General features: G+C 47.1%; 1 protein-coding gene across 1 annotated transcript; it reads left to right on the forward strand.

The window, feature by feature from the left end:
• Positions 1-42,171: 42,171 nt before the first annotated feature.
• On the forward strand, positions 42,172-101,305 carry PPP1R11 (protein phosphatase 1 regulatory inhibitor subunit 11). The gene is made up of 3 exons (XM_069634828.1): positions 42,172-42,461; positions 66,785-66,893; positions 99,122-101,305. Exons 1-3 carry the CDS (start codon positions 42,390-42,392, stop codon positions 99,304-99,306), a joined length of 366 nt encoding a protein of 121 aa, XP_069490929.1. The 5' UTR covers positions 42,172-42,389; the 3' UTR covers positions 99,307-101,305.
• The last annotated feature ends 42,874 nt before the right edge of the window (positions 101,306-144,179 follow it).

Raw genomic sequence — 144,179 nt, forward strand, 5'->3', positions numbered from 1 at the left:
TGATCTCGCTCAACGAGTTGAGCATCCACCAAGCCCAAATCCCCATTGTTCCGCTGGAAAGAGTGCGCCAACTTCCTTTGGGCCCGTAGGTCAGAGCAGATGGAGAGGGATTTCCTATCCCTGTCCTGACAGAGAACCATATTAAAAATCACTGCCTACTATTATTGCACCCTCCACAAATCCTCCGATTTTCTCCCCCATCCGTTCCCAAAAAAGATCCTGCGCCTTGTTCGGGGCATAAACCCCTACCAAAGTAAACAATCTACCTCTCACCAATCCCTTAAGCATGACATAGCGCCCATACAGGTCGGCTCTATGAGCCAAGGGAGCAAAGTGGGCATTAGGGGAAATCAAAAGGGCTACCCCTCGCTTCTTCGCCAAGCAGGGGGAATGAAACACATATTGAATAGCCCTAGATCTGAGAGATAGTTCCTTCCCCTTGACCCAGTGGGATTCTTGTACAAAAAGTAAATGCAATTTAAGCCTAGAGAATTCCCTCGTCACCAACGATCTTTTAGTAGCAGAGTTCAGACCCCGTACATTCAGGGACCCCACCGACAACCTCTGTAGAGAGACACCCATCGGGAAAGCCAAAAAAAAACTCCGGCCCCTCTACGGAGCCTACCTTGGGTGTCCCAACCCCCGGCCTCTGTGCACAAGAGAACACCCAGCAAGAACCTGTGGAACCCCTACTTCCCGGAAACCCCAACAACCATACACCCCCCAGCCCAACACCACTGCAGAGCAACCTCACCTCCCTCCCCCTGCCTCAACCCAGCCCCAACAACAAAAACCCCCGCACCCCCCACCCTCCTTACCCCAGAGCGCCTGCATAGACCGCAACATCCCACCGCCGCGCCACCAGGCCACCAAGGATCGCCTCCACCCGGGTGCCCTCCACCAAAAAACTAACACAGCATTTTGAGCCCCCCCATTTTAGAAACATGCCCAATCCCAATAAACTGTTCCAACCCCCCCTCAAATTCCAAAGACCACCCTACCAAAAGCAACACATATGAGGCGGCCACGACCAATACGGGACCAGACGCCTGGCCCCTCCATTCCACCGCCCACAATCATCACAAATGTCTCCGTCGTCCAAATTAGGGCATCGGCTGCCTCGGGGATGGTGGTGCCACCTTCCTGAACTTCCTATGCCCTCGGATGCAATGTCTTCCTACAAATTCCAAGGATTCACGGTGGCCTCCGTCCTCCCTGTTCCCACTTCCCTTCGCGGAGGAGTCCCCCCAGTAGTTCACCAGTCACTCGTTGAATGCCTGACTCCGAGGTAAGGGAATACTTATAGCCATCCACCTCAAAGGCGAACAAGAACGAGTGGCCCCACCTATAACGCACTCCCTTGGACTGAAGCCACCTCGTCAAGGGCCCACAGAGTCTCCGGCGAGAGAGGGTAAGCGCAGAAAGATCTTGGAAAATCGTTATTTTAGTACCTTTCCAGTCAATGGGGCCTTTCTTACGCGCCAACTCCAGAATCTCTTTTCTCAGCAAAATAGTGAAATTTCACCAGGACTGATCTAGGCCCACCGGCACAACCTCCTGCTCTATGAGCTCTATCAATTGTGGGTTCACTGATGTTTTTGCCATCAAACAGCTGATTTATGATTTCCTTGACCCCTCTGGCAACGTCCCACGGCGTCTCCCCTTCCTGCTCCGGAATTCCGAAAAACCTCAGGTTAGAGCGTCGCTTCCTATTTTCTAGGTCATCCAGTTTAAGGGTGACCTTCTCCTCCCGCCTCTCCAGCTCAGCAAGCCTCATGTCAAACTGCGTCTCGAAGAGGTCCGCCGAGGTTTGGTTAGCCTCTAGGCCTGGACGCGATCCTCAACTGCATCCACGTTCTTATCCAGGGAGTCCAATCTCTTGCTAATGTCCACCCTGAAGCCCCGAATCTCCTCCAATAGGGCTGCCATATTCCGGCCCATTGATTGTGCCTCCATCGCCTCTGACTGGCCCGCGACCTGCATGTGGACCTCCTCCCCGGGCCTTTCCGGCCCGTGCCAAAACTTTTGCAGGGCCTGCGCCCAATCCATCCAGGGAGGCGCAGATGCACCCTCACAGCAGTGGAGCAGGGGGCCCGTGGCGGAAGCAAGACCCAGGCCAGCCCGACAGACCTCCCCACGTCACACACACCTCCCCCTGTTCCCCCTAGGCTCCGATGCTGGGATCCACACTACCAACAGGCCACTCCACAGTCCAGTACCCGGACCGCCTCTTCTCTTTGTTGTTGGAGATGGGGATTCTGTGAGTTAAATTGCCCCCACCAGGCGCGGCGCAACAGATGCCAAGGCAAGTCTCAATCCTCAGGCCCGCAGAAAAGCACCCTCTAAGGGGGGGGGGCTCTGGCGCTCCACCCCTCCTCCCAAATTGCAGGCTGAAGCGCCGTCCGAGGGGCAGTAGAGGCTCTGGGGGGGGGGGGCAACCACCCAGCCAGCAAAGTCCAAGGAGTCCCCAGGGGCTGTGGGCCCGACCGCGGCCCACCCCCGCCGCTCACCCGCTTCCAGAGTCCTTGCGAGCGGCAGCCAGCAGACCCACTGGACAGGCGTCCGGGACAGGCCATCCGCCCGTAACTCGCTCCCCAGCAGGGCAGGATCCCCTTCACTCCTCCCTTCCTGCTCACGGCAGTTCCTCCGGCAGGTCCTCCACAATCAGGCATGGGGCACGGGGTGCCCCACAGGCTGCTCACCCCTCAGCCACTCCACCACCTCAGCCCACCTTCCAGCTGCCTGCAGGGGGACACCGCCCATGCCGGGGCTCTCCCGCCAATCCGGCACTTCACAAAGCTGTCGCTCGGCACACCGGGCCTCCCGGGGGACCGACTCCAACATCCGCCACATCCAGCCGGGTCCCGCAGTCCGGACCACGGGCGCCACACAAACTGAACTCTCTGGGTGCCAAGCTCACGGGCAAGGCCACTGCCCCTCCCCCACCGCCAGCCAGCTAGGCACAATACTGATCGCCAGCGGGAAGGCCGCCACACTCCTCTCGCCTCCGGCAATGGGGCGGTCAAACACCGGTCTCCCGGCGCCCCCAGACTCCTGGATCGCGCTCAGCCGCCACACGAAGGATTCAGCCTGCCTCGGGGGGGGGGGGGTCAGGATACACATCCCACAGGGTTGGGGGGGCTCAATTTGCCTCATTAGGCCCCCCCGAAAGAGGAGACCGGCTGAGACACGTCAGCTCATCTCAGCGCCCCCTGGTGGCTCTGCGCAAACATGATTTTAAGCTTTTTTTGTTTGTTTTGGTCATTCGCTGTTCAGCATAATACAGTGAGTAATCCACATGTTTATTTCTGATACCATTGTGGATTTTTATTTTAAGGTTATTGATTTAATCACTGTAGGTGCCGACATGTGTTTCGATCAATAGAACGTCTTTATCAAGGCTACAACCATTTACAGGTGATTTGTTTAGATATTGAGCATCATATCAAGCCATCATTGTCAAGGGTGCAGAGTGACAAGTGATTAGGTCAAACAATTGAGGCCGTTAAAATGACATACATAACACATTAATCACAACGTTACTATCCGGTGACAAGGAGTAGAAGTTCTGTAGATGTCAACATGTATAATATGCATAAGTGACAGGGGAAGTATAAACGTGGAGAAAGATTGATGCACAAGGGGAGAGAAGAAAAAGGAGAGAGGTGTTAGCAGTGTTAGTTGCATATTCTACCAATTGAAGAGTTCCAAGGGGCATGGTAAGTATTTAATTTAAGATCACCTTGGATTAGGGTGTCTGTTACGTGGTAATTCAGGTGGGCAGATAGCCCAGGATAAGTATTGATCACCAATTGGTACATCTAAGGAAAAGGAAGGGGCATTATTGGACTGATACTCGTTCTGTAATTCGCAATTATATGTCGTCAGTGGCAGTATCATGCAACTTGGGTAAGAGCATTCCGGTTTGGGTGCAACTACTGTAAGTCATAGGGCGGGATAACAGTAAACTAAATAACGATGACACGTTCCAGAGAATAAGTTGTGCAAAATAAACATGCGTGCTTAGTTGTTGATAAAGCCAATGAATGAGTTGCTAGAGATTGATAAGCTAGGGGCGGCAGGAGCAGTGGTACAGAATAATGTGGGTGGAAGCAGTGTGGAGATCGCCTGCTTCTGAATTAAATGCTGTGCGGTTAGAATACCGTGCGGTTGGCTACAGAAAGGGAGAGTGTGGGTGCGTTGTGGAGACTAGGCGTGTGTGCGGAAAGAACTAAAACAGTGTATTGCTAGTCGAGCAGGTGTCCTAAACAGCGTGGCGCAGGTGTGTTCCAACTGTTTGTATTAGCATGGGCGCCCTGGCAAGTGTTTGTGAGCCCGTTTAATTTGTTGGTGAAAAGCGAGTGAGCGGGCAGTCTATTACTTAAATAGACAGGAGCTAGTGTGTTGCCTGTGAGCACTTCATTGAAATCTGCCGGTCGATGGGTCCTGATTCCTTTCTTTCTTTTCTTTCTTTAAATTAGAGTAGGCGTGGACGGACCCACGCAGGCGCTTCCCCATCCAATTGGATGATGTGCACCTATCCACCATTCAGCATTTGACCCACGTAAAACTCACAATTCCTTCCACCGCCCTGTCTGCCTCACAAAATCCAACAACACACTACTCCTCCTTCTGCCACTCACCCCATCACCTCCCATCAAAGCCTTCCCACTCAACTCAGCCACACCCTGCGCAGTCAATCGAACCCTCATCAATTCTCTCTCTACAGCATGTCTCTCACACCTAAACAGAAAATGTTCCACAGTCTCAGGCACTCCACACACCGCACAATCCCTCGATTCTCGCTTCCCCACTCTAAATAGGTATTCATTCAGTCCCACATGCCCTATTCTCAATCGATTTAGCATCACCTCCTCCCCCCTCCTCCATTCTAGACTTCCCGAATTCACCTTTACTGACACTTTCTCACGAATACCAAACATCCACCTACCTGTCACCCCACTCACCCACTTCTCCTGCCACTCATCCATGACCCGCCTCACCATCACTGCCTTCGTCTCATCCACACTCAAAGGTAATCTTACATCAACCGCTTCCCTTCTCATACCCTCACCCGCCGCTAGATCTACTAACTCATTTCCCAAAATGCCGCTATGACTGGGGACCCACGCCAACTCCAGATCCATCCCTCCACGCACACACCGATCAATCTTTCTCCTGATATCCAAAATCACATCTTTCCTATCACCATCCCCTGACATAATCGCCTGTAACCCACTCAATGAATCTGAAAATACCACTACTTTCTCAAACCTCAACTCGCATACCCTTTCAATCGCCATTGCAATCGCCACCAACTCAGCCGTACAAATTGACACATCATCCGTCAGACGCCCCACTTTATACTCACCCGTGCTTTCTAAATAATACGCCATTCCCACTCTTCCAGATACCGGATCCTTTGAACCATCCGTGAACACCCTGCACCCTTCTTTCTCTGCCACATATGCCTGACCCAAATCTTTGATCTCACCTCGCAATCCCCGCTTCTTTGACACCACACTCGTCAACTTCAAGCACACCTTAGGAGACCTCATCATCCACATCGGACACCTCACTAGATCCATATCTGTCACAACCATCAACTCGCCCACACCCCACTGCACCCCCTTCTCCCACATGTGAAACCCCAAAGTGCCCCCTTTCTTCCTCCACCGATCCCCATAATAGTCAAACCTCCAATTATACCGCAAACATTCACGTACCGGATGAGCCACACTCTTCGCACTACACTTCATGCGAATGTCCGGGGCCGGGCGGTGTGTTGTGTTATAACCTATCCTATTGGTTTAACTAACGAGCCTCTTATTGGATGTAGTGTTCTGTCATGCGATTGGTCTGTGGCAAAACGCAAACTCGTATATGTTAGTGACAGGGCTGTTTGATTCTGAAAGCCGTATGTCTCTTGGGCTGAGCAGCAGATCAATTGATTGTTCGACGCTAATTCCCCCATTCGATGTGGATTGTCCAGTGCATATAAGCGAGGGATGCACAGATCAATATACATAAGTGTATATATAATATAATTACAAACTGTCCTCGCAGTTGTTGAAGTAAATACTGAAAATATGTGCTCATGCTTTGGTTTTGTGTATAACCAAATTCTGGTCTGCACCGAGATGCCACGAAGCTTATCAAGATGACACTCACCGGAAATGTGGAATAACTTGGACTCATTCTGAAATATTCCCACCGACACACCACAGATTTCTTTCCATTAGACTTGGTGATTCACTGAAATGTTGTCACCAGCAAAGCAGGTTTAACACGCCTTTTAATCTGCAAATAACGGTAGATAATAGAGAATGATAATTGACTGTTACTGATACAGAATATTGCTACTTAACAACAGTGGTCTATTTCTACAATGACATGTTAATACAAATGGGAGGACAACATATACTTTGCAAACATTTAAAGAGTTGATATAGTATATTCCAGCAAGCAGGAGAAACAGTGCTGCTGACCATAATCAGACATATTCATCAAGGTGAGCAAGTGGTGAAGTGGGTAAATCGCTACTGTCCTTCGATTTACTTCAAGTGGCACCAGACATGTGTATTTACCAAAATAAATATAACAGTAAGGAAGAATACCCAAATAACACTATTGTAAAGGGGGCAATATAAATGGTGAGAACAGGGAAGCTCTTTATAGCTTTTTTTTCCTTTTCCTCATGAAGGCCCTTCCACAACAAGTATAATGTCAGCAAATGTTATTGGGCTGTCAGATGCAGCAAGTGTTTGCTCACTCCCATCACAAGAAATCCTGACAAATTGCACCATCCACTGTGGAGTAGGAGATTGTACCCATGCATACGAACAATCTTGGTACCTTCAGCACTAGGTATGTGCTGTCACTGAGCATCCGTTATCTTTCTCCTGGTAATATTATGATCTCCTCAGTAGTATATAAATCAAATCCCATGGATTCAGCTGTGGCTACGGTAGGGGTTTTGGCTTTGGGACTCAATCTGGTAAACAATACAGGTCCCCAACTTTTATCAGTTGGAATGCATCCCGCTCTGAATCTATACGTGGAGGATCAGAAGAAGGACATAGACACTGGAGACATGTTTCTGATATTGTTTTTTAAAAGTAAAATAAGGCCTACCTTCCCCTATGTCTATGGGGTGTTCTCTACCTATTTAACTAACTAAGGTGCTCGTCAGTCAAAGTGAATGGGCCTCATTACACGGTAGGCGGTAGGGATTTAACGTTACCGGTAATGGAATACCGGTAACGTTAAATCCCCATGCGAATTACCACCCAGCTCACCGCTATTAGCGACACCGCTAAGTATGGTGCCACTAATAGCGGCAGTCCGCGTGACCCTCTATCCCGTAAATAACGCCATGCCGCTAATAGCACAACATCACAAGGTAAGTGGACATGCCAATGGCGGCATGGTAAACCCCCCAAAACCCCTTACCGCCATGGCGCTAATACCGGCATCGCGAACCACCCGTTAAGAGAACTGAGTAGTGTACCCACCTGCCACAGGTGAACACAATCAGCACAGGCGGAGGCAATGGAGACTGTGGCAGCTCAAAAGGAGCACACCACACCCCTTCCCACACCAAGATGGTTCCAATACTAGCAGCATTACATGGGCTGGAGGACATGATTGCAGCGCAGCAGCAACAACAACAGGCAGCACAGAGGAGACGCAGGAGGAGGAGGAGGAGGGCAAGACAGGCACAGCAAGCACCACAATGGCACCTAATCATACCACAGAGGCACCCACCAATCCCCAGGATCAGAGCCAGTCCATTTAACCTAACCCCTGAGCAGATACACACCCTGTACCGTCTGAACCGGGATACCATCACCAGCATCGTGGACATGATACACAACGACATTGTGAGCCTCATAGACATTCAAACTGCGATCCCCCCTCTACTCAAGGTGGTGACTGTGCTCCACTTCCTGGCCACAGGCACCTACCAGCATACAGTGGGGCAGATGCATGGCATCTCACAACCAGTATTCTCACGCACGCTGAACTAGTTCCTCGATGCCCTCCTGAAGCATGCACCTGAACACATATTCATGCCACGGACTGCCCAGGAGATTGCAAACACCAAAGTTGGGTTCTATTCACTGGCAGGCATCCCAAGTTGCATTGGGGCCATCAACTGTACCCATGTGGAATTGGTGGTCCCACATCACAATGAAGTAGTCTACCGAAACAGGAAGCAATTCCACTCCATCAATGTCCAAATGGTATGTGACGCCAACAAGATAATCACACATTACTGTGCCGATTTCCCGGATCAACCCATGATTCCATGGTCCTGCGGAACTCAACTATCCCACACTACATGGAGCGACAAGCCGGACAACGTTCGTGGCTACTTGGTGAGTAGCAGGGCAAGCACATGGCAGTGTGATTGGGGGGGGGGGGGGGAGATACATACTCCAACTAGGTGTGATTGGGGGGGGAGATATACATACTCCAACTGGGTGTGATTGGGGGGGGAGAGATACAAACTCCAACTGGGTGTGATTGGGGGGGGAGAGATACATACTCCAACTGGGTGTGATTGGGGGGGGAGATATACATACTCCAACTGGGTGTGATTGGGGGGGAGATACATACTCCAACTGGGTGTGATTGGGGGGGGAGATATACATACTCCAACTGGGTGTGATTGGGGGGGGAGATATACATACTCCAACTGGGTGTGATTGGGGGGGGAGATACATACTCCAACTGGGTGTGATTGGGGGGGGAGATATACATACTCCAACTGGGTGTGATTGGGGGGGGGGGATATACATACTCGAAATGGGTGTAGCTTGTCATCCGTCGGACAAATGCACATACAGATGTACGCCAATGTCCATCTGGGAAGGCCGCAACGTACTTGAGATGAACGGACATGCAAGTATAAGCTACACAACATAGATGACAATCCAGGTCTAGAAACATTAAACATCCATCCACATCGCACAACATGCCACGCCACAAAATACACAAATGTCATACATGCCGTCAAGATAGTTATACAGAATTAGTCCAGCACAACATCAATAATGCAATGTGCCCTTGAATGCATGCAAAGGGATCACCCCTAGCCATAGCATTGCACCACCCACCTATAGCATTACTGAAGTGATGCCTCTCAGCATGGCAACATCAATGTTGGAATGGCAGTACACCAGCAGTGTGGTACCAAATCTGCCTGGGCCCAGGGACACCTAAGACCTGGCCTTACCCAGGACATGTCAATTACTGTTGGAGGCATTAATGGGGCATGTCTAGTGGCAGGGTCGAGCTCACCTTTGCACATTGCAGTCACACAGACCATCTGCATGTATTCTGTTAATTGTGTACTTCAATCACAATGCAAAGTCAATTTGTGTGATATGAACAGGCCGCTCTTGAGGTGAACAGTAACAGGACCCCATTCGTCCCCCCATACAGGTGATGCCGGCTATCCCCTGAAGAGGTGGCTCCTCACCCCTGTACGGAACCCACAGAACAGGCACGAAGAGGAATACAGTCGTGCACATACCCGTACCCGCATCGTGATCGAGCAGACTTTTGGCCTTTTGAAGACACGGTTTAGGTGCATTAGCAGGTCTGGTGGCGTTCTCCTGTATGGCCATGATAAGGTGGCCAAGATCACCATGGCATGTGTCATGCTGCACAATATGTGTATCAGACGGAATGTGCCACTGCGCCCTGACGTTGAAATAGAAGCACCTGATGAGGATGGTGATGGTGATGAGGACGGAGGTGAAGGGGATGCAGGTCATGCAAGAGGGGATGGCCAGGAGGGAGACAGCATCTGATCAACCAAATATTCTGAGTAACATGGTTTCGTACTGTCACATGGATGCACTGGTGTCTGTTTGGAAGCGCACAATGGACCCTGGCATCAATAAAGTACACATACACAATGAAGAAGTCCAAGCCTGTGTTTTGATCAAACACCAGTGTATTAAGGAACGTAAAGAAGAAAATGTGCATGTCCCCAAACATCCCACCACCCTTCCCCCCACCCCCCACAACAGTCCCATAACACCCTTCCCCCCACCCCCCACAACAGTCCCATAACACCCTTCCCCCACCCCCCACAACAGTCCCATAACACCCTTCCCCCCCACCCCCCACAACAGTTCCTCATGCGTCTGCCACAATGTTTCCGTCCAGCCATGCACGCAGAAGCTTGACCATGCACTCCCTATTGGCCATTGCCAACACCAGCATTGGGAGGATGCCTAGACGTGCGCCTGGTGGTGCGTGAGGAACGGCGGAGGGGGGCTTGTCTGCCTCGAACTGGCGGATGAGGAAGTGGCTGACTGTCCTGGTGGTGGGAAGTGGCGGTCCATTGCGTCCGATATCCATGTGAGGACCTCCCCAACTCGGACAATCTCCCCACGCAGCCTGTCTGTACAGGCCTCCATCCCCTCCCTGGAGTGCCTTGCTGTCTCCGTAATCTTCGCCCTGAGACGGGCAGCCTCCACCACATGCTGCCCAACCAGCACAGTTATTTCCTGTTGCCGCTGGCTGATGCTGGCCAGGTCGAGGGCAGTGTTGGGTTCTGGTGGTGTGGCTGCTGTGCCCTGTGATGCAACCAGGTCAACAGATGAAGCCACCGGGGGGCTACTAAAAGCTCCCATGTTGTCATCGCCAGTGACATTAGACCCAGGTGTCTGCTGTGGTGATGGCTCAGGGGTTCCAGGGGGAGTTGGGGTGTGCATCTCCATGTGGAAATCAGTTGTGTCCTCCACATCTGATAGTGGTGCAGTGGCTGCCGCCTCTCCTGCGGAACTAGCTGCAGCTGAGGGTGGGCCCTCCGTGGCTGGGATCGGTGGTGGTGGGTTAACCTCCGGAGGTGGGGCTGTTGGTGGTGTGGCAACTTGTGTCTTGGCAGTGGCATCCACCGATGTTTCACACTCTGCATCTGGACCCTTCTACCTTTGCCCCTTGATGTTGTGGGGGTGTCCTCTGTGTCCTGTGCCCTTGTTTTCTTATGCACAGGGGGTGCCTGAGATGCATTGCCAGCATCTTCACTGTCTGTATGTGAGCCTGTCGGGGACAAGAAGGGGGATGGCATTGGTTATGGTTCTATGTACTTAATGCAGTATACATCAATAATGCAGTTGTGGGCATTTGGACTTCATTGTAAAGGATGCAGGTGATGTGTCAGTTCAGTGGCTCATCCATGCATGGTTGTGTGTGGCACTGGTCTCTGGTGATGTGTGCATGTGTGTGTGTTTGGGTCTGACACTGACATGGCCAGGGTTGGATGCCTGTGTGGATGTTTGGCCATCCATGAGGTGATTCTGGGCTCACATTTAGGGGGACCAGTAGATTCACATTGCATGCTTTCATGTGTACACTCACCTCCATCTGAAGTGGTTGCCACGCCATGCTCCATCGTCCCGACTCCCTCTATGGATTCCACTCCAATGAAGTTGGTGCAGGTCTCCCCCCCATTCTTTGTTTTATGGGCGAACCAGGGCGAACCAGATCTACCTGCTGTGGCAATGTTGTGGTTTTCTGCAAGGATGCTTCTCACCCGGAGTCTGAGGTCATCCCACCTCTTTCTGCACTCACGCATATTGCGGGTGGTGGTGTCCACAGCACTGACTTTCATGGCGAACTCAGCCCAGATTGTCTTCTTTTTGATGAGTGTCTCCCGCCGCATGTCGCTGGCAAAGACCACTGCGTCATTGTCAGCTAGGGTCTGGTTGAGCATTAATAGCTCCTCTGTGGTGAATTATTCCTTCCGCTGCCGGCCGGTGTTTTTTTTTTACTGCCTTAGGCATGTCGAGGGTGTCCCTGTGGATTTCCTACTGCAAACTACTCAGAACAGGTCCAGGGAGCAGAGGATGGCAATGGATTGTGTTTTTAAAGATGGCCGCCGTGCTCTTTCCCGTTCCTATGCGATGACGCTGTTTCCGGTTCCGCAATTTAACGGTCACCGCTAATAGCAGTGACCGCTATTTGCATGCAGCGTGAGGGCGGAGGTGCTATCTGCACTTTCGTCAAAGCCGGTAAGAGACTTTTTGTGGACTTCAGCGGCATGGCGTGTAGGGTCATTACCGGCATGGCGCTATGCTCGTGGCCACGTACTCGTAATGGTACGCTATTTGCGCCCTCTTGCGAGGGTGGACCCGTTAAGAGCTCCATGCCGGTAATTTGAGATTTTTAGCGCACAACGTGTAATGAGGCCCAATGTCCAAAACAATGTCCCGCCCACATGGGCAGTCCAGCACCGAAATGCTATGGCAATTCCTGCTACCTTTGTTGAATTCTTTGAAGGAACTTGGGGTTGGTCACCCTAGGTTACCTGGGGGCAACCAGACGTTGACTCCCTGCTCACTGTGCTTAGAGAGGCTCAGTTTCACCTCACTGATGATGCCCAACAAGGCTGAAACACGTGTATGGGGTTGCTGTTGGTACTCTTGTTCAGAGAGGAATTGCCATAGCATTTCGGTGCTGGACTGCCCATGTGTGCGGGACAAAGACTGATATGCAAATAGTTATTTCCCATCTGTAAAAGGTACAGGGAGCAAAAAGCAGATGGCTGCGAACTCTCAATGTGGTTAACAACCACTGAACAGTTTTTCATGCTTTGTTCTTTCGAGAGAGGGGCGCCTGCTACCTTTGTTGCATTCCCTGTATTACGGTCTGTCTTTAGGGGTAACGTTGCTGGTACCTGTTGGATTTTGGACTCTCTCTCGGCTTTTTGGTAGCTCCACGGTTCACTTTCTGCAACGTCTATTTCATATGGCTCCTGCTCTCGCCTTGTGGATAGAGCTGTTGCTTGGACGCACTGCGCGTGTTGCGCCCTGCCGCTGGTTGTGACTGCATTGTTGTGCGTGCCGGCTGCCCACCACTGTTGCTGCATGATCACGCCACCACAGTGGCAGTGGTTCTTCCATTGTACCAGCGCTGCTGTCTAATAGACTGAGGTTTTCCTTCTAGATGGAACACATACCGAAGTATCAATGCTACAAACCACTGTGATGAATCCTATGGAGTCATCACTAACTCCCCAGTTCAGACCTCCCCTCATATGGCCAGGGGATGGCAGCCGTTACCTGATCCTGACCCTAGGGGTGGTATTGTGAGGCAGGATCATATGGGAGGAGACGACTACCAGAGGGAGGTGGTGACTCCACTGGAAGGGATGCAGTATTCACCCCCTTTCTCCTGAAGAAAAACCTATGACCCCAAACCTCTGATGGCACCCCGCCATTCTTGTCAAAATCCCCTTCCTCTCAAGTACTGAGACGAGGAAGAGGAGGAAGTAGTTGATGCAGATTGAAAGAAACCCAAAGTTTAATGCGTGAACTAGTTGTTTAGTTAAATCACAAGTGCTCAGGACATTTAAAAATGTCATCCGCACTCCATGAGAAAGCATAACGGGAGAGGACCACGCCGAAAGATGTCAAGAGAACAGGCATGTCATGGTGAGAAGCCAATGGGGGAGTGCAGAGCAGAGCAGAAAGGAACTCTGGAGGAAGGGAGACCGTCCCAGAGAGGAAGCTTCCTCGCAGAGACACGCTACAGGTCGGCAATGCTGCAAAGTACTGGTGAGTCTGCCCAAAGGCATTGGGGACCCGGGACGTACTGACAGGCATGTACACAAGTAAATTAATTAAGAACATTTGAATACGACCCACTAAAGCGCAATGACAAAACTTGAACAGGTCCTCATGTATGAGATGTCAATGTGGGGAAATGTGATGAATCCTGCAGAGACATCTCTGATCCCCAGCTTAAAGGCTCCTCCCATGTGGCCAGAGGAAAGCAGCCACTACCTGATTCTGGCCCTGTGTGTTGTATTCTCAGGGTGGATCACATGGGAGGAGATGGCTGTCAAGGGGGAGTGGTGACTCCAACAGGAGAGAAGGAGTGTTCATCCTTTCCTTGTGAAGAGGATCATTGATTCCAGAGTTTTTGATGGCATGTTGTCATTGGTCAGAACCATTTCATTATAAAGACCTGAAACCTACTTTTGTCAAATATTTGAATCAAAACTCTATTCACTCTTCATATGTGCATAATAAGTCTAAAACACATTTAACATCTTATGTTTTTGACGATTGTTATTTATATTTAAAATCATCTGAAATTTCCTTGGCCTCCAAGTCCCAGAAAGCCTCAAGTGCTGAGACGAGGAAGAGGAGCAAGGAGACAATATGAAGTGAATGTGACACCAAGTACACGGTACAGTCTAGCTGTCACAATCAAAGTCAGCTGCACAGGACATTTAAAATTGGAAATCACCTGCAAATATTAGACCGGAGAAGGAGAGAGGGGAGAAGTTGCAGAATGCACGGTGCAGGAAGCAAACCCAGAGGGAGACTTGCAGAGACGAGCCATGGGGAGAGCAGGAAACATTTGCCGGTAAAAGTCTGAAGGCACTTAGGACCGGAGGAGAGGAACTTCGGTGGAGTCGTAGAGGGTGCCCTGGAGGGACCACTAAAGGTGAACTGTGCGTAGCGGGTTTGGAGGAGACGCGGTCTTGTAGAGCGGCAATGGTTCCATCAGCGAAAGAATGAATACCTGACGCGGAAACCAAAAACTTGTTTCCACAGCTGCACGTTACACCAGTGAGTCAACCTAAAAGAGTAGGGGGCCCCGGGACATGCCAATGTGTTAATGAACACTTGGAAGCATTTTTGAATACAGACCAAGTAGTAATGAAAAGCAAGCGCAAAAGTGGTACAATTCTCATCAAATGAGATGTCAATTAAGGGAAATCTGGAACCAGCATTGCCATAAGTCAAGAGACATTACAGAAGAAACAAAAGGGCAAAGATTATACAATTCACCTAATATGAGATGTCAATTTGGGGAAACCTGGAACAAGCATTGCTAAGTGCCAAGAGATATTGAAAGAAAGGTTGACAGACAGAGCTTGAACAAACCCTCATATATGGGATGTCAGTGGGGGGGGATGTTGGAACAAGTAATACCCGAAGTCAACAAGTTTTTATTATTGAAGAAGTGCAACTATGTTATATCTAAGAGGAATATGAATGTTATAGAAAGACCTGATAAGAGATACACATCAGGTAGTGAACCTTTTTGGAAACAGATACCTAGCAGGATAGTACTCCAGGGGATCTGCATGAGCCAAAAGGGAGACATTCCCGGCAGGGGAGCAAACCAGGATGTCTAGAGATTCAGTTGAGATGTTTCCTGGCAGGAGAGTATACCGGGAAACCCATTTTGAACTACTGTGTTAAAGCAAAACGTTGTCATATCAAGTTGTTGTTTAAATTGGACATTTTTTTCAACCAGAAAATTAGAAAAGACTTGTCTTTTGTCATACTTCAACCAGTTTTGTGGAAAAGACATTTTGTTTTGGCATCCTGAAAAAAGTAGGAAATACTTTCCTTTGCTATAGCCTAACCAGTGTTGTGGAAGAGACATTTGTTTGCCATCCTGAGGAAAATATTAGGTGAAAGAGACATTTCAATTGCCTTTAACCCCTTCAGTGCCAAGGACGAGGTATCACGTCCTTGAAATTCCCTCCAGGATGCCAAGGACGAGATAGCTCGTCCTTTTTGGCTAGTTGTTTTGAAACAGTAATCCAACCCCCGGCTATGTGAGGGGGAGGTCCCCCCTCACTGCCATGGGGGTGGATTACCTTCAGTTTCACGTCGGCGTGCGTAAAGCACGCCGACGTGTAAGTAATTTTCACCACAGCAGCCATTTCAGACTGCTGCGGTGAAAATAAAAGGTGAGTGTTCACCTTTCTCCCCCTCGATCCCAGGCTGTATTTCAAGCAGGAGATCGAGGGAGGTGTCGTTGGAAAGGGGAGATTCTCCCCTTTCCAACGACACCCTTTGTGACAGCATTGCTGGGCGTGGATCGGGCGCAGAGCGCTCGATCCGCTCCCAGCAATGCCGCTGGACCACCAGGGATACGTTTGTGACGTGGGGTGGGATAGGGGGGCTGCTTACGATAAGCAGCCCTCCCCCGGCCCCAAAATTGTGGGGGCACATCTCTGATAAACCCTGGGAGCAGATGACTGATCATCTGCCCCCAGGGAAGGGGGCAAAATAAAAAATAAAACAAAAACAAAACTGATGGGTGGGGGGATTTCTTTTGCCCCCCATGAAAGGGTGGTAGCCCTCCCCCTCACACACCAAGTGGAAAGAGAAGTCACCACTTGTAGCCCTCCCTGGGGGCAGTTTTATGCCCACAGGCAGGAGTACATGAGGTGATCCCCCATCCAAATGGGGGGGGAGGGCCACCTGGAATAAGTGTGCAGGCCTCCCAAAGGATGGGGCCTGCAGGTTAGGGCCCCCCTGGGGGCAGATGGCTGATCATCTGCCCCCATGGAAGGGGACAAAATAAAAAAACAAAAAGGGAATTTTGGGTGGGAGTCAGGGGGCCACTAGCCACCAGGGATTTATTTTACAGAAAAGGGGTGTGGCCCTCTCCCCCTCACCTCAAGGGGAAATGGGGACACCCCTTGTAACCCTCCCTGGGGGCAGATATCTGCTCCTAGGAAGGGGCGTCTGACCCCAGGGAGGGCTGCATGAGATGCTCCCCTCTTATCTGTCCCCAGGGAGGGCTGAATGAGATGCCTCCCCTGAATTTGGTGTTGGGTGGGGGGAGAGGGTCACCCCAATTACCTTAAAAAATTACCTGGCGGTTTAGGATGCCACTCAGCCCGCCCTAAAGTGTATCATTTTCCATTTTTTTGTTTACGAAACTTGCCTTGGCGCAGATGGGCACATTGGTGTGCCAATCTGGCGCCAGGGTGTCCAAACCTTACTGCCCCACTCACTGGGGGGCCTGTCCCACACATTTTTGTTGGCCCTCTCCCCCACCCCAAATGGAAGGGGTGTACCTCATGCAGCCGTTTGTAGGAGGCCCAGGGAGGCCTGCATGAAGTGCCCCTGCCACCCATTTGGGGTGAGGGGGGGGGAGAGGGCCATCAAAAATTGTGGGATAGGCCCCCCCCCCAATGGGTGGGGCATGAAGGTTTGGGCACCCTGGGGCCATGTTGGCACACCAATTTGCCCCTCTGCGCCAAGGGTAGTTGGGTTACCAAAGGAAAAAAGGGAAAATGGTGGAACACATTTTAGGGGGGGCTGTGGGGCACCCCAAAGGGATGGGGAATTTTCAAATGGGATGGGGCATTGATCCCCCACCCGCAACGGAGTGAGTGCCATGTCATGCAGCCCTCCCTGGGACCAGATATCTGCTCCTAGGAAGGGACGCATGAGCCGGGGAGGAGTGCAGGACAGCCCCCCTTATCTGCCCCCGGGGAGGGCTATATGAGATATGCCGCCCCTCCAATTGGGGTGGGGGAGGAGAGGTGCACCCCCCTTCACATTAGAAAATTCCCCAGTGGTGTAGGGTGCCCCTCAGCCCCCGCTAAAGGGCAGCCTGCCATTTTGAATTATTTTCTTTGTTTACTAAACTTGCCTTGGCCCAGAGGGGCACATTGGTGTGCCAATCTGGCCCTGGGGTGCCCAGAACTTACTGCCCCACCCACTTGGGGGCCTGTCCAACATTTCTTTGGGGGCCCTCTCCCCCCACCCCAAATGGAGGGGGGTGTACCTCATGCAGCCGTTTGTAGGCGGCCCAGGGAGGCCTGCATGAGGTGCCCCCGCCACCCATTTGGGGTGAGGGAGGAGAGGGCCCCCAGAAATTGTGGGACAGGCCCCCCAGTGGGTGGGGTGGTAAGGTGTGGGCACCCGGGGCCAGATTGGCACACCAATGTGCCCCTCTGCGCCAAGGGGAGTTGGGTTACCAAAGGAAAAAAGGGAAAATGGTGGAGCGCATTTTAACGGGAGGCTGTGGGGCACCCCAAAGGGACGGGGTATTTTCTAATGGGATGGGGGCGTTCACCCCACACCCGCAACGGGGTGGGTGCCATGTCATGCAGCCCTCGCTGGGACCAGATATATGCTCCTAGGAACGGACGCCTGAGCCCAGGGAGGAGTGCAGGACAGCTCCCCCCCCTTATCTGCCCCCGGGGAAGGCTACATGTGATGTGCCGCCCCTCCAATTGGGGTGGGGGTGCAGAGGTGCACCCCCCCTTCACATTAGAACATTCCCCAGCGGTGTAGGGGGTCCCTCAGCCCCCGCTAAAGGGCAGCCTCCCATTTTGAATTTTCTTTGTTTACTAAACTTGCCCTGGCGCAGAGGGGCACAATGGTGTAGGTGGGTGCCTAAACCTTACTGCCCCACCCACTGGGGGGCCTGTCGCACAATTTCTGGGGGGCCCCCTCACCCAAAATAGGTAGCAGGGGTACCTCAAGCAGGCCTGCCTGGAGGAAGATATCTGCCCGTACAAAGGGGCAAATGGGGTTTCACTGGGGAGGGGGTGAGGTTCAGTAGACCACCAGGGCTGGCTTGCAAGGGTGGAGCATGTTTGAAAATTATTTATTTGTTTTTGCTGGTGTGACTGTAGGTAACACATGTTTTTTGTTTTGTTTACAGCTTTTTTCTATGCGAGGAGCTGCAATGTTATGTGAGTACTGTTTTTTATTATTCTATAGTTAGGGCCAACTGTCAGTGGGGTGGGTGAGACTGGGGCTGGATTGTTGGGGGTGTGGGTAGGAATGGGCCGTCTCGGCATATTTGTTGGTGGGCTGGGGCACAATTGCAGGTGCAGGCCACAAATTGTCTGCCATGCCAACAGAACATTAGTGTTTCCCTGGGAGCGGATCCTGTGCTTAGGGGACGGTACATGGATGTCCAAGGCCAAGGACATCACCTCCAACCGTCCTGGAGTTGCGGCTGGGCTGCATTACAGCTTTTCCCTTCAGGGAGGTATTGGCACACTGCTGGGACTCCCTGGTGGGGAGAAGCTGTAACGCAGGGCAGCCAGGGCTCCAGCAAAGTCGGCGGTAATATCCCTGGCCTTGGGCACCCGTCTCCCATGTGGGTCTTTGCCAGGGGTTCTGGGTAATAAATTCTGGGCCGATTTGCGTAAGTCAGACCTCTGTGTATTTCCACTGATGTCCTCTTTTCAGAAATGCATGGGGTTCCGAGTTTTCCTTGGTGGCTTGGACACCCTAGGCCCAAATCTGTATGGTGTGCACATTAGTCAAAATCCTGCAATCCAGCTGTGCGAAAAGAGTTGGGGTTACCAGTGTTTTAGGCTTTCCCCTTGGCACCCAGGTAGATGCACCCACACATGTGAGGTACCGTTTTCACCGGGACAGCTGTGGGAATACGGGACGGTAGGCCATGTGTGGTTTGCGGCGTTTTTCAGTGGGTGAGCTGAGTGAAATGTACGGAAAATGCATTTTTTTCACCAGATTTCAGACTTTGCCAGGGTTTCTGGGTAATAAATTCTGGGCCGATTTGCGCAAGTCAGACCTCTGCAGATTCCCACGGGTGTCCTCTTTTCGGAAATACATGGGGTTCCCTGTTTTCCTTGGTGGCTTGGACACCTGAGGCCCATATCTGTATGGTGTGCCCGTCTGGAAAAAGTGTGAAATTCAGCTGTCAGAACAGACTTGGGGGTAGGGGTCAGGCTTTCCCCTTGGCGCCCAGGTAGGTGCACTCACACATGTGAGGTACCGTTTTCATTGGGACACCTGCGGGAACTCAGGACGGTAGGCCATGTGTTGGTGGCGGCGTGTTTCGGTGGGTGAGCTGAGTGAAATGTGCTGAAGATGGGTTTTTTTTTCACCTAATTTTGGACTTTGCCTGGGTTTCTGGGTAATAGATTCTGGGCCGATTTGCGCCAGTCAGACCTCTGCGAATTCCCATGGGTGTCCTCTTTTTGGAAATGCATGGGGTTCCCTGTTTTCCTTGGTGGCCTGGACACCCGAGGCCCATATCTGTATGGTGTGCCCGTCTGGAAAAATCGTGAAATTCAGATGTCGGAAAAGACTTGGGGTTAGGGGTGTGTTCGGCATTCCCCTTGGTGCCCAGGTAGGTGCACCCACACATGTGAGGTACCGTTTTCATCGGGACACATGTGGGAAAGCGGGAAGGTATGACATTTCTTGTGTTTGTGTGGTTTTCATAATGTTTTGACCCATTTGCTAATGCCCTTTGTCACATAACCCTTTCATTTCCCAAATGTGCCCTACATTTAGTTGCTGCTTTAGGCACCATACACTTTTGTAACCTGCACAAGTCACCTACCCTTGGAAAATGTCTACCTAGGCTCTTTCAAAAAATGTATGCTTGCCGTTCCTCACCACATTGGTTTTCCTGATTTACAGATGCTAAGTACGTTTGTTCAGGCCATAAGCATAAAACTCCTGTGTACCATGGCTCAGTCTTTGGCTTGTGGTATTGCTTGTTTTGTGAAACACTACACAAAATGTGTGCTTTCCTAACTGCACGAGTCAGGGGAATGTAACAGAGCATTGCTTTTCTCAAAATTCATAGAAGCCATTGCCGTACCAAGCCAACCATGTCCACCACATACTTTTTTTTGCTCATTTTCCCTCTTTTTCCCCAATCTTTGGCATTTTCCCTTACCTAGTTGTTGCCCGACCTGCACAAATCACCCCTTCCTAAACTTGGAATTTTGTCTACTTTCCAGAAATGTATGCCTTACTGTCCTCCAATTCGGCTTTCCTACCCTTTTCTTCCATTCTGTCCATGCATGTCCAATTGGCAAAAATGGCCAAAATCGCCTAACTCTCACAAAACTGTTGATAACCACATCAAAATATTTTTTTATCGTTTCCACTCAAAGCCTGGAAATTGGGGAATTCAGCACAGCAAGCCATTTGTTCCTAGCTCTTACAAGGAAAAAACCACAGGCTTCTTTGTACATCATTTTATTTGCATTTTTTGAAAAAACACAACATTTTCGCCCTTTTGGTTATTTTCTCTCACCTCCCTACAGCAACAGACAGTGAAACTGAAAAGAGATCCTAGTGAAAGAAGTACCCAGGCAGTTGACATTTTGGAGTGGGGGAGATACCTGGCAGAGAAGCATACCAGGGGATCTGCAGGACCCCAGAGAAGGATTCCTGGCAGGGGAGCATACCAGGCATTCCACCAAAGGTATATAATGTTGTAAGACATTGTGGAAAGATACCAGGCAGGGGAGTATAACAGGGGATCTTAGAAAACCATTACGAAATTCCTGGCAAACAAATATTCCAGGCATTTTGGAATTGTGCGAAGATACCTAGAAGGAGAGAACACCAGGGGATCTGAAGAACCCATAAAAGGATACCTGGCAGGGGATTATACCAGGAGATCCATCAATGATGTAAAAAGGAAGCCCTGGCCGCCAAATAGACCAAGTACTTTGAAATTAACTAAGAACTTTAAAACTGTGGCAAGATAACTGGCAGGGGAGTACACCAGTGTATCTGAAGAGCCCACCAAAGGATTCCTGGCAGAGGACTATAACAGGAGGTCCACTGAAGTTGTAAAAAGGACATTTACCCACGTTGAAAAATACCTGGCAGAGAAGTAAATCAGGGAATGTAGAAAGCACATGAAGGAGGTTTTGGTGAGTAGAGGCACCAAGTGTTTCGAGATACCTGGCAGGGGAGTACACAGGAAATCCGAAGAGCTTGCAAGAGGATTCTTTGTGAAAAAGTACATCAGATAATCGCTAAAGTAGAGAAGTTAAATAAACTTGTGTGGAATTTCTCATCTGAATAAGAACTCTAATAACTCCTGTAAAAAGAAACCAAAGAGGAGCTGAATGTTATAAGAACCCTTTTGTGAATCCAGTACAAAGAAACTAAGAAAGAGTTGATTTGTATGGAATGTATTGTTTGCATAAGAACTTTCTGAACCTAATTCAAAGAACCAAGGAGATTGTTGTTTGGAAGAAACATGTTTGCCATCCTACTTGTACATTAAGAAACTGTTATTTGAAAGAGACACTTTTGCCATTCTGCCTAAAAATCCAGGGAATCACCCTATGGATCCAAGGGTTTCCCCTTGGAAAATACATTTCTGTTGGATTTACTCATGTACTTTTGATTATGGACATGTCTTTGCCAACTCTAAGTTAGAGACATTTCCTTGCACTCTTAGTTGTTCATTTCGAGTGTGAGAGCCAGATTAGAATGTTTTGGATACAAGGACAGCTTATAAAATGAATGACTTTAGAAAAACCGATCCTTCGTTTTTAGTTTCCTAGGCAGGGAAACTTGCCTTAGGATAGGGATAGAGAGGCATTCATCCAACACATTTCTGTTCAATGAACATGTCAGAAACTGAGAAAATTATACCTTTGTGTCCAACTCTCATTTCTGACCCCTCACACCACATAGAGCCATGCCAGCACGCAGGACCTTGGTACTTCCAGTCCACACTCAATGCGACATGTTTAGTACCTGCCTCCCCTTATAACCTCCCATCTTTGGGTTTGGTAACACCAAATGTCACAAGGCCACCACAAATCTCAGAGATGCGCAATTCAAGACCACTTTAAATTATATTACATTGCCATTAACTTGGGTGATATATTGTAGCACTTAAACTAGCAAGGTATCTGCCAAGAACATTAGATGAAAATGTGTTATCATTATCATTGTTAAACTTGAAATAATGGAACAGGATTGGATAGAACATTGTTGTGACTATTTGTTTAAAACAATGAGTGGGCGCTTTAAGGAGGACAAGTGAACTGTTATGTTGGAGTTGTATTATGTAAGTTTGGCTGGGATGCAGGCCAGGGAGCTGTAGGTTGGACCTTGAAGGTACTTCTCGAATTGGAGGAGTAGGATGTATTTGCAGACTGTTAATCTCTTTTGTTATGCAATATGTCATTGTTTTAAAGTAAGAGGAACAAATGATGACTATTTGTGCTCAATCTAAAACACAGAGTAAAACACTTGAAGCCAGTGGACATTTTTATGAGGGCCTTATTTCAACTCTTGAACATGAGTAAACATTTTTGGGTGCATCAGTGCTTTAAATAGGTCGGTCCTACCCGGCGTTCAGTACCCGCACTTCTTATTTTTGATCATTTGATCATTTGAGTATCTGACCTTCTCAAAGCATGACCGGTCCTAAAGCATGTGGGGGGGTGAAATGAAAGCACTATCGTAATGAAGCACTAAGCTTCTGCAGCATTTTCTGGGGAAAGCAGCAATGCCTCCCTCCCTTTCCACCATCTGCAGTGCCCATAAAGTCTCTTTCAGGGCTGTGCGAAACCTGAGATTATCTCCCTGGCTAGTCCCCGGGGATCTGTCATCCAGGTGGCCAGGACACGGCAATCGCTATTGGATCCAGTTCCTGGGGGTGGACCAGGAGGGCGGATCACCTGGATGAGGGGTCCTTGGGGAGTGGGACACCGACAGGGGAGACGCAGTATCCCCCTTCTTTCAACACCTTTTCCCCATCCTACCACATAGGATATTCCAAAACACTTCCCCCCCCTTTCCGGCACAAACACTATTGCACAACGCAAAAGACAACGGACTAACATCAGAGCCGTTTACCTGGCATGCCCCAATACAAGGGTCAGGCAAAGTCAGGAAATTGACCAAAATCACACATACCTGATGTCCCTTTCTCTTCCCCACAGGGATAAAAGGTGGAGCACAAGAGCACAGGATAAACAAGGCAGACCACACAACATGAGCGCTACCTCATCACGGCAGTTCAAGAGGAGGAGAAAGATGGGGCATACTGAGGGGGTGACAAGGAGAGAAGCAACCTTGCCCTTTCCGACCAAGGCCCGTGAAACCTCTGCAGAAGCAATTATAAGACTGCAAACAATAGCCAGCGTGGGTTGCAGCAGATGTCAACAGTACACAAGACCCTCCTCTGCTGATTACCAAGCCGGGGAGAAACGTTTGTCTCTGTGGTACCAACCTTGACTCCAAAGAGAGAAAGCCAAGCGGTTCATCACAGCCGGCGACTCCAGGGGAGTGTCAATAAGAAGCCGAACTGTGTTGAACGAAAAGTAACCAACGGCTAATGTGAACTTTGAAATGCTTAAAGAAACTATTGATGGACAAGGGGGAAAACCAGCAACAGAGGAGTCAGGCACCATGTGGGTGCTCACGCAGGAAACTCTGGGCGATTACCCGATGGTAGAATCTACCGTAGCCAGAGGGCCTTGGCAAAAGGCGAGGAGAGATCAAAGTGGTCATACAGGGGTCTTGTAAAATCCTTAGTACCTTCGAAAGTCTTTGACCTTTAGATGATTGTGAAGCAGAGGGAAATGAATCCTGCTTGGTGAAAATAACGCATGAACAGTGTGTTGCAAAGGTTGGCAAGAGTGAACTCGACAGGAGCAATGCTGACATGAAGGGACAAAGTCCAAAGTCCCATATAGTATGTTGACAAGAGTGACCCAGACCGAGGGATGTCCATAGTGAACTGTTTGGTAAAAGTTGGCAAGAGTGAACCCAGCAGAGGGATGCTAACGCAAAGGGGTGAGGCCTGAAGTCCCTATGAACATTGTGTTGACAGGAGTGAACCCGACCGAGGGATGTCCACAGTGAACTGTTTTGCAAAAGGTGGCCAGAGTGAACCTGGCAGAGGGAGGCTGACAAACACGGGTGAACGCTGAGAAACTGTTTATAAAGATGTTACATTTGGTGAAAGCAAGAAGTATTGGAAGACCAGTGGAATTGAATTATTCCCCTTGTCATTAGGGTCCGAGCCCGACCAAGGGAGATCCAGGGGTTAAATGTCATCACCCAAAGTCCATTTGGAAAGGAACTCTTTGTTTGTTTGTTTGTTGTTGAATACATCTGGATCTCGAAGGCAAGAGACTTTGTATTGCAAAGGGACTTAACCATCGAAGAACCTGATGGCTGGTACAGAACGGTCAGCTCATGCTGGGAAGGCTCAAGCGTGTACTGTGCTCAGGAGATCCACATTGTCCCATGCTCAAAATGTGGGGTAGGGAGACCCCTGGCAATCACCTCCTGCCTTATCATTTGTGAACACTTCTTTCTTTCCTAAAGAACATTATCCCACACTTCTTTTTGTATTTAGAGTAAGGATTGGCAATATTTTTTTTTTAGTATAGGCCTTTTACTTTGACAAGCTGCCACAAGACTGCCTTATTTTTCATTTGCTGGTCGGAGCTTGCTCCCATCTTAGATTTAGGTTAGGCGTTTTTCCACCCTGCAGTTACAGTTTAATAAACACCCTTGAACTGTGATCACTTGTTCTATCTTTACTGTTGCCTCCATGAGTTCCTTACAGGGCCTACCCTGCAAAACAAAAGGAGAGACAGACATGCAGCTCCTCAGGTCTCAGCACACTAGTCGCGGAACACCATTTTGCTAAGTGTGCTTCCCCTATTACGCATGGGGTCCTTTGATACTTTTCATTTGGAGCACTGATTGATTTGGACTTTTTAAACATGTTACTTTGTTATGAGCAGTGCCTCTTGTAATATGTAAATGTTTATGTAATTGGAGTTGTGATGGAACAATTTGGAGTAAAAATCTGTACACAGTCCAGTTACTGTTATGGGGCCAGCCAGTCCAGCCTCACCGTGATGAGGGTGCTCTGGGAGGCAGAGCAGCCTGTTTTGATGCTGGAAATGCATTTGAGGGACAGGGCCTCCCTGTCCTTGTCCTGTAGTCCTTCATTAGTGTTCTGTATTGTTTTCTGTCCAGGAGTCCATGTGGGACTCATGGCAGTGTAGCTCTTCCTATTTTTGGTTTGGTGTACAGACCCATGGGATACCCTTATGGCACCCATGGGTGTGGATAAAAACCTGTGTCCCTAGTGTATGTTTTTGGGCACCTGTGTGTGGCCCACAGAGCACAGTATGGCCTGGTGGCAGCTCCATGCTGAATTTGGCAGGTGCTCTGAGTATCCTCCATTTTGGGATACCCAAGCCCTGCCATTGGAATCAGTTGATTCCTGATAGGAAACAAGATGGCCCCTGTGGCCTCTTGCGTTCTATTGCCTGTTACCTTGTTTTCCCAAAGACCTGGGAAGCCCTGACTCTGTCCCTTCCCCCTGACTGGCTGTTGGGTGGAAGTTCCATATATGGTATTGTAGTGAAGTCCATGCCAGACTGGCTGGAGCCTTCCCAGTGACTGTATGTTGTGGGTACACCCTGTGGGTGGGGCCTGGGTGAATGAGTGTGTGACCAATATGCACTTCTTGTTGTGGATGTCTGGTTTCTAGTATGAAACACAATGACTGAGACAGCCCTGCCTGAAACTGGTATGAATGCAGTGTGTAGTGTTGAATGGCCGGGTACTTGTCTCAATACACATTCCTTGTTGTGAGTGTCTGAGAGGGAGGGAAATGGCCTGAATGCACTGTATGCCTAATTGGCTGAATGCCCTTCTGAGTGATTGGTTGCCTGAGTGTGACCCAGCAGAATGAATGGGAGATCAACAGTATAACTGGGGGGCCTCTCCAGAGGCGATGCTAGGGGGGGGGGATAATGGGGCTATAGCCCCTGATCTTTTGGTTGTAGCCCCAGATAGAATCTCAGGAGCTACAAGCAAAAGGGTAGCTAGCCTCCAGGGTGTCCAGACATTTGGTCGACCTAAAACTGGTCGAATGACATTTGGTCGAAAACCAAATGGTCGAATTTTTTTTTTTTTAATTATATATTTATTTTTCGGGTTTTCGTTTTTTAAAAAAAATGGGTTTTTAGAAAAAAACAAAAAGGGGGGTTGGGGCCCCCCAAAAAAGATAAAAAAAAGGTGAAAATAAAAAAAAAAAAAAAAGAATTCGACCATTTGGTTTTCGACCAAATTGGTACGACTATTTGTCTGGTCGACCAATTTTTTTCGACCAAATGTCTGGTAACCAGCCTCCAGTCCCGACAGTTCAGACATCAGCATAGCCCTGGGTCTTTTATAGACCTAGCAACACCCCTGGGCCTCTCACTGCTAAAAATCGTTCAGAAGCTGAAGTCGAAACTGATGCTTGATCTCAAAGCCGAGCCCGAAGAAGAAGGTTGACTGCTGTCACCTTCACCGCAATCTGAAAGTCGCTGTGACGTTGAGACTGATCCAAGAGAGGACCTGGTTAGGCGCCCTAGTCCCGAGCTCCGAGGGACCATCGAGCACTGCTAACCTTTGCCGAAGCTCCCTGAAAGTCAGACCCTCGACAGGCTGCAGACCGCAGACAGGGACCGCCGAGGAGAACGAAGAGAAGCACCGGACATTGTGTCCACTGTCGTCGACTAGGGTTCGCAGGTTTGCTATAACCGCTGGAGGCCCGTCGAAGCCGTGTTGCCCAGAAACGGGGACCGCTTGACGCTGTGCCATTGATGACCGGAGCTGCACGCTCCATTGATTAAGACATTTGATTCCCAGGCGCGCTCATCCGCACCGCCGACCACCTTATCCCGCCGGAGAAGGCCAGACCGTAGAGACGCCGGGCGAGTCAACGCCCTTGCTGGGCCAAAGTTCTTCACAAACTCTTTGCGGTCCTGAACTACAGAGGTCAAGGTGCCCCGCACACCTCTTCCTTGCAGGACGTCTTCGACTCGTCGTCGACTAGCACCACTAGAACCGAAACTGCTGCCTCAATGCCGCCAAACTTCCATCGAGGATTCTCAACGCCGAGTTCACTTTCTTCGAGGCCCATCGATGATCCGTGGCTCCTGCTTTAAAGGGAGTCACCCTCGACGCCTCCTCGAGGAACTCTGCTATCCCAGGTACATTGGGGTGGTAGAAACATTTTAGAAGGGAATAAGACTCATTGAACAATATATGGACTGGGCTTGTAGTATATCTTTATCTTACAGGTTGCCCAGGTGGGGTGGGGGGAAATCTCCACACAGAGCTGTGTCTAGGTAGTGGGGCCAGTATTCTGCCAATTGTTCTAACCAACTGCTTTCCTCCTATGTCTATTGTTGGTTACCTTTATTAATTGATTTGTGTGACATTTGACCAGAGAACAGTTGATGCACTTGATGAAATCTGTTAATAATTGTGGTGCTGAGCACCAAGTGAGTTATTGTGATTGGGTATATAACGTTGAACCTTAATTATATAATGACTGTGTTTTGTGGGTGCTTGGGGACTACACTGTACACTGTACACCAGCCTGCATCACCTCCTGAGAAGCTAGGCCTTGATTGGGCGTCCTTTGCTACCGTAATAGAGAATCTTGGCTGGGGTCCTCTGTGCCACTCCTCTACCATATAGAGAGCAGGAGTACAGACAACCCCCTCCAGTCTTTACACCTGTCATGGTCATTGCGTGCCCTGGTCCACAGGGACGCAATTACACAGTCATAGACAGGGAGTTGGGAGGCAACTGGAGGACGGGAAGCCATCCGCTGGTATTTATGCTCGGTTTACACATGACCCAGGATGCACCCTCATGGTGACGTGCTGACGTCACAACAGTTACCTACCAAATACCTTATAATTAGACAATAGGCGAGCAATAATAGAATCCACCTTTTAGAGCTAACTTTACAGTTATCATATCTGCTAGTTTGACAGGCAAAAAAGAAACTCATTTCATATGGATATTGACATTTTTCTTAACACAATACATAACAACAAACAGCAGGTTTGTGTGAAAGAATCCCAAATACACTGCTTAACCAAAGTGTGTGCTCCTTGATAGATAATTTAACCATAGTGTGCATTGCCTGCAAAAATGTGAGTTCTCAAAGCCTGCCAACTTTTATACATAACAATGCAGATGTCCCAAAACAGATCAAAATCTGTTGGCCAGACTCTACAGAGAGTTAACAAGGGTGTGAGAACATAAACGAAGTGAGAATGTGGAGAGTGTTACATATTGAAATATACACAAATAGATAATGAGACACAATGAGTGACACACACATAGAAAGTGAGGATGCACACATAGAAAGTGAGACAAAATGGAGACCTAGGAACATGGAGTTGGAGGAGGGCAAGTAGTGTGAGATTAATTGAAATGGGTCAATGAGCCTCAGCCGGGCTCCAGCATGAGTATGATTTTAAGATTTTCCCCGGGTGAGCCCTAGGCCACTTAAAGTCTAGATTGCAGAGTACCTGTACTACTTTTTCCATTTAAAGCACTGGGGTGCATATTAATTGACTTGAATCAAAACTTGTATTGTCTTAAACCTACTTGTGCTGTCTAAGGCAGGGGTCTTCCTTGGCTTAGATGTAATGACTCACACGTCACCTGACAGCACATCAAATCAGGCCCGGACACAGGAGCGGCTTCAACATGTCTTTTATTAACCGTGTACACAATCCAACTGCCACAACCAACACGCCCTTCCCTACCCGTCCACCCCGCTCCCCGTTCCTTCCAGCTGCCTGCCTTCACACGTGAAGTGGGTCGTGGTTTCACGGCACCACAACCTTCCCCCTTTTTAAACACATAGGCTCTCATTACGAGTCTGCCAGTAACACTCTAGCAGTGCTGGTGATTCAGTGAATACTCTGCTGGTAGGGGCCTGAACTCCCGGCAGGTCGGGCCTGCCAGTAGTTCCCTGCCCCTAGCGGAAGACTCAGAGTAGGGCCGGTCTGGATAAAATGCCAGAGTCGGTAGTACCGGCTGTTTTACCAGCATTTTTCTCTGACCGGCATGCTCACAATGAGGCCCATAGTTAACTTTTAGACCATTTCTTCAATGAGTCTATCAGGTCAATTTCTAGCTCTCGTGGACGGCCAGAGTCTGAGCTCGGACCCCACAGAGAGTCCCCCATGTCATCACCAGACTCTTCTCCATTTCCTTCATAGGGGACATTGAGAATCTCTCGGTCTGTCTCGTCACTCTTGGCACTGTCACAACAACCTTCCTGAAATGCGAGGAATCCCTGGTCACATGCTTTCGATCATCCCCAGCAGTTATGAGAGATCCCTTCACTTTCGTGACTGTCAGTGGCATGCTGGTGAATGCCACAGTATGCCTTTAGGTACGGGGCTGCCGCACTATCACTGTGTCCTCTTGCTGTATGTTCGTCTCACAGGCTTGTCTCTTAGCATTGGCTTGACATTTCCTGCCCTCTGTTCTAGGGAAAGCATGACCAGCCATAAAGTCCTTGGAGGCTCAAGTAGGGCCACAGCATTTCTTCATGGGGTACCGAAATGATCTCCCAACCAGTGAGAATCAAGGTAAGCACTCTTAAATAAATGCATGCACTGGCTTCGTACTGTAAGGGGCTGTACCTTTGTGACCAGGGAAGCCATAGCGAGCTGTCATTGAATGCGCAATGAGGGTGACCATTCCTCTTACTCTGTTAAGCTGCAATTTTGGGATCAAAGAGTGGCCAATGGTGTTCTGGACAGAGTTAGGAACACTGGCAGGACTGTAAATAGCAGGATTGTAATCAACCCATATCCTTATCTGAAATTTGTCAGCCTATCTGGAAACCTCTTACATAATTCTGCTTTATCTGGTGCAAATCTAACTCCATCAGGGCCAAGGTTAAATGGTAACCACTGCGGCTCTAAGCTTAAAGGATCTAGAATTGTTATGTAAAAAAGGAAAAATGGATTCCTTGACTATTGTGCCCCATAGCGATTAGCAGGTTTTGGGGGCTAAAATTGATGTTATATTGATCTTCTTCTCTTCTCTTTTCCCTTTGATAAGATGTATTGCTAAACTAAAGACATTGTTGTATTGTGTTAGGATGTACTTTGATGGCCTGACGGCCGAACAAAGTTATTTGACTGATGACTGGCTTTGGCATCCCGTTCCCTCATGTCCCCAACTTCCGCATAGGCTTCCTCGGGAGGGTAAAGTGGGCCAGGCATGTTCTGATGTTCTGGTCAAACATGATTTCAGATGGGGTCTTTCCTGTAGTGCTGTGAGGGGTATTCCGATAGTCCTTCAGCAGTGCTTTTTCTATTGGCTCTCCGGTCAGGTGGGTGATCTGGATGTTTCTTTTGATGTTGCTCATGACACTCTCCACCGTCCCGTTAGCTTGGGGCCAGAGAGGTGTTATCCTCCTGTGCTTGAACCCCCCATGTACTCTGCAAAGGTTCAGAAGTCTTGACCCATAAACAGGGGCCTGTTGTCCGACTGGACCCCAAACGTGGCACCCCATAGGCCATGAACATCCTGTCGAGAGCCAGGATGGTGTGGTATGCAGCTGTGGAGCGCACCAGCTGAACATCAGGAAATCTCGAGAACTCGTCCATGGCCACTAGAACATAGTCACATCCATCAATGGGACCAAAGAAGTCATTGGCAATGTCGTCCCACGCTTTGTACGGTAGTGCTGTCATTTGTAGGGGTTCTGGTTTGGTATGCGGGTTGATAACGACGTAGGTGGGCAGTCCTTGAGGAGTGGTTCTACTTGCATGACAAGATGAGGAAACCAGACCTTCTGCCGCAGCAATCGTTTGGTGGATACTATGCCCCTGTGTCCTTTGTGGGCTAGTTCTAGTATCCTTCTTAGAGTCTGAGGGATGACTATCTTGGCCCCCTTTAGGAGGAGCCCATCCTCAGATCGTGAAAGTTCATCCTTGACAAGCATTAAACTTACAATGTCTTGTTGCAGCTCGGAACAGCCACTCTCCCCCGCCTGTTTAGCATGCTTCAACCGTCCCGACTCCAGACATTGGAGCATGATCTGGACCGCCGGGACGTTCTCCATCTCCTGCATGATCTGGGTGATGGTAACACCCGTCGGGGTTGCAGCTAACACCTTTCGGGGTTGCAGCTTGCACTATGCAATGGATGTATTGGTCTGCAATCGTCGGGCCCATCGATGATGAGGCAATGGGATGGCAGAATAAAGTCAACGGGATTCTCTTCTTTTCCGGGCCAGTGTAAAATGGTAGTTTTGGAGCTGCAGACCCCATCTGGCATGTCTAGGAGGCATTTTGGCTTGTGGATTGCCAATAATGAACAGCAGGGCCTGGTGGTCAGTCACTATAATGAACGGCTTGCCATAGAGGAACAAATGAAAGTGTTTGCAGGCCCACACAACTGCGAACCCTTCCCTCTCAGCATGTGAGTATGCCTGCTCTTTCTTTGAAAGGCTCCTGCTGGCGTAGGAGATGGTGTGGCGTTTGTTTGGTGTTTCTGGGCCCATTTGCGCCAGAATGGCTCCAAGTCCCATCGGGCTAGCATCCACAGTGAGCTCCATTTCTCTTGCAGTGTTGAAATAGGCCATGTTTTCAGTGGGCGATATGTGCTGACGAAAGGTTTCAAAATCCGCTTGGCATCACTCCGACCACGTAAATGGGACCTGTTTCTTCATTAGGGCCCTTATAGGCTTGCTCATTGATGCAAAATCCTGAATGTCGCGGGTATAGTAACTCACAAGCCCTAAGAATGAGCAACCGTCTGACAGGATGGTGGGTGGGGTTGCACTGTTGAGTGCCACCACTTTCTCAGGGTCCAGTGTCATGCCCTGGGCCAAGAACACATACCCAAAAAATCATGGGGTGCCTTTCCAGAATTCACATTTCTCCCTGTTGAGCATGAGGTGGGCAGCTTTCAGTGCCATACACACCCGCGCCAGCGTGTTGTCGTGCTGGCCCTGATCTTTCCCAAACACCAGAATATCATTGTAGTTAAGACAGTTGGGGATATGCTTAATGACGATATATAGATCTCAAACTGGAAAATCTGAGCAGCCGAGGACACCCCGAAACTGAGGCGTTTATACCTCAAGTGTGTGATAAAGGTTGTTATGCACCTGGATTCCTCCCACAGCTCCAGCTGGTGGTATTCTTTATTCAAATACAGTTTGAAGAAGACTTGTGCCCCTTGAAAAGATGGACCATGGTGCCGCTCCTTCATTATCGCTTCATTTGGTCTGCGCATGTGAACACAAAGTCTAATGGCATCAGATCCCTTTTTGGGGAAAGGAATTATGGGTGAGATCCACGTGGTGGGCCCAACTGCTGGCTCAATGATATCCTGTTCAAGTAGTTTGTGTAACTCTTCTTCTACTTGCCTCTGAATGTTCACAGGGACCCCCCTGTAATGTTGCACCACATGACGTACTTCCAGGTCTATGTGCAGCTTGATCTGTCTATTTTTACATTTTCGTAGGCCCTTGAAGAGCTGCTAAATCCTTGCTGATGAGTCTATGTACTTGTGCGCCATGAGCCAATATAGTGCATGGATCAGCCCCACACATAGCGCTGCCTTGAAGCTCAGGATACACCCGCTTTCCGCTGCTGCCTTCAGTACGTGCATGGGTAACTTCTTGGTCTGCGCTTTGTATTTGCACTCAGCCACAAAGTATCCCTCACATGGTAGTGGGATAAATGTTCACCTCTGCTGGCTTGAACTTTGGAGTGCGTGGAATGTTGCCATAAACCTCCTCACTGGTGACATTTAACATCACCTCTGTGTCGACCAAGAATTCAGGCGGTAGGTCATTGATGTGTAGCAGCAGGATGGGGCTTTGCTCCTTCGCTGTGAGATTCTGTAGCATGTAGAGGTATACTTTCTTCCTTGGTTCTTCTGCCAATGAGCAGCTGGAGCCACTGTCTGACTGGGATTGTTCCACTAGGTACCGGACGTATCATTTTTGTCTCCTCTTAGGCCGAGATGTAGACAAGCGGTGTGAGTGCCACTCCGGCATCGCTCTTTTGTGTTGTCTCCCCTCCTCCTTCCTCCGCCTATGAGGGAGCTCATAGGGCTGTGGCACTCCCACTTGGGAACCGCCGGAATTCTTCTTGGTTTGTGGTATAATGGCACCTGCGCCTTCCCCACATGCTTGGCTGAGGGACATCCACAATACCGCTTTAAAATGATTAGCCCCAGACACTGCGCATTGCTGGCCAAGGGGCGGGGCATTCACCCTTGTGCAGGAATTCATATCCACATCTGTAGTAGAAAGGATTGCTGTTGTCCTTATGCATCGGGCTAGTCTCTACTTCGTTCATTGACTCTCACCGCATGCCCAACACCTTTATGTTGCTCATGGCCTTACCTGCATCTTCAAAGCTGTGTTGGATCTGGCCAGCCAGAGTATTTCCACCAGCGATCAGGGCATCTGAAGCAGGTGTTTCCAAAGTGCCATGGACTCAAATCCTGCATTGATTTGGGACCAAAGTGCTTCCTCATTGGAATGATAGTTGAAATCACAGTGTTTCATGTGGGTGCGTAGGCGCATCATGAAAGCATCCATCGATTCACCTTTATTCTGCTTAGAGGTGTGAAACATGTGGCACTCATAGTCCACATTGGTAAGCAGTGTGAAGTATTCAGTGAGCTCTGCTCCAAGACCCAAATATGAGTCTGTGGCATCAGCCGTGAATTCCTCCCCAATGTCTCGTACATTCGGTTTTTGGTCCTATTGCTAGTGACAATAGGCTGTGTATTTTGTCGCCATCAAGAGGGTCTATGGTCCGAATATATACGTAAAAGTCTCGGGCCCATCTAGTCCACCTAGGCCCTAGATTACAGGTCTCACAGATATCGAAATGGCTGGGTAGTTGCATGGCCAGATTCTCTTGCAGCCCCGGGGGTAGGCCCCCTTGTGGCGTGACGGGCTCTGTGAGATTTTCTGCATCTGACATGTTGATACACGAGAGTTCTGTAGGGGCCCCCTGACCTGTCTGTGGGAGTGGTCACTGTGCTTCTGGGGCACTTGTCAGGTTTCTCCTAAGGTCTGTCCTTCCCCAATCTGTGGTGCCTGGACACTGCACTGTTCATTACACACACAGGAGATACAGCTGCACTGCTGATCACACTCATGTAGTCCTCTATAACAAATGCTTTAGATGAATGCTTCTGCACCCAAAGCTGGCTCTGCTTCATTTATCTTCTTCCAGCCTGCACTCACAGCTATAGGGTCCTGAACCCCTTCACTGACTTCTCTGGCGCTTCTATGGGTGTGCACCAGGCCTGGACCACTTAAGTCCCTCTGTGGCTCACACAGTGCTCCTCCGTGCATAAAGCGTACAGACTGCGCAGTAAATGGATGGAATGGGGCCTTCTGGGCTGCGCAATGTGGACCAGCCCGTGTTTGCAGCTCGCCTTCTTCTGGTGCTGTAGAGAACGTGATCATCCAATCTGTGTAATAACGGCCACACAGCGGCTTCACCCGGGCACGTGTCTCCCCAACAGGCACGCAGGGTCTTTCTCACAATGCATTGCGAGTGTACAGTCCTCCCTGTGACTGCCCCGCTCCATGCTGGTCTCTCTGGGCACACAGACAGCCCACGTCGCGCTGTGTCATTGCTCTCAACCATTTGTGTCACAAAGGTGGGTGAAAACACCCGATTTTATTTTTGGCAGGTTTGCGACCCATTGAAACAAATGGGCGTGCTGGAGGCTTAGCAGGTGAGTCAGCTGTTTACAAGACAGGTGACAACCGCCAAAAACGTGTGAGTTGAGAGCTATGCTGTGTGCTTCCCCATATCCTCACCACCTTGGGATGCTGACTCGAGCATCCCTTGAGTTGCCAGCACGAGGCGTCTTCTCTGGCTTAGATGCAATGACCCACAGAGCACCTGACGGCACACCAAATGAGACGCGGACACAGGAGCAGCTTCAACACCATACTTGCCAACCCTACCGATTTAGGCGGTAGGATACCGCTTTTTAAGCAGTCCTACTGCGTACCGATTTATTGGCAACAAATACCGATTTTTTTTTAAAAAACATTTTTTTTGTGGCCATGCCCGTTCGGGGGTGTCTTTCACGGGCTTCCCCGAGCTGACGTAGCGCGAGAAGGCGCAGCATGCATGCTTTTGATTTAAAAGGTGCCCACGGCAGTGGGGCGGGCGAAATGTGCCCCTCCGCCACGGGTGCCTTTGACAAAAGGCGCCATTAGCCCCCCCATCACGCCAGCTTGGGGGAGTCTTTCAAGGGCTCCCCCGAGCTGGCATAGCGGGAGAAGGCGCAGCATGCAGGCTTTTGATGTAAAGGGCTCCCACGACGGTGGGCTAAATGCGCCCCTCTGCTGCAAGTGCCTCTAACAAAAGGCGCCATTAGCCCCCCCACCATGCCAGCTCGGGGAGTCTTTCAAGGGCTCCCCCGAACTTGCGTGGTGGCAGAAGGCATGGTAGGCGCCTCATTGTCTTTGAATGCACCCGCGGCAGCAAGCTCATTCAATGACAATGGGCTGCTGACATGCCCTATTCCTATCATTACCTCCACGCCTGACTATTTTTGAAACTAAGATTCCTACAGATTTTTGGTCACAGAATGTTGGCATGTATGCAACACATCTTTTATTAACCTTGTACACAGTACAACTGTCGCAACCAACATGCCCCTTACCATCCACCATGCTACGCGTGCCCTCCGGCTCCCTCCGTTCACATGACACCACACTACTCTGAACTTGTAATGTCACTTTTTTTACCAGCTTGATCAAATATATGTTTACTGTAACCAGTTGGGCCAGTTTACCCTTATTTGATGTGTCAGCACCTCACCCCCTGCTTCAATTTGTGCCCCCTGATTTGCACCCTCCCCACCCTAATTTTGATTACTATATACTCCACTGGTATAGAGTAGTGGCTAGAATGAAGACAAAGAGTAACACCTGTCTTCTTTGGCTGTTGGCACAGCTTGTAACTGCTAGAATGACTAATCCCCCACACCAACGTGAGATGGGGGTTTAGATTCTATTAAAGACAAGGAGGCGATTATTATGCATTACAATCTTTACTCTGAAACCACAGCAGCAAAGAAAAAAACTTTTACAAACAAAAAAGTTGTAAAGAACAGAACTAAATAAGAGTTCAATGGCAATGTATGGGAGCTCCCCAATCCATCATGGAGGACAGGTCATGCCCTGCAGTCGACTAATGAGCAGGGACCCTTCCTCATATAAATCCATTACTCCAATCCCAACCCCTCTTTCTGTAGCTGTCTTGAACCAGACGTCCACTGCACAGATCAGACGATAAACGATGAAGGCCAATCAAGTGAAGCTCTCGTACCAGGCACTCCATAACTAGTAACTGCGAGCCACACTCCTGATCAGGACCTTAAACCATAGCTGTAAAAAACAACAAGCAAGAAGGGTGGGTGGTTGGGCAGAACAACAAACCAAAGAATGTTTTCACTTGAACCACCTATGTACATGCATATCACAATTGACATCATATCATATCCAGGGTGGGATAATAATCGCCTCCTTGTCTTTAATAGAATCTAAACCCCCATCTCACGTTAGTGTGGGGGATTAGTCATTCTATGACAAGACAGGAGGCTCATATTATGCAAGTTCAAAGCCCTTACATCTCATTAGTACAACATGATCCATAATAGAGCCAATATAATGAATAATAAAATAATAGGAAAGGAAACCTTAAATGTTTTCATTAAATAATCAGCTGACCGCAAGAGAATTGCCCAAGACTAGGATGCCCGAAAAACTGTCTTATAAGGCATAGACAAATCCACTGCAAGAAAACAGGAAAATGTGTCAATTCCTGTGTTCCTTACCAGCCACCAAAACCAACTGGTTAAAAGAGGGGAAAACATTGAACAACGTTCTCCTATACTAATAGGTTAGGACAAAACTCATCTGAAATAAACACCTCTGTTGTCCAATCAAACATTTAAAACACTTAAATTCATACCCTTTTTGGGAACCTAGAAAGCAAACCAAAGAAAATAAGCACCTAGCTCTCCTGGAGATAAAGAAAAGAAAAGTACCCCATAGTGGTGAAAGTCTTGTAGGTTCCATCCCATGCATTAAAGGAAGATATCGCATTAGAAATAGGGCATGTCGCAGAACTACACTGGGAACCAAGAGGGAAAGACAAATCTTCAAAAGGTAAAATGGGAGTACATTTTGTAATAGGACAACCCATCCTGAGCAGAGCGGAAAAGCAATAGAATTAACCCACAATTGTCTTCAGACATATATGTATACTAAGGAGGGATGTCTTCTGGAGGCAGAAACAGAATGGAAGAGAGGAGCCCCACCTGAGAAGCTAAACCCATCAAACCGCCAACACGGAGACCTTCAGACCTCCCTAACTCTTGCAGAAGGACTCTGCTACATGACAAAAGGCAGATATTAACAAACCTGATCCTTAAATGTATCTGGCATCCAATCGCCACCATTATAGTGATATGTAAACCCCCTTGTAGATATGCCCGGTGTTGAAACCTTGATCCCTCCTCCCTGGAGATAAACCCCCTAGAGGATCAAAACTAACTGAAGGAGGACACCAAAATTCCAAAGTCTTAGCAAGACTCTAAACTGCAAAGAACTAATCACTAAACAGTTAAACTGAAGTTGCACACCAGAATAGGTCCAGCAAATATTTCAGCCAACTTGCAGATCCTTGAAGCTTACAGCACCTTGAGCTGGCACCTTACCGTAAAAACGAACTCTTGTGAAAGAACCCAAAGGACCACCTGCCATGCAGGCGACTTTGAGAACCATGTCAGTAACTAAATATAAATATCCCAGCCCTCTGGGAATCGTAGCGGCAGACACCTTCTGATAGTGAATGTATAGACGCTAGAACACATCAATAGAGGTTCATGAGAACGTGGATGGGGAATTAGTATCACTCCCAGACCCCTCTATCCCACCAAAGGATATTGAGTCCTCCCAAAAGAGGAGAAACCTCCCCCACTTATCCAAGGGAAACCTTGCAACCCAGAAGAAAGCTACCCTGAGGACCCCATTAAAGCACCGCTTTACACCCTTAAGAGAAATACACTATAGCACCTCTAACCAACCCCTGACCGTGGAAAGGATGAGCTTAACTTCTTGAAATACCAGATATTAGCAGAAAGGAAAGGAACTGACGGGAGGGAAATGCTCAGTGCGAGTCTGCACTGGTCACGCGTCCGAACTCCTGTAAAAAAGGAAAACGGAAAACCATTGGGTGTTACCCCCAGAGGTGTAATAATATGATGCAATCTCCCCCAGGGATGGCGGGAAGGGAATGAGGGGGAAAGGACGCTGGATAATTATCAATGCCCCGTAAATGTAAGGTTGAGAAAGAAACTGGGACCACTGTCCCCTCAAACCCTGAGGGCTGAATCACTGTATTCATGTGAGGCTGACTGGCCACTAAAGGAATCAGGGAATGAAAAACTAAGCACATTGTCCATAGCAAACCAGTACGGCGAACCCTCAGGTATACGAGAGGTGCTTACTTATCGATCTCAGCAGGATAAAAGACAGATTTAGACCTTTCCAAATTTAGGAACCTGCATCAGGAGGGTCAGCACAGATATGAAAACAGCACTATTTGGTGCACTATAGAAAAATATATATGTATAAAGAGGTTAAGCAACGCTCATGAGGGTACAGAAGCCTACTTGTACTCCTCGAGCAGAGGAGAAGTTGCAATATACTATTAGACAGCAAGCTGAACCATAGGCCAAGCTTTGGGAGGAAAACCATGGGGCAGGCGCCATAAAGTTATTACTTGGCAACTCATCTATTAGATACCATCAAGTGTTTCCATCAACTGTTTCCAAACATTCCATCCAAGTAAAACATGGTTGCTCAACTTGTCATGCAACAAAAAACTGAAGTTACCCTCGAGCTGACCCTGTCTCCACCAAAATCCAATAGAATAATGAATGTCCAATGGAACAAAAGTAGGGGGGAAAAACATGTCCCCACTAAAGAGCCTTAAGCCCTGCAGACCTCACTAGAGACACTCTTTTTTTCTCCTCATGTTGAGAGAAAATACTGTAGCTTAATCAGCACGGGTATTGGGTGGAGCAATTGAGGTTGGGGAAGCAAACCTAAGGAAAGGACTGAGTTGTCCTGAACTAACTAAGGTAAAGGGCGACAGAATTTTTAACTAAAAGACGAAGGATAATACCAGAGAGGAAGGTACAACCCCTCCATATGGGTCTGTTTACAACCACTTCCACACTCTTTTCTTCAAAGTACTTAATAAATAAATAATATATAAAATATATAATATATCCAACAAAGAGGGGTTACGCCCTCAGAGTGGTCCGAACCCCGGGCCCTTATATAAGCTGATACTCACTGAGCTATCCGGGCCACTGACAATTCTGAAAAACGCAAATGTGCTCCAGTCAACACTTAAACATATTGTTTATCAAAAGCGTACACTGAGCAAGTGCATCTCAACTGCTCACCCCAGCAGGGTGTGGCAACTAATAGTACACGAGGGAGCACCTCGCAGTATAAACCAGGCAAAGCCTAAAACCGACGGTTACTGCACGCCTACCAGAACAAACAATGGTGTCAGCCATATGCAGCACTTAAACAAAGCTGCCGACCTTAAGGGAGTAATACACTGAGCAAGTGCATCTCCAACTGCTCGCCCGAGCAGGGCGTGATAATCAGCAGTATACAAGGGGGTAACCTCGCATTAGAACTCAGGCAGAGCCTGAAACCGAGCAGGTTATGGTGCATGCCAGTTAAGGTAATTACCCAAGTTGGCGACTTTAAGGGAGGAAACACTGAGCAAGTGTACCTCAAACTGCTCACCCTAGCAGGGCGTGGACCCAGCAGTATATGAGGGGACCCCTCGCAGAAAACACAGGCAACCTTGCCACCGAGCAGGTGACTGCACCTTTGCAGGGGAGATAATGACATCTGCCAACAGCAGCCCCCAAACAAAAGAAAACTGTCAAGTTTAAGGTAGGAAACACTGAGCAAGTGCACCTCCAACTGCTCGCCCGAGCAGGGCGTGATAATCTGCAGTACACAAGGGGGTAACCTCGCAATAGAATTCAGGCTGAACCTGAAACCGAACATATGGCACCTCAGTGAAGGAAAATCACCTAACTTAAGAAATAAGTAAATAAATAAACAATAAAATAAAAACTGCAGAATTGGCAGTGTATGAGGCTCTGCAGTAGGCGAACCAGTGTTAATATAAGTTGAAATATCAATATAAACACAAAATAAAATATCAATTTTTAAATATATATATATACATAAACATTCATATTCAAAAGTAATTAAAATTATATATAATCTTGTTAAAGTGGAAAAATGCGGACTGGGCTGTCTCAAGTGGTCTCGCATAACTAGCGTGAACAGGCAACCCGGATTCCATTTGAGAAACCCCTCTGGGATTTGCAGGGTTGGGCGGTATGGAAAATAAAATTGTAATTATTTACCTCAACACGTTCCGAATTTAAAAGTTGGAGGATTGGTTCGAACCTGGATCCTTCCAGGTACCACTGACAACCCCTACTGTCTGTGCTACAGAGACTGGCTTCAAAATAATAGAAAAGAGGGAAACATAGGAAATATATAGGACCAAACATGTCCGCAGCACCTGGCAGTCCCAGGTGTAATTCAAAGAAAAAAAGAGGCGCAAATTAACCATACATACATTTTTTAAAATATCCATGATCTTCCGGACATTGTATTAGAACCCTGGCACCCAGCCTCCCAACACCAAGCACTTAGCTGTTGAGCCACTGGAGGCTGTTTTATCGAAAGGAACACTGCAGCCCACCAAAGGGCTTTGTACACAGGTCGCCAGCACTGCAGGCCCTGAATATGCTAATGTAACAAACACGGAGGGCTTAAACAAACAAAAGAGAGGCTTGCATGCGCTGGCCTTGAAGCTTATCAGCCTCAGTCCGGCGGTAAAGCATAAATAAACACAAGAATGCTCGCGGACACCTGCACAAAGCATTAGCTACTGTTAGCCAATAAATCTTTACATAAAGAAAGCTTCCATTCAGACCAGTGCGCACGGGATAAAGAAAACAGTACACACTTAAACATAATGCCCAGAGGCAAACCAGCGCTGCGAGCGTTGTAAAGTTAAACAGACAGTACTTTAAAATATAAAAGACTAATATATATTTTAAATGTATCACAAAGAAATGCTACAAGCATACAATATTTTTCCCATAATATAACCAATTAAGGTTTAACTTCTACTGACAACATGTAAGACACAAACGGAAAGGAGTGTACTTAACTGTGGTGTCAGCAGCAAAGAAAGAGGGGTTGGGATTGGAGTGATGGACTTATATGAGGAAGGGGCCCTGCTCATTGGTCGACTGCAGGGCATGACCTGTCCTCCATGATGGATTGGGGAGCTCCCATACATTGCCATTGAACTCTTATTTAGTTCTGTTCTTTACAACTTTTTTGTTTGTAAAAGTGTTTTTCTTTGCTGCTGTGGTTTCAGAGTAAAGATTGTAATGCATAATATGAGCCTCCTGTCTTGTCATAGAATTTGTGTATTCCGTACTATTGGAGCATTGGTCACGTGAGATTTTCGTGCGTCATTGCTAAGTACATCACCGGACGGCTGTGAGAAAAAATGTTTTTGGGTCACGTGCCTCGCATGTCTCCTCTGGCTTATACTGCAAAGTTCTAATACTCACCAGTAGGCGGCGATCTGTGCCTGCCGAACTGCGCATGCCTAACTATCGAGGTGTGTATGCATGGTTCGTTCTACCTTGCTTTGCGCATGCCCCGTATAGAGCGTAGTCATGAGTGCGTTATGCTCGGAGGGTAGACACACGACAATGGGAGTTGGCGCACTACAGCCGCCTGGCTGTTGAAGGGAGCTGACTGCGCATGCTCAGCTCTTCTATTCGCAGCTTGCCTCTGCTTCCTGAGTTGAAGGCGTCAGCCTAGGGCGGCACCAGAGGGTGCTGCACGATACATGTGACCCACTCACCATGGCCGAATCCGCAGGCAGCGCCTCATCTTCTAGTACCGTCACAGAGACCACATGCGCCAGCAGCGAGCCGGTGAGCTGACAGGGAGGAAGTAGGTGGTTCGCCTGCGTCCTTTATAGCCTGGTGGCAGGTTACGGGTTGACGGCGTTTCTTCTTGTGATCTGTCCACCCCTTAAATGTCCCTTGTTTGAAGATTGTTTCACTCCAAAGCAAGAAGCCGGATGCCCCATCCCCCTTCACTTTTAATATGCGTATTCTTCTGTTTGTCCTGTACTACCCTACACAGATTAAAGGGGATCACCTTTACTACCCCTTCCTTAATATGAATATCCATTTTCCATCGTGGATTACCCCACCCTTTTCCTCATATGTGTCCAATGCCCCATATTCCTCAGTTTTAAATGTTTTGCCTTCTATATAGAGACCATAATGGCAATGGCAGGCGCCCCCCGCCCCAACTACTTTATTTTCTCATTAGGGAGTGACACTATTGAGGGAGAACTTCCAGGGAGGTCCCCTGCAGGGCTTGAGTCTGCTGGGTGGTGGAGCATGCCTTCTGTGGGCAATGTGACAGATGCATACACGTGTTGGCAGGCAGGTGAAAAAGGCATCTGGCTGTTTGGAACAGATAGTTCTCTGTTGTGTTCAACTAAGGTAAGGGGCTGGGAGGACTAGTGCTGATGTTATGCAGCTGTGTGTGTTAAGCAAGAAAGAAGTTCCTGAGTCGGAGGGATTGGATTTGGGAAAACCTATTTATGGTATGGGAGTGCATAACTGTGCACAGGTTGGCGTTGCATGGCTCCTGGTGTTGGCTGGTGCGGAGATGATCAAGGTATGGACCCCCAAAGGGGTGACTGATATGTGGAGGGAGAGTTATGATGGCAGATGTTATGGACATGGTGCCTCCTTAGCATGCTAGAGCTTTACGGTGGGTGCTGCTTTTAATGTCTGGATCTTGACAGTCCGGCAGACATCTTCGGTTGTGACCCTAGGGGATCAAACTGAGCTTCTCAGCTGCTGAATATGTGATTTTTGTGACCTTGAACTCTAGAGGTGTCAATTGACTTTTGTGGCAAAAAGGCATCCATGAGAAATCAAATGGTTTTGCAGACTCCAACTCCCAGAAGAGGGGAGGTGTCGCACAAGAAATCCGAGCAGTCCTATCAGATAAAAAACAGTGTCGAGGTGGTATAAGGTGCTAGACACAAGGTCTGATCCTATTTTCCAGCTGGACATTATGTTGTCCAGTTGGAGGCATGGTTTTAGATCCACTTCTGACACTTCATTATCTTGTACATCATCACTTCGATGCTTCCCGAAGCTATGTCCGTGCTCAGTAAATACCCTAATAATACGGATAATGAAGCAGGAGCTAAGGGAAGAATTGGTTAAGGGAAAAAGCATTGCCAGGAACCCTGCCCCATTGCTTATTTGTCATGTTATTTACAAAAGCGAACATCTCAAACCATGGAAGCGGCAGCAGTGGTACTGGAGGGGGTGGTGGTGTATTCTGCTGACCTGGATAGAGCTCCCAAGATAAACCAATTCAAGAACACAGCAAAAGTAGGTGTTCCGTGATTGATCTGAGATATAAATATTAAAGGCTCCAGAAAAACTATCCATCCCTCTCTTTCTGCCCAAACCCTACCCTCCCTGAGGAGAGGAGAATGCCATGCCTCAGAACGTCCAAATGGATGGAATCCTGCCTGGTTGCTATGGCTGATGAGGCCCCAATTCGTGACCGGGTGGATAAGAAGGTAGATGGTGTCCTGAAGAGGTTTAGGGAGGGCAAACTTATCTCTGGGATCTGGATTGCAGATGATCAATTTATCTAACGGGCTGGGCGGGGGGGGGGGGGGGTAAGATAACCCAAGATCAACGTGCTTCTGATGGTGAGCTTTGTTTAAAAAATAAGGTTCAGTTCTCCAAATAAATCATCTGGGACAGTCTTGTCGCTGCGATTTGGACAAGAGAAAAGACTGCCTGGAGGGACGTATTAGAAAAAGGAGCTGCCTCAAGGGTTCACTCTGGTGCAGAAGTGACAGGATTTTATTCCATCCTCTTTCTCATGATGAATGCATCAGGAAAGTACAGTGTGGCCATGGATCTGAAGTCTCCCAATCTTTTGGTGGCCGTGAAGAGACCCTGCAGATAGTCATACCATGAATGCACTTACTGGCATGCATGGAGCTTTAGCATGAAAGACAGACCAGATAGATGTTTATGAAGTTCACTAGGAACAACTCACATTTTTAATTCGGCACCCTACATACCCTTTGGTCTCGAGTCAGTACCCGGGGGTTTCAAGTAGGTGCTGTCTCCACTTTTAACATACCTACTACACCTGGAGGGTATTCAGGGCCTTGTCTTCCTCAATAACCAACTGATCACAGCAATTGTCTGATCGACCAAAAGTCAGACTTGCCAGCTGTTGTATTCCATCACCAGAAGTCAGAGCTCTTTCCACCCCAGGATCTGCAGTACATTAGGGCACTCCTCAGAACATATCTGAACAGAGTTTCTTCCATGTTACAGGACAGAGAAACTCCTGGTGCTGCTCAATTGGATTATTCAGATTGACTGCACTGCAGCCAGGCACCTTCTTTGACTTCATGGGCAAGGCTTATTTTATCCCCTCTATTGGGCAATATATCTGCAAGTAGTGGTTCCTGGCCTCCCTGGAATATGAATCGATGGTTCCAGTGGACGAATCAGTGAGAACAGCTATGCAATGGTGGCTTTAGGAGGACCTACCCAGAGATTTTCCCCTGAGTTTACCATCACTGAGGACTTGCACTAGAGATGTCGAGGGGGCAAACCTGGATAAAGCTTGCCATTAGGAGAAGCGATAGCCAGTGGTTAAAAGTAACTGCTCCAATTGAAAGAGTTGGTGGCATGTGCAATGGTTCACTTGCCCAGTTCAAGGGAAGGCAATTATATAATGGATGGACAGTATCGCAACTATACACTGTATTACCAGGAAGGAACTTCAAGCTGTTCATTTTGGTGCTTCTTGCGTTCCAACTGGGCTGTTGGGCAGAGAAGCATTGCTCATCTCTTTGTGTGTTCAACATAAGGGGGATGAACAGCTCTGCAGTGGATTGGCTCAGCAGGAAATGTCCCCTTACTCAGGAGTGAGTGAACTGTACATCTTTGACTCTTTCAGGTGATATTATCAAACTTCAGGATACCCTGGCGGACCTCTTTACTTGCCTGGTAACAAGGCACTTGAATTCTTTTTGGGAGCATGAAGGTGAGGATGCTGTGTCTTTCACATGGCCCAGAGAACGCTTAATGTACTCTTCACCCCTCCTTCTGGGATACCCTTGACTCTGGTTGTCCAGAAGATCAGTGATTGCAGGACAGAGGGTATCTTTTTCTCGTTGCACGTAATAATTTTTATCATTATAGAAATTGGAAGGTCCATAAGAAGCATTTCATTAGTTGTTAGTTCCCTGTTTGAAGCAAAGGCTCTTATGTAGCTGGTCTTTATCATTGGAAGCTCTGACCAAACCAAAGCCCATAAAGGCTTAATGTAAGGACATTTCGGAATGCAAAATTAGCACTTGCCACTAGCTATTGGCTAGTGATATTTGACTCTTGGCGAGTTAGACTGTGTGTGCTGTTTGTATGTATAGAATTTAGGTGGCAAGTAATTATTTATGGCTGACTGCAACTTTAATTTTTGCACCGTAATTTATACAACACCTGAGTGAGGTTACCAATTTGTTTTGCAATGCCAGCCGGTGCTAGTTTGAAGGATACCAGCTGTATACACTTTCAGCAGGGTCTAGGCAATTCTATTCAGAATCCAATATGAGTCATAGAATTGATTAGAATATGTTGCCATTGCGAATCGTTTTGCTTTTTATTGGCTAAACAGTGACGATCTCCCCCCTCATTTGGAGCATACTATTCTTGTAAAGTTATTTTAATTGGGTGGTTTATGGATCCCCAAGACACTACGGCCACTAGAAGAGAGCATTTTGTTCTACAGGAGAAGGCATGTGGTAGAGAAGTATTTTAATTTTTTTTTTAAGATCACAGCTTTTAATTAGAAAAAGGATAGAACTCTATACACCATATTGGCCAGGTTAAGTTTAGCTTTAAATTGTGTGAAAGAGAGGGGGTTCTCTGATGGGGTTTATCCCTTTGGAGGTCCATGTGGGCCGAATAATCATTACATTATTTTTGTCAATTTTACTGCTTCTTTATATTGAGGTATGTTTTGTGAAGAACAAGGACCTAGTGAGCAAGGCTAGTTCTTTACTACAAAGCATCTGCTTTGTTTTATGTGATTTTAGTGTTTGTCAGAAGGAAGACGGGTAGAAAAGTTCTTGTCTGCCTGGTGCCATGGTATCATACCATTTGATACTGTCTGCTGCAGCAAGAACAGTGGTGTGGTAGCCCACAAAGTAATCGAGGGTACAAATTCCAAGTTTCAAGATATACAGGCATAAAAAGTCAATCGCCCCGATTCTCCACATACATAAAAGACGATATTTATTTCACGCAAGGAGTCAGTTGCCAATAGCCACATTTTGAGACCTGTCGCCAAAATAGATTCCTCAACTTGATTTGGACAGCTTTATTTTTGGAAAGCATTTCTTGTTTTATTTGCTCATAATATTGTCAATTGTTTTGTGAAAGGAGATGTGCATTTTGATCTGAAACATGCTTATTATAGGCTTCTTATTTTTATTGCTTATGCCGTTTCTGAGACACCTGAAGGTGTCTCGGCCGCTAGTCCTTGGATCTGTCATCCAGGTGGCCAGGACACAGTCATCACTATTGGATCCAGTTCCTGGGGGTGGACCAGTGCAAGAGGATCACCTGGATGGAGGGTCTTCGGAGAGTGCAAGTAGGATACCGAAGTGGGCGATGCGGTATACCCTTTCTTATGACACCTTTTCCCCATCCTACCCCGTAGAGTACTTTGAAACTCTACCCCAACCCTTTTCCAACACAAACACTTTATCACACCGTGAAAGACAATGGACCATAGCAGAGCTGTTTAAACGACATGTCCCAACACAAGGGTTAGGCAGAGTGAAGCAATTGCCGATTAAATACACACACGACTGCCCTTTCCCTTGCCCATAGGGATAAAAGGCGGAGCACAAGAGCATACTCTGAGCAAGGCTGAACGCATGAGGAAGCAGCCAATCCAGGACGGCAGTTAAAGTGGAGGAGAAAGGTAGGGAGATCTGAAAGGAGGACCAGGAGGGAATTGGCCTAGCTCTTTTCAACCCAGACTTGCAAAACCTCAGAGAAGGAAAACTTTAGAATTGCAGCTTGCGAGTGGTTTGTTGTATATCAGTGATAAGTGGAACCCTCCTGCACTGAACGCCAGGGCTGGGAGAAGCGGTTGCCATCGGGGTACCGTCCTTGACTCCAGCAGCAAAGGAAACGGCAACGAGTTCAGCACAGTCAGTGAGTAGCAACAAACTTATAGTGGACCAGACTGTGTTAGGCTCAAGGTTGAAGTGGCAACATTGTATGTGAAGAAAGAAGGTAATCTTTTGTGAGTGAAATCGGTACGGGAAACTGAGTGGTCCGGCGTCACGTGGGTGCTCATTCAAAAGACACTAACTGGTACTCCCCTTCTGAACAAAGAGAAGGTAATGAACTAAGAATACAGTAACTACAAATACCAAGAGGCCTTGGGGAGGCCGGCGTGAGGTGTCTTGCTCATACGAGGGTCAAACCAAATCCCTTGTACAGTCCAAGTCTTTGACACATTGTGAAAACTAAGTGGACTGTGATAGGTTGGCAAACGTGAACCCGACTTACAGATGTTCACAGTGGGTGGTTTGTCTGAGCCCGACTGAGGGAGACATTTGTGAGAGAAGGATTGCAGCCCGACTCAGGGGGATCCAGGGGCGAGACGAAATCGCCCACCGTAAAGAGTAACCAAAGGAACTTTTGTTGTGTACGATGCATCAGACCCTCAGAAGCAAGAGACTTTGCATGAAAGAGACTTGGGCACAGAAGACCCTGATATTGGAAAAGGAACTGTATATTTGTGCCAGAAAGACCCAAGAGTGTGCTGTGCTCAAGAGTCCCATCTTGTCCCATAAAAACGTGGCGAAGAGAGACACAGGCCATAACATCCTGACTTATCATTTTGTGAACACTCTTTTCTTGTGAACATTATCCCACACTATTTTGTAGCATAGCGGTAAGGATTGGCAATAGTTTTTTTTTTTTTTATTTTTTATTTTATTTTATTTTTTAGCGTAAGCCCTTTTATTTGACTACAATCCATTAGGACTGTTTTATTGTTCGATGAGCATGCTCCAATCTTAGATTTAGGTTTAGATTAGGCGTTTGTCACCCATTTTTACAGTTTTTGATCTGTGATCACGTGTTTGTCTTACTTTGATACCATGCCTTCCTTACACCTTCTCGACCAGGGTGTTTTGCAGACCCGTTTTTAGTTGCTTGGGAATTTATTTCAACAATTTTGTGTTCAAAGAGCATTCCGCAGTATTTAAGTGGGCTTATTTACTGTTTTAAGCTGGGTTCTGATGATGCAGCCAGAAGATCTTTCTGAAATGTGACCTTTTCTCCCCAAGATACTCTCGAAATTTCATTGATCCCCAGAATTCGCTTTATTTTTTAAAATCTTTTGAAATGTATTTATTTTTACCTATAACCTTCCACTCCCAATGAAAAATATATGGTACCACATGGAGTTGCAAGGAGCAGAGTGGTTCTAACCTATCTGGACAAAACATCTTCCTTTACAAAGAGGATTTGTCTTTTCGTTCTGCTGCAACACCATAAAAAGCCTTAACCGTCTTCATAAGTAGATGAATATCCATTGGTTATGAAGTCCCGGGCAGACTTTTTTTGCAGGACATGATTTAGGGATGTTCTACCAAAAGCATGGTGGCTTCCTAGGCTGACTGCTGGTGTGGAATGTTCTGTTGTTGGATATTTGTAGGGTAGCCACAGGGGCTGACCCAAATGCACTCATAAAGCACTGCACACTGTTAAAGATGATCCCTCCTGTGTGCTTGGCACTAGCATTTTGAGTGCGGGAATGTGCTGATGCTTTCAGTTGTTCTTCCTCAGATTTACAATAAAGGTGGTGTCTGCTCTACATACTGTGGCTTTTGTTGCCCCCGTTCTTCTCTTCACTTTGGTGTTCCTCAAAAGTACGTTCTGTGACAAGGAACAGGAGCCTAGCGGTAGCCCTAAGAGTACTTACAAGTTCTCTCTATTACTCCTAGTTTGCATCACAGTACTTACAACCTGCTTCGCCCACTCTTTTTGGGAAATAGGGGGTTTTACTCCTTAGGAAACAGTAACTGAGGATTGTTACTGGCCAAGCTCACCAAGATGTATGTAACCTATGCCGTGATACCCAAGGGTTTGAGCGTGTAACCAAATGCAATAAGTAAATAATTGGAATATTGGAGCCACTTCCCATGAGCAGAATGCTGTAGGAAGATAACCCTTGTTCCTGCTTTGATGGTCTGCCAGATGGTGCGCCAGAGTTATTTTGATATTTGTGAAGTGCTAAACTGCTATGGGTGTCGCCACCTAGTGCTGATAATGACTATCCTATCCTAGGGTTGTTAGCTCACCCTTTATGTGAAGAGTTTTTGTGTGGTAAGAATAGGCACTGATTATAAAACCGGTTAAACGTTTGGGGGAAACTAATTTATCAGGCTGGGCAGATTTGTATAGTACCTAACTGACCAGCTCATGGCTTCGAAGCGCTTTAGGTTGCCTGGGAGGTCAGAACAATATAGTCTGAATAAGCGGGTGGGGGGATCAAGTTGCGAGCTACTAGCCAAGCCTAAAAGTCACTCGCCACCACAGTTCTTCACATGCACTCAACTTCGTACTTGACAAGAGTCAATTATCACAAACTAGTGGTGAGTGCAAATGTATTTGGACTCTGATTTATTTTATTTTTTATTTTTATTTGTTCTTTATCATTGAATGTGGGTTTGTTGGCACAATAATTAGCTCAGGCTTGGGGCCCCATCTAATATGGAGATTTATCACTAGAAAATGAATTCCGTTTTTTTTAGGCTACAAGCAGGAGCTACTTAGTTTCCAGTAATTATAACGTAGATAATTGCGGACTACTACTGTAACATTCTATTTACCAGTTTTATCGGTTGGACGTGGGGTGTTGTGTGATTCGGTGAGCGTGATTATCATGAGATCCGAGTTGGACATAGAAAACCGTCAACTAATAGATTTGGGGTGGTTTTACCGCAGATGAAATGTTCGAAGGAGAAACGACTGAAGATTTTTTGTTCAAAATAATCTTCGGTCGTTTCTCCCCTGAACATTCCCGATGTGCCTGAACCCCCCCCCCCTACACAAACTCCTGTCCACCCCGCCAACACTCACCCCCCACACCTACCCACCTTCAATTCTGTCTCGCTGGTCCCTGCGATGCCAGTTCCCTTTCACTTCCGTGATCGGAACCAGCGTTGCAGGGTCCTTTCCTTTTTTTTTTTTTTTTGTAATTAATTTTTTAATTTTTTTATTCTTCCTTTGGATCAGCTGCTGGGGTGTCCCCCTATCAGAGTATAGTAAGCAGGGTTTGGGAGGACACCCCCGCAGCCCTAAACAGGTTCCAAATGACCTACCCAACCAAAAGTCGATATTTTAGGTCGAACATTTGGTGGTACCTTTTGTTTGGTTAGGTCATTTGAATTCTGTCATTTTGGCCAAAACCAACTAATATGGTGCTGCGGCAAGCGCTGCATTTATATATGCAAATATCTATCTCTAGAGCAACTGACTGCAGTCTAGGGGAATGCAGTGTGTGCTCGTTGGTTTTCTCCTTTGCAGTGTCCTCCGCTGCTCTATGGACCTGTTGTGCATTTTGCATATTCATGTCTTTAAATGCTACTGTGTTTAATTTTTTTTCTTTTCAAAGCTCCAAGTTGTGCGGTCAACAGGACATTTATACCGGCCTTAAGATGGCAAGGGATAATTGACTTATTGAGTAAGACATGTGATGTGTGCATGTGCAAGTAACTTTTGCTTGGGTAGTAGTTTGCTACTTGTAATTTGTACCCTTGTTTTTTTTAAATTTTATATATATATATATATATATATATATATATATTCGTGACATCCAAAATATTCTCATAAAGAGCATCACACAGTAAAATAAAATTAATTGCATACAGTAGTGCTCACAATACTGTACATATTGACATGCATGGAGTAAATCGGTGCCTGTCAGCATAGTCTTTCAAGCTTAAGAAGCATCTAAATCTGCTTATCCTGTACTAGATGGCAGTATTTTATTAGTGCAAATCATACGAGTTTAATAATCTTGCCTTGTTGAAATGTTTTTTTTTTTTTTTTTCGTCCATTGTTCCCACTGACACGCCCAGGCGGATAATGGCTTAAGATGACCGGAAGTACTTGCATATTGATACCACATTGTGAGGCATGGTTTATGTTGGGTGAGAAGAAAGCTAGTTGAGAAAAGAATTCAAATGAAACATATATTCTGTTGAGAACAACAATATATCGTACAAGGTATAACAAAGTCCTTTGCTGAGAAGTTGATGTTGCTTAGGAGTATTATCATTATATTTGTACAATAGGGAGTGTTCTTCCCCATGGATCAAGTCAATGTTTACAGTTTTGTTTGTCCACGTTTTTATCAAATTCATGCAGAATATTTTGGATCTGATTTAACATGTTTTTAGGTATAAAATTAAATAATCCAATCTCTGCTTGTGTTTCAAATTGGTAATTTAAGAAAAGGCAAATCCACAGACTCTGCTACATTATTCGGATTTCCCCTTGCATTTACAAAGTCAGACCTATTTGCTTTGCTAGTTATATTTATCCTGTACCTATCCTGATGGCATGTATCACCTATGTGAAGTGGTTTGACGAATTCTAAAATTATACGGGCACTTGTACAGTGAGCCGATTGGTGTTAACATTTTGTCCAACCTCCCCACTCCCAACCAAAGCTTTATTTATTTGTTACACGCCCAGACCCTCTGGTGTCTCGGCGTGGTCATAAGACAGCTTAGAAATTAATAAAAAACATTACATTAGTTACATTACATCATTAGTGGACAGTTAGTGCAAAGATACAATTTACAGATATTCACAACAATATACAGTGGAACGGAATCCTGTCTATAGGTGCTAGTATTGGTTGAATAACCAGGTTTTTAGCAGTTTCTTATAAACCGTGAATGAGGATTCTTTTTCGATATTAATGGGTAGGGTGTTCCAGTGTTTGGGAGCTAGCTGGTGAAACTGCTACCCCCCCGCTCTCGCTCTAGTGGTTTTGAAGCGAGGGGGAGGGGCCAGGAGGAATTTGTTGTTAGATCTTAGTGATCTCTTGCCAACTTTGGGGTGTGGAGTATTGTTGAGATAGATGGGTCCTTTTTGGTCAGGCATTTGTATGTGATGCATAATGTTTTGAAGATAATTCTGGCTTTGATGGGGATCCATTGGGCGTCTTTCCTAGTCTTAGAGATATGGTTTACATATTATTTTTTATTATGCCTAGAGCTGCCCTCAAGACTTTGTTTTGCAGGAGTTGCATTTTCGCTAGGTTAGTGTTGGAGGTGCCTAGTAGTAATACATTGCAATTTCGATAGGACCAGTGCTGTGGCTAAGGTGAGGCAGTTGGCTGGGGTCAGAAATTGTCGGCTGAGAGCAATTAGTTTGGAGGTGTAGGCCGTGGAAGAGGCGAGCGCGTTGATCTGTTTAGTCATGGTCAGGCTGGCGTCCAAGTACACGCCCAGTGTTTTGACTTGCTTCAGCACGGGAATACTGGTACCATCGATACTTATTGATTGGTAGAGTATTCTGGGTGAAGGGTTGCTATTTTGGCTGGAGATCCTACGATGAGGACGTCTGTCTTCTCATCGTTGAGACATAGGCTATTTAGCGCCATCCAATTTTGTATGATGACGTACATTTCGTTGATTGTTATGGTGTCCTGGTCATAGTTACCTGTGAGAGGTAAGAGGATCTGGGTGTCATCTGCAAAATTTGTGTATATGACACCCATATCGTCAAGTGCTGAGAACAAGAGTTTGGTGTACGCGTTGCACAACGTGGGAGAGAGGCAAGAGCCTTGGGGCACTCCTATGGGGACTGGGATGGGGTTTGCTGCTTCTTTGCGTATGGACACTCTGGAGGTGCGGTCGGTTAAGAAGGATTTCACCCAAGCAGTGGCTTCGCTAGAGACGTTAAACTTACGGGCAAGTTAGTTACATAGTTTGTCATGGTCCACCAAGTGAAACGTGGCTGAGAGGTCCAACAGCAGGAGAATGCAACCTGCGGCTTCTGGGATGCTAGATGTTTTGGACTGACTTCAACTTCCTGCTGACCCTAGCCACTCCCTAACCCCACCCTCCATCGAAACCCACTCCTACCAACTCTGCCCTGCCACTGTCCTCCTTCATTCTCCTGCCCTTCACTTGCTTTTCTTCTACTAATCTCAAACCACCTCCTGTTTTACCTCCACCAAGTTGTGGCCCCTTTCTCATCCCCCATCCCCTTATCGCTGCTCTCTGTAACTACTCCAAAGTCGCCTCCTAATGTTACCTCTTTCTGGTATTTTGGTCCTCCAGCTATCCTCTCGCTGTCAACTGACTGCTTACATTTTATAGCCCTCCCCTTTCTGCTTAGCTTTCCTTTGCTCCCATTGGCTACTCAGTCGGATGATTCTCTGGGCCTGTCACTGTTTGAGCTACTCCCCCTCCCCCCTTGAAGGGCGGGACCCCCCTGGAAGTGTTCATAAGGACCCCTCTCCCCGCCACCTTTTCAGCCTCCATCTTTGCAATGTGGTCCACTTGGTTACTGTGATTGTTTTGTATTCCCCTCTTGGATCATGCAAGTCATTGCCTGCAAAGGTTTTGGAGAGGGCTTCCTGGTCCCCCTAGCGCTGGGCAGGTCCCTGCTGGTTACAGTCCCTCTGCTACATCTCCCCTATAGCCAATATGGGATTTGTGGGAAGGGTGTTTGTTTCCCTCTTCAGCTTCTGAAGAGAGATGCCTAGTCATTCCAATTTTAACTATTCCATTCCCCCTGTTGCAAACAGGGTCTTGTAAATGTTGCGGAGGTGCACCGTGGTACTTGTAGTTTTTCCCAATGGCGCTGCTTCCTGCAAACTATTATCCATCCCAGGTTTCTCAGTATTCTGGGCGCTGGAGCTTCTTCTGTGCCACGGGGACCTGTTCAGAACAGCACCGAATGGGCGTGTAGACAGAGGGACCAAAGCAAACCTATAAGTTCAGAGGCTGGAAACGACAAAGCAATACAAATTATTTTATTTTAACTCCAACCACTGTAAAATCCCAAGCTGATACATGTACTAAATGGCCTACATTATTCAGGGTTCAACATTTCATGTTGCAAGCCACTAGCCAGACCTAAACTCACTCGCCCCCTTCATTCTCGATATGCACACAATTTCTTACTCGCCGACAATTAAAGGAATGGTTCGGTCAACATTTTTTTAGTGCCCCATGTGTTTTTAAGCCTAAATCGCTCGATTTTAGAAAATTTCCTATGGACCTTACCTGAGTTTTCGTCCATTAAACGCATGCGAAAACAGGCATCAGGGAGCTGCCATTTTATGATAATCCAATCATTTCCCCCATCGCCCTAGCTGACCTGCTTTTGCGGCACTAAATCATATCCCCCGCCCCTGAGCTTGACATTATCAAAACATTCATATTCCCCGCCTCTCTCCGTGACGTTTCTGTGCTGCGTAGGCAAACGCGCCCAGTCGTCTTCTACGCGACTTCACACAGAACCCGGAAACCAACACAGATCAGCTCACAACACAGCGCACCACAATTCGGAATATGAAACTGTACTTTACCAAATTTACTGTGTTGCTGTTTGATTTTAAAGTACATTTATTTGACATCAAATGTTAATATTCAGCAATTGCCATATGAAGTCCGAAAGTCATTTATTTTCTTTTATCTCTATCCGCAAATCCGTAAAAGTTTATCGTGAGTCACGCGCTGTTCCTTTATGGTACACAGGGTGTTGGTTTTCGTTCAAAGAAGCACTTTTGTCGCACATTGAACCGCAAGGCTGTTGCATCAAGTAGGCACTAGGCCAGTGTAAAGGTTGATATGTTGCTTCTAGCCGCTAGTACCGCTTAAGGGCATATGGGCCCTTGGCGATCGTCCCATAAAATCATCAGGATTGTGCAGTTGTTTACATTAAGCTGCAGCTGGCGGTTAAAAAAACCATCTGCCGGTGTCTGAAACTGGTGGCAGTGGCAAGAGGGAAGGATATATCTGTTTTGAAAACATAAAATTTATAATTGGTCTCGCCAGCCGGTCTTTATTAATATTATTCATTTTTTATTACGGCCGAGCTGAAACTATTTGCTTTCAAGGATAGTGCAATGGAGTATGTTCGGCTCTAAAATCAATGCGAAAACTAACTAAATAAATTGAAGTTAGTACACAATGAGAAATGACTTTTTGTCTACATGCGTGTGGAATGTGAACCTGCATGCCCATGGGCCCGCTACAAGGATGATCCCACAAACTTTTTCAAAGCTCTTCATTCATTCATTCATTTATTCATGCATCCATTCATTAATTCTTCATTCTGGTATAAAAGCGTCTAAAGAGTTACATTATATTTGCAATTTCCATTGTGTCTGCATAATGCAGTCCGTAAATCCTACTGTGCTCTTGACAACGATTTTTCGTATACTGAACTAACATGAAACTCGGTCTAGTTTCAGAATTTTCTGCCTTATCGTCTCTTACTTTATTGCACCCCCCCCATGTCCCCTTCAAATGAAGTTTCTTTGGCATGTTCCCTGTCTCTCAAGGTTAAAAAAACAATAGAACCTTATACTGCCAGTGCGAGTTGTGGGCCTCTTCAGGGCGCGAGCTGAAAATCAAAGCCGCTGACCTTCACTAGAAATGAGCATACATTCTTTCTTTGCAACATCCCGTAGTAAAGCCATCTGTGAGAACTTGAAGTTTCGAACCCATCTATATAGTGCGCCTCAATGTGCAAATGCGAACTGGCTTGTCTCCCATTTGCAAAGGCTCGCTTGGTGCGTTTTAAGGCCCCCAATTTTGTCCTTGTTGTCTGCGAGCTTTGAAGCCCCAAAGAACCATAACTATTGAGACTTTTAATTTTTTGGGAAGGTCAGGGAAAGTATAAAGTACCCGAGGAGTTGAGTTGAAAGTGAGATTTATTGTGTGTTTGTTTTATTATTTGCAATACGCAAGCCTCCCCTCTGTTAACAGGGCCCAGCATTTAGAAGAGATTGCGAAAATTTGTTGCATCAACAAAAATATATACATACACATATAGACAAGGTCAGCAATAAGAGGTGAATATAGAGCGAATTCAAAGATGACACCCAGGTTGTTCCGCACCCAGGATGGTGAAGGTAGGGTTTAGGGTTAGCATTCTTTGTATGCACCCTGTACAATAACATTTATTTACAAAAAGACAATCGTATTATAATTATTTAAACTGGGATTTGTACTTCACAACCAGCTCTCCTTTGGGTGGACCTGGCACAGTGGCAATGTTGGGTGGCAATGGATCAGTGCTCTGCACAGAAACGTTCAAAATTCCATATCTGTGCTTCTCTAATACAGCAACAATAAGGCTTTTGACAAAGTCGAACTCCATTTCCTCATAGACTGGTTTGATCACCCATTTCTTACTTCTTTTTGAAAAGGCCTTAGTGTAGTGAGGCATCCTTACATTACCCTTAGTCCTAGGTTGTTCACGGCCGAGATTCTCGTTTTGGGCCAAGACGGCAAGTAGAGTCCTATGTCTCATGCCCTGTATGCTGAAATGCAAGCGCTTTGGCCTGTACCTTAGGCACATATTGTGGAACACCTCCAAACCTCCTGTGTGACAGTATTCTGTCAGTCCCCTCAAATCTCTTGATAGAGTTTTATCAAACAATCTTCTCAATGGCTTTGTGTGTCGGTGAAGATGGATTCAACCACTTCTTCTTCCGTGCCTCCACTGGGGACAAAGGGCCATGTTCACATTGGTGGAAATGTAGGTTTTCTGACCAGCGGTGTACGTTGGTACAGTGGTGCATCAGTGACTGTCATTTTTCAAGTAGTATTTCGACTGACCCTTCACAAGTTTTGGAGCTCCACCAAAGATGGTTGCTGATAGACTGGGACCACTCTGAAATACTTTCTAAACCTTTTTTTTTTTTCCCTGCAGCCGAGATTTTCTTATTGATTGATTTAGCAAAATGCCATACGTCAAATTAATGTTTAATATGTGGGAACTGCTCTCTCATTGTCTTGGCAATTGAAACGTGTTTGTCCGTGGCTATGAGGTCGATGTGCATTCCCCTCGATTGCAGATATTCCACTGATTTTATAAATCCTACTTTCTCCATGGCCACTGAGGATGTACATTGTGTTACCTGCACGACCACCAAACTCATTGTCTTACTATCCATGTCCTGAAAGTGGTAGGTACAGTACTTTGCAGAAAATCCAGGGCTGTCACACTGTCCATCACCGGCTAGCCTGAATCGTTTGCCTTCGAATGTACTTGCTAGAGACAATTGTTCAATTTTCCAAGCATCACTAATGGCCGGAAACAGATAATCATGTTGGTATTTGTAGTACTGCGTTTTTGAAATGAAATGGAGTCCCATAAACTGAAAGAAAGACTCTAACTTTCTAAAACTGGAGCCACTAAAAAGTGATGCAGCTGCACACAGTAGATTGCCTGCTGGCAGTTTCCCCAGCATCGGTTGTGCAGACCATGAGAACGTATGATGTAATCTACAGGCGGCATGTATTGTGACGTTACTGCCTTGTTTTTGACGAGTCACATGAATCAATGGCTTCCCACATACTTTCCCTCTGACGGAATGCCTACATTTCAGCATACTTATAATATCCATCAAACAACTGTCGAATACTATGTATTTGTCCTCTTTCATTAGACTGTCATCCTGCGTCAGTTGTTTCGGCCTGTGACGTTGAGGACATATCGCCACATTTGAAAGAAATATCGCTGCTATCAAGTTCTGATGCGTCGGTGAATGCTGCTGCTGGTTCATTCTCTGTCATTTCAACATCTGCTACTTCAACATTGATGGGAGAACACAACAATGTCGACAGCTTTTTTGGTGGCAATTTTTTGGCGGGTGTAGATTGTGTGAATTGATCTGCGACTACTTCAGAGCTATCTTCAATACATCCAGTATCATGTTGTTGCGGTGGTGCGGGCGTACTGTAGCAATGGTCCAATACAACTTTGCCGGATTCTCCGACACATTCATTTCATTTTCTGTACATTGGACATGAGCATCCCGAGTCTCAGCACGCAGCATCTGAATTAATAGTTCCTCCATAGTGTAAATGGTCTGGCAAGCAACATCTCTCATTCGCTTCACTGTCTGTCTATGTATAGTTCGTAGACCCACGGGTAACTAGAGGACAGATTGGAAAAGGGATGTTCAGTTTAAACACAAGATAAAGTATAGTACAATTGACTTGATAAAAACATAAAATAGTCCCAGCACAAAAAAAATTCTAAAGTTATGAACTGTTTGTAACTAACCTTATTTTGGTTTCTTTTCTTTGCAACTATTTTTGACTCGACCTTCAACATCTGCACGCTGTTGCTCCGATACGTATCCGCATGTCTCCCCTTCCTCTTGCGCTGCAACGACCATATTTTCTGTATCCGCATAGACAGCACGGAATGAGGCTCCATCGACTCCCTGAAACATAGTATTTTCATTACTGTGTATCAAAATATTGTTAGCATAAAACACACGTGAGGACGAACACACATGTACATCTCAATAGCCAAACACGATTTAAACATTGTGTGGAACAATCAAACGACAAGTATTCGAGCTCTAATGACCTAGTTCGATGGAGCTGTCAGTTTCTATACCTCTGGCTCTGCATGGACTGCCACAAATGATTGTATTGAAGAGGAGGCAACAGCAGCTCCCTGAAACACAGTACTTGCGTTAGTACGGTTTTCAATATTGTAAACATAACACACACTTGGGGTCGACGGCACAGGTATATCTAAAGAGGTAACCACAAATGTTGCATTGTCTAAAAGAATCAAGGAATATTTAAATATGATCAGATTTAATCGACTTATTTCTCATATTTCTTTACATCTGCATCATCTAAATGGGATCTTTTGATTGAAGTGGAAGCTCCATCGTCTCCCTGAAACACAGTACTTGCGTTAATAGGGAAGAAAGTATAGCAAATGGAATCAAGTTATATGATCACGCTCGATGGAGCTGTTAGTATCCATACCTCGTGCTGCTGAAGAATAACTAGGGCTGTTGTCAATGTGGTTCGCACTTCCGAAAGCTGTTGAGCCGATTCGTATCCGCATGGTCCCGTTTCCACCGGAATTACTTGAATGTCAGGCTCTGCATCAAGTGCGTGGGTTGACGATTCAACAACTGCCTGAAACATAGTATTTGCATTAGTAAGGATTACAATATTGAAAACACAACACACGCTTGGGGTCGACCGCACAGGTACATATCAACGGCTAACCACGAATGAAACATGGTGTAGAACAATCAAACGACAAGTGTTCCAGTCCTGATGATCACGGTCGATGGTGCCGTCAGTATCCATACCTCGTGCTGCTGTCAATGTGGTGGACGCTTCAGCATCTCCCTGAAAGACAGAACTTGCATTAGTATGGATAACACTAATTATAACTGAAAACAAACACCAGGGGATGACAACTAAGGTGTATATCAATTGGAAAGCACTAACCAAATAATTGGTAAAATAATCACACGATACATACAAACTATTACTTGACATGCATAAAACAAGTCTGTAGCGGAATAGCCAGGTATGATTACCTGATACGCGCTAGAAGTGGTTGATAACTGCGAGAACGTGACGGAAGGAGAATGTTCTTGAAATGCCAATATTTAAAATTGCCATGTAAGGAGACAGAATACTTGAGTAATGCGTAATATAGCACAGTTGCCTGTGCCCATATATAGATTTCGTTTGTGGGTTATGAAATCTAAAAATAATATATTGATAAATGTAAGTATTGAAAAAGCTATACTTATATCAATGTCGAAAGTATTACAAATTGGAAACAACACCTAAAATATCAATGAATCCATTCGGCTACCTATCCACTACCGCAAGGCCTAAAGCTAAAAACGGACACTTGACTCACCAGTGGCGGTTTGTGGATGAATAGAGTGGGAATAGCGTTTGCGAGCAATTTTCGTGTCGATCGCCTTTTATTCTTCTTTGTTACCCAAGATGTGGTGTACATGTTCGAGGGAAAGTGCCGGCTGCAGATGCGGTATCGATCACCCCTCTTGTCCTCAAAGACTTGTTGTACTCTGCTTTCCAGCTCATCCAGTGGATATCCGCAATGTCTAACCCATTCTCTTATTTGATCAACAGTTTTCGGGAATACATGCATTGTAGTGCCTTAAGATTTAGCATGGATCTTCGAAGGGCAACCGCTAATCGAACAGGCAGGCATTGTTGAAAATTCTGAAAATTAAATATCAAGATTATTATAAAACCTTGATGAATAAAAATGTCATAAAGTAAATGAACCATACCAGGCTCAATGCAAGGTTTGTTATGGTCGCCGGAACTATACCAGTTCATCATGTGCGGCTTAATATTTGCATAAGTTACAGACATTTTTCAAATTATTTGACTAAACATGTGACTCGTCCCTTGGATGTTCTGTCTTGCACGAAAAGGAAACATGCTTACATTATAGACTGGACCCCCGAAGGATGCCATTCGATGACAAATGACACAGATGAAAATAAATAGATCTATTGATAGCATAACAATTGAAACTCAAGTCAATAGCAATGAGACCAATGACCACAGCTCTAGTGGGTACTGTAATAGCAAATAGATTGAAATGTAACAATGACCGAAATATGACTAGGATACATGGCCTTATCTTGACCAACAAACAGTTGGATTCAGCAGGCCGAGCAGTATGTTGCAGGAGAACAGGTAGATGGCCACAGGTAGCACACTGACGAGTTTGCTCAAAGCGGTCACAGATAGCACGGCGACGAGCAGATTAGCATAGATCTCAGTGCTTCTCAGGTAGAAGGGTCAGGAGTTGACTTGCAAAGCACAAAGATGTTCTCATGAGACATATCAAGTGGTTTATAAAGTATTAGAAACAGGGGTGTGTTTGTGAATGAATGACGTGTGCATGTCGTGGTATTATGTTTATTGCAGGGGTGCGGCCTGCCTTGGGGAAGGCCTGCCTGGAGACACGGGGTCTGAGGAGGCCATATGAGCGATGGCCCTGGGCGTGGGATACCTTTTGAAGTGTACATGCTGTTTGGCACCTAGGCAGTTTGCGCCCGTGACAGCCCCCCATGCCAGCGCTCATCCCCGGGTGTGAACCACCTTTGATAGAGGGGGTGGGATGTATTGGCCTGGGGCGTGCAGGCAAGTGTGTGGGAGCGAGGGGCCATCAGGCCCCTCTCATCCTTTACTTCTCAGTAGAAACTCGTACCAAGTGCCTCCAGTAGTGGGTTCGCCCCTTGCCCTTATGCAATGTTAACTTTGGATGACATTCACGTAGATGGGAACACTGAGCAGGACACGGGGCATCCATCTTTCCACTCCATCTTGGTGACCAGGCCTCACTGCGATAGTTCAGCGCGCAGAGCACATGGCCCACACCCTGGTTCCCACTCTGACTGGAAAACTCCAGAGGTATTTGCAACGGCTAATTAATGTAACACATCACTCTCTGAGATCACGGTCCAGCATGTGAACCGGCCTGAACCAAGCACATAGCTCGTTCCTCTCCACAAACGTGTCCTTGCCCACGCACCCTCGCCAGTGGAAACTTACTGCCATTCTGACCCTGTGTCCCTGCAAGGTATTCTCTTCATGTGCCAGACCACTGACCTAACATTAGACCACTACTGCAGTATATTGTTGCCTATCAATAACAAATGCCACATACCGGAGATTCTTGTGAGCACAGACCCACACATCAAACAGTGTATTATAGTGGTCAAGACCCTTGACCTAAGGCCTGTATAATCCAATGTTAATTGATAGTATAGATATGTGTGTGACTTTTATAGAGACATAACCGACTGAAAGCCTTTGAACAAGTGTTATTTAGTGCATGCATTATTGATAATATATTATGTTATCTTAGATAGTGACCACCCCGCTTCACAGCGACCTGAACTTCACCCATTCCGAGCACAGATGTCTGACGTCCATCCTTGAATGGAGACACACTTGATTCCTTTACAAAATCGAAACAACCGTTGTTACAAAATAAAACACCACATATATTTTATCTTATTTTGATGACACACAAATACAAGACTTTAAACATTCTAGAGTTCAGGTTGCAGCACAGCGAGAGAAAATCCCCTGTACTGACCGCTGTCACTCGGGAACGTTTCTCTTATGGCACAGGCGGGTATCACTTTCTGAACGCGGTGTCCAAGCCTCCCGTGAAGCCACCATGTAAAGGAACGATAGGCCACCAGCCTGTACCACCTATGTAAAGGAATTAAACTGTTTTTAAATGACCAAGATAAGTTTAATAAATGTTTGTTGTCGATGACAATTCTTGTAACTAATGACATTCTGCTCGGACAAATGCTATCTAGACACTGCACACTATTGAACGACTTTCGTGCGTTACAATGATATGTATATGTAATTTTGGATATAGTAGAAGACCATGAAATAGGAGTGGCATGACAAGCAGGGTATACTTACTCGTTACTCGGATTACGAGGACGAACAGTTGCACGAAGTTCGTGCATAAGCACCATCATTATCCTCAACACGGACCGTGTGAGGCAGGCTGCCCTGAAGTCTGGCAGCTCGGTGATGCATTGCGGTCGTGGCTCGCCTTCCGAAATGTAGGCCACGCATCCCGAGTTTTCACAGCAGCAGCAGTTCTCCTCCTCGGTTGGCATTAGCTTGCACCGATTGCATGTGCACCAGCTGGAAACACCGTCCATGCGACTAGGTCCAGGCTCTTCAGCTGTTGAATCGTCCTCCCAACTGCCGTCCGAAGACCCATCGTTTTCGCGTGTTTCCCTTTCCGTAGTTCCTCCTCGGTTTACTCGGGCTCATACATGTAGGGCATTATTGTAGCCATTGTGTGTTCAGAGCCCAGAAACGAGTCACAGAATACTCAAAGTAACACAGAGAGAGGAATGGAATCGAAAATCTGCTGCTGTGGGTTGTGAAACGGTCTGTTTATACTTATTGAGGAAAGAGGCGTCCTGCCATTTCCATGGCGACACGTCATTAGCTGAAGCGCAGCGAATGTTGAAGCGAGACGTGCTTTGGTGCTGTGAAATGGGCGGTACGCATCTGCTGATGACAGGCTCAGGGGCGGGGGATTGATTTAGTGCCGCAAAAGCAGGTCAGCCAGGGCGATGGGGGGGAAATGATAGGATTATCACAAAATGGCAGTTCCCTGATGCCTGTTTTCGCGTGCGTTTAATGGATGAAAACTCGGTTAAGGTCCATAGGAAATGTTTCTAAAATCGAGTGATTTAGGCTTAAAAACACATGGCCGACCCGTAGGGGCATAAAAAGTTTTGACCGAACCATTCCTTTAATTATCCCTAAACAATGGCTAGGTATGAGTGTGAACTTTGAGGCCTGTTGTCATCTCCCTCACTTAGTTTGAATTCTTTCAAATGTGTCCGAGATGGTGACTCCTCAGAAAAGCAGGCCATTGATGGTTGTGCACTTGACTATTTATGTCTTGCCAGGGCTTTTTAAATGTTTTTATGTTGCTCCACCCTTTATTAGTTTGGGCTATTGGGTGTCTCTTGCAACACCTGTAAGCCGAAACTATTGCATTAGAGTACAGATGGGGAGGAGTGGCATATGAGGAGGGACACCCAGTCTGTAAGTGTCTGGTTATTTGCCCACCCTTTAACTGCCCATGTCATGCTAATCCTTAGGGCCATTTACACCCTGTTCCTGCCCCTCTCTGCCCAAAGCACCTCCTTATGGGAACTGATTGAGCTAGTTTTACTCAAGCCTTTCCATCAAACTTTGCACTCTAAGTACCTGCCAGTGTGTTTTTCAATGCAGTCTCCTGAGAGTTATCTTTATTGGATTTTTGTTAGGCGCAAATACAACAGTTGGTGTTTCAATATACCACCAGACAAAAAAGGGAGAAAGATAACACTAACGGTCAGACTTGGCCTTGTGACATTGGATCGTGCAAGTGCAGTAACAAGAAGTGCGATGGAGAGGGGGGGTGGGAGTGCCGGTATGCGCAAAATGCGAAATGCTAGGGTGGGACGGGTGCTAGGGTGGAAAGAGAAGTGCAAGTGAAAGGGGGTGGTGGATTAGGGTGGGGGTGTCGGCCCCAGGGGCTAGACGAGTGCTAAGTGGAGGCCAGGAGGGCAAGTGCGGGTATTGCAGGGGGTGATGGTCCAATGGTCCACATGCTAAGTGCAAGGAAGGAGGTTGGACTGGGTGGGGTTGGGGGCTGGTGCACTATAGAACTCAGAGGGAAACAGGCAGCCAGTCACTGCGGCAGACAGGGTTGTTAATAGGGGAGAGGGAATGTCTTGAGGTGCTTCCGGAATTTTAGGAGGTTCGGCTCAAGCCTGAGAGGGGCAGGGAGACAATTCCAGAGGGATGCTCCTGCGGAGGGGAGAGGGCTATTTCCCACCCACCCCCCAATCCACTGCTTACCGAAGCGTCTGATCTGCAGAGAGTTGGAGCTAGAAGACCGAAGGGCTCTAGCAGGGAGGCATTTGATTCGGGGTGAGAGAGTTGGGTGTAGCGGCGCTCCAGAAAGCCTTTTGGATGATGCAGAGGGTCTTGAACTTGATCCTAGCAACAACTGAGACAGAGTCAAGGTCCTTCTTCAAGAAGGAGACAGTTATCAAAGGAGTGTTTAACCGCAGAGTGAGAGTTGAGGGTTGCAAGGTGAAGTGGGTTGCACCTTTTTTTTTTAATGTCTTCCAAGGAGGGGTACAGGGATGTGGTATGCCCGTCGGTGGTGAAGGGGTCAAGAGGGGTGGCAGACAGAGGAATGGCAGGAGAAGGGAGGAAGTTGATGAGTGACGAAAGACACCTATCAAGGAGGAGGAGGTTGGGCTGAGAGCCATGGGCCATGACGGTGCTAGTCTGATAGACCTTAATGATGCATCTAGAGGATGAGAAGAATGCCATGAGTACTTGATGCACGATGAAGAGTAAGTGGGAGAGGACCGAGACCAAGTGGGGAGTTCATAGGTCCAGAGAGGGAGCGACAAAGAGGATGTCACTTAGTCTGCTTGAAAGAAGCGTTGCATGGTGTGATAAAAATTCTTGCCAGGTTTGCCTCCAGCCGCTCGCTTTGAGCACTCTGCATGTCCTTCACTGAAGTCCTGTTAAACACAAGCCAAAACAGTTGGCTTTGCCAATGCATGTTTTAAGTGTTCAGTATTCGCCAGGCTCTGCTATTGGATGCCCAGGTACTCGCACCATTTTGCACCTGCTACCGGCAGTGGCCAGTTAATACCACTATGGCTGTGCCTTTCCCATGCCTACGCAAAAGCCCAAACTGTTGGCATTACCAAAGTTTGTTCCTGGTTGGTGGGAAGAGAAGAAAAAGAAAATAAATCTAGAAGTGAATGGACTTGCCACGAGGAGAAAATGCTGGGGTTAGGTTACGTCTGATGCAATTTCAATACTTGCTGCAATACTTGCTGCTCCTCTTATCTCAGGGTTGACTCTCTGCCTCATAAGACTATGCTAGCACATTTGTCCATTGACTGGGAAGTCCTTAAACCCTTCCTGTGTTTACCATGATTGGCCCTGAGACAGTTTGCTAGACGGAGACCATTCTCAGGACAAATACTGTTTTAAAATTAATAGGGGTTAAACCTTTCTAGTTGCGAGCTACTAGCCAGGCATAAGCATTCACTTGCCCCCTAATTTCTCTAGATGCTCTCATCATTTATCGCTAACCATCAATGCAAAGTTCTTATCACAACTCGATTGCTATTGGTGTTGAAATAGCAGATGTTGCTCATTATTTATTTTCTTGGCCCCTGCTTGGATTTGGACCTGCTCTTATAGATTGTGTACAGGCATTTGCATCACATTTAGTCTAATAAGGAAACATGGGCATAGCTTAATCACACTCCATGGTACACTCATTATGTGCAACCAACTCATCGCTACATAGCCTACATTTCTCCCGAGCTCCTTGGCTTCTATTTATGTTACCTAATTCTCCCATGTTCTTTAAAAGCAATCCCCTGAGACCTTGTCCTGTGCCCTCCAACTATATCCTCTTCACCAATATATGTTTTCTCTCTTCACTCTCGCTTTTTCTCTTACTGACATGGTTGCATGACTCAATTTCACTTATCCTTCCCTTGGCAGGAGAACCGAAGCCTCACAATCAAGCTTCGGAAGCGTAAAACTGATAAGAAGGTAGAGTGGTCGAGCGACACTGTGGACAATGAGCACCTGGGTCGAAGGTCATCCAAATGTAAGTTGTGCTTCCAGGTCACCTATCAAGTTGGAATGGGTCATATGATGTCACCCATGCGGAGAGATTGCTGTTGCATGTGTGACTACATGGGATTTACAGAGCGCTTGAGACAGGAATTGCTGGTTAACACCTTCTTTCCACATTAGATTGGGTTGGGTACACTGATGTAGGTTGTAAGGTTTTTTTTTATTATTATTAGTTATATTTAATCAACAGATTTTTACAAAGTGACATTTTGTCATGAAATTCGCATAAAACAGATGGTCTCGCTAAAATGTGCCCTTGTCGCGGACTATGTCTGTGGCAGATTTACTGATTCCAATATTTTGTACGTAGCTATCTGCCATTTTGTCTTATCTCCTCCCATTAAGCGAGCCCAACAAGTATCTTCATCAGCTATAATAAAGTCTGAAAAAATATGTCTCAAGTAACGGCTTCTTACTTGTTGGTTTGCTGCACATTTTAGAAGTAAATGTCGTATCGATTCTATTTCTTGTGCATTGCAAAAACGACAAAAGTTAGATGCGGCTTTGCCTATTATTGCCAAGATCTCATTTGTAGGCAGAAGATTGAGGCGAGCACGTAACTCCCCTTCCTACAAGGGAATTTTTTGATGAATTCTTGTAATTCATTTAGTCCTTTAACATTTGGCGGCAGGTGTGCAGTTAGTTTATTTTTTCCTGCGATTTCCAAAGTTAGTAATCATATTCTCGTAATTTTTCGAGGACTTGTTTCGGATTGGTGATTAGTGTATCTTCGTTCTCCTGTATTTGTTTCAACACTCGGATGTTATCATTTTTCCATTTCGTTAGGCTTCTGATAGCGGCTCGTTCAATTTCCTGATTTATCAAATTATAGATTGATGGAGGCTCCGCCATCCGGCATTTCCTATAAAGCATCAATTTTGCCTGTTCTACGGAGCTTTTAAGGGACGGCAAGCTAAGCTCTTTACGAATTGAAGCACCAGATGTTGAGTTAGGCAACATGAGGACTTTCCTCCAAAACTTTGCCTCCATTTTGGTCCAGATATCTAATGGCAAGTTTATCATGGCATCACCTCGATCTGATAGTGTTGGCATCACCTTTTTCTTGTAAAATTCTCGCACTGGTATCAGCGAGTATCTGCCAAACTTTCTATCTATTGCCCTGGCTTGGGCTGCCATTTGATTTACTTTCGCTGTTAACAATATTTGCATAGCTTTATCTTGTTTTGTGCTGTCTAATGTGACTCCTAGATATTTGAAGTCCAAGACTGTTTCAATCGGCTTGCCCTCAAGATTTAAGCGAGGTCCTTTTCTTTTTCTGGTCGACTTCTCGAATCTCAGCAGTTTTGTTTTTTTAGTGTTAATTTCCAGCCTATTTTCTTGCATATAATTCTGCAAACTTGCCATTTGTCTCTGTAATCCCACGGGAGTATAGTCCATAAGGACTAGGTCGTCCGCATATAGAAGTCTCGTTATAGGCGTTTTGCAAAGTTTCGGTGGGAAAGATCGTGGTGTTGTATCTGAGCCATTTATGTCGCCAATGAATGCCAAGAACAAGGCCGGGGCCAATGGGCACCCCTGTTTCACACCTCTAGCTGTTGATATCGGGTTTGATAGTAATCCGTTTTGATCCAAGCGGATCCGCATGTTGGTGTCTGTATACAGTGCCTTAATTGGATTTAGCAGGGTGGCTGGGCAATCCCACGCCTCCAATTTAGACCAGAGCCTAGACCTGTCTATACGGTCAAAGGCCTGGGTCAGGTCGATGAATGCCACAAAGATGTTTGGACCCCCTTCCAGGACTTTTGTTTTTCAGCACAGAAAGGAGTAGAATATTGGCCGTCGTACCCATATTTTTCTTAAATCCCGTTTGAAACGGGTCTTCGCATGGAGCATTTGCTGCCCATAGCTTAAAGTGATCTAACATTGATCCAAACACTTTCCCTATGACATCAAGCAACGCGATTGGTCTGTAGTTCGCTGGGTCCTTATCACCTTTTTTGAAAATTGCTACCACTGTTGTTGATTTCCAAGACGGCGGTATGGTTCTCAAATCCGAACATTTTCTGAAGATTTTACTCAGTAAGCTTGCCCACTCTTCAGGGTTTGTTTTTAAATCCACATTAGTGACCCCATCGGGGCCTTTAAACTTGAGATCTTTAGTCGGATCTCCTCAGGATCATCCACTTTTAGCCATGGGCCTGGCTCACATCCAACAAGTTTGGTAGAGGGTTTCGTTGGAGCCAAATACATTTTTTTCGAAGTGTTTTACCCATGTTGCTTCACCCACCTCACTTATTAAGGATTTTTCTTGTACATCCATCGTGGCTCTCAAAGTACTCCAAAATTCCCTTGTGTTTCTCCCACCTATCATTTTTAAGATATTTTCCGAGTCTTGTTGATAGAGTTTTAACCTGTGTCCTCTTACCCAGGATTTGTAATGTTTTGCTGCAGCCACTGCTTCTTCGTATGCCGCCGGTGTATCTTTAGTTTTTGCTCTACGTTGGATTTTGCGGAGGATACGGCGTTTCTCCACCAGAGATTTATCGAACACATGTTTTGGTGGATTTCCGCCAAACATTTTTACAAATGCAGTTTTTTTGTACTTCGTTAGAAGCGGAATATAGTTGGTTTTGTTCGCTTCCGCTATCTCCGTCATGGAATTAAATCTGTACTCTATTTCCACAATGTGCTCCTTTGATAGTTTTAGACGATTTCCTTGTCCATTGATTACAATATTGGCTTCCATATGGTCATTCGGGGGGCTTGATGCCTCCCAAGAAGTTGAGAGCAGATTATGGTCACTAGACCTTGTTCTAATTATTCCAAAATCTTTTGTTATGGCCAAAATCGGTTCTGTAACAAACATGTGGTCTATTGTTGCCTTTGAGTTGTTTCTTTCCTATGTTGGCAGACGCTTTGGGTCTGGGAAGGCTTCATGTAAATTATGCAAATTTCTCGATTCCATCAGACGGGTCCATAGTTCTCCACGCTGTTCTCCCGGTGGTCTGTTTACTTGTCTGTTTCCTTTCTCTGGGGCTGCAGAGCATATTGTATTTAAGTCCCCACAGATCAGGAAGTGTTTTACTAAGTGATCTGCCAAGGCTTCATCCATTGCTTCTTCAACTTTCTCCAGGAAGGTAGTTGTTTCTGTGGCCGCTGGATTCCAATAGACGTTTGCTATTATTAGTGGTGTTTTTCCATAACCCTCTTTGTTATTTATCTTGCGGGTCCATGAGGCTTTCACCATCAATATATCAAGGTTACTGATCAATGTCTTTTCTAGTCTGATCCCGCATCCGTTATTACAGGCGATCAGAAGCCCTGAAGATGGTCTTCCCAAACGGCCCTGCTTAGCGGGTGCCAGGATTAAATCAAATCCTCATATAGAGGGTGGTTCACACAGCCAGGTCTCCTGAAGGCATATTAAATCATATGCTCCCAAAATCATGTCACTTGCAGATAGGAGGTGAAGGTGTCCTCTCGTGTTCCACGAGCACATTTTTATTGACTTCTTCTGTTCTCCTGCCTTACATTTTCCTCGTTGAATGTGCTCGTCTCCAAAAAACTGCTATTTTTGCTTCTTTTCTGTTAACGCTTTTGGCAACCAAGACCATATTCCTTTCATTGGGACACATTTTAGTGGAAGTTCGCTCTCGATTTTGTTTTGTTGTTGTTCCTGATTCTGTTCCTTTTGGGCTGTTGTTTTCCTAACTCTATGGATCTTTCTTGTGTCTTCTTGTTTTCGTTCCTGATTTTGATCCTTTTGAGAGGATGTTTCCATGACACTATAGGTTTGTCTCTTGTCTTCTCTCTCACTTCTTCCATGGTGGATGGTTTCCTTCGGGTTCAATGGTTTTTGCCCTTCTCGCTTTTTCATTACTCGTGTCTTTTCCTTAACTCCGGGACTTGTATAACTTTTCTTTGTTTGTAAGTTGGAATTCCGCTGTTTATTCAAGTTTATGTCCGGAGATTCTTTCCTCTTCCTTTCTTTACTTTCGTGTTTTTGCTCTATCTCCGTCACTGGATACACTCTTAAGTCGTATCCCATATTTTCTAGTTCTCTTTTATTTTCAAGGAAGGTGTTTTTTAGCTTCGTTGACGCTATATGCAAGTAAGTTCTGGCCTTGGTGTTTCTATGACTTGGTTCTACCACTAATAACTCTTCTGATTTGATATATTTTAAGTTTCGGATGTGTTTGAACATTTTTAACACCGAATTTCTGTTTAGTGTTACCTTGTCCTCATTTTCTTCCACTTGCGTTAATTTAATCTGCCATTTCGCTTGGTCCCATTTCCTTGGTTTTTGTTTGACCATTTGGTCCTAGCTCTGTACTGCGAACTCATTTCCCCTGAGCCACTTGATGAATTTGCAGAGGTCTTTTCGTTTTCTCCACGTTTGTCATGTTTGTATTTCATATCAACGCTCATTGGCGCATGCCCTCTTGAGCTTTTGCTTTTGCTCTTTTGCTCGACTTGGCGATACTGAAAGTCATCACGCTGTATCCGATTGGAGCGTTCACCCTCACGGGCCTCTGGTCTTACACGGGAATGGTGATCTACCTTCTCTAAAATTCTGCTACTCCGTTGTTCCGGTGTTCTTGATCTAGCCCTTTCTCTCTCCTTTTTTGTTTCCATCATTTGTTTTAGAATTTTTTGTCTCGACGTTTCAGTTACCTGGGTTTCTTTTTTGTTTTGACTGCTGGTCTTTACCGTTTTTTGTTTTTGACGTTGTTCGTTCCGTTGTGAATTTACCTCTATGCTATTATCTGCTTTGTTTGTTTTACTGGCAGATTGTGGATACGAAATTTTAGAAGTTTTCTTTGGGCTCATGCCTGAAGTAGAGTCTTCCGACACATATTGACTCGGGTTCATTAGTTCCTCATTTGCCAGAAAATCATAAGTCGTCTTCAGTGGTGATATCTTGTTCGTTTCCGAACTTTCCTGTCTTTTCCTGGGTTCTATATTTGTGTCCGAACTCTCCCCAAGGCATACTTTGTCTTTGTGATTTACTGGCTGCTTAAAAACTTGAAAAATCGCCTCTACTGATTGAGTACCAGGCTTGGCCAGCCTAGGTGACAGTATTTTTGTTCCCTTTTTTTTTTGGACGATTTTTCGCCCTTGAAGTTTTTTCTCCTGATACTTCAATTGTAATTTCTGGTTTATTTGAATTCAGTGTAATATCTGGTTGGCCTGGTCGGGTGTTCGTCTCTGCTACTTTAGTGGCTTCTTCTACTGATGATTTGCTCGCTGTTAAATCTATCATGGTGATTGTTTGAGTCTCTATGGTTTTTCTCGTCACTATCTGAGCCTCACCTTTCCCGCATGCTTGTTTAGGCGTGACTGATGAATCTTGGTTCGCTTCTTGATTGTTTGTTTTTCTGGCTTCTAAGGCCATGATGTAGGCTTCTAAAAAGATGACTTTGCTATACATCATTGCTTGAATACTAGTGTGATCCTTCAATGAGTCAGCGATGGCTTCATAGAGCTTCATAAATGGAGAGAGTGCTATGTTTACCGATGACATAATAGAAAGTAGGTCAGTCTTTTTATTTAAATGTTCCGCTGGACTCGAAGAATGTTGCTGCATTGAGGATCTCCTTGTTGGGGCGTCAGTTATAATTGTTGTCGTATTTCCCCCCTGATTTTTTAACGGTCCAGCAATGTCCAGTGACTGTCTTCGATTCTCCGTCATATCCGGTCGAGGGCTAAGTGGTTCATGGCCCCACAGGTTTTGATGGTGGTTCTGCAAATGTTTCTTCGTTTGAGCCTGAACTGGTATTGTGAATTGGACAGGATTGGTAGGTCTACTGAATATATGTTTTTCTCCATCTTGCTCAGATGTCGTTCCCGTCTAGTCCCATTGATTAATTTCGGATCGGGCTCCTGGAATGGATTAGTGGATGTTACGTTATCTGGTTCAAACGTACCTCCTTTATCCAATTTTGAAGAAAGGGTGGTATCTACTTCCCGCAATATTTTATTTGACTTGTCCATCCCTGTTGGTATACCACCAGAGACGACGACTTTCTCCCCGGTGTCCGATTTTTCAAATGGGCTTTCTATTTCCAGTTGGTTTATTGATTTCTCCTGCTCCCTGGCAATCGAATTATCCAGTTTCTCCCCCTCTTCTATCGTTTCTATGTCGACTTGTGGATGCATATCGCCATTAGGCGTCTCCGTTTCTTGTAAAGTCGTTAGGAGGAGTGGTGTCTTGGGTGTCTCCGGGTCTTCACTTACTCCTTTTTCTAGCTGGTTCAATGACCCATCTTTCTCCACCAGTGTTGAAACGTCCCTGGCACTTTGCTTTTCACTCTTTTTACAATCTAGTCTTCGTAGTTTAAAAGGGGGTAAGCATTCATCTAAAGCATCGAGGATCTCCATATCCGATAGCTCCATGTGATGTCTGTTCACCGCTTTTGTGTTTACTCGAGACGTAAAGTAATTTGTCACTGAATTTTTTTCATTTATTGTTGGCCTATTTATTTACCACCATTTTTTCTTTTAGTGGTAATTTTAACCATTTGTCTTTGCCTTTTTTTATAGTTAGGCGTTTTACTGACTTTACTGGCCATAAGGACTGCTTCCGTGTCTGTTTGATCGTCCTTGTCGTCTTTACTGCCCTCCGTCTCCACGTGGATTACCGCCTCCACTTGGATCCGGGCCGGCGTCGACTCCGGAGGCGGCGACCGGGGCGTGACCTGCTCCCACACAGCTCCCGCCGCCCGAATCTCATCCCCAGAGGCACGTTCCTCCATGTCCACCGCGGATGCCGTCTCACCCCTCGAGCGACTCCCGCTCCCCCCCCCCCCAGCTCCTGACACCGATGGGGGGGGCCCCCCTCCGAGCGACTCCACCATGCGGCGCGGCTCACCCTGTTGGGCCGTGCTGGGAGGGATTTGGCTCGACTCGCCGGGTGGTGCACTTTGCAAGGACTCCACAGCCACCCCACCTTCCCCGCCTCCCTGGCCACTCCCCTCCCCACTCATGGATGAGGGACCGACTCCATGAGCCCCCGGCCTCCAAACCGAGGGATCCCCGCGCAGGTCAACCAGGTCTACCAGGACCGGCTCCACAACGGGATCAGGCTCAGGTAATGATTGCAATGGTAGCGATGGCTGCGGTTGTGGTTTTTTCATTTCATTTAGTGTACGCGTCCATGATGAAGTCATTGACGATTTTATGGGTTCTATTTGTTGTGTTTGTACAATTTGTTCTGACTGCGGGGCCAAAATCTGGTGTAAAGTCTGTTGGCCTCCCTTCTCTGGCAGACCCCGTTCACTGGGTCTGCCATTTTCGTTTATCTTGGGACTATGTCAGTATTCCTTCCTGACTCTTAAGGGTGATTCCCTGTTGTTTTTGTGGCATTTTCATACTTCTTAGACATTTACCTTCGTCATCTTCTCGGGGGGATTCATTTAGCTCAATTTTTCTGTTTGCTCTAGCAGCCCTGACAGTCCTGACTGCAGGACTGCCACTCGTCGTCCACTCCGTGGGCTGTTGTTACAGGAGATCTCCTTTACACCAAGGCTTAAGTGGTGGGTATATTTTTATGAGGGATCACAGAGGGTAAACCTCCACAATCTCTCGACTGAGTATGGCACCACCAGCGCCAAACAGCCGCAAAACAGTCGGCGCCTTCACCCCTGCCGGGCTTAACGCTGCAAGGGTGGTAGCCTGTGTCTTTTGGCTGCTCCCGAGGTCACGTGATCCGAGCACGTGTCGTGCGTGGCCCCGCCTCCTCCAGGAAGCTTGTGGCAAGGATTAGGAGCGGCAAGAGTCGAGGAGCGACTTGCAGTGCCGCTTCTGGGTCTGAGGCTCCGATCAGTTCAATTCCAATGAAAGTGCAACTAAACTAAACTAATAACTGGCTTCGTCCTATAACAGTGTCAGGATGGTGGTAACAAAAATAGGTTCAGGATAATACTCAAAGGACCTAATGTCAAAGTCCTAATTCCCTGTTCTACTATTTGCCGTTCCAGGACTGTTGGCACACTCAGTCCACGGACACAGCACCAAGCACTATCTTGGATCTCCTGACATGTTTTGGTTTCGTCCTGGCCCCTCCAGGGCTCTCTGCATTTCCAGACTGCTCTGTATAGCAAATGCCTACTGGCAAGAATTTGATGTGCCCCACCTTAGAGGATACCTTACCATTAGGAATTTTCATCTGTTCTCCCTGCCCCACCCTCCTTTGCTGATCTTCACACTAGCCAGGGTTGTTGTTGGCTACAGATATTCTCGCCCACCATGGCAGGGTTGACCTCAAAGGCTAGGGTCTGATCTCTGGCTTGGACCAGGGCTTGGATTGTAGGCCCCTGGCAGGCAAGCTGTTCTCAGCTGGCTCAGCTAGAATATAGTCTGCCACATTTAAGGTTGCACTGGGTGCAGAGTACTCGCAGCCTTTCTGACTAAGGCTAGGGTTTCTCATATCGGGTGCCCAAAGAGCAACTCGGAGGCTGAATCCAACTACCTCCTACCTCTCTGTAGGTATTAAATAAGCATAGGAAGAAGAGATCCTGCTTTCTTCTTGAGGGTTCTTCCAAAGCACCCATCATGCTTTCCAAGTCTTGTTGAATCTCTGAAATCTACCATATGTCTGGGGAGGGTTGGATGTGGGTTACCCCACATACCTCCATGGCCTTTTTAATGTAAGTTGGATCCCTTGTCTGAGACCCCTTATGGTAATCCTACCTGGGTGAAGATACCTAGGAAAGCTATTGCCTTTGCTCTAGTAGTGACAGATATCATACGTACTGCTTTGGGCTACCTAGTGGCTTGGTCAACAACTACTAGAATAAATCTGCTGGCTGAGAAAGTAGGATGTCAGTGGGGCTGATTAAATCATTCCCCATGCTTCAAACGGAACCTCTACCACTAGAAGTGGGCATAGGTGGCCCTAGCACTTACCACTATCTTTACTTGGCAAGTTGACAAGACCTACAGTAGCTGCCTATTTCCACTCCCATCTTAAGCTTGGGCCAATACAAGGGATGCATCAGTCTTTCCTTGGTTTTCACCACAACAAATGGTATCCTACTGCTGAACACCGCATATTGGGAGGATTTTCCTTAGGAGTGATTTCCAGGGCCCAGCTATGTCCGCCACACTTGGTTTCCTTCAAGTATACCAGGCTCTCCAGGAGGTAGGAGGTGGCACAGCAGATTAGGGTTAACTTTAGGGTGGTGAGCAGTGTGGTCAGAAGGTACAGCAAACACATTGATAAATAAAAAATATATTCTTTGACAAATGTAATATTTATGATGTAGAATGAAAATCGCTGCTTTTATAGGGAAGTTAAACTTCGTAGGATCAAAGTGCACAAGACGCAACAATGGCTTAAATTGTCGGAAGTTCTTGGAAGTTTTGTTGAGAGAACCTTTTAAAGAGGTAAGTAAAGCTTTTTCTCTGTTACAGTAGAAGAGGGATGGGTAATTCAAATGAAGGCAATGGGTAAAGGGTTGCACAAAGTCTGTTTTTTCAAGAGAAAGGTCACATCTTAGCGAAAAGTACATAGTTGCAGTCCCACTGTTCAGTTGGCACTGAAGCTTGGCATACCGTTTGGTAAGGACTCCCCAACCCCTGAGAGGAGGATCAAGAGCTGTTAGAGCCCCACTCCCTTGCTTCTATGCTCCCTAACCTTATTCTTCCCCCATGATTGTAAAACACTCCACTGCTTCCCAAAGCTAGGTCCGTGCTCAACAAATACCATAATAGAAAAATCTCAACAGCAATGCCAGAAAGAGGAATCCCAGATCCAGGAGCCAGTACCGTTGTGGTGCACTGTAATGTTTCATGGGTGGTCCTGAGGTAAGGTTCTACAGAGCTGCTGGAAGCTTTAAGGGATGTGCTACAATTGCAGAGGACCAGCAGACCCCAGGGAGGACTAATCTTTCAATGGTCCAAGCCAGCCGCACAGGAAATGGGTGTCGAATCTTTGGAGTTGCAGTTGGCGCTCACTGGATCTAGTTTACGTTTTATGTGTAGTGCAAAAGTAGATGGTAAGCAACAGGACATTGTACATGTCGATGAATGCCCTGAGGTGAGGGGGGGGGGGTACAATGTGTGGTATCATTTGTTCCTTCTATGGGAGTGGGATGCGATTCTGGATCGGAAAGAGCCTGGTCAGCACCTAGGTATTGACCGAAGAGTAAGATCCCTAATAGCAGGGCATAGCAAGAGAACGCCAGTATCCTCTACCTTTTTTATTTATTTCCCTTCTCTTAAATGCATTTATTTTGTCTCTAGCCTAGCGATGCCATAGTTCTTAGAGGAGCGTGACCCACCTGGACTACAGAGTTTGACAGCTAAGCGATAAGTGCAGGATTCCAATAACTGGGTCGGTGTTAAAAGACCCCAGGGAAGGTGATTTTATAAGCGATTCAAACTTGGGCCACACCAGATAGGATGGGACTCTTGAGTCTTCTGCTTGTAGGTTCAGAGATGCGGTCTGGCAACAGCAGGCAGCACAAGCCCCAGGAGCTTCCTACAAAAGGGATGATGGAACCAGGGCTCTTGCCAGCTGTCTGTCGTAGCAGTTACTGAAGAGCATTGGTTGTCTGTGGCAAAGGGACTCCTGCTTCTGAGAGAGATTTAAAGACAGTCTGTAGCTTTGGGGTGACTAGGCCTTCAGGCACAGCTGTCAGCAGAGTGAAGCAGCACTGCAGTTTGTCCCTTCTTGGTCCTCGAGAAGAGCCTCACAGTCTACCTTGGAGCGATAAAGGTGCTGATGGAAGCTTCAGTCCCATTCATCAAATGGGCCTACCAGGTTTGAATGTTTGGATTCCAGCAGCCAGACCAGGTGAGTGGGAAAGGGGTCTTCTGTCCCCACACAGGGGTTGAGCTCAGCCTCCTATTGCACACCACGTTACATTTAACGGCTAGCCAATGGCTGGCAACCAACCTGGGAGAATTGCCAAGAATTCAGGATTAGGACTCCTTCCAGCCTAGTCACATAACTAAAGAGGAGGATAAATCAATAAAATGTATCCCAAGACACAAGGGGGCCCTTTGTGAATATCACTGCCTTAAGAACTTGCAAGGAAGAGAACAAAACCAGAGCTGCTTTCGCACGAGACAGTGTGGGCGTCCGGTTCTGTGAGAATGCTTCACAAACATATATATATATATATATATATATATATATATATATATATATATATATATATATGGTTAATTTAAGTATTGGGGCCTACGTTCTTCCCTACATGTAACCATATGCTTCCGTGGAGGAACAAACACTGTGTCTGAAAGTAGTACCGTCAAAGCTGGTTCAGAAGCAGAAGGCGACTGCTGCGTATTAAATATGACTGCCTTTGGCCACAACACTTAAAAAAAAAAAGAAAAAAAGCATTTCGGTGAGTTTTATGAGGAAACATAATTTTCGTCCACCAGGAGCTGTGTCAGTGCCAGGGCTATAACAGCTTTAAGGCAAAGACTGTTACAGCAGGAAGGAGAAACTGTGAGTGGCCTATGCCACAGTGACCCACAACTGAAACCTTGGCACACTGTGTACCAGTGTATGAGGCAAAGTAGTTGTAGGTTGATATGGCATCTGAATTGGAGTCAAACTGGAAAATGAGTATTTTTCCATCCCTGACTCCGTAATCTGGGTCTTGACATAATCGCTCCCATACTGTCTATAAGGTGGTAGAGCAATGACTCGAGTGATGAGTGTTGTGGGTTTTCATGTGTCTTTATTTTCAGTAAATCGGGGAAGAGGTTGGACCAGTGACCTACAGGAACTAGTGGAAGGTGTATAGTTAATAAGGAAAGGCCCAGTAAAATGGGTAACATAAGGTGGGATATTGCTAGTGTTCCTAAAATCTAGAATGCGGCTTCCAATAAATTAAGTTCCTCGACCTTTCTTAATGAGTCATTTTCCACTAGGTAGAAGCTATTTTAGAAACTATGCCCAAGGGTGGTGAGTGGTCAACCGAAAGCTCACAACCTAGCAAGATCTTAACACCCTGTCGAGCCTAGATTAAACATAAATGCCCAAAATCCTGGCCAACCAATGTGCAGCTGTAGTGTATAACGCAACTGATGGTTGTCCTTCCAGAATTCACCTTTAGGTCTCTCCACAACCTCTTCTATCTCAGACTTCACTGGGAAGCCTTACCACACCCTCTTGGCTTCTAGCACGGTAGGTCCTCTCCAGGGCCCTATGACTCAAGTTGGCCCTTCCCTGAACTCATGATATTCGATGTTTCAGATGGGTCTCTTCAAGATCTCTCGGCTCTCAGCATTAATGCATATGTCTGTCCAAGACCTCTCTCCTTTCACCTTTTTCCTTTCAAGAGGTCTGCCTAGAACCTTTTGGTCTTCAGGTGGGTCTCTCGGCATGTGGTTAAAAGGTCTCTCCAAGACCGGAGGGTTCACGTTATGCAGTAGGCCACTGCAGAACTTGTGTACTTTCAGCGTTTGTGGCCAGACCTCTCCAGGGCCTGCAGCAATGTTTTTGTCTTATCAAGTAGATCTTCTGGTGGATGATTTCCAGAAGGATCGCCACCTTGTTCAGGCAGTAGTTCCCCTGTCTTCACAGGGAGTGGTGAAGGATGCGTCTATGTCCGTCTCCCAATATTCTTCCCTCAAACCCCCTCCACTAGTTTTGCCCTGCCTTCTTTACACACTAGGGTGGTGGGTCTGTTTGAGCTTGTACTTGTAATTGGCTCTTACCATGTTTGATGTGTCAAAGGTTTTGGCATTGTTGGGTGGCTATATTGGCAACAATTGGATCTGTGGCATGACTGTGGGAGTTAGGAACAAATAGGCACTGTGTTTTCTCTTAAACGTGGTCTGTGATCGTTCTGCAGTATCCTTTTTCCACCGTTCTTAGTTCATGCTACCAGATCTTTGAAGTTTGTGGGCACCTCATTTCTGTGAACCATGTTAGGGTGCATGTTGAATCTGTTATTATTCCTGCTATTTCCAACCATTCCAGGCAATCGCATTTGTGCCAGCGACCTTGGCACCAGATTTTGATAAAAGGTACATTTTAATCCGTAATAAAGCACATGCTCATAATGATCCTGTTAGGGTGTAGGAGTAAGAGATTGACACATTGGTGGCATGTTTGTATTTGTATCTATATGTATTTATTCTTTTATATAGCATTTATTGCTCTAAACCTTTATTAACGAAATGAGGGTTGAGGCAATCCTAACTATCCCTAATAGTAGGAGGGGGTTCCTGCCTCAAAGAATAATCTGACAGAGTCTGTCGGGCTGTCCAAAGAAAACAAAGTCCACTGTCGTGTCATACCTATTTTCAGACCTTAGGCTAGGAACCTAAACTAAGGTGCAAGGTGATCTTCTTTGTCCCAAAATAATGTATTTCTCCTTCTGGGCATGGGTGGGTTTTAAATGTTCCTTCCCAACTCGTAAAACAAATGGTGCACAAAAAACAAACTTCCAAGGGATATGCAACCTTGTGCCAAAAAAAGGTTGCTGGGTCCTAACCAGGCCTGGGGAATGTGTCCCTTCTCTTGGATTTCCAAAATGTTTCCAAACACCAGGGGGAATGACACACTTCCCCTGATTTCTCTTCAGCTTTCTCAAAGTGCCAAGATAATGCTTTCCTTATCTTGGCTTGGTGTAGTGTTCACAAAACCCAGGGGAATGCTTCCCTTCCCCCTGGTTGCAGCTTCTCTCACAGCCAACCTGGTTCATTAACCTACCAGGTACTGTGACTAAGAAGATGTTCAATTATTCAATCCTCTTATGGGTTTTAGTCACAGACTCGCCTTTCTGACTTATGTTCTGTTTTCTGCAAGACTAGGTATATTCTCCTGCCAAGTATAGGGCGGTTTTGGAAATGTTAGTTCTCTTGCCTCTTTCAGGGTCCCAGACCCAACCTTTTGGGAACCCTGCACAACGTTTCTCTCTTGCATTCTCAAGCCTGCTGCAGCAGCAGGAGTTTATCCTCCCAGGTTTGCAGAACAGTCCTTCCGCTCGGGACCGCTCTCCTTCTGTTTGCCCCGCCTCAGCGTCTCGTTCAGCGTTCTTCCTTTTCTCTGGTCTCTGCTTGCTCTCGCAGCTCCTCTAGGGAGGGCTCAACGCCATTCGCAGTTTTAAACTCTGCTGTACTTCTGTTGTACTTGTCCAGCTTGTCTAGACCATGCTGTTTGGACTTGCCCGGTATTCCGTATTACTCTGCACCTCTTCTTCGTCTTTCCCAGTCACAGTATTTACATGGTTAGTCTATGTTCTCCCTGGTCTCAGGGTAAGGTAAGGAATTGGTATTTTCTACCTTGCAACAATACATGGCGGAGGAAGGGAGACTTGGTTGCCTTGAATAGGTTAAGGAAGTGGATAATGGGGTATTTACATACTGCCTTCTCCCTATAACTTCACCCCTCGTCCTATAAGTGATTTCCCCACCCATGTGGTCCTCCCACAGTGCACTGCACCACCCCTAGGGGGACTATTGGACTGTGGCTGCACTGGCCCCATGGGAGGGTTCCCCCACCCCCCCTGTCCCGTATGGAAGAAGGGACGAGATCCAAGGACTTGTCGCAGTCCATGCAAAGAACAAGCAGTGGCAAAGCTAATGGAACATGTGGAATTTCTGCAGAGTTTACTAAAAGAGAAACTTGGGGGCAGGGTCAATTTTGTATTTTCTCATGGTTATTCACCTGCAATTGAATTTTCTCCATTATTTATTTTTGCCATTTTGTGAACCCCAGGCCTTTCTTACGCTGTCGAGGAGTCTCCAATTTAGGTGTGCTTATATTTTCTGCCACTCTGTGAAGCCTAGGGCCTTCTCCCACGTTCCAGGAATCTCAAATTTAGGAGTGTTTATATCTGCCATTTTGTGAAACCCAGGCCTTCACCAACCGTCCGGGAACATCCAGCTACCCGCTGAGAGCAACTAACCATAGCTTGATCACTAACAAACTAAGAACCAAGGTCAGGTTGTTAACCTCTCGCAACCGACCGATACCCCAATTGCCTACTGTCTCTCCAACGCTTCTATCCCAACACCACTGCACTTAGACCCTCCACCCACAGGAAAGAGATACGAAACCCAAATCCACTGTTAAGGCAGCCACCCGGGAAACCCCCAGCAAACTACCTGCACCCTAGAACAGCCCCAAAATCACTCATACGCAAACACCCCAGCCAATCTACAACAGCAGCCTACTATATCACAACTACCCCACAACTCGAACAGATTATAACTGTGTACAAAAGAAGCAAGGTCACACAGTGCACCACGCAGTCACAAGGCAAAAGGACAAGACTCCACACCATCTAAACCACAAGCAATCCTACAGGTGGGCTACAGCCCACTGTAACGCAAACCAAAAAAAAAAGAAATCCACTTGCAACTACCTAGGGCCACAAGATGCCATGACCGAACAGGATGCTGCCAAAGAAACAAGGAACCATCCCAATGTAGCCGCTCCCTCTTCCAGTAGAAACTGTCACGAATACAGAACACACCGCTACAAACACCACGACCAACAGAACAAACAACATGACAAGGGAACAATCCCTATATCTAACACCTTACCTCGCAACTCCCTCCACACTGCAAAACCCCAATGCCACCAGCAGTTCTAGGCAGACAGAAAACCTATTGGAACCTTGCAGGAAAAGAAGAGAAGATCTGAGAAGAGAAAGGAACGAAATAAACGCCCTCACTCCCTAGATCACAAAAATACAAGGGCAACGTCGACAACTACATCAAAACATAGAAGATGAAGAAGTAGAAGTTTTCTCAAACACAGCTATCAGTCCAACAGAATGATTCAACGACGAAGCAGAGCCCACGGAGCACCAAACAATTTGTGCAAGCAAAACAGAAGCAACCCAACAGAACTACTGCAAGACAAAACGGACAAAAAATTTAAATAGCATAACCCTGTCAAAGATCCATTGTAACCTTATCAATGCAAGATCAGTGTCCAAACATGCCACAGATTTTTGACCACCTGTGCGACGCAGGTATTGACATCTTACATAACCGAAACTTGCCTAGACGAAAACTACAAAATGACACTCCACAACTGCCACTCTGACAACTTCAAGTGCTCAGAAGCAAAGAGAAAAAACAAGAGGAGGAGGACTGGCAGTAGCTAACAAGGAACACCTGAAATGAAAAACGGATGAACCACTAAGCACCGAAAACTGCGAATCCCTAATGGTTCACCGAATGACAAACCTCACATTTATTCTAGTTTACAGACCACCGACATATGATGCGACCTCCGTGGACGCCTTCAGAGAAGCCATTACCAAGCATGAATACCAGATAATCCTGGGAGACTTCAACATCTGGTTTGAAGAAGAAACCGCTAACACACAAAAATCACTAGCAAAACAATTGAAGGCAATGAAACTACATCAGCTAGTCAAAGGAGCAACTTGCACGGGCGGTCATACACTAGACGCAATCTTCACCAACAAAAACCTCATCACCACGTCACTCCAAATACAGATACTCTGGAGCGACCACCTCATCATCCCTCATCCCTTAATCGTGCTACCCAGGACAACGGCCAAACAACTGGACAAACTGACCACCGCCATGAAAAGAAACTGGAGGACCGTCAAAGCTAGCCACCTAATTGAACTGGAAATCAACAAACCACCTACAACGCCCTGGACGAAGCTGACCTTGACAAGAAAACAGAACTACTGCACAAATGGATCGCCGAAACAATCGCCAACATCTGCAAGGAAAAACCTTTCACCCCATCATGCAAAAAAGCAACAGCAAAATGGTTTAACCCGCTTCTCGGCGACATGAAGACAACAAGACGCTTGAACTATAGTGGAGGAAAAAATAGGACTAGGCAAAGTAATTACAATTCCAACGCCTTCCCCACCCCCCGGCTGCAACAACACACCCATGCCCTCACTGAAACTATGCAACAACCTTGCTGATCACTTCAAGAATAAAATCTGCACAATCCACCACATCATCCAAAGCAGACCAATCTACCACAACACGCAACGACCTTCCCAGCCGAGGATCCTCCGAACAAACTACAGAACATACCCCAAATATCAGCAGAGAAATTGGTCAAGCTGGTAAGAAACCGCAACAAAGCCAGCTCCCCATGGATCCCTGCCCCCCAGACATACACAAATCAATCCTCACACAAGGAGCACCCATGGCACACCACAGAAACCTTTTCATCCAATCACTAAGTACCACGATCATTCAAATCGGCATACATCAAGGCGCTCCTCAAAGACACAGCAGGCAGCATCGAAGACCTCAACACCTACAGACCCATCTCCCAACATACCCTATGCTGCGAAACCGCTCAAAACCGTTGTATATAGAACAATACAAGATTACATAGAAGAACACCTTCTGGTGAACCAGGCACAAGTAGGCTTCAGACAGATGAGAGGAACAGAAACAGCACTGCTCTCCATCTGGGATGACATGAAGGCTAATGCAGACTCGGACACAAACGCAGCTCTAATACTTCTGGATCCCTCAGAAGCATTTGACACAGACCTCCTTATCAGGAGATTGGAAGAAATGGGAATCACCGACCTAGCCTTACGCTGGATTGCATCTTTCCTAACAGAACAAAGTATCTGGATCAAAATTCCACCCCAAGGGAATCAACCTGTGGAGTACCACAAGGATCCTCCATATCTCTGCTGCTCTTCAACATAGACCTGGCTCCACTAATTGAGCTCATTAAAAGACATGGCCTCACATGCTACAACTATGCTGATGACACACATATCTATAAAGTACAAAACACACGTGAAGAAAACGCAAACCTGCAAGAATGCCTACAAGAAGTCTACGGTTGGATGAACACAAACCACCTCAAACTCAACCCTGGCAAACCAGAAATAATGGTTATATCCAAAAAGAGCCACTACATCAGATGGCCAACCTAACTAGGAACAGCACAGACACCACCATCAACAACAGTAAAGAACCTCGGCATCCTTATGGACATCGAACTAACACTTGAGCCACAAGTAAATGCTATAATCAAGAAATGTTTCTTCCTCCTGCACACAGTAAAAAGGATCCATACCGTTACCTCTACTTCACCCACAAACACTCACGATCATCACACTCGTGTCCAGAGTAGACTACGCCAACAGCCTATACCTAGGAATGCCTATTAAAGAAACTGCAGCTCATCCAAAACACAGCAGCCAGACTCCTGCTCAAACTACAATGAAGAGAACACATTAGCCCAGCACTGAAAATACTACACTGGCTACCGATAAAACAGCAAATGAGGTTAAAAACAATGTGCATAATGCACATAGCAATCCACGACCGAGGAACAGAGTTCCTAAAAAAGAAACTAACCATCTGCCATCCAGCAAGACCACTCAGATCAAAATATGACTAGAACCAAAATCATATAATATAAGAAAATCCAGAGGAGCATCTTTCTCACAGCTGGCTCCTAAAACATGGAATTCCCTAACAAAAGATGCGCAATACAAGGGATCATCTGGGATTAAGAAAACTACTAAAAACGTGGCTCTTGAACCATGAATCAGAAGGGAACGAGTAGGAATTATACATTCTGGCAGAAACCGGTAGCCGAGGGAGGGACCTGCAATCCATTTCTAACCATCCCCAACTGGTGGGCGTAGGGAGGACATTTTGGACCTCTCATGCACACACACCGCCAAGTTTAGAGTTATACCACAGTAAGCAGGGTCCCCCCACTAGAAGTCAAGGGAGAGACCCATAACTTTCCTAACCATCTCTAACTCTAGGGCGGGCGGGAGGAAACACACCTCCACGGCCCATGTGCACATACCGCTATTCTATAGAATATAATTACCACACTGCAACATACCTGCCGATTAGGATGCCAAACAATATCCAAGCACACAAGATGGTCATAGATGGCGACCATAGAAACCAAAGCAAAGAGGTAAGCAAATAAAACCTGCTAACACAATACTAAAACCTAATTTTTCTGCAGAACCTCAGACGACCACATCTCTGCACAGCAAATCGTATGTACTTCACCACACTGCAACAGCACATAACCATGCACAACAGCACATGGTAATCGCTCAGACTCGAAAATCGCACCTAAGCTCAGCGAACGGTGCACACCGAACTGAAGCTGCCAACGGAACATCATATCTCAATTTCCTATTCCCACTGCACCCTACTAACCGCTCCCACAGCCTCCCTGATTCACACCGTCCTTTTTCAGATCTGCCAGAGCGCCAGGGGACCACTCCGGTTGTAATAGTGTGCAGTACAAGTAACCTTTAACGTTATTTATCCGTCATTAATTTTCTCTCCCCACGTCCACCACCCCCACTTTGCACTACAAAAATAACCCAAAAACTGGTTTCATGCGTACTGGGACAATGCAGAGAGGCCTTTAATTATCCCCCATTTTAAAATGTTTATTTTAATCTGCATCAGGGCACTCGCCTTCCGAAGATAAAGAGTTGAAACATTCCTGTGGAATCATAAGACTAATTCTTCATTTTGCTGCGTCAGGAAGGAGCTGTATTAACAATTATGCTGTATCCTCCACTTCAGTGTTTATCGCATCATAACATTCATGTAAAAAGGAACAAGGTGGTGGTGGTGGTGGTGGTGGTGGTGGTAAGGAAAGGTCTTAATGTTTACATCTTTGACAACGTGATGTATCGCATCAGAGGCGGTTCAGAGTGGCAGTCCCATGAGCAAGGCTTCTAACTATTAAACATAACCTCTTAAATATGTAACACTCTTTGAACATAGTTTCTTTTCCGCTTGTGCCAATGCCTCTCAACAGTCTTTCAAATCTTTGAGGAATCATTTGTGTAATCATGCTCCAATTCAACATGCAACACTTTCTTTTCTGCTTGCCATTGCACAGTGTCTTTTTCTGGTATGTTTTTGTCTGTAAAACAAAATTAAGATCTAGAGAAGGCAATACTGTCAACTTGAAAGAGGGACATAGTGTGGTGCCTGTTGCATGACCAACCGAACATATCCTGTTTCACACGAACACCTGTATGTTTACTACAATATTGCAGCAGTGGAGGTTGCAGCGCCATAAAAACCAATGTTTGCCACTGCCTATCCACAGTTCAGGATAATTTCTGGGGCAGAAGTCGGGAGATCGCACAGTTCGCTATGAGTGACCCAGCCCCTGTTGCAGTCTGCTCAAGGGTTTGGTATGGTTTTGTTTAGTGAAGCCCATGTGCCGTTCACTGGACTTTTAGCTTGAAAGGTGCATGCCTTTCTTCCGCATCTCAACATGCTGTTCTTCCACAGGTTTGTACAGGGCCACATATCTTCAGGAACTCTGGAATAATTTCCAAAGGCGCTCTGCCAGCTGTGACGAAGCACAGCTGATTGGTTAGGAAATCTTGAACTTCAGCACAACTCCAGGGCTGCTCCAGCCTATGAATCTGCTTGTGATTTGTGCTGGCCATTCCAATAACTAGGAGTTTGTCCAAGTTGCATTTTTGTTGGTGAGCTCTGCCCCAATAATAAGCTCTGTTGCTCTTCCTAAGCGATCATTACGAGATTGGCCTTGGTACACACTACACACTGTAAGGCCTGTATTTGCTCGGTTCCTGCATCCTGTCCAATAGCTCCCTCTTATCCCTTCTAGGGAAAAACCTTTCATTTTGCTGCTCCAACTGTTTGGCAGCTCCTCCAGAGACATTTGGAAACTAAGTAGTAACCTAAAATGCAGACGAAGAAATTGAGACCATAATTAGTTTCTAAAGATGTATTCACAATAACCTATCCCGAAGAAGCATTAACCTATGCTGACCTATTTATCTCAATAACCGTATCATACCATAGAAACTGAGAAATCTCTGTTCCGAGACTTCAAGGCTTATGACACAAATTGCTGTATTACTGAACATGTCCTGTACCACCAGCATGCTGGCAAATGGCCTGAGATTCAGGGATCGAAATTAAGCAGGAGATAAAAGTAGCTCCTTGGTATCCAGCATGAACTAGTTACCAGGAGCTAGTACATAGTGTTCCGCAAGTCTTTTTTCATAAGATGCAAACATATAATTTTGTCCAATATTTATGACCCTTTATGCTTTAAATGTCATATAGATGTGTCCTAACACTTATAGATTGTCCCAAACGCACAGTTAAATTCACCTAGATGTGTTTGTTCAACATCAATGGGCTTAGAAAGCCAAAAGTAGCTCCTGGTAACTGTTGGTATCCAGCTAACCAAGCTCTTCTGGGTTACACGCAGGAGCTAAATAGCTCCCAGCTCCCCTCAATTTCGAACCTATTGGTCACTGTAACATTCATTGGATTTAAAAGGGTGATCGAGAATCAAAATAGCTCATGAGACTGGTATGCTGCCATTTCCATTACCTGCTCACATACTGTACACCTTTCCGTCACCACCACTGTGTGCTATCCCTGTAGTATTTACTATCTATCTAGTTTTGACTGGAGTCCTTTGTTCCTAAGAGGGGAGTCGCTCCCAGTGAGGTCCCACTTGCCCAGACCCCTAGAGGGGAGGGTCTTGCATAGCAGGCTCTCTACCCTCAGAGAGTGGCTCCCTCCTGTCCTGGGGAGAATGGACAAATTGTGATTCATCACATTTCCTTCCCAGGCCTGGGCTGAGTACTTGAATCCCAGCTCTGCCATTTCGGGGTAATGTTGAAGCAGGATCTGTGCTCCAGTACTATCCAGCCTCTGGATTATTTTGATTGTATGGGTGTACACCTCTGCTGTAGTTGTGGATCTTCATGTGAGGGACTTGTATGTAAGGGCTTTTCCAGCACTGTTGTGGTGATCTGCCAGTTGTAGGGGTGAATGTAACAGCCAGTGTTAACCTAGTGCATGACTCTCTGCTATAGTGTAAAGATGTGTCCTTGCTCCTATCTCCATCTATTTAGGGCACTTTCTGGCAGAGGAGGCTCATACAGGACCTTTTGGATGTGCACTGTTGACAATGCTCCTGGGAATCCCGAGCCTCCAAAGCCATCTCATCTTCCACAGATGGTTCCTCAAATGTCACAACTATCCATCCAGTCATGTTAGGAGGAAATTCCTGCGATGAAAGGAGTGCCCGTAGTGGGATAATGTAGGAGCAGTTCCCACTTCCCTCACGCTAGACCAGGCAGCAAAGGGCAGCACCAGCCAACATCTGAGATTAGGTAGAATGTGCCAGAAAAACGCATTGTAACATAGTTCAGGCCCCCTGCTGGCTGATTTTCAACAATGGAATGCAAACATTCCAAAGTGATCATGCTAAAACGTTCAAGGATATCTAGCTTCCTGAGGCTTTAATGCCCCTGGACTTTAGTAGCATCATTTGTGTGTGTATGATGCAACATTTGTAAACTGGCTTCAATGTACTTGGTTAGCTGAACAAGCATATAGTTTATTTATTGGTTATTTGTAATGTGTTACTATAAGGCAAACATTGTTTCAAGGCGTATCAAGACAAGTGGGTGGGTGGGGGGGGAGGGATGAGGGAAAAGTTATAAAACAAAAACGTTCTTAAAAGTTCTTGAAACATTCTGAACTTGTAAGTGCTCTAGCATATGGGGCGGGGGGGAAGGGAAGAAAACAAACGCTCTGACTAGGTCGGGAGATGATTAGGAACATGCAAGTGTGGAAACATAAACGGTGGAAAGGGCGAGGGAGGGAAGTGCAGGAACGGAAGGAGAGGTACAGTAAATGCAAAACAAGTTAAGAGGAGCATTGGCAATGCCAATAGTTTTGGTGTTTACTGATATTGGGTGCATTTTGCATTTATAGGCAATAGAGTGCAAGGAGGAGGGTGCACAGTTTCAAAGGAGGATGTGATAAGGGGTGCAGGCGTGCAATAGACTAAGAATGGTAATAGAGCAATGGAGGAAACCATTGATGCTTAGCAAGAGAAAATATTGGTGAGTGAGAGGGTATGAAATAAAATGAGTGTAAGAGGACGGATGAGAGGGGATAGGGACAGGGGGGGTAATGTGGCTGGGGGAATAGGCGGGGTAGAGTAGTGTAAGGTGGGTGGGGGAATAAAGGGTGTTTGATGGGTGGAGTCAGGGAGAGGGGAATAGGGTGCATGTTGGGGGGGGGGGGGTTAAAGAGACAGGGAAGGTTGAGTAAAGGAAGGTAGCATAGAATGGGGTGGCAGTAGGTAAAGGGGGTAGGAATAGAGGGAGGGTAGGGTGGATGGCCGGAGAGACGGCCGAGAAAGATTGGGATAAACAGATTGGGGTTAAGGTGAGTGGGGGTAGGGTAGGGTACAGAGGGTGTGGCGGTAGAGAGTGGGGTTTGGGTGGGGGAAGATGGCGGGTGGGGGGGTAGAGAAAGTAGGATCAGGGTGGGTGGGGGCAGAAATTGGGGGTTGAGGGTCAGTGGGTTGAGTGGGTGGGGGCAGAGAGGGTGAGGGTGGGTGGGTGCTTGGGTGGTTAGGTTTAGTGAGTGGTGGGTAGAGAGACTGAGTGTAGGCTGAGGGGTTAGAGTGTGGGGATTGGGAGGGTGTGGGTAGGGTGGGTGAGTGGGGCTAGGCTGGCTGGGGGTAGAGGATTAGGACGGGTGGTTGGGGGTAGAGGGACCATGGGTACGGCCAGACAGTTGCGGTAGGGTGTCTGTGTGGGGTTAGAGAGGGTGCAGAGTATGGTGGGTGGGTTTAAGAGAACAGGGGTAGGGGGTGTGGGGGAAGAGAGTGTTGGTAGCGTGGGTGGGCATGGAGAGTATGGGGGTTTAGAGAGGGGGGTAGGGTTGGGCTAGAGAGTGGAAGTAGGGTGGGGTTGAGTGTGGTTAGGGTGGGTGGGAGTCCAGAGTATGGAGGATGCGGGTGGTACAGTTTGGGTGTAGGGTGGGTGGGAGTAGAAAGAGTGGGGCTAGGGTAGGTTTGTGGGCGTAGGGTAGGTTTGTGGGCGTAGGATAGGTTTGTGGGGTTAAGATGGGTGGCAGGGTAGTGAGGGATGGGGGTAGTGCGGACTGGGGATTGGGTAGGTTGGTGGGGGGGTAGGTTAGACTGTTCGGGGTAGAGAGTGGGGATAGGGTGAGTTGGGTTACAGTGTGGATAGGGTGGCTGGGTTCAGGTAGAGAGGGTGTGGGGGTAGGGTAGGTGGGTTGGGGTAGAGGCAGTGGGGTTATGTCATGTCATTTATAATGCGCCTGTACACAAGTGTTTCTATGCGTGAAAAGAACAAGGGCGGGAACAGGGTGCACAAGACGAGCGATCTTACTAGGCTCTGTGTTATTCAGATCATGCAAGTGTGACAGCGCAAAGTGCAGGGGGAGGGTAAGTGCAAGGGATCGGGCAGGGTGAGTACAATCTGGGCATCATTGCTCTTAGTAAGTGCAGCCAGGGCAGCGCGGCTCTGGGTAACTGCAAGCAGGCAGGGGACTTTAGAGGATAACAGTTACAGTCCCTAGTGCGTGGCAGGCCAGGAGGCAGTGGGGGGAGCCTGATCATGGAGGAGCCTGGTACCCAGTGAGACTGAGGAAAGCCAATTAGTCAGCCAACACAGAAGATTGGTAAGTCAGCAGGGGAGGGAGGGAGGGAGGGAGAGAGAAAGCGGAGGAGAAAAGGAAGGTCTTGAGCTGCTTCTCGAACTTAATGTGGCCATGCTCAAGTTTGAGAGAGGCAGGAGGCTGTTCCAGAGGGAGGCACCTGCAGAGGAGAGAGATCTACCCTGCCTTGAGAAGCATCTGAACCTCAGAGTTGGAGGTAGCTGAGGAAAGTGCTCAAGAAGGGAAGGCATTTTGGAAGAGAGCGTTTGATGTAGTGCATGCCTCTGCTCCAGAAAGCCTTGTGGATGATGCAGAGGGTCTTGAACCTGATCCTTGCAGCCACTGGGAGCCAGTGGAGAGATTTCAGGGCTGGAGAGATACAGTCCCTAGGGTTGAGGCCAAGGATAAGTCCTGCAGTCCTGTTCTGGATTAGTTGCAGAGAGTAGTGCAAGGCAGAGTGAGTCTGTTGCAGTAGCCCAGCCTAGAGAGAACCAGGGCTCTGTAGACGGTGAGCATCTAGGGGAAAGTGAGAAAAGGAAGCATTTTTTTTTGTTTGTTTGTTGAGGAGGTGTAGTTGGTAGTAGTGGTCCTTCTTGGCAAGGCCTGTGATGTGCAGGGAGAAGGAGAGAGCGGAGTTGAAGATGACACCAATGTTCTTGCCTCACAGGATGGTGAAGGAAGAAGGCCCAAGGAGGGGTGGCCAGAGAGAGCGGCAAAGCAGGAGCAGGGGTCCCAATGAGAAGGATCTCCGTTTTACTGACATTAAGGCAGAGATCGTTGGAGGCGCACCAATCCTGAATCGCATATAGACAGTCAGGAAAGAGCAAGAGAGGAGGCTTTGAGGAGCCTGAAAAGAGAGCCGAGTGTCATTTGTATAACACTGAAGGCTAAAGCAGAAAGTAGAGATCAGGTGGGCCAAAGGGGCCACATAGACATTGAAGGTGAGAGGTTAGAGCCCTGGGCAACGTCTCATGTGGAGAGAGGTGGTGGAGAGAAAGGACCGAAGTTGGACCTTAAGAGGGTCGGTCCCGGAGGAAAGTGGTCAGCCACTCCAGGGCCTGCTCTTTGATGCCCAGGTTCTCACAGAGTCGATTGATCAGGATGGTGTGATTGACCATGTCAAAAGCAGAGGAAAGGTGAAGGAGAATTAGGACAGTAGGAATGCTGAATTCGAGGTTGGAGAGCAGGTCTTCACAAGTGTTCTGGAGAACTGTTTCCTTGCCTCTGGTTGCTCTGAAGCCAGACTGATGGTCATGGAAATAACCAACAGTTTCAATGTGGAGAGTAAGCTGGGAGATGGCCAGCTTTTCCAGGAGTTTGCCCAGGAAAGGAGTGATAAAGATTGGGTGATAGTTTGCCAGACAGGTAGGATCGCCAGAATGCTTTTTGAGGAAAGGGTGCACATGGGAGTGCTTGAGGAGAGAGGGGACATTTCTAGTGGCAAAACAGTGATTGCAGAAATTAGCCAAGGCTGCAGCAAGGGTGTCAATGTGGTCCTTGATGGTTCTTGAGGAGCATAAGAGCACCTGTTTAGATGGCACATTCATAGATCAGACTTGTCTAGAAACATTGTTGGGTGTTGTCAGAGAGCAAGAGGAGGAGAGCGAGCAGGGCGGCCAGAGGGAGAGGAAGAGAACAAGGACAGGATGTCCTGAGTTTTAGTGGTGAAGTGAAAAGCCAGGGCCTTACAGATGGCCTTACAGATGGCCTGGGAGGGAACGGGAGAGGTGGAGACTGCAGAAGGATTGGCCAGTTCCTTGCATATTTCGGCTGTGTTGTTAGAGGCCGCAGAGACGCAAGCTTGGATGTAGGCTCTCTTCGTGGACAGGACTGTCTGCATTGCCTTTGGAGAAGGCAGCAGGCCAGTTTGTCAGAGGATGCGCCTGAAGCCCCCCACTTCCTCTGAGCAACCCTGCACTTGCATTTCAGGGCAGTGAGATCAAGAGTCATACCAAGAGTTGCACTGGACGGTTTCTCATAACAAAGGCCAGGATGTCCAGAGCGTTGGAGATAGCGAGATGCAGGTTAAAGAGAGCTATGTTTGTGAGTGAGTCAGCCGAAGGAGTAGGAGGGGCAGAGAGAGTGGAGGCAAAGGCTTCCACTGACAAGCTTCATGGGCTGAATGACCAGGTACATTGTGGTTCTGCCCCCCCTGGTCCTTCTCTGAAGGCCCCTAGAGACAGTTACGACCCTTTTTCCCTTTGGTGTTGAAACCAAATAATCTTGAACTATAAGACTGATTGCTTTACCAACTACCCTCCTGTCATTATCCAGAGTGCACCCCTTTCCTTTGTGAAACTGTCTGACCTCTGTATTCCTTTATAGAGGGGGGGTTGTAATTGTAGTGTGCTAGAACTGTCTGTTGTAGTAATAATAAAGTAGATATTTTGATCCAACCTTGACTGGACAGTCCCTTTTAATCATTGGGTAATAATGGTACTTTTGCTAGTGTTGCAACTAACCAACGATCCACGACCTTGCGGAGATGAGCCTGCTGTTCCGTCCATGTTAACCAAACTTGGACAAGGAGGTCTTATAATTTACTTGTATTCCAATCTGTTAGGATCCCTTGTGTACTAGAGGTGTGGGGTTGATTGATCGTTTAGATACCGATATTCATCCTTGGATCACTGGTGATACATCACAGGGGTAGAGAGAGTGGAGGCAGGGTGGGTGTGTGTAGCGAGTGGGGTTTGGCATGGTGGGTTGCGGGTAGAAGGGGGGTGGGGAGGTTAAGCGGGGTTGGGTCAGTTGGGGGGGAATAGAGGGAGCAGAGGTAGTGTGGGTGGGCAGGGTTGTAAAGCAAGGGTAGGTGGGGTAGAGGGTGGGGTAGGGTGAGTAGGTGGGGGGTAGAGAGCTGGTAGGGTGGGTAGAGAGCTGGTAGGGTGGGTGGGGTATCAGTATAGAGAGTGAGAGTGAGGGGGAGTAGGGTGGGTGGGAGTAGGTCTGGGTTTGGGTAGAGATCGGGTGGAGGTACAGCGGGGCTACGGTGGGTGGGGGTAGAGAGAACGGGTGTTTGGTGATGGAGATAGTGTGGGTGGAGTAGATGGTTTAGGTGGTGGGTGGGTGGGAGTTGAGCGGCAGTATGGTAGGTGGGGGTATTGTGGGTGGGTATTGTGGGTGTGGTTAAAAAGGGTTGGGTAGGTTGTGGGGGTATAAACAGCAAGGGTGGGGTGGGGGTAGACAGCAGGGGTAGTGTGGGTTGGTGGAGGTAGAGACTGGGGGTGGTAGGGTGGGTGAGATTGGGGTAGAGAGCTGGTGTAAGGTGGGCAGGTGGGGCTAGATAGAATGGGGGTAGGGTGGGTGGGGGTAGAGGGAGTGCAGGGATAACGTGGTTGGGGATAGAGAGACCAGGGCTTTATCTAGAGAGCATGGGTTGATGGAGAGATCAGGGGTAGGGTGCGTGGGATAAGAGCGGGGTTTGGTTGAATGGGGTAAAGAGCAGGTGTAGGGTGGGTGGAGGTAGAGAGTAGGTTGGGGTAGAGAGTGGAGGTAGAGTAGTGGGGCTAGGGTGGTTGGGGGGGTAGAGAGAGTTTGGGGTAGGTTGGGTGGGCTGGGGTAGAAACTGTGGCGGCAAACGGTATAGGGTAGAGCAGGTGGGTGTATTTAGAGACTGTGGATAGAAGGGTGTAGAGACAGTGGGGATAGGGGGACCCTCCGGCACAGTGCCTGCTCCCCTCAAGATAGCTTTGAGACCTGCAAGAAAAGGCAACTTCTCCAGTGAGCCAGACCTTGGAGTACGGGGTGGGCAGAGGCATCAATATAGCATGGGAAGGGCCAATCACCCCCTGTGCCTCGTTTGGAAGTTGCAGATGCTCTTGTTGAAATGTGCCAGTGCAGCAAACGGCTGTTTCTGATGAGGTAAACGACCATCACATTTAGCTGGCTGAGTTTCAACTGCATCAACAATTGTGTAAATAAATACGGTCCTTTGAAAAAGCTTTTCAGTTCAGCTATTGGCACCGCCAGACAATCAAATGAAACTTAGATGAAAACAGGCCATTGAGTCATGCTGCTTCCTATCCCTGAATTCCCATCACAGGATAAGAATCAATTATCTCCATTCTTTGCTTTCTGTTTTGAAGTGAAGAAAGCAAAAAAAAAAGGGCCAACTCGAACATATCCTCTGCGCCATAATAGGACGGCGCACACACACAACTTTAATGATAAAGCAGTAGAAAAAATGTTGGGTGGCAATATTTAAGCAGGATAAATATTAAATTGTTTACCTCATGCTGGAGCCACTGATAAGCACTCAAAAACACACTTTGCAACATGCCTGCTCCCACGGGACGGAATAATCCTGCTTTCAACCCAACATAACAGCTATGCAAAAAACAACAACAAAGGCTGCTTGCCTGCTGCCAACAGATCACTCAGACAGATCACTCAGCTCTGACTTTAAACTTAGTCCGACAGGAGTCCATCTGGCAAAAAAGCATTAGTGCATACAAATGAAAATCTAATGTGCATCTAGTTAAGTGCAGACATTTTGCTCCTACTTTGGTAGCACGCACAGCTCCCCGGCAACAGCAGCTGGCCTGCAGACGCGAGCGAGAGGGTAAAGGCCCATCTAGTGCTTTGGCCACTTCAAGGCCAAGCATCGGCTAGTTTCCATGCCAATGCCATACACTGCTTCTGAGCTCCCCTTTCTCCTTTTTGTTTTCCTTTTTTACATTTACAGTACCAATGGTTTAACAATTAGATGGCATACACCACCAAAGCGGCAAAATCCTCCAAAAAAGTTCAGGAACAAGTAGGTAAATTCCAATAAGGAAAACCAGGTATGCATTTATGACAAGCAAGTGTGAGTGACTGCAGCCTGGAAAAGCCTTGTCTCAAGGAATGAGGGGATACAAACAATTAAGACTAAGCAGGTAATGGTGGGAAAGCCAATCCGGTGTTTGGGGTAGGTGAGATGCGAAACACAGCCCACAGCTTTGAAAAGCCAATCCAGTGGTAAGGAGAAGGTGGGGCAATTGCAGCACTATCTGGTTCTAATTCTATTTAATATGCATGGTTTGCCCTTGTGAATGAGGATTAAGGGAAACCAACTGCATTGTGTTACTGCTTTTTGTAAAAGAATGTGTGCTTTCGACTTGCTCTACTTTTCTATACTTTGATATCCCTAGTACTGCACCAGTCTAGTCTTGCCTTTCCTTTCCGTTCAACCCATTGCCCCCTACATTTGTATTCTCTTCCTATCTGCTCTTCTGTCCATTCCTCTACGTGCATATGCCATTATTGACCATTCATTCCACCCCCATTTTTAAATGTTTTGCCCTCCCTTTCTATTGTGCTGTTCTTATTGCACACCTCCTTCATGCTGCTTCTATAGCGTTGCAATTGTATCTTCCAGTTTGATTTTCTTTCCAACTTTTTCCTGCAACTGTTGTCCCACCATCATTTATACCTTCTTTTCAATCTTCCAACTTGCACATTCCTTAGTTTTACATACCTCATTTCCAATTGCTGCTCATGTCCACTTTGTTCTTAATTACTGCCCTTTTGCTCTAACTTTCTTGTCTTTGTGATTCTGGAAATGCATTGGCGGGACGGCCTCCATATCCTTGTCCTTTATTGCGTTATCATGTTTGTCTTGTTTTCCGCGCAGAAGTTCATATGGGACTCCTGGCGGTGCGGCTCTTCCTCTTTTTGGTCGTGGTGAGCAGACTCTTGGGATACCCGTATAGCACCCATGGGTGGGAGTACAACCCTGTACTCCTATTGTATGACTGGCCCACAGAGCAGGCTATAGGCTGGTGGCCGCTCCATGCTGGATTTAACAGATGCTCTGAGTAGCCTCTATTTTGGGATACTCAGGCCCTGCCATTGGAATCAGTTGATTACTGATAGGAAACAAGATGGCCCGTGTTTTCCCGAAGTTCTGGGAAGCCCTGACTCTGTCTCTTCCCCCATACTGGCTGTTGGGTGGAAGTTCCATATATGGTATTGTTGGGAAGTCCAGGCCAGACTGGCTGGGGCCTTCCCAATGACTGTATGTTGTGGGTACGCCCGTGGGGTGGGATCTGGGTGAATGGAGTGTGTGACGAATACGCATTTCATGTTATGGGTCTCGAATATCTGGTGGTTGACATAATGACTGAGACAGCCCTGCCCGAAGCTGGTATGAATGCAGTGTGGAGTGCTGAATGGCAGAGTGCTTGTCCAAAACCACATCCCGTGTTGCGATTGTCTGGATGGAGAAGAATGTCCTGAATGCACTGTGAGCCTGATTGGCTGCCTGAATGCCCTTCTGAGTAATTGGTTGCCTGAGTGTGACCCAGCAGAATGAATGGGAGATCAACAGTATGTCTGGGGGCCTCTCACTGATGGAAGTCGTTCAGAAGCTGAAATTGATGCTTGACCCTGAAGCCTGCTGGAAGAATTAAAGAATTATTGCTGCTGCTGTCCTTCGCTAATCTGAAAGCTGCGGGACTGTCAAGGAATTGATCCAAAATATGACCTGGCTAGGAGACCTCTTCCCGAGCTATGAGGGACCATTGTGCACCAGATGATCTTTGGCAAAGCTCACTGGACGTCAGATCCTCGCAAGGCTGCCGACCGGAGACTGGGACAGCGAAGATAAGTGCCCAAACATTGAAGTCCATCACAGTCGACGACCGCCTACATTGAAAAAAGGACTCCCTTGCTCATCATCGTCAACCGCTTTTGTCCTTCCTGAGAAAGTGAAGGCTGCCGACGACCGTGGAGAATCCGCTGGTGGATTTCCCGCCACCCGAAAGACAGACGCTGACGACCCAGACGCCTTTGCTGGGCCAAAGTTCTTCATTAACTCTTTGGTGCAACGAACCTCAGCTTGCAGAACGTTTTTGACCGATCGTCAACAAGCACCGCAAGAACCGAAGCTGCTGCCGCAACAACTGTGTTCACCCTTTTCTTCACCGACTCAAGACTACCCGTGGCTCCTGCCTGGAAGGGAGTGCACTCAAGAAGGGCCTGTCGACGACTCATCAGAGAACTCTACGAAACCTGGTACTTTGGGGTTGTGAAACCAATCAAGACTATATTGAGCATAATTGAACTTGGCTTGTCAAATACGCTTTATTTACAGGTGGCCCAGGTGGGGGGGGATCCTCGTGCAGAACAGTCTCATGGTAGTGGGATAGACTGTTCTGTCATTACTTGATTTAACATGCTTTCTTTTTATGGTCTATCGTTGATTCAGCTTATAATCTTATTCGTATGCCATTTGAACTATTCGTAGTTGACACATTTCAAAGGAATCGAAAGAGTGTTACCATGTAGACCTGTATATATTTGCCGTTATAATATTGCCAGAGTACAAAGTGTTATTGTCATTGTGTATATAACCTTGAACCTTATTTATATAAAGGCTTTTTTTTCACTAACATAGTGTGTGGACATTCCTGTGTGGGTGCTTGGGGACTACACTGTACTTGAGAATCGGCCCACATCACCACCTGAGAGCTTTTTGGCTGGGGTGCTCTATGCCTCTCCTCTGCCATAGAGAGCAGGAGTACAGACGCCCCCTCCGGTGCTTTACAGTCTTGCCTTTCTATTAATCCTGCCTCACATGAATCTTCCTGGTTTCAATATTTCTCTTTCCACGCTTGACTTCTTCATTTTTCTTTTTTTACAACTTAATCACGCTCTCATTGTGCCCTTTTACCACCCTCTTTCTCATGCCTTCATCCCCAATCCAATTGTTGGCCTCTGGCCCCTTACTTTTGCGCTTTTGTGCTTCCCTGTTCTGCCATTTCTCTTTTCTTAGTCTTCCTTTTTTATTTTCCTTTTATTTCCCATAGGTTTACAGATTTCCTTTCCTTTTCTTCCCTGCCACAGGTTGTTGCATCTATGAGAAGCCAAGAGCATTTGGAGAGAGTTCTACCGAGAGTGAGGATGAGGACGACGATGGCTGTGGCAATGCCCACTGCATTCGTGGGCATAAGAAAGGGTTGGTCCAGGGAGGAGACAGTGCACCACCACAAGGGGAGCCTGCCCCATGCCAAGGTCCCATGCAGCACTAAGAAGAGGAAAAGTGGTGGAGAGCAGGGAGCTCCCTGCAGGGAGAAGTCTACGAAGAGGTTTCCCAGCGCTGAGGCTTCTGCCTGCTCCCCAAGGAACTGACACTCCTCCACCCCTAAGGGACGAGGCTTGCTGCCGTACTTCTCTCCTATACGGACACGTCTGAATGATTATGAGCACCCACACGTTTTTTTTTTCGTTTTTTTTTCTTTGTTAGTTTTTTTTATCAATGACCACCAAACTTCCTATCAACTGCTCTCTAGTTCACTTTCATGTTGATCCTTTCTCTTACCCAATGCTTTCCTTTTCTCCATTGGAATTCCTCATGTGCACTATAGATGTCCTATGTCCATTTTAAAATGGCTGCATTTTAGCGGTTTAGGGGTGAGCGTTCATTTTCTCACTTCTGCTGCTCCACTTTACTTAGTCTTTTTATTGCTAGCAGATGTGTGCCTATGTTTTTAGGCATCATCTGGCAGCCTTTGTGGATTCACAAGTGCCTGTTCAAGGCTGCTGCAGTGCAGTCAATGTAGCTTCTGCATAGGTCCAATATGCAGAAGTAAAGGCCATCGTGCGATGAGAGACAAAGCAGTCCTACCTTCCTGATTTAGTTGTGCGCTGAGCGGGTGGCTCTGATACCAACAGCCCTACCATCACCAAACGATTTGGCGTGTGGAAAGGTGTGCTTACCAATGAAATATTACACCACACTTTTTTTATAGAAGTAATATGCAAACCAAAGTGGTAACTTTGCGAGTGCTCCTCCTCCGCTTCCCAACGGCTTTTATTACCATTCTATTGCCAGAAAGTTTTTCTGTTCTTTTGCAAATTTTGACTTTGGGGACCTTCCCACAGCATGAAAATATCTACCTGCAAGCTTGTTCATGTTGAGCTATAAAAGCGATTGTACCAGGGGAAAGGATCATGAGAAATTGATAGTTTTGAATGTTTATGCTAGTCCAAGTGAGATCAACAGCATGCTGGATTTTATAAGACTTTATTTTTTTTCTGAAGGGATCGGACTGTACTTGTGTGGGTGCGGCAATCGGTTGGAGGCTGGCCTGGCAAGAGACACATGTGGTGATGTCTTTGGCCTCCTCAATTTGTCTCGACTAATCTAGCCTCTATGAAACTAGTAGGTTAAACAAGTGTTTGATTGCTCACACTGACTATGTAAACTGTACATTTTGGGAAAATAATTGTAATGTTGCTGATTTAAAATCCTTTTCTGGTACATGTCGTAGGTGGTGAGGGGCTAGCCAGATACATGCCAAGACTCTTGACATGTTGTGAATTCAGTTGCCATCTGCCTATGGCTATTTGAGTTAATCAAACAAGGTTTTGTAAATTTGGCGGGCAAGTGCGGCAAGGGTCACCAGATTCAGTTTATCAGCTAGAGTTGTACCCATCACATGTCCACCAAAAAGAGTTTTCATTGGAATGCATGCGTTCACATACGTGTTTTATCTGCAGCTTATGTTTTGCTATGACTTCCCCAGCACATCGCCTAACTATATCCATGGAATACATATCAATCTTGCTTGATCCTTTCCATGTTACAGCGCTAAGTACACTTTGAAGAGTACACAAAAAGAAAGTCGAAGCTTGAGGTGTTTTTTCTTTTGTCTATTGTGGGGAAAACAAGACCGAGATGAAAGGGTATAGAAAAGAAATGTGGGGTGCCTTGGATCCACAACTTTACCTCCTTATAAAGAGGCAGAATTGTTAAACGTCTCTTCTCTAGGCTGCAGTAGTGCCAACTCTTAATCAAATATCCTCCCATTTATTGTGTTGTATTTGAATGTCCTTTGAGTCCCCAGACTCTCATCTGAAAGTGATGACATGTTTGAGTTTCTGCAAGCTCTATCCGTGACCAGGCATGTTTCAGATAAACATATGCTGATGCACGCACTCTCAATGAATGTATTGGTCTGGTGGGTTGCTTGCCAGCGGCTGAGCTGCTTGGTCTGTCTGCTGAATATTAAATCTTTGTTGGTGAGATTTTTCTTGCTTGCTTCTTTTACAGTGTTGGGAAAGTACCTCTGTTTTGCGGGGGTGGGGTGGGAGTTGCCACTTTTGAAAATGTTTAAACTGCATGCTCGTGGACTAACTGATACAAGGTAATTTAAGCCTTTCATTTGACCTAAAATCTGTTCCACTGGTGTTTACACGGGGAAGGTAGTCCCATCTGCCTGCCTTGAGGGAACGGGAGTCTGTATATGGTAGAATGGCACTTCCGGGATTTCCCCAAGACCCATCTCATCTCCTGGGGCTGCCTCTAATCACGGAACAGTGCAATCTTGTTATTTTGATCTGGGTTTACACAGAGTGCCCTCATCAGATAATTTGTAAAACAGACACCCAAGGTCGGAGAGCTTGTCTTGGGGCTTTGCCATTGTTGTAAGGACTCAAGAAGAGTGAGGGGTAAGAGCCTGCCCTTTATTTCTGAAGGCTTTGGTTGTACGTTTACGAGCAACCGTGTGTCCGTGATGGACATAAGGACTGAGGCTTCCTGCCTTGGTTTTTACTGACTTGCATTAAGCCCATGTGGAGATGCTCGTCAGCTTGTGCATTAGGTATCTTTGATAAAGAACGTGCACACAGACCTTCGATACTTTAATGTTATGGGAACACAAGAATATGAATTGAAAATTGCCTCTGCTAGACCAGCCTTGCATCCTATGCTATCCTGGGATGCCTGTAACATGGGCGAAATTATGCAATGTTTTCACCTGCTCAATGAGTGATGTTACCTCACAAAATGGTGACAGCAAAACTAATGCAATTTTGCGGACTGGCCAAAATAATTCTGGAAGCCTGTCCTTCCACTGACCAAATGATGTTACTGAGACAATGTGCACCATACTTTGCAACTGATGTAATGTGACAACCGCCTTCCTGTACATCCCTAGCACAGTATCTACACTGGTATGGTGTCATGACAGATATTTAGTAAGCAGGCTCCTGTTCAATCCTTGGCACTGCTCTTGGTCACACATATCCATAGGAAATCGAATGTGCATTTTGCAGGTCTGGAAATGCCTAATCACATCGGCTATATCAAAATTGGTAATACCTACACTTGGCATATATGGAAAATTATATTCTGTGTGTTCAGCAAACCTAGTAGACGAAGTAATGATGTGGTGGACTGTGCTTTATGTCCCAGACACGTTTTTGAGTTGTGGAGCTGGCTCCATTATGTAATTATTTTAGTGCTGACAGCAGATAAAATATTGAACCCTATTTCCTAAATTCTATGCAAAATGAAGGTAGACGCAGCGAATCACGTTAGTCCAACGGTCATTTCTCTTGTGTATCCCATAACCACCTCTGACCATAGAAGCTCTTTGGGGTGGCTTTCCTTAAAGTCTACCATATGCATAGTGGCTTGCTTATCTGTTTCATTACTGCTGGTGAGCCCCATTGTAAACCCATTATTCATTTTGGCAACCTCCTCTTTCCTTACCTACATCGTTGGGAGGCCCAGAAAGTAAGGCTTAAGATTGCAATTACAAAGTCCTTTTTTTGTGGGCCTTTTTTTAAAAAGTTTTTCTTTCAAAGGGGACATTATATAAACCAAATTACGAGTGGATTGTGTCCTCCAACGTATTCCTCATCTTAGATGTATTCCATCCAGCTTTACCTGCTTCGGGAAACATTTTCCGCAGAGGGCGCGCTGTGTGTCAATGTTGTCGAGTCGATGGTCCCTCGAAGGCCTCTGTCAAATGATGAAGGTGTTCGAGAAAGCGAATCCTCGGTCCGCGCCTTCTTCGGAAGTCGGCCGGGAGCATCAACGCTCCAACACTCTCAAGCCCTCGAGCCCGGGTGATCGAAGAAGGAAGGATCGAGCGAAAAAGACCGCTTGAGTCGACCGCTCGCGGTCACCGCTGTCCGAAACCCAATGCACCCCGAAGGGCATATCTTCGATGAGCCCCTCGAAGCCGGCTCAGTTGACGATCACTATTTCGTCTGCGCCATCAACGCCTTTTGTCGACGTTTGAAAATAGATTGGTTCTCTCTATCAGCATACAATTTAGTACAGCCAGACTTCTATGCTTGTATCCGACAATCATAGAAAACTGAACTTTTGAATTTAATTGCAGGTACCTTTTACACATGTATTCGAATCCACTACTGAATGGTTACTCATTATGTAAGGAGATTACAGATAGCACAACAGTAAAACCAACAACTTTGAGTGCAGGTAAACCTGTCTTTACCTGGTGACAAAATAGCAACCATCATTAAGTTTAAAGTACACAGACATTTGTTTATAAATGAATATACCATCGGGACCGGGACTAGATATCCATAGATACTCATATTTATTGCAGATGTCTTTTTGAAAATCCTTGAGACATATCAGAGGGGCTCCAGAGTGCATCAAGTGTCATCAGACTAAGTTACACCAAATAAATATGGTGAGATCCTTTTTTCTGAGTAGGGCAATAAACGGCGGTCCGTTATATTGACTAATGCAGCTGTGGTTGTAATTTGTTTTGAATTTATAAGAGCAGCTACTTAGGATGTTGGTCATATTTACAGGTTAACACATACAAGTAAGAGCGCCTTGATGGCTACTAACAGGAGGGGAGATTTCCTATAGCCACCTACATTACAGAAGCCAAATCCCTTATCTACTTTGGCCAAATCTAACCTTTTTTTCAGGTAATTATGGACTTTTATTGAAATCACTGAGGAGATATATGCGGTTGCACTTTTATTATAAACATACCCCTCCTTTTTTTACCTTTGAGACTTATACACAGTGTTTCTTGCCCTTTTTTTTAGGATTGGCATCAGAACACAAATCAAGTTGCCATTAGAGCCCTAAATAAAGAAAAAGTGAAAGGCGAAATCAGGTGATTAATGATGCATAACTGTCCAGCTATGACAGACAAATATTTTATGTTGAAATTATTAAAATGATACTATTTGTAATCTATCATTTCATATAGATATATGGAGAAAAGAAAAATTCTGGTAGACATCTTCCGAAGAAGGGGAGAAACCTTCCCCGAAATGCGTAGGGTGTTGCACTTAAAAATCTTGGGGAACATCACTTACCACTGTAAAAGTTGGACTATGAGATGAGATTGTATAAAGTGCAAATGTTTACCTGTAGTCTATAAAATTCATTTTGAAGCATTGATGGAATTTGACTGTGAAGTAACAGTCAATACTTACATAAAGATTAATTGATTTGAAGTTGTATTATTTTGTTACAAATTTACAGAAAGGCTCTGTTGAATTGTTTTTGTATTAAAAAATCCTGTTCTAGGATGATATAATTTACTGATGATTAGATCATCAATACATAGTTTTAATACGGTAAAACCATATGAGGTTTTGGTTGTCATTACAACATTAGGGTGTGCAGGGGACGGGAGTGTTCCACAAGTCTGTGGACACCTGCTGTTGTTTCATTGTTACACAACCCAGTGTCAGGGTTGGTGTTCTCCCATGCACCCCACTAACTATCGTAAAAAATTTACTATATCAACAGATAGGTGTGCTATAGGCCAATTAGTTTGTAGGTGCCTTATAGTGACATGCACAAAGAGACAACCTTGGATTTCTCTCCCTAGAGGGATGCTGGGTCACTCTGTAAGAGGAAATTGTTCCAATATGATTTGATGATCTCGCTTGAAGTTCAAGGTTTGGACACATCCACGCAGCAAACAAGTTAAGTTCTTGACTTGTGGTTGCCCTATGTGCATTTAATGAATAATTATGCATTTCACCTTTCTTTATCGTTTGAGTCTCTATCAAACTCTCCTGTGCTTGTCTGTTTCAAGGAAGAGTCACCACTCTGGAAACCACTCTACTGTTTTGCCCCAAGGTGCCTGCTATGTATTGACGATATGGTAAGCAGGGACTTCCTTTTTTTAATTTGACACTTGCTTTCTCCTTCTACTAAATCTAAGCTGGATTCCAAGGGTACTTTAATTACAGAGCTGCATACTTTACCTCGAGGTACAACAATTCAGCCCAAAATGGCATTGTCTGCTATTAATGGTTCTCTGGAACTCCTGCCCTGTTGTATAAAATTGTCATGCATTTGTATCTTAAGAATCTAGAGTTAGATCTGTTCATCATATGCCTAAATTAAGCCTTACTTTTCCGAACATTCTATTTACATTATTAATGTCCTATCCCCTCCAAATATTCTGATCAATTTACACCTGGGGATGTTGAAAGAAAGTCGTAGAACTGTCAGGAGATGTTTGTTATTTACACTAAATATAAAGAGGCTTAACTTCCCATCCAAAAGTATGACTGTGGGTCGGGAGGTGCACAGGGACACCCTGGGTAGGGTTGGGAATTGCTATGCAGCTGTGTAGGAAGAGTCAAGCCCGTACGGCAGGAGGGCGAACAAGAAGGAAGACCAGACAAGGTAAACAAGAACAATGCAACAAGTAGCATGCAATGTAAAAGAAGGGGTGGGGAACAATGTGCTGGACAAACAATGTGGAATGGCACTAGAGGTGTACACAGGTCAGACCTGAGACTGCCCACAGAGCTACGGGAAGCTCAGTGCTCCTCTGCACATTTCAGATCACCCCCCCTCTAGCCCCAGGCAAGAGGAGTGGGTTCTGTGTCTGCACCCTAAGGCTCAAATGAGAAGTGTAAACAAGTCTATGTGGGGTTATGTTGTACATAGACTGGAGGACTCCTGTGGGAACAATCAAAACACTAACAGGACATACACTATGGGTAAAAGATAAGTTGAGACCAAGGAAGGGGCAGAGATTGCTTCCTATGGTATGGGAGCCAATCTCTACAGAAAGGAATACTCTTGAGGCAGATAGGAGAGCAACATGGAACATTTACCAGACCCCAAAAGAATGTGAACTAGAAATGCAGAACACTGAATCAAGGTACTAGAGCTTGATAGCCTTGGCAAGGGACTGGGATGTGGTAACTGTGACGAGAGACCGGAATGTGGTCACTGAAACAAGGTAACTAGCAAAGGACTGAATCTAGATAACTGAAGCAGGCAAGAATACTGGACAGGAACACATATGATATAGGAGGCAAAGCTATGGGACTCCTGACTAGAGCTAGTGGCAAAAGGTTCAAGCAGAAGCAAGAGAAACAGTGTTTGACTAGACATGGTAAAACGTAAGACTAAATAGAAGAGAGAGAGCAAGGCAATGTAGGGAGCAGGGTAGGAGACAAAGTAAGCTGCACAAGTACAGAGGATAGAAGCTGCAGGGAAACAGTGCAATAAACAGTGGCTGAGAGCTGTTGGAAATCGACACAATAAATAGGCTAGATGCTGCAGTTGCACGATACGAAGGAAAAGAGAAAAGTTTGCTGATGGCAGGCAGAGGTAGGACATCCTGCAAGGCAAGGCTCTAGAAATTGGGGGAAGGCAGAGGAGCAGGTATTAGTCAGATCAATCACAAGGCCGAATGGTAGAGTGATGCTAAACAGGTTTTTAGCTACACAAGTTTCAGAGCTCCATGCACGATCAAGGAGCTTCAGGGTGTGGAAGCCCATTATAAGCAGTGCTACCAAGGAGAAGAGCCAGCATGGATCCTTATAATTGGGCTGCACACAAGCAGTCCTGTGTGTTTCGTGGAAATCCCTGGCATGGACATTTGAAGAGAGCCAGGAGTTCCTATATCTACAAAAGCATTCTGAGGGTTGCAGTCCTTTACAATTCTTTCCTTCAAGTTGAAACCTGTGCCTTTTAGTTCTGAGTCCAGGAGAGTTTTTAGATTAGGCTGCTGGATTTTTCAGTTGTCTTGGAGGTATATTATGGGAATGGTAGTCCATTCTTCTGCAAATGCAGATTTGTGCAAGGGGAGGTTGATTGGTGATGCAGTGCAATCTCTGGTGACAGTTGACAATGCCCAGTGGGACTGCAGACCGCATCACCCGGGGCCAGAGATGTGACAGTGATGCAACTCTCTGGGATGTGTGGGGCTGAGATTTTATGTTTGCGGGAAACCCACCTTTTAAAGGGAGGCCAGTTGAGACTCAATAACAGCCATTTTCATATCCAACTTCACATGTCATGCCTCCTGAAAAAAGACATAATGGCAGTACTTATTAGTAGGTTTTTAACACACAAGGAATGGATTCTTGGAGCATGAAGTATTATACAACAAGTTACACAAGAGCCAATATTGAAAATAACAAAAAAAGCTATCCTTAAACAGAAGCACACCTTGTCCCTGCCAGGGGTGCTGTCCCTAGAGTGGCGTTGATGTGCCGCCTATCTATAGGGAAAGAGGGAGAGAAAAGCTATCCTTATTTCGAATGGGCTATCAATCTAGCATTTCAACCAACCATATAAAAGCTACATGAATGATCACCCTTAAGGGAGGCGGGAAGGATCAGTGCCTCTTCTTATTCATGCATATACCATTACTCAGAGGAATTAGATTAAAAGACACCAATGGACCTATGTTTATTCACCACCAGAGCAATCCGATACTAGTGCATTAGTGTTTTGGGTGCCAGTGGGACATTAAAAACTGCTTTCGCAGAAAGGGAACTAGATCTATATAGCTCCAATCACCTGTTTATCAAAACAAGGTGTTAGTGTGTTCAAACAAATTATTCTAATTCCTTAGACGGATATCATCTTCAGGACCAATTCTTTATCATATGGGCATATGTCCCTTGAATCCAAGACTAATGACCATGCAGCAGTCCCGTAAAGTGAAGAGAGGGGAGAGAAGGAAAAGCTGATTAGTACTAATTAATAGCCATCTGCACTTTTTGAGTGGTAGATTATAAGACCGAACAGAAGGGTATGTAGATCTTAGCAAAGGGCTTTATTGAAAGTAATCACCTCGCTAAAGCTGCTGATTTTCTTATATAAATATTATTGAGAGTTCAATGGGTTTTTTTTTTCTCTAGGTGGTGATTTTGATGTAGCCCCGCATTCCCATTATGGACTGAACAGGAAGCTCACAAACTAATGTGTACCCATAACCTGATGCTCTTAAACAAAAGATTGTAATACCCCAGTAAGCATCAAGGCTCATTTGACCTGGACTTCTTTTTTAATTTGTTTTATTGTGTTTCAACCTATAGAAATTGGTCTTTCACAAAACAATACAATACACAAAAGAAAGAACAAAATAGAATCCAATTTGGTACAGGAAATAAAATCCATCAAAAGTATTAAACATTTCAAAAACACAATGACCGTAAATAAAAGCGTAACGGAAAATAATTTGATTCCTCACATCTCTGGATCTTCCAACCTTTTTGTAATTACACAAAGAAAAGCATGCAAGGCTATTACTAACTTCACACTGCTACCCTACATTAGTCTGGCGCAAAATGAGTCTGCAAGTTCCATAGAACCCAGGTACCGCCACCTGGCGACCATGAGACCAGCACAGCATAGAACAATATGTTTAAGTGTTTCCTCCATACTGTGGTCCATACAAACCCCGCAGTGTGTACTCTTTACGGAGTTGTCCAACTTACTTCTCCATTCCAGGGTGGGGATTTGATTTAGCTGGAAGTGCAGAAACGCCTCTGAATGTTGGGGCAAGGAAATAAGGCCACATACTGAGGGATCTCCTCTCGCTTCCTTCTGAATTTCGCGTATTCAGTATAAAGGGAGACGGTTGCCAGTAGATCACGAGTCTGCCCTAAACAACTTCTTTTTGAGCCTATTTGAAGCAGTATTTGGCGCATTTCTTGCTTAAAGTTTTCAGTTGAATTTGCTGAGTGCAGAGTGGAGGGCTCCTCAATTTTGAGTAGAGAGAGTTATTGGGAGGTTTAAAAAAATTCCAGCCAAGGAAACTGGACCAAATTCGTGCCTGATGTCCGCGTTCGGAAGGGAGTTTGCCAAGCCCAGCGTTTTCTTCCAGAGCTGGCCATGCAAGGAATTCAGACAAGGCCCCAGATCGAAGGGTACTATGGCCAACCCGTACAGAATAGTCTGTTCCACCTTCTGCAAGTAGAACCAGACCTGGGGAAGCGGAAAGTAACGAGAAAGCTGGAAATTAACTCTTTCCATTTGTGCCAGCAATAGAGTGGCTCCGCTCTTCAAAAAGATTTTCCAAGCTTCCCCCAAGTGGTTGTTAGAAAGGGTAAACCCTAGATACCTCAACGACTTCACTCTCTCCAGGGCTGACCCTCCCCACACCTTCCCTGCAAAACCCACTGCACACCTTTTAGTTGTGAAGACAATATCCTTGGACTTGGCCCTGTTTACCTTCAAGTTTTTGTCAATGGCGTATTGATGAAATAGAATCAACTTTTTGTGAAGACCTATCGGTGTTTTGTCAAACAAGACGATGTTGTCAGCAAATGCCTGCCAGTTTTATACCAAGTTGCCTATTCTTACTGGGAACGTAACTCCTGCGTCCCAGAGCCCATTTAGGTCTGGGATGTAGAGATTGAAGAGCGTCTTAATCAGTTTCACCCTTGCAACAGATTTACTATGGGATTACTATCTTATCCTCAATTCTGGAAGAACCTCATAAGATGGCTAAAAAACTCAGAATAGTATTCTGGTATTTGAATCCACTTGACCTCCTGCTTTACCGTTATATATAATAGGTTTCTACCATAATTTGTACATAACATATTAACTGTATCCTGTTTTATATCCTGCATTATGTAAAAGTACATTTCCCAATGTCCTTTCTGTAATAATGTTTACGAGAATTGTATATAGTATCTTATTCTTATCCTCACTATGAAACTTCACCCTATCCTAGATTGTATTCCTGTCCATGTAATTTTAACAGTGTAATTGTACTTTCTGTAACCAAGCAAGCTGTTTTATGCAATGTGCCCCGATACCCCTGGGTCTGGTGCGCAATACAAGTAATAAAACAAACAAACTATGCAGCAAGGCCAGAAGTTGTATGGTTTTGTATTGGAATTTTCCAGTTCGGAGTTGTTCCATGAGATGTTCTGGCTTACAGTGTCAAAGGCACTCGACATGTCTATTGATGCCATATAGACCGAACCCACCGCCCTTTTTTGACAGTGGTCAACAAGTGCAATAGCACTGTTGCATTTAATGTAGTGCCCATGCCCGAGCGAAACCCCACCTGGCAGATGGAAGGTAAGTTTAGTTGGACAAGCTGATGATTTAGGTCTCTTAGCAGGAGAGAGAAGAACATTTTGCTGTAAGAGTCTAGGAAGGCGATCAGCCTATAATTCCTGGGGTCTGCCACCTCCCCCTGCTTATATATCAGAATTCAAATCGACTGATGGCACATGGGGAGAACTCTGTGAGTTAAATAGATGTTCTTGAAAAGGGTCATCAAAGGGTCCGTCCAGAGCAAGAGGTCCTTCTTCATAAAGAAGGGCAGAATACCATCAGGGCCTGGTGCTCTAAATGCTTTAGCGTGTCCTATATCCCACAAGATGTCATCTTCCTCCCACTGAAATGTACCTAGCTCATGGGAAGACGTGAGCTGACCAGCAACCTCCTTCAAAGGTGACACACATTTTTTCCCTTAATAATCAGTTCATGTCTGCTCTGGAACGGAGGAGAGACGTTCCTGGTATGACACAGACGTGTGTGCCTTAATAATGGACCAACAACTAGCATGATTATTCTTAACCAAGGCCCAGAGAGTTTCCCGATTCTGCATGATGTTTGCCTCTACTCTAAGGGATCTAAGGATTCCCTTGTGTTGTTGGAGTATCTTCCTCTTTTCCCAGGAATGGTGAAGTGTTGTAAGGGCTAAGGTACTTAGTGTTCTCAAATCGTACATTTTGTTCTTCTTTGCCTGCGCTATGTTCCCCTCATATTGGTGTCGATGCTTCTTTAGCCCCCGATACTTGACCCTATTTGCCAGCAGTGCCAGACATTTACTGAGGGTACCACTGAACTGTTCTGCCGAGAATGTACCTGTGGTGTCACCCTCCGTCTCAACCAGGTGCACCAAAATTTGTAGAAAATTATTTCAAGGGCTTTGGTTCCAGTTGAACGTTGGACCACCTCTGGCTGGACTTATAAATGCAAGGTTGGAGTAAACATGCTTCTCACCACCTTCCCTCTCACAGTGAGTAACGCTGGACAATGACCACTAACCCGGAAGGAGCCACGCACAAAGGCCCACACCTAGTGATCAGGGCAGAGGAAACGCAAAAATAAGCGATCCAGAACCGCTTTGTGCTTTAGTCCAGGTGTACACATCCAACCCAGACTCCCTTCTAACAGGCAGGCATAACTCAAGGCACCAGTTGCGCAAGTGGCTGTCCCAAACAACTGAAGGATCGTTTTTAGAAAAAGCAGTGAGAAAGCCCTCGTCTGGGCCCCTGATGTTTTGGGCATCTGCACATCGGGCATTAAAATCCCCACCTATGATAATGGATCGAGGGATATTAGATGTCAGCCACCCCTCCAGCACATCATCCAAAATTTTGTGGAAGGCTTCAAGAGTGTATTTTGCCGGGTTCCAATTGATGTTTATAAATGGAACCTCTTCTCCTCTTCCCACGAATGACCTGTTGATGAGAAGTAAATCAGGGCACCCGTCAACACCTCTATGAGTGCTGGAAAGCTTCAGATCTAGGGCTATGGCCAAACCCCTGTGTGGGTGGCCCCGATTTCCTTTAGAGGCAGGTTTGCAGTATGTATAAAAGCCTTCCATCTGAAAAGCACTGGTAGCAATGAATTCCTGGATCAAAACAATACTGGTTTCTTTCCCGCAACTTTCAACCTCTCTGGCTAGATTCATGAAGCCACACACATTCCATGTTGCAACAGTTTGATCCCCTCGTAGATGAGATTCCTGGCCGACTGGACCTTTGTGAACATTTTAAATGCCGCTTCCTGCCATGCCCAGTCCTCCAGAGATGAATTTCCTAGAACCTCTGTGATTTTATTGTTCGAAGAAGTGGGAGGGGTGGTGCATATGGTTGTTTGAGGGGCCAGGAAGTCAGTAGCTTCTTGTGGAGTATGCATGTAAGACAGCTCGTACCCCAGATTTTGAGCAGGTATCTTTCTTGCCAGACTATTTACGCTATCAAATTAGAAGTGTAATGATATATGGACCTCTTTGCCCTTTGCTTGGGGAAGAGAACCCTGACTATATCGTCAGACCTCAGTGCTTGCAGCAAAGGAATTTCTTGAAACTCCTTCATCTGGCTCCTGTTCAAAAAGAGAAGTTTGTTTGACTGAGAAGTAAGCTCCCAGCCTGGTACCGTGCCTCAGAATTTATTCTGCATCATAGGTGCAGAAGGGGCGGATACTTCCTGTGCCTTCACCCATTTGGAGTACGCTACTGGTTGCTGGAGTATGATGGAAGTAGCATTTGCCGGTAGTTGTTCTACGTTTGTCATAACCTGTTTGGCCGCTCCCTGGGGCTCTTCCTCTGTCGCGGGTCCAGGCTCCTCCTGCGAGTCCTCCTGAGTGAAAGACATGCCCATTGAAGATGGCACGAGGTTGCCAATGAATGTGGTGATCTTACTTTGCTTGGTTGCCTTTTTCTTCGATACCTTCGGCTCCGAGCCACTTTTATCCTGCAGTGTGAACACACAGGCTGTAGTAAGAGGAGCTTGGGGCAGTTGAGGATCCTTGACGGAGTCCGGGTCGGAGATTGTTGCGATAACATTTTGGACACTCTTTCACTTATTGTGATTTGGGGCAGGCTGATTTTTACTTTTCTTTTTTCCCTGCGTGTTCCTTTTCTTTCGTTGTCTCTTAATTTTGACTTGATGTTTAAAGTCGCTGGAATTGAGAGAGTGAGAAATTTCAATCCTCTCCCGTAACTCGGAGATGCTCTCCTGCAAAGGAGCAGGGCTTCCCGGGTTCACTTCAGTCTGTAGGGTATCCAGTAGAGTCATTGTAGAGTCGGGTAAAGAACTGCAGTTCTCACCCAGATTGACACATCCAGCCTCACCTGACACCCCATTGCCCTGATGAACGCTCTGCCCTTCCCTTCCATGGTTAGCCAAAGTAATCTCCCTGCTGTTTGCCTCTAGGTTTAAGGGTATGACAGTAGAGTGCCAGGTTTGTTCCTCCCAGCAAGTGGGCAACATTGGTATCCAACGTGGCCAACTTGTTTGCATTTTCCCGCACCACATCCTTCATCCTATCGTAGAGTTTCAGCAATGATTCCAGAACCAGGTGTAGTGCAGAGATGGATACCGGTCCCAAAGAGTCCATCTGTGTGACAAGAGCCGAATCACGCCTCAGTGCTGTATTGCAGGGCGTGAAGAAGTCCGAGTTTAATGGTTGTTTGAGAATTGGTCTAGGCTTACTTGGTGATGTTGACACAGAGTTTCCCTTTGGACCGTGATCAAGTCCACTCCAGTGGAGGTTGTTCTAAAAGTTCTTTTGGTGATGACAGTAAGACCGAGATCCTTCCTATTGGGACTCTTGTTCCCTGTTTCCCTCCTGCACTCTGGCCATCCTCTATGGGCTCACCTCCCTCTCTATCCACTGAGGCCAGAAACCTTTGGGGTCATCTAAGACTCATCCCTCTTCTTTACTCCTTACGTCTTGGACCGTGTCAAAAGGCCCACTTTCAACTTCACCTCCTTAGGGGCATTCGCCCTCTCATTACCTACCCCCAGAAGCTCAATGTCTCTAGAGCTCTGGTCATCTCTCCAGGCTAGACTACTGTCACAGCTCCTTCTTCAATCTGCCCTTTTCTCCGCACCGTCTTCTTCAACTAATCCAGAATAGGGCTGACAGACTTATCCTTGGCCTCAAACCCTGAGACAGTATCTCTCCAGCTCTAAAATCTCTCCACTGGCTCCCGGTTGCTACAAGGATCAAATTCAAGACCCCCCGCATCATCCACAATGCTGTCTGGGGCATAGGACCACGCTACCTGCAACTCTCCCTAAATACTCCCCTTCCAAATCCCTTCTATCTTCTGGCTCAAACTCTCTGCTGATCAAATGCTTCACCAAGCAGAGAGCTGGGGGCAGATCGCTCTCCTCAGCTGGCTCCCTTCTATGGAACAGCTTCACTCTCTCTCCCTCTGTTTTGAACTGGACCACCTTAAGTTCTGCAAACAATTTGAGACATTTCTGTTCTCCTCCTTCCTTCTCCCCCTCCCGTGCTAACCATCTTCGCTGTCGCTGAGTTTGGTGGCCTGGTCCCTCAAGAGTCCAATAGGGACCTGCCCTTCTGCCCAGTTGCCCCCAGCACCCTCCCCTCTCCCCCAGCACTGCCCTCCAGGCCCATAACCGCCTGTCTGGTGGTTTGCTTCTGCTCTGCACTTAACCTGCTTGGCAGTATACCTTCCTTTTTTGCCTGGGATGTCTCCGCCTATGTACTTACCCATTCCCCCCCCCCCCCCACCCCCACGAACACCTCTGGCACTGCCTCCCCTAGGGGACCCTAATAGCACTTACCCCTACCCCGCCTCCCCCTTTTTTCCTCTTCCTTCACTGCACTTGCACGCTCCGAAAGGCCTAGTAACGCTGTCCGCTTCTATTTATTCGTCAGTTTCATTGTTTATTTGCTTCCTTGTTCCCTTCTGCCGCTTTGTAACACTGGGCCTCATTACAAGGTCGGCGGTAACCCGCCAGTTCAACCGGCGAGTTGCCGCCGACCTCGTAACACCGTTTCTGGCACCTATGCTGGTGGTGTCAGTGCTTCCATGGCAACTCTGCCTGCTGGGGCCGCTGCCGGCAGGCAGGCTTGTAGTAAGCATACCGGCACCCTTGTTTCCGGACTGCCACACTTGTTATGAGGTCCACTGTCTTGTTGTATAAGCGCCTCATAAATATCGAATGAATAAATAAATGTGATTATCATGGCTTCACATATTATTTGCAAGTGTGTGGAATCTGTTTGTGAATAGATTGGTTGCTTTTACCCACATCGATTGTCCCCTGGGCTTAGAAGAGTGAAACTATTACTATTGATGTTTCAGACAATGCCCCAGTATCCACTGAAGTGGCGATTCAACATAAGGACCAAGGACTAGGTGTCCTAAAGTTGGTTACTTATGTACTGCAAGACTCTGTTTGCAGGTCCAAAGTTTAGGGCAGTATTTGAGATTATCACCGCAATTGTGAGCATATTGAGGTTTCTAGAGTGCCATTATGGCATTCCTAGAAGGCTGTAGTTACTGGGCGAGGGGAGTGGGGAGGGAACGTTATTTCGTTGACGTCCAGGTTAAAGAAATTACATGAAACTGAAGAAGACAAATTTGAGGTCGAATTTAAGGTGTTGGAAGCCCAGCATAAGTACTGCTCCTCTACAGTACCTTGGAGATAACCCACATCCCCTAAGGGCCAGTTGAACATGCACTCAAACAGATGGGCTGTCTAGTCCGTTGCCAAATCTCAACTGGTGTAGAGGCAGCACAAACACCTACCTCCCGATTGGGTCTTGGCACCTAGGATCTACAATAACCACAGGCTTCCGCAACCCGCCAGGGAAAGAGGATTAGGGTCCACTGGTTGGATAGGTTGAGGGTTTCAAGGACAAAAGGAAAGAGGGTTAGGGAGAGGTTGTGGATGGGAATGGGGAGTTCAGGGTAAACATGCTCCTCGGCTCCTACAGCTGCTTCGCTGATGTGGTGCTTGATCTCTGCCCTTGCATTCACTGCATGCTACACACTCGCACTAACTATTACTGCCCAAAGTTAGAGCTTTTGCCTGGAGCTCTTAACCAGGTACACAGGTGAGTGGAAGCACCCACAGGTGCACAGGCTACATTGAAGCCTTTGCCAGGGGCTTTTTACCAGCTGACTCAAGTGGGGAAATAAACATTACATATGTTGCTGTAACTCTGGTTCATATACTGGCAAACATAACGTGAGGCTCATAGGTTACTCCTGACCTTACTACTACTTAGCTGTGGGTTTTCTTGCCAATGCCGTGGTCAGGACGAGCTCGAGCTAGTCTGAGCAATATTCTGTGAGCTCCGCTGGAAAATACCAAAGAACATAATGAATATGCGCAGTGGAAACATTGTTTTGTGTGCCTCGCGGCCACTAGGCTGCTAGTTCTGTGACCTTGTCGCTCAGGGTTGCTTTCACCATGAGCAAATCGTCCCAAGCATCCTAGCGATATGTTCATAACATCGCCCGTTAGTTTCATGCAAATTAGTCTTCTCCGCCCAATGCGGCATGCTCTGCCAAACTACGCAGTCAACCGCGTGTTTGTAACATTCACACGTGGTTAGATGTTAGTCTTCCATGACATGAGGACTAATGCACTTCACACTTATCTGTGTCGGAGAGCGGGCCTGTGTTTTGTCAGGCAGGTGGGTGCCCCGCGGTGGCTTGTCTGCCGCAGCGCTGCTAAATGCGTCTTGTCCCTCTGAGATCCAGTATTGCAAGCAAAGCCTTGCGAGTGCGGCTCACGCATGCGCGCTCTGCTGGGTGTGGCGTTCCTCCTGCCAGCAGGCTCGTGAGCACACGGGCCCGCTGGGAAATGTAGTCTTTGGCCATTTCTTAGCCCCTGGACACTTTTCCTGGAAAATGGATGAAGAATCCTCTTGGAGTACATTGTTGTGGGCTTGCACATATACAATCTGACATTTACATGGCTCTTAGCACCTACAGCATTCCTAGCCCTGACTCCCCATCCCTCTCGAAGCCCTGGTTTAGTTGGGTGAGCCTGGTGGAATTGGCAGAGCAGTCGAGTAGCATGTATGTTTTGTGCCGGTTCCCAGGAACGTTCTTCTGGGCCATACCCCACCCAATTTATCAGGTACCATTAGATCTCGTTGTTTCAGACAGGAATCTAGGATGGCATTGCCCTCATATTCTGGGATCCCGTCCACTAAAATGGGCGGGGGGTTTCTTTTGCCTGATGGATGTTGGAGCTGGTTTGAGCAGTACGACATGAAACACTGCATGGATTCGCATTTGTCGGGGTAAAGTTAATCGTACTGCCACCGGGTTGATAATTTCCTCGACTGGGAATGGGCCAATAAAACGAGGTTGGAATTTCCGTGGGCCTTGAAGGTGCAGGTTACGCGTAGACAGCCACACCTTGTCTCCCACTTGATACGTAGAACTTGGTCTTCGTTTGTTGTCTGCATATTGCTTGTAGGCCTGCTTGGCTGCTTTTAGGTTGATTTGTATTGTTTGCCAAGCTTCTTCCAGTTGCTTCTGTTGAGTTAGTGCTGCTGGGACCATTGCTGTCTCGGACTGGAGTACCGATTGGAAGCGTGGGTGGTGACCATTTTTGCTGAAGAAGGGTGTTAGTTTAGTTGAAGAATGTACTGTGTTGTTGTAAGCCAGTTCCTCCAACTAGATGATACCCGCCCAGGAGCCTTCTCTATCCTGGGTCATGCATCGTAGGTATTGCTCCAGGGTCTGATTAAGACGTTCAGTGTGTCCATCCGTCTCAGGGTGGTAGCTGGTGGACAGTCACATGTCGATTCCCACTGACTTGCAGAATTCTTGCCAGAAGTGTGAGATAAATTGTGGACCTCGGTCTGAAACAATGTGTTGCGGGATCCCATGGAGTCGGATTATGTGGTGGAGGAATAAATCGACCAAGGTGCTTGCCGATGGTGTGCCCTTACATGGCACGAAGTGAGCTAGTTTGGTTAGGGAATCCACAACCACCAAAATGGTCGTATAGCCCTGACTCACTGGCAGTTCGACTATGAGATCCAATGAAACTGTGTGCTATAGCATAGGTGGTGTGGGCAGCGGCTGCAGCTTCCCTGCAGGTCTTTGATGCTCAGCCTTGTTTCTTAAACAGTTTTCACAGCTGGTTACATATTTTTGGACATCTTTTCGCATATGGGGCCAATTGTTTGCAAAATATGGGGTGATATCTGGCTTAATAATTCAAGTCCAAAGGGCTAGATATTGCAATACCTACTTAAGATTTTCAAGAAATCAAGACAATAGGTGACTTTAGGTGGGCTTTGAATCAAAGATGTACCTCGGGATACATATTCCCAGGTTACTGAGTCAATCAGGATAGCAAATTTGAGCCCCTTTCTGCTGAGCCTTAAACGTAACTTAGCAAGATTGCAATTTAAGGCCATCTCATCGATGGGGTGACCTGTGACACCATATCACAATTACATTACTAATGCAGTGAGGGGGGTGGTAGTTAAGGGAGGGTTGAATACATTTCTTCGCCCAAGCATACCTATTTTTGCCAATCTGGATTAACTAGTGATTTGCATAAATTGCTTCAAGCCACTGAGGGACTGAATATAAAATCATTTATCAAGGGTGGTTGGAGGATCTTAGAAAACACTTGTCTGAGAACTGGAGCATGAAATGGACCTATACTGCTGTTGAAGCACCCAAATTAAGTACATGGATTACAAAATTGTAGATTGATGGTCCTATACACGTGCATGGGTTGCATACATTTGATCTGTATCTCACCAAATTGTTGGAGGTTGCAGTAAGAAGGTTTCACTATGCCATCTTCTATGGAGAGGTCCTACAATTAAAATGTTTTGGTCTAGCATTCTCCAAATCATTAAGGAAGCGATGGGCATTTACTCGCCAACATTACAGGAGGTGATTGTTTTAGGGTTGCATATCCCTCATATTTATCCCCTGCATTCATATTCCAGTCGAGTGATTAATTTGCTCCTGCTGGCATGCAAGCAAGCTTTAGCCTCATTATGGAAACGCACACGCCTCCCAGTGACTAACTTTGCTGGTACCCTGAATGGAATCTGTTGCTTTGTGAACAGCTTTCCTTTCTCTTAGAGTCATTTGAGTTGGTTCGGAGAGATTCCTTCCTGTCCTATATTGAGCAGGTCGCCACATTATCTACAACTTGCTCTTGCTTGGAGTCATCTTGGACTCCTCTCTTTCCTTCCTCCCTCACATTCGGAACCTTTCCAAGAAGTCCCACTTTAAACTTTTCCTTCTCAAAGGAATTCTCCCTTTTCTCAATTTCCCCCAGAAGCCAAATGTCTCCAGAGTTCTGGTTCTCTCTAGGCTAGACTACTGCTTTAGCCTTTTCGTGAATCTACCCTCTTCAACCCCTCCAGCTAATCCAGAATACGACAGCGAGATTTATCCTTGGCCTCAAGCCCAAGTGCATCGCTCCAGTCTTTCCACTGGCTCCCGGTTGCTGCAAGGATCAATTTCAAATCACTCCTGCATCCGTCATAAGGCTGTCTGAAGCCAAGGACTACGCTATCTACAACTTGCTCTTTCTAAATACTCTCCCTCTAGATCCTTACGTTCCTCAGGTACCAACTCTGTGTGTCAAGCGCTTCACTAAACAGAGTGCTGGTGGCCATCTCTTTCCTCGGCTGGCTCCCTCTTATGGACCAGCCTCCCCCTTCCTCTTTGTCTTGAGCCAGATCTCCTCAAATTCCGGAAGCTCCGCAAGACTTTCCTTTTCACCTCCTCCCCTTCCTCCTCTGCAAATCCCACAGTTGCTGAGATTGGTGACAGGGCCCTTATTTGTCCTTCTGGGCACTGGCCTCCCACACCCAATCACCTGGGGCCTCCACCCGCTCCCAGCATTTGCCACTGGCCTATGCCACTGTAGGCCTTTATTTGCCTATTTATTGGCAGCTGACCTCTCCCTAGCACTTCGTCCGATGGGTACTTACATGTGTTGCTCATCCATGAACTCTGGGACCCCTAGCCCTTGCATCCCACTCACTCTTCCCCTCTCTTCTCTCTGCACTTGCGCGTTCTTAATGCTCACAAGGCCTAGTATGTCCATCTTTATCCTCATGGATGTCATTTGGAGGTAGCCAGGGTTAGCAAGTGCAACCCCAGTGGTCGCAGCTGCTACTCCTGGCGTCTATCCTGCCACCCCTGTAATGGAGCTTGCATTTAAAAAAAATACTTTTTTGTTTTCAACAGGGGACCAGGACCGCTTTTGAAAAGAACAAACTATTTAAAACATGACGCAAGCTCCTTTATGCTTGCTTCGGCATCAGGGGCAGGTGCTGGAGTGTTAAATCTCATGATTGCTAAGCAACGTCCTCTGGCGTCCCAGCAGACAGCCAGGCACATTCCGCCAGGTCCCTCCTCGCGTGATGCAAAGTTTAAATCCAATCTTTTTTTTTCCCCCCCTCTGGTTTTGTGTGGGCTGGACTACTCTGACTTTATTTTCTTCCTCCAATGGTGTGGGGGCTGGGCTGTTCTGCCTCGACTCGCTGGCGCCTGAGCATAGCCCAACTTGACACATTACTACATAATTCTTTTTTTTTTTCTTTTTTTAAGACCGTTACAGAGCGCGGGACGTGGGATTCAAACTTGTGTTGCTGCGTTGTCTTGCTTGCAAGACAAATGCATTGCCCCTGAGCTATCCTCCCATCTCCATTGCCTGGGCATCTCCCTGGAGGCTGTTAACTGCTGCTGGAAGCGGGCAAAACGCGATAAGCGAGGGAGGGCGCGAAGCAGCACCTACTTCATGGAGACATGCAATCGGGCTGGCATGCTCTCATCTGGGCTCAGGTTTTTACAAAAAAGAATTACCTTTTTAATGCAAACAATCAAACTGCTTGGTAAATGTTTCTTCTGCTCATATGAGTGTTTTGCTTTAGAATGGATATGGCTCATCAGAGTTAGCAACTGAATTTAGCACTTTTCATGGCGATCTACACATCAAAAGGTCACTATAATTAGCACTTAATCACTGGTACATCTGGTTCCGGAGTCCTAAGCTTATCTACATAATAATAAGGTCACGTACCTCGCTTTGTTTAGTCCACGTTAGGTGGCAAATCACGTCCATTGTTGGGAAGAGTAAAATATTTCAAATTACTTTCCCGCACACCCACATTTTCTTCAGATTCCAGCATTTTAAATAATGACAAAACAAGGTAGGCACGAAACCTTTAGAAAAGTGCCTTGTTTTCCAATAATATCACTTACTGGACAGGCTTTTCTGGCTCTCTTGCCTGCCTGTAATAAATGAAAACTCACACAAAATTCACATGCCAAGTGATTACACTGATATGGGGCGTTTTAGCACTCTGTTAAATGGACCCCAGAGAAAAGTTAATTCTTCCAAGCACACGAGATTGGACAGTTGCAGGGATAGGGCAAACTTGGACAATGTCGACTAACAGTGTTTAGGTAATCGCAGGGAAATGTGAGGTTGTGCACTTGTGGCTCAGAAATCCTACGGCGCAGTCACGGTAGAATGAAAGTGAGGCTCAGTGCTGTGTGGAAGGCGAGGCTGTAGCATAGGTTAGAAGGGGGGCACACTAGGGAGTGGAAGCAGAGGCTCAGAGCAGGGTTCTGCAGGCTGGCAGGTGTGAATTGGTGCAGGTTAAAAGGGCTGGCTAAGTGCAGAGCTGGGTGCAAGGTGATGCCTTGGTGCAGGTAGGTAAGGCTCTGTGCATGGTGGAAGAGGAAGCACACTACAGGGTTCAAGGTGAGGCCTTAGTGCAGGGTGGATGGTGACGATCAGTGCAGGATGGAAGGTGAGACTCAGTGCAGTGAATGGTGGTAGGTGAAGTCCTAGTGGTGGGTGCAAGGTGAGGTGCAGTGTAGGTGGCTGACAAGGATTTAGCACAGGCTCATGGTTACGTGTATGGCGTATTGCACTGCTGCCAGACTCTGCACACAGTGCTGTTGAGGATGACTGGGTGGAGGGGGGTGAGTCGAGAGAAAGGGAGAGGGGGTAAGCAGGAGATGGTGATGGTGCAGCATCGGTGCAGGATGTGTGAGAAACCTGAAGGTGTCTCCCTAGCCAGTCCCCGGGGATCTGTCATCCAGGTGGCCAGGACACAGCCATCGCTATTGGATCCAGTTCCTGGGCTGGAGCAGAGAGGGAAGATCTCCTGGATGGGAAGTGGGACACTGACATGTGAGACACGGTATCCCCCTTCCTCCAACACCTTTTCCCCATCCTACCATGTAGGACATTCAGAAACACTGCCCCACCCCTTTTCCACATGAACACTTTCGGACACCACGAAAGACAACAGACTCCACTCTAGAGCTGTTTACTTGACATGTCTCGACAAAGGGTCAGGCAGAGTCAGACTATTGACAAAATCACACACACACACACACACACACACCTGACTGCCCTTTCTATTCCCCCACAGGGATAAAAAGTGGAGCACGAGAGCACAGAAAAAGCAACGCAGACTGCACGACGAGAGAGCTATCCATGCACGGCAGTTCAAGAGGAGGAGAAGGGGCAACAAGGAGGGAAGCAACCTTGCCCTTTCTGACCCAGACCTGCAAAGCCTCCACAGAAGGAAGCATAAGACCGTGAACAGTAGCCAGATTGTATGGCAGCAGATGTCAATGGTAAACAGAGTGTGCCTATGCTGATAAGCAGGACGAAGGGAGACAACTTCTACCGTGTTACTGGCCTTGACTCCAGATAGAGTGAATAGCCAAGTGGTTCATCACAGCCAGTGATTTGAAGGGGAACCAAATAAAGAAACTGAACTGTTGAATGTAAGTCGCAAAGTGGCACATTGAGGAAAGTTCAAAGAACTGTAAATTGTTAAGGGAAGACCAGCTGCAGAGGGGTCCGGCCCCACGTGGGTGCTCACTCAAGAGACTCTGATCCTGCGGTGAATAAAACTACTGATAGCGGAAGGCCCTAGGGGAGCCGTGACGGTCAGAGATCATACAGGGGTCTAGCAAAATCTCTGTACAGTCGAAAGTATTTGACCGACAAACCAGTGAAAACATAAGGGAAGTAAATTCTGCATCGGTAGAAAGTAAAAGGAATTGTGAAATGGCAATAGTGAACCCAGCGGAGGGATGCCAATAAAGAGGGGTGAAGTCTAAAGTCCCAAGAAACAGTGTGTTGACAAAAGTGAACACGATAGAGGGATGTCGACCGTGAACTGTTTAAAAAGACATTAAGATTTGTGAGTGCTAAAAGAAATTGATTTGAGAAAAGCCATAATTGAACCCGACGGGAGGGAGGACGATATTCGAGAGGGGTCTATGCCTAGAAGAGGGGGGCCCAGGGGTGAAAAATCGTCACTTCAAGTGCAATCCAAAAGAACTTTTTGTTTGTTATTTAAACCTATCAGATTCTCGGAAGCAGGAGAGGCAACCTCTGAAGATCCTGATATTGATGAGAACTATTTGAGGGGTCTGCGCCTGGAAAAGTGGGACCCTAGGGTGAAACCATCACCCAACGTACATTTGGAACAGAACTTCTGTTTGATATTTTTGAAACCCATCAGGTCCTTGGGAGACAAGAGACTTTTTTTGTAGAAAAATGTGCTGATACGTGACCCGGAAATGTTACCTAATGCTGGGAAAGCTCGAGAGTGTGTACTCCCACCTTGTCCTGTGCTCAAAACGTGGCGAAGGGAGCCCCCCGGCTAACACATCCTGACTTATCATTTGTGAACACTTCTTTCTTTCTTGTGACCCCCACCCCACACTCTTTTGTATTTAGCGTAAGGATTGGCAAATAGGTTTTTCTTAGTATAGGCCCTTTTTATTTTGATACGACACCACTAGGACTGCCTTATTATTATTTGATGGTCGTAGCTTGCTCCCATCTTAGATTTAGGTTTAGATTAGCCGTTTTTCCAACCTATCTATGCAGTTTAATAAACGACCTTGAACTGTGATCACTTGTGTCTGTCTATTCTTGATACCATGCCTCCCTTACAGATGGAAGATGGGGCTTCAGTGAAAGGTGGAAAGTGAAGCCCCTGGCAAGGTCCCAGTGAATGATTTTAGATTTGTTCTAAGAGGATATAAGCTTGAAAATAGTCATACCAGAAATGTTTCTCATCAGTAATGCAAAATCACAGCAGAAATGGCTCGCATCACAACAGTGTTACACCGTAAATGATTCTAGTCGAATATTCCATGGCAAGAGAAATAAACCTGCAGTGCACTACAGTGCCAACATGTGCACCCAAACCAAGTTGCAATGCCATGCAGATTTCAGCTACTGTCTCTCAACCTGCCGAACTACCTCCTTGCGTTTGTGACTTTAAGCATGCATCCTCCCTGGAACATGCCTTGTTTTTGTCTACAGTTCAAACACTGGACCAGGCAGTCGTAGTCTGAGGGAACTGTGGGGGGCCCAGGCTGCCTTACTCTCGCAGACATCCTGGAGGCAGGGCAGCAGATGTCCAGGTAACGTTAAAACCTCAGAGCTGCGTTCAGATTGTTGTCCGCTGAGGTGATCTCTGCGAGCACAGTTAAGGGGAGCAATGAGAGCTGTAAATGAGTAACCTAGAGCCAGGAGGGAGTGTCCGCTTTTACGCAGAGAAAAACGCCCACACATTACCAGCGTTCTGCCTTGCGGGGCATACAACAATGTGCTAATAATATGTGATTGTTTTATTTTACCATGCATCGCTGCCATGTTCATGATCTGTACTCAAAGTGACTGTCCCGGATCGCCACGTTACAGTACCAAATGCAGGCCAGTGGAGAGTGACTGAAACCAGTTTGGGTACACGGGCAATCTAAACATCAAAAGAAATACGTGTGAACGCACCGCAAGCTTTTATTTCTGCTTTCCAGACCTGTACGGTTGTACCACAGAACTGTTGCTTTACCTATGTATGTATACCTAAATTCCATTTAATATAGTTATGAAAACAAAGAAAATTTACTGCAGTTTTTAACTAATAAATCACCTTTTTACTCTGTGAAATCTGATGCGTTGCACTTTGCGCTACAACTTTTTGCATTTTCTCCCACAAGATCTGAGATGTTTAAGTTTCAGCTCCCAACTGAAGAAAGAGATTGCATTTTAGTTTATCTTCATTATCATTATGTTCCTTTGCCATGTAATTATTCTGTAGCTTCTTTGTGCTTAGGTTCATAATTCTGTCACCACCTTCATTGTTTTGCTTTGTATTAGTATTCAAATATCTACTTTGCTATCCAAAACAAACACACAAGGATTTAGTGGAAACTGAGATTATCTGCATTTGCATTCCAAATAGCTTGTCACTCTGTTTAAATAAAAGGGCAGTTTGCAATTTCTATCTGTGTCTAGCATCAATGCCCTGCTGCAGTGTTCCCTGCTCTCTCTGAATCTCTTCAGGCAGAAACAGCCAAAGCATGGGCAAAACAAAGGTCAGTAATACCTATACATTTGAGTGCAGCATTAGGAGTCAGTGGGCCTCATTATAAGGTTGGAGGTTTACCGGCAAGCCTACCTCCAAACCGGCATGAAAATCCGGCACCCGCAAATGTGCAATTACCAGGGTATTCCGGCCCTGCCGGACCCGATAATTGCCCTTCAGCAGGTGCCGGTGTTGGTATATCCCCTTTCCCATTTGAGCCCCATAGGGCTCAATGGGAATGGGGAGGCCTATAGCACCGGCACCGTTCATGAAACGGGCTTGTGTTATGCCGCACGCACGTGCGCCACTTACCTGCTACGGGGATCCGGGTCCTCGGCCGCGGCAGTCTCCTTCATGGAGACTCTATCCACGTTGGCGTCTTTCCTCACAACGTCCCGCGGTCCGGGTCAGCTCCATGGGCGCAGCCATCTTGCATGTTCTGCGCATGTGCGTATCATCAGTATCCGACGTTTCGCGCATGCGCAGTAACAAGGACATGCGTCCCAGGCCTCGCTTTGGCCCTGGACTTTAAAAGAGCTCAGCATACACGGAAACAATGCATCTCAACGCGGTTGTGCCATGTGTGCGCTGCTGGAGACCTGCTTGCCTGCGCGTCCAGTCTCTTCAGCCCTTTTGCTCTGCTCTGCCTTGCCTTGCTTTGCCCTGTCTTGCCTCTGCCACTCTTGCCTGCTCCTTGGTGGTTCCTGCCCTTGGTCCCCAGTCCTGCCTTGTCCTTACCATCCTCCTGGTTCAGGGGACAGGGGAGGTCCAGTCTGGGTTCCATGCCTAGCTTCCTTTCCTGAATTGATTTCTGTTCTGAGGGAGACCCCTGCCTGTCCTCCCTATCCTTGCTGGCCTGTCCTTCCCTCCTTTTAGTCTTGTGCCCTGCCGGTACTTGTGCCTTTTCTGCCATCCTGGAAGTTCTGAAGAACAGTTTGTCTATCTACTGGTGTTACAAAGGACTTCGCTTCGCCTTCTCTGTCAGTGGAAACACTGTCCCGACGTCACGTTAATACAGAGAAGTGCCACCCTTGGCGTTGGGAGTTGGTTCAGTGCCGTCCTGTCATTTACTGTCAGGAGGGTGTTGGGTCGATTTCCCGCGTTAATGTTTAATCGGCATTGACACTCCGACAGACTGGCAACCTCAACTCCATGGAACCAGTGATCTCGTGACGCCTCGTATAACAGCTTACTGTGCTCGCAGGTGCCTTTCATTCCGCCAGGGCAGACCTGGCGGCATGAAAGGCACCCACGAGCACAACTCAGACTTTGCCGGTCCGGATACAACGGTACCGGTAAGCTTACCGGTACCGTTGTATCCGGACCGGCAACCTTGTAATGAGGCCCAGTGTCTCCCAAGGTCTACACAGCATTTGCCATTTTAGAAACTGCATCTGATAGAATGTGATTTTATTCCCAATAGGATAGGCTTCAGGGTACATGTTCGGAGACCACGCAAACATATGACGTCCAACCACTTTTTTCACCATCCCCCCTGTGTGTTTACAAGGAATTAAAAAATATATATTCTGCACCCACTGGCAGTAAAAAAGTGCACAGCTGGGATTCAAACTGAGGTCGCACAGTTTTGAGGCCAGACATTTACCCGTCTCAGATCGTGTGACTAAAATCTCATATTGATATTCTGAAATAAAGGGTGTTTTGTTTGCAGATTCTTGGGTATAAAAGGTGCGCATCTTTTATATTAAGCCAGCAATGTAATAGGAAAATCTGTAGTCTTGGCAAATGCTTAATTGTCCTGTGCATTCGTTTCAATTGCAAAAGACAAATTGATTGAAATGTGCATATTTCTCTTTAGGAGGTGCTCACTTCCTGTGATGCCACTTCCCATTGTGCATTTTAGAGTCGCACCAATTTATTTTTTTAGGACTTGGGCCCTGATAGGCTTCATATTTGCGTTGTATCCGTCTCACGTTTATAACGATTATTTACAGTTAATTTCCATTAGACCTACTCTTCCTGTTCACAGTACTTATCTTTGAGGCCCTGACACCATGACCGGAACCTACCCCAAGCTTCTTTAAGCCTGCCCCTACTCGTGCAATGGTATAACAGTACCTCTTCTCCCATCATCGTTAGTTCATTTTTTCCATGATCAAGGGCCCTTGCATACACCTTTAGAGGGGGAGTCAGTACTATGAAGAGGAAGAGTATCACTAGGAGTAATGATGATTACTGTTACGTAATAGTCATTGGGCCTCATTACGGTTGTTACCGGACCCGCACACTACGGGTCTGCCTGCCGGAGTTGCTGTGCCCTGCAGGTCTGACCATGCCAGGCACAGCGGCCACTGTAGGCAGACCGTAGTGGAAACACCGGCACCTTTAATAACGGTGCCGGTGCTTCCGTGGTCCGCACTTCCATGTAGTCCTATGGGACTCTATGAGAATGCGGATTAACAGAATTACCGGTGCCTGACTTCTCGGCCGCCGGGGTTGTAATACCCTGGTGTTACCAGGAAGTCAGGCGCCAGTAATTCTTTTTCCGGTCTGGCAGCAACCCGCCGGTATCACCGGCAGGGTTACCGCCAGACCCATAATGAGGCCCATTGACTCCGTGCCCCTCTGTCTAGTACCAGTCAATGTTCCCTCTAATTCTTTTTCGCTACGTGCGGAAATGGCTGGCCTTTGTGCGCTCATTTTCCATGTGCACAACTGACTAATGATGTAAGCCACTTTGCGACCATGCATAGTTAGTGAGCTATCATTCCCAAAGCATTTAGGGGAGTTTCTCCTTTCCAGCTACTGTAACTCTTTACAAATCTTTGTAAACAGTGTAATTTGCTTAACCTTTTCCAAGATAGACTAAAAGATGATTTGTTTTATGTGATTATAGAGTCAACCAGTCTAAGATTTAAGGATCTGCCACAGCACCTAGCAAAAGTACTCCTTCTGAGACGATGCATTAAGCAGAGTGTGACATGTGCACTCGCCACTTGCCCTGGCTAGTTGTATTTGACTCCTAGAGAGTAAGAAATGATGTGCTGTGTATGTGCAGAATTAAGTTGGCAAGTGACTTTTTATGGCTGGCTAGTAGCTTGCAACTTGAAATGTTGACCCCCTGAATTAACTGTTTTATTCCCTTGAAAAAATATCGCATCTGTATTATGAAAAAAAAATAATCACTGATTACCGATGTGGCTGGCAATAAATTCAGACAGGACACAATATTTGCAGATGGAATAGTGCCAACTAAAAAGAACCTCCATTATAATGAAGTAATTCAAAGGCCAGGAGAATATAATTTGTGTAAGGATGAAAATTGCATCAGAATAACTGCACCACAGAATATGATTCATGTGCCGCTACTTAGCATCCACAGTACATTGTCCTGTGTACGGAGCTGTGACACTAACTGAAAACCAGTCTTGCAGCCAAGAGGCATACTGCCACCCACTTTTTCTCCCTAAAAACAGGAAACTGCCCAACAAAAATAGTAAACAATGAACATATTCATGCATCAATACAAAAAAGGTAGCAGGCATGATAACCTGGTCTGTGCTTTTTTCCAACTTTGAGAGTCCGCAGCCATCCGTTTTTGCTCACTGTACTTTTCACAAATGAGGAATATCCATTTGCATGTGAGTCTTTGTCCCTCCCACAAGGCAGTCCGGCACCGAAATTCCAGACAAACCTCCTTTGAACAAGAGTACCAACGCCTAGACAGGGGCTCCTGCTACCTTTTTGTATATTCATGTATCACCCTTCTTCCACCCAGAAAGCGCCATTGATATTTTTGAAGCAGTGGCCAGCAGAGGAGTGGCATAGGAAGGAAATCTACTAATATTACTGTCTGGGTTCAAGAGGAATTAAACGGGAAAAGAACATCTTTTAATAGGCGTAAATTATCCCAATTGGCAAAGTAAATTATTTGACTCCCTGAACAATCATTTGATTTCATGTAGGGAGTACAATCTTGGAGCCCTACTTGCAACCCTGACATAGGAAGTGAACGGACAGGGCACACAATGCAGTCTATGGATTTGCCATCCCTTCCTCACTACAGCCTAGATAGAAATTCAACAAAAGCCTTACTGAGGTTTCTCAAGGAGCCTGTGGAAGAAAATGTCACGACCCTCGCCCAAAACCCCCTCTGGCAAACCCATTGGCCAGGTGGAGTCAGGACTCGGGCCTCTAGAGCCTGGCATCCTCTTCAAAAGCCCTCATGGGGCCAGGCTCATACACGATGAAAAACAATGTGCTTGGGAACTACTTTATTGTATTGTCTGCCAACATGGAGGCATCCACATAGCTTGGTTCCTAAGAACCAAGCTATGCGGTCTAGTGTTTTGGGAGTGGCAGGCCTGGAACTACTTTCCCATGTACTACTTTACCTGGGCTATATAAATCACACCCTGACTGCAGAACATGCTTCGTGTTACTTTGCAGCTTGCAACGTGACGCTCACCGTGTCCAGCTAGTCCCTCGAACCTCGGAGAAGCAGAACCTGCAAGGAGACAAAAGGAACATCATTAGCAGCAGCATTTTACCTAAAGTCTTCATCTTTAAACACTCGCAGCTACTGAGAACAGCTTCCTCGAATCTGCATGCCTCCCGGACAGAACAACATGAAAGAGGAAGATAGAGGCAACATTAAAGAAAGCTGTAGAGACATTTACAAATTACGAACTGCTCAAAAGGCTTACCTGGCTGGTCGCCTCTCGGCTGGCACCACTCCGGACATTCCACTCGCGCTGAAGAACACTGTGACCTACAAGGATGGAAAACACGGGTTAGCAAAGGCAAGACTTCGCAGCACTGCGCATATCGTTTACTTACGGCATCATAGCGCTCTTAATGCGCCATCATTTAGCAGCGGGGCTCAACCAAGCCAGTTTGCCGCGCTGAAGCTCCGCATACCTAAAGGAGAAAAAAAGAGACATTTTAAACAAAGAAAGGCATGCAGGATTGCAACAAAACTAAAGAACAGAAATAAGACCTACCTGAACAATGTCAAATGGGGCCGGCGTCAGTGAAGTAACTGGACCGCACTCGCCCATGAAAGACAACGCGCCTCTGCAAAGAAGGCAGGACGCAGAGCACGCCTAATTCTACCACAAGGTGAGGAGAGGGCGCTAGAGGGACTTAAAGCATACGGAGGTGGAAGGAGGATACTTGCCCCAGTCGGTCAGTCTTGAACACAGTCCTTCTGTATTTTCAGGCAGAACCTTCCCCACAGACCACATCAGGGCAAAGCTGAGAAGCATACCAGCGAGTAACCCAGCTGGGTTGCGTCCTTGTGGATACCAGGTGAGCGTAACAGGAAAGGTACAACAGTTTGAGTTCCATCTTCTGTAACTAGGTACCCCTCATCTGGAATTCACTGTTGGTATCAATTAAGCAAGATGCATAGGGATGCTAAGGGCACTAAACACAGAGCACATGATTATATGGAAAAGCCCTCAGCTAATGAGCACGGAAAGAAACAAGGTGTGGTTTCCTAGACTGCTACTAGAGTTTCCTATCCTTCAGCAAACAAACGCATTTACACTGTGCTGTACTGCTGAAACATCTGACTTGGTTTTTGAAAGTTGCATATTTGTTCTTCACCCCAAGGAGCGTTCTCTTGGGTCTGTCCCACCCAGGCCCTTCACAGCTCCTGTGCTAGCCTCCAATACTAGTTGGAAGGGCTCTGTAAAAAGAGAGTGATTGCAGCAGTAAAACACTCACTGGGATATTTGCATACCCACAATACTTTGCAAGCAAAATATGTTTAAAGCCTCCCAGTGATTGTATGGGCAGTTTAAGAAAATGACATGAATCTGCATGTAGGCAATTATTTTTCAATGCAAGTTTGCAACATACCCGACCATAATATTATTGGGTACGGTTATACAAGGGCTCAGTGAAACCATATATTTATTTTTTTTAAACATGTTTATTTTAAACCAAGGCAGGACAGGTTACAAATAACAATGCATGACAACTTTGCTTGTATTTAATATTTCCTTTAAGTTCATACTCTTTCCCCCCTTCCAAATTCCCCTCTCTGGTCCCCTGTCTCCCTCCCCCAGTTCTCCCAATCCACAGCTCAGCCCGCTGCCCCCGCCTCTCAAGTGGTCTCCTGATCCTTCAGAGCCCATCGGGTGTTGATCGGTTTGAATGTCAAGGCGGGGAACCGCTGGCCATAGTCCAGTACTGGGGCCCAGATGTTCTGAAAGCGGTGCAGGACCCCCGCTCTCGCGGCGGTTACCTTTTCCGCGATCAGGATGTCCCAAAGTTTTCCCCACCAGTGAGCCATGCAGGGACTGTCCGGGGACTTCCAGAAACGGGCCAGCACAGTTTTGCCTGCCAGGAGGCATTGCATTAATTGTTTTGCTCTGTTTCCGGAGCGGGGGTAGATCCTGCGGGTCGGGACCCCCAGTGGGATGGTTTCGGGATCCAGTCGGAGAGCGCTCACGGTAATCTGTTCGATAGTCGACAGGCACCTAACTCAGAATTGCTGAATCTTGGGGCAGGTCCACCACATGTGAAAGAAGGAGCCAGGCTGGGCACAGACCCTCCAGCAGGAGCAGTCCACTCGTGGGTTCATGTGGTGTAACCTGAGCGGGGGGTAGTACCATCGCAGCATGAGCTTGTATGCGCATTCCTTGTTGGTGACACAGGTGGATGAGGTTTGGGTGCGTGTCCAGATGTCCACCCAAGTTTGATTGTCAATCGAGTGACCTAGGTCCGCCTCCCATTGGGCCATGCATTGAGGTTTTGTCATTAGGAAGTCCCCCAGGAAGCCTCTGTATAGGGTCGAAGTTCTGCCTCCAGATGGTAGGTCCTTAAGCGTTAGCTCAAGGGGCATAAGGAGGCGTGTGGCCGCCTGGAGGGTCTGGGGGTGGGAGCACCAGTGGCAGAGCTCGCAGTAAGTGAATCGATCTCCCTCCTGGAGTTGAAACGCCTCCTTGCACTGTTCGAAGGTGCGGGGTTTGTTCCCAAAGTATAGCTGTTCCAGGGTTTCGAGGCCCCGTCTATCCAGTTTTGGAAGTTACAGGGATTAGCCCCCGGCGAGAAGTTCGGGTTATGAAAGATTGGTGAGGGAGGGCTTTGGCTTTTCGGGATTCCCTTTTGTTTCAGAGCCCAGTCCCAGGAGCTTAGCGTGTGTTTGGTCGTCCACAAGATGTTCCTCCAGCGCTCTCTAAGGGGGGGGCTGGATATGTGGGAGGAATCGCAGGGGGAGCGGGAGTTGAGCTTGCTCCAGTTCCACCCATCTAGGGTGGGCTGTGCTTATCTGCCAGGTGTGGATGTGTGCCAGCTGCGCTGCCGCCCTATATGCCCAGAGATCAGGGACCCCCAGTCCCCCCAGCCTGGCACTGCCAACCAGAGTCTTGTGGGGGATTCTGGCCTTCTTGCCTCTCCATATAAACTTTAGCATTTTCCTCTGTAGATCCTGAAGGGCTGGTGCTGGGATGGCTACTGCGAGGGAGGAGCAGGCCTAGATGAATCTCAGGAGCAAGTTCATTTTGGTGGCTGTTAGGCAGAAACCTGTGCAGTTCCCTTAGGGACCACTGCAAAAGATTTAAGACTACAGGTGTTGGCAGTAAACCCACTTGGTAGCGGTCTGTACCACCCAGATTCACCTGGTAGCTGTGGCTGAGCAGTCAGACTTCCCTCAAGAAGAGTTAGGCAGTATGCAAAGTATACTCAATAGGCAATATACAATAATACAAGCAAACACTGACCAGAGCTTTGGTATCAAAGTATATAATTATTTATTTAAAAACACACAGTTGAAACACTCCAGCACTCTTATTGTAAAATATTCTAAGCACAGTTACTATTGTAATATATACACCCCTTTTTCCCTATCAGATAAATCACAGTAAAACACCACTTATTTTCATACAGAGGTGAGCGCTTAACTAGATTGCACTCTAATAAGTTTGTGAGAAAGGGAGGGAAAAAGACAGAATATGAAGAGGCACACCACTCTACGATTCAGGAACACTGTTAGCAAGGCAGAGAGCAAAAATTCACTGGTGAGCCAAAGTCTAAAGGCTGGGCCCACTCTTAGAGAGAGCAGAGCACAAATGCGCCCAAGATCACACAGTTACACTAGGCTTAGAAAGTCTTGCAGAGGGTTCAAAAAGAGTTTAGAGAGGTGTTAAGAAAGTTTAGCCAGGGTGTCCCAGACTAACCCAGGTTCGAAAGCCAGGGGCTAAATCTACCCCGTACAGTCGGTAGCATGGGAAGCCAGGCGGGACACGGTACCTTAAGTGGGAAGGATCCTCCAGCGGTGGCAGTTGTTCCTGGTAGTGGGTGCAAGTTGTGTCGTTGTCCAGGGGAAGAGAAGATCTCGACTTGGAGGAAAGATGAAGGTCGTTGCATTACCAGAGAAGAAACCAGCCGCTGAGTTTTCCGGTTAAAGGTGGTACCTTAGTTTTGCGGTCGTGGTAAAACGTGGTATCCCGGTTGCCGGGGTGCTTGGCACGGGCAAGGTGGCCACGAGGTACGTTGGGAAAGCGAAAAGACGGTGAAACTGGTTATCCCCACCAGTCAAAGGAAGAAGACTCTCCGGCAGGAGATCTCCTCTGTCTTTGGGAAAAGTGGTGAGGCAGTCCAGCAGGGCTCCACCGGTGGTGGCGTCGTGGCAGGTCGGCTCAGCTTCTCCCTCGTCGGATTCCTAGGTCCTGTGGCGACTTCTGAAGTTCCAGTCCCCAAAGCCCTGCTTTTATGCAGCAAACCCCCATTCACTCAGCCTAGCTGTCACTCAAAACATGCTAAGTGGTGAGCCGGCCGGCTCACCACTTGGGCCAATCAGGATGGAGTGCGACTTGAGTTGCCTAGGCAACTCAGTCCAGGGTGCCTAAATTCCCCTCCTAAGTACCCCAGACAGAGTGGCACCACTTTGGAGGTCTTCTGTGGAGAAGCCTGCCAAAAAGTGGAACAAAGGGCTCGACTTGGGTTGGAGTCACAGAAGAGAACACAAATGCCATTTTAGAATCAAGTTTTGGCAAAAAATACCAACCGGAGAATTAATATTAATTAAATAAACCGGCGGTATGTTCGAGGCTACCGTAAATAATTAAATAAAGATAGTAGCCTAAAACAATGGGAAATCCCATAGGAAAATATATGCGGTTGAATATAAAAAGTAGTATCCACTGCCACCAGCCAAAACTCGATCAGGGGGGACGGAGACGTGCCCCCTCGACTAACAGACCCCGGGGCAATTGAATTGCCCCAGCCAGTACGTCCACAATATGATGGTTTGTACTGGTTCCGTTCAGAATTTAAGACTAGTAAAGTCAATGGTGTCTTTATATGCCCTGGGAGACAGTAGTCAGTCCCAGGGTATGGAGTCTATACTGGGGGGTCACTATGACACCTCTGTGTCACTGCACGGAGGGTGCTGTGTAACACACATCACAAAAACACATGAAGCCCTATGGAGTAAAAGACCCCATAGCCCATTAAACACTTCTAGATTCAAAGAAACACACTCAAATCATGTCCAAGAGTGAGGGTAAAAGAGTCTCGCTCTTGGCAGGAGAGAAAAATAAACCACAAAAATCCAGCAAAGCTGCTGGGGGACTCACTAGGTTGGGAAATTCAGCCTAAACCGAGAATTCTCCCTAACAGTGGCCGTGATTCGTCCCATTAGTGAGATTTCCTGCGTGGTCCAGCGCTTCAGGTCCCCCTCCAGTTTTCGAAATAGTCTGGGGAAGTTTGCCTGATAAGTGTCTTTTGGGTTTGCCGAGATGCAAACTCCCAGATAGGGGATGGACCCTTCCTGCCACCTGAGTGAGCACAACCTGGTTAGTGTCTCTCGTGTCTCTCGTTCCTCCCATTGTAGGCTGATGCCCAGGGCCACTGATTTGGAGAAGTTGACATTGAAGCCGGTGACCTCCCCGAAATTCTTTATTTCTGCCAAGGTGTGCCTCGCTGAAGTGCTAGTTTCTGAGAGCTTCAGCAAAACGTTGTCGGCATACAGTGCAATTTTGTGTTGGGATGGGCCCACCTGCGGGGCCTTGATGAGTTTGTTCCGCCTGATCCTCTGGGCAAAGTGCGAAGAGAAGGGGAGACAGCGGGCAGCCCTGTCTTGTCCCGCAGGTCATGGGGATCGGGATTGAGAGGGCGCCATTGATCCTCAGAAGGGTTTTAGGGGCTTTGTAGTTGGCCAGAACCATGGACCGGAACACTGGACCGAAGCCAAAGGCCTTTAGGGTGCACTCCATGAATGACCAGTCTACCCTGTCGAATGCTTTGGTGGCGTCATCAGAGCGAGGCTTTGGGAGTTTCGGTGAGTAATGTCTACCAGGTTCAGGGTTCTCCGGATGTTGTCTCCCATGGTTCTGTTCAGAATGAAGCCCGTCTGGTCGGGGTAGGTTATATCTGGAAGTATGTGTGACAGCCGATTGGCCAGGATCTTGGAGTAGAGGTTGTCTGTTTAGTAGGGCGATAGGTCTATACGAGGCTGGATCTCTCGGGTCCTTCCCTGGCTTAGGAAGGAGGACAGTTGTGAACTCCTGCATTGAAGGGGGCACCGAGCCGTCTCCTTGAATGAGTTGAACAGTGTCACCAGATGGGGGGATCAGCTGTGGTTTGAATATTTTATAGAATCTCGAAGGAGAACCCGTCCGGGCCCGGGGCCCGCAATTTAAGAGCTTTGATGGCTTTGTTGACCTCTTCGTCTGTTATTGGTGCCTCCAGCTTCTCTCTCGTGGGGTCGGACAGGCGTGGCAGGGCAGCCCTCCAAAGGTATTCCTTTTGTTTGGACCGGTCTCGTGGGGGTGCAGTAATAACGTGGGTTAGGTGGTCCACTGCCAGTTGTTATTTCTTTATCTCAGTATAGTGAATCACTGCTTGTGGGTCTCTGAGCCCTGTGATGGTATTGGTACGTCTCGTTTTGGCCAGCTTAGCTACCAGGAGCTTGTTAGCTTTGTTGTGCTTGGCATAATAGAATTGCCTGGTCTTGGACAATAGTTGTGCGGTATGCTCAGCGTAGTGGGCCTCTAGCTTCTTTCTGGCTGAGCGGAGGGCTCGTTGAGACTTGGGGGACCTCCCATTCTTCTTTTGGGCTTCTTCTGCTGTTTGTAGTATCTTTTCCAGGGCTTGCCGGATTCGTCTCCGGTCCCGGTGGAATGCCACCCCTTGCGCTATCAGGGCTCCCCCAACCACTGCTTTCATCACGTCCCAGTTGTTAGCAGGGAAGGTGTCGATGACCGGTTCTCCTCGAAGAAATTCCTAATGGTGGTTGCGATCTTGTCTCTAATTAGCATATCATTGAGGATCGGGTCATAGAGCGACCATCTACGTGGGGTGTTGGCTTTGGGGTCCTGGATTCGAAGCTCCATTATTATAGGAGCATGGTCCGATAGGATCCTTGGGCCAATTTATACCTCATTGGTGAAGGCGAGGGTTTGGGGCGAAAATAGGAGGAGGTCAATTCTTGAGAAAGTTCGATGAACATGGGAGAAAAAGAAATAATCTTTCTTGGTGGGGTGGAGCACCCGCCATGAATCCACTACTTCCAGGGTTCTGAAAAGGTGCAGGAGGCTAAGGGCCTGCGTGAAATCACCATTTTATCTCTGGTGGGGTCTGGTAATCCGTTGAAGTCTCCTATTATTGTTTGGCCTTCTATGAAGCCCGAGAGGGAGGAACCTAATGAGTTGTAAAAGCTTGCCTGCCCCGAATTGGGGGCGTATGCTGATACAAAGGTGTAAAGCTCCCCCAACAAAAGGCATTTAACAGCCACGAAGCAGCCCTCTGGGCAGATTATAGTATCCAATATCTGGGGATTTAGGTCCTTCCTAAACAGGATCGCTGTTAGAGTCTCCCGAGGCAAAGAACTGACGTGGGTATATAAGGGATCGTAGGCGTCCAAAGTCTGCCGGAAGGAGATGAGTTTCTTGGAGCATCGCCACCCCAGCTTCCTCGTCTTGTAGTTTCTGTAGGATCGACTTGCACTTGGAGGGGGCGTTAAGCCCGTTAACGTTTAGCGAAAGGCATCATAGAGTCTGATGCTCCCGGGTCAACGCCTATATTACCCCCTGCTCCGGGGGGGGGGGGTTGGAAGAATGCCCATTAGTTGCCATCATAGAGGTGGGTTGGATGCGTGCTGTCCTGCTCTTGGGGTTTTAACATCGGCCCCCAAATCCGGGGGCAACTTTTTAACTGGCGGGGTGGACAACATTGTGAGTGCAGCCCAACCCCTGGCCAACAGGGCCAACTGAGACGGTAAGAGTAACATGTGTTTCCAAGGACATAAAGATGGAACGTACCTTAGAATGGGCATGGGCCGTGGGTGAAGCCCGCCGCAATGGGTAACAATAAACGTATGCAGGGCCGGAACTGATGCTTCGCATTAGCAAAGGGTTGGGCGCCTAGGCTGATCGTGCAGCAGGGGGTACTTTAGTACGACTTAAGATCCGATTACCGCCTCCTGTTGTTTCGAGATGCCCTCAACCATGAGGAGCGCCTGGGTTGCGGGGGAGGGGCTGACTCGGGGCTCCCTGTTGCCTCCGGGCTCGGTGAAGTGGCCTCCATGGGGGAAGATGGATGCATGATCCTGCTGGCATCTTCCAGGTGGCTAATTCTACGCAGAGAGCCATTAAATGAAAATTGCAGTGCTGTTGGGAAAAGCCATCTGTACCGGACTTTTCGCTCTGGAAGGAAGAGGGCCAGGGGTCAGAGTGCCTTTCTCCTCTGGAGAGTCAGGAGCGAGAGATCCTGATAGATCTGAAGAGGCAAGCCCTGGAAGGTGAGCTCATCTCGTGAGCGGCTGATAATGGAGATGGCTTCTTTCGTGGAGAAGTAATGGACTCTAGTGATGACATCTGGAGGGAGGTCCGAGTCCACCCCCCGGCGTGGGCGCAGTCTGCGAGTACGATCCAGCAGTAATTGGGATTTGTCCAGTTGCGGGAGGAGGGCCTGGAAGAAGTCCCTTACATATTCTGGCAGATTTTGGTCTGGGATCGAGGATGGGACTCCCCGGATCCAAAAGTTGTTGCGGCGGGCTCTGTTCTCCAAGTCCTCCTGCTTGAACTTGAGGATTTCACATTTGTCTTGGAGAGCTTTTACTGCCTGTTAGATGTCCCCTAGTGTGGTTGCCTGGTCCTGGGAGTGGTCCTCGACTTCACCCAGCCTTTGCTCCACCTCAGTTACCCTGTGGTCAGTTTGCTCCAATTTGGTGGGGAGTTCAGACATGAAGGACCTAAATTCAGCTTTAATGTCAGCCATAAAAGCCAATAGGTTGCCCCTGGTGGCTGGGGTATCACCCCCCTCCTGGGAATCCTGTGGGGTGGACTTGGCAAGATCTGTTTTTTCTCCCCTGTCTGGTGCTGTAAGCATGGTGGCGATGTCTGCGTTTTTGGTTGCTTTCGTTTGTTTGGACATAGTGCCGGATCGTGGAGCGGAAGAGATGTTAGAGACGCTGATTTTGCGTTCAGCTACAGGTGCGCCGGTTGTAGTTTGGGGGGTGCTGGTCCCGGGGACTGCAGGCGTGAGGCACCCCAGTGTAGAGGGTCAGACCCGACAGATCTGAGGGTTTTGGGTGGAGGAAATGTCCCCTCTGATTGGTGGGGAGAGAAGGTAAGTCACTCCGCCACAGAGAGACGTTGAGTCTAATGGGTCCCCCCTGGAATCAGATTGGGGGAAGGAGCGTGAGTGGAGAAATGGGCCGGGCGCCCCAGGAAGTGGATAGCTGGAGTGTGCCGCTTCTGAGAACGATGTGGAGTCAGAGCCTCCTCCCTGGAGGGGAGGGGAGGGGAGGGGAAGGGGCCGAAGCATTTCTTTTTTTTTTTTAATAGCAGATAGTTTCCGTATAATTTAAGGTGCATGCCCAAGGGAACTCTGAAAACTTGGAAAGGATGCAGATTGTGCAAAACGTATTCTAGCTGTCTGAATATCTGTTGCCCTAATACAATGTACGAGTAATTCCAGGCATAGTCCTTGCCCACTAGCCCTTACAGGCCAAGTAAATTATATTGCAATGTTGTTCTCCACTTATAGGGTAATGTTAGCAATGCTAAAGTAGGGGACTGAGTTTGACGTGTGCTTATTCAAAGACTTTATGGGGCAAATTAATATTTGATTTTAATAATACATTAACTGGCAAGGGTAACGTTTCAAAGCACTTATGTGGCATATGTACAAATAGGAAGCATGGGGTGAAGTTACACATCCAAATAGCCTGCTTACTGAATAGTTAGTATCTGATGTTTGAACTCACAGTTGGGTTAAATAGTGTGGATGACGCTTTTGCTAAGGCACAAAAGGCCTGATTACGAGGTTGGAGGTAGCCATGCCGTTTATACCGGCATGGCTAACCCTGAACTCGGGTCCGGGTCCTGCGAAAGAGGAATTATCGAGCCATTGCCACCTCGGTGGGCCCAGTAATTACACTTGCGTGGGACCCGGAGCCAGTACGTCCCCATTCCCATTTAAGCCCCCATAGGGCTCAATGGGAATAGGACGGATGGTGGCAGCAGTACCGTTCATAACTGTAACGTTGCTACCATCCTGTTCTGCTCGCAGGTGCTGCTCTGCATGCCTGGTCTGACCAGGTGTGCAGAGCGGCACCCGCGCGCAGAACTCGTAATGTGGCAGCATGGTAACAACGGCACCGGTAGCACTACCGGCGCCGTTGTTGCCTTACCGCCACAATCGTAATGAGGCCCAATGAGTAACACAAATTCTGGTGCTTGAATGGTATACATATTCCAACAATAAAACAAGTGGATGTAGGGACAAATCTGGTAACCTTTCACAAAGACAACATAGGCAGAGGCTGTTACGCTCACCTGGACCCCACAGGGCCACAGGGGTGTCGATCGGACCCGGACAGCTGCAGTCTCCGTCAATGTGATGCGTAGTGCAGAGATGACTGTCTGGACTGGCCCGCCTAGTCTTGTCTGCTGGACCCGAAGAAGTATTTTCCTGCAAGTGGAGACAGGGATTAGCCACCTGTGGGTTTTAGTGATGGCCTCCCAAATGTTCTCGCTCTCCCCCACTAATCACCTCTGATATCCCCTTAGTAACCTCGCCTTCTGTTTGTAAAAGATGAGCTCTCCATCCTGCGTGTCTTGCAGGGGCGCGTAGATACCAGTTACTTGACTGGTTTGAAGGTGTTGGGAGAGTTCCGGTAAGTATTGACTCTGAAGTCCCTGGCGGGATTGGTAAGTATCAAGTTCAAAGAGTTCAATGTGCCCGATGTTCACTCTTGTCCCCTTCCTTCCTTAAGTTGCAACTGAGTTTGTGAGAAGAAGGTCTCCTAGCTGCTGCTGGCGTTCAGGTAAGAGTCTGTGTTACCCAACGCTGTCCGGTATCTATTGCATGAGTTAACGTGTTGTTTTTCTCCATCTTTACAGATGCGGCATATGAAGGTATGGAGAATAATACGGCTGGTGGTAAATCAGGTAAGTCTATGGTGGTAAGAGGTATTTGTTGATTCCCTTGGCTCACCTTGTTATTCTTGTGCCCCTAGGTGCCGGAGTACGGCGAAGAAATGATGGAGACAGTGCAGGATCGAAAGATGCTGTGAGAACTGGTGATTATGGCGCCGTGCTGGAGCTGGCGAAGCGACACGTGCAGGACTGATGTACTTTCCAGGTCGGGAGATGAAATGGATCCGGAATCAGGTGAGGAATTTGAAATAAGTTTGTTCTCCAGCATGGGGTCTGGCATGGATTCACATGCTCATGAATATTCCCCGTCGTCAGGCTGGGAATCCTCGGTAAAGAAAAAACCAGTATCAGTTTCGTTTCTGATCTGTCTTTCGTAGTAATAACCAATCACTGGTCTCTGCGTCATACTGACCACAGCCAATGACTGCCCTCTACCTAAGCACCGCCTCTGGCAGCCATCTTCAGATTTTTACCGCACGTTCATGTGTTGGGATCCTCGTGCTATTGCTCTCGAGCGTTAGTGCTATTTTTTCGCGCTTTTCACAAAAAACTTCGATTCTTTCGGTCAAAAGAGCCTCAAGCTCCACCGATCCTACATCCGATCAACGGGGACCCGTGTCGGATTCATCTGTGCCCCTCAAGGGTGAAGATTTCGTCGAGCTACACTTCGGAGGACTCCAGAAGCTTCTCAGGCCCGGTCTCGGAGATGGCCCAGGAGAAGGGAAGCTCGACGCCCGGAAAGCTGTTCAGGGTCTGCCCTGGATGCCAGCTGCAGAACGTCTTCAAGGAGGACGAACACTCTTTCTGCCTTTACTGCCTTCATGAGGACAAGACGCACGTGGAGAAGGACTGTGCGTTTTGCGGCAACATGTCGGAACGGACCATGAAGGGCCGCCATCAACGTCTCGCCAACTGGCTGGAGGGTAAGAGCCCGTCTGGCGAGAAGAAGAAGAAATCCGAGCGGTCTTCTAAGACCTTTGAGGGCGCCCCGGCGACGGGGGCCCAACATAAGGCCAAGCACCGCGAGTCCGCTGGCACCGGGAGCGCCGAACGGTCGGGCTCTACGGGCGCAAGGCAGGGCGCACCCTCCCCGGCACCATCAACCACGAGCCAGCGCTCTGGGTCGGGTAAGAGGAAGGCCGAGCACCCGGCGAAGCTCCTGGAGAGGCCCCGGTCGAGCTCTAAGGCAGAGGAGGAGCGTGGCAGTGCCCCCTCCCTCAAGGATAAGGCGGTGAGCGCACCTAAGGTGGTGAAGGCCTTGATCCATCCGACCAAGCCCTCTATCGAAACGGTCGCGGCGGCCCTGGCTCAGCCTGTGGTGGCTGCACCAGTGGTGGCGACCTCAGGGCCCAGAATCTCCCTGCCTCCTCGGAGGGAGTCTTCCTTTGTGCCCATCGATAGGACCCCCGTGAAACCCTCCGTGGGTGTCACGATCCCTCATCATGCGGTCCCCAGGGCACTCCCTCATCCCCAGTCCCGCCCTTCTCTCACTTCCCCCCTTCCCCGGGACTCACGTGGACTCACACACGTCTTGCGGGCACACCCGCGCCTGGTCCGTAACAGGACGGCTGTCAGACTACGGCCGTTTCTACATTGGCAATTGCCTTGGCGCATAGGATCGCGAAGGGCTAACCCTGAGCTTCCGCATCGCGGAACTGTGAGGTCACGTGATGCTCTTGCCCGATCACGTGACCATGCCACGCATCACGTGACCAGAAGCGCGAGTACATAAACCCGGAAACCTGGGTATTCGTTGCTTCTCAGCTGTGCTCTGCATACTGTTTGGCGCTACGGACCTTGAATCATCTTTGGAACACTCACGGAATCGACCTGGCCTGCTTTACTGGACTCCTCTTGGATTTACCCCTTCGGATTTGTTTGCACAGTGATACACGGCTCTCGACCACGGACTGTTATTGGACTGCCTCCTGGATCACCCTTTTGCATACTGGTTCTTTGAACTCCTTGCCTCACAGTTCCACAGCTCCACAGCTCCTGCTGACAGGCGAACAATTGAGCCTACTCCTCTTGGGGTACTGCCGTCCACGTGGGTCCCGGACCTCTCCACTAGGTTCCTCATCCCCTCCTTGACCCTGATTGGTAAGACCTTTTCGGTTATTCTAATACTGTAGTTACTGTTTCTTGCTTGGTACTTAATCCGCATTTTCTTGCAGCAGTGTGGGGTCCCAGAGGTTCGCGTTCCCGGACTTGGACATTTGAACATCTTCGCCTGTGACCTCAACGGCTGCACAGAGAGTTGCTTTAAGTTCTCCCTGTGCGGCATTTGGGGGCGGAGGCCTCTACTGCCTACACGACACTCAAGTCTCAACAGACTGAGAAGCCTATTGTCGTGTAGGCAATGGAGGGGAACGCTGAAGACCCCATGTCTGCTATAGTCCAAGCCATTACAGTGCTACGAGCCGATATGGCAGCAGCCAACACGGCTATCCATCAACGTCTCGACCACATACAAAGTGCCAGACACCCTTTACCCCCAGATGCAGAATTCGGAGACACACCCTCTGTTTCTCGACCTGTTCCACCTCCGATTCTTCCCCAGAATCCCGTTCCCATGATGCTACCTACTCCATTCCCATTGGCGGCCCCTGAGAGATACCACGGGGATCCCAAGAAATTTAGGACCTTCCTAAACCAATGCAAGTTGCATTTCCTGTGCCGGCCTCAGGCTTTTCCAGATTCCACCACGAAAGCGGCATTTACCCTTTCCCATTTGGCTGGGATTGCCGCTGCATGGGCCAACCCCTTATTGGAGAACGATAACCCGGCCCTATATGATTTCGATCTCCTCGTCACCGAGATGTCCAGGGTTTTTGATACTAGACACAAGGCCCAATCTCGTGATCTGGAACTTCTGGATTTGTGCCAGGGTAGGGGTTCTCTCATTGAATACATAACCCGTTTCAACCAGCTATCCGCTGAAACCTCTTGGCCAGAGGGCAAGAAAGCGGTCGTCTTCTATAGGGGTCTCAGTAACCCTATGAAGGACGCCTTATCAGTAGTACCCTCGTTACCCACTGCGTTCCAAGATTTGGTTGACTTGTCACTCCAGGTGGACGCACGTAGATCCGAAAGAAGAGCGGAAGCAGGTTTCACTCACTCCTCCACTTCTCCCATGACAGTTCCTTCTTCTGACTCCTCCCAAGAACCCATGCAGATCGGGGGGGTCAGGAGTCCGATATCTCCTTTAGAAAGGGAACGCAGGAGGGCGGATAACGCTTGCTACTACTGCGGCACCCTAGGTCATTTTGTTAAGGAATGCCCACGTCGTCCCAAAAACAAGCCACAGGGTTTTCAGATAGCTCGATCATAGTACCGGGGACGGGATCGAGCTATACCACAGACACCCCGAACCCTACACCCTCTTTCGGGCGTATCCGGCCCATTCATGTACAAGCCACTCTACAGCCCACAGCGTCCGTTTCACATCCTGTTACTCTGATAATTGACTCTGGGGCCACGGGAAACTTTATCGACATAGCCTTGGCCCGTTTGTTAAACCTGCCCCTCTTGACCAAGACCAGGCCTGAACCGGTACAGGCGGTAGATGGCTCGTCCTTGATTTCGGGCCCAGTCAAACAACAAACAGCCCCTTTGCTATTAACAATAC

The sequence above is a fragment of the Ambystoma mexicanum genome, chromosome 13 (assembly GCF_040938575.1).
Source record: "Ambystoma mexicanum isolate Mex_15411 chromosome 13, UKY_AmexF1_1, whole genome shotgun sequence".
Taxonomy (NCBI): Eukaryota; Metazoa; Chordata; class Amphibia; order Caudata; family Ambystomatidae; genus Ambystoma; species Ambystoma mexicanum.

What these genes read in the sequence shown, in the direction of transcription:
- PPP1R11 (XM_069634828.1), top strand. Translation starts at nt 42,390, where the DNA reads ATGGCCGAATCCGCAGGCAGCGCCTCATCTTCTAGTACCGTCACAGAG. An exon ending in CATGCGCCAGCAGCGAGCCG is followed by an intron (nt 42,462 to 66,784) that starts GTGAGCTGACAG and finishes TTCCCTTGGCAG; the next exon opens with GAGAACCGAAGCCTCACAAT. An exon ending in GGGTCGAAGGTCATCCAAAT is followed by an intron (nt 66,894 to 99,121) that starts GTAAGTTGTGCT and finishes TCCCTGCCACAG; the next exon opens with GTTGTTGCATCTATGAGAAG.